This window comes from Blennius ocellaris (assembly GCF_963422515.1).
Source record: "Blennius ocellaris genome assembly, chromosome: 11".
Lineage (NCBI taxonomy): Eukaryota > Metazoa > Chordata > Actinopteri > Blenniiformes > Blenniidae > Blennius > Blennius ocellaris.
The window spans coordinates 4,660,217-4,775,723 of NC_137660.1; the positions used below are offsets into that span (position 1 = coordinate 4,660,217).

At 44.3% G+C, this 115,507-nt stretch overlaps 4 protein-coding genes across 7 annotated transcripts; 2 read left to right on the plus strand and 2 right to left on the minus strand.

The window, feature by feature from the left end:
• Nucleotides 1-32,614: 32,614 nt before the first annotated feature.
• Nucleotides 32,615-35,117, plus strand: LOC308136965 (alpha-1,3-mannosyl-glycoprotein 4-beta-N-acetylglucosaminyltransferase C-like; the record flags this gene model as incomplete). Its single annotated transcript, XM_080505521.1, has 3 exons — nucleotides 32,615-32,743; nucleotides 32,832-32,979; nucleotides 33,949-35,117. 3 exons carry the CDS (start codon nucleotides 32,615-32,617, stop codon nucleotides 35,115-35,117), a joined length of 1,446 nt encoding a protein of 481 aa, XP_080361647.1.
• Nucleotides 35,118-42,806: 7,689 nt separating this feature from the next.
• On the plus strand, nucleotides 42,807-53,666 carry rnf141 (ring finger protein 141). 2 transcript variants are annotated; one of them, XM_080504977.1, is made up of 7 exons: nucleotides 42,807-42,937; nucleotides 44,413-44,610; nucleotides 47,697-47,805; nucleotides 49,239-49,420; nucleotides 52,035-52,142; nucleotides 52,218-52,388; nucleotides 52,768-53,666. In XM_080504977.1, exons 2-6 carry the CDS (start codon nucleotides 44,474-44,476, stop codon nucleotides 52,366-52,368), a joined length of 687 nt encoding a protein of 228 aa, XP_080361103.1. In that variant the 5' UTR covers nucleotides 42,807-42,937; nucleotides 44,413-44,473; the 3' UTR covers nucleotides 52,369-52,388; nucleotides 52,768-53,666. The 2 variants fall into 2 exon arrangements, with proteins under 2 accessions (XP_080361103.1, XP_080361102.1); XM_080504976.1 differs by having other exon boundaries at nucleotides 52,218-53,666.
• Nucleotides 52,999-76,907, minus strand: LOC308136593 (AMP deaminase 3-like). Of its 3 annotated transcripts, none has more exons than XR_013936834.1 (16): nucleotides 71,944-72,187; nucleotides 68,847-69,069; nucleotides 68,546-68,711; nucleotides 63,019-63,184; nucleotides 61,700-61,919; nucleotides 61,480-61,609; nucleotides 60,891-61,085; nucleotides 59,688-59,819; nucleotides 58,407-58,570; nucleotides 57,302-57,428; nucleotides 57,038-57,201; nucleotides 56,373-56,493; nucleotides 56,050-56,223; nucleotides 55,858-55,968; nucleotides 55,153-55,753; nucleotides 52,999-53,021 (listed from the first exon to the last, which is right to left on the minus strand). XR_013936834.1 is itself a non-coding variant. In XM_080504972.1 (16 exons), the coding sequence occupies exons 2-16, from the start codon at nucleotides 74,836-74,838 to the stop codon at nucleotides 55,574-55,576; spliced, it is 2,331 nt and encodes a 776-aa protein (XP_080361098.1). In that variant the 5' UTR covers nucleotides 74,839-74,848; nucleotides 76,818-76,907; the 3' UTR covers nucleotides 55,021-55,573. The 3 variants fall into 3 exon arrangements, 2 of the variants coding, with proteins under 2 accessions (XP_080361098.1, XP_080361097.1); XM_080504972.1 differs by lacking the exons at nucleotides 52,999-53,021; nucleotides 71,944-72,187 and adding exons at nucleotides 74,781-74,848; nucleotides 76,818-76,907 and having other exon boundaries at nucleotides 55,021-55,753; XM_080504971.1 differs by lacking the exon at nucleotides 52,999-53,021 and having other exon boundaries at nucleotides 55,021-55,753.
• A 13,544-nt stretch (nucleotides 76,908-90,451) lies between these two features.
• Nucleotides 90,452-94,834, minus strand: LOC308136201 (pro-adrenomedullin-like). Its single transcript, XM_080504445.1, has 4 exons — nucleotides 94,787-94,834; nucleotides 94,408-94,511; nucleotides 93,897-94,007; nucleotides 90,452-91,277 (listed from the first exon to the last, which is right to left on the minus strand). The coding sequence occupies exons 2-4, from the start codon at nucleotides 94,500-94,502 to the stop codon at nucleotides 91,064-91,066; spliced, it is 420 nt and encodes a 139-aa protein (XP_080360571.1). The 5' UTR covers nucleotides 94,503-94,511; nucleotides 94,787-94,834; the 3' UTR covers nucleotides 90,452-91,063.
• Between the last annotated feature and the right edge of the window lie 20,673 nt (nucleotides 94,835-115,507).

Sequence of the window (115,507 nt, forward strand, 5' to 3'; positions counted from 1 at the left end):
TAATTGACCCTTCTCAAACAATCTGGGAGTGACTCTTCATAGTGACTTTAAACGAGATAAACAGATCAGTTCCACTTTAAAAAGTGGTTTCTTTCAGTTCAAGCTGTTGGCCAAAGTGAAGCCCTATCTCTCAAATACGAACTTTGAGAGTCATTCATGCTTTCATCACATTGAGACTGGACTACTGCAACTCCCTCTACATTGGTCTCCACCAGTCGTCTCTCCGTCGGCTCCAGCTCCTACAAAATGCTGCGGCCCAACTTTTAACGGGGACTAAGAGATGGGAGCACATCACCCCAGTTTTAGCCTCACTCCACGGGCTTCCGGTCTCTTTTAGAATTGCTTTTAAGATATTATTATTGGTATTTACAGTATTATACGGGTTGGTACCATCTTATTTATCCGATCTTTTACATATTCACACTCCTGTTTTATCACTGAGGTCAGCAAATCAGATGGTTCTTCTTGTACCAAGATTCAGACGAGAAAAGAGAGGTGACCGAGCCTTTTCTGTGGCTGCTCCCCATCTGTGGAACTGTTTGCCTCTCCACATTAGAACCACTCGGTCTCTTGAGTCCTTCAAATGGAAACTCAAAACACACATGTACTCACTGGCCTTTAACAGTAATTGAGCACTGGGTTACTGTGGCATTGTTTTTACCCTGTTTTCAAGTCGCTGTTTTCTGTGATTTTGACCCACTGTTACCCTGTTTTTATCCCCCGCCGTGGCCGATAGGCCCCGAAGGGGGATCTTGAAACAGTCTCCGTACGTCCGTACGTCCGTCCGTTCGAACGTTTCTACCTATATCTCGGCAACCCCTGGGCCCACAGTGACCAAACTTCACATGTGGATACATCTCAGAGGGGGAAGGGATACTATGGTGACCTTGACCTAATTTGCATATTAAGTAGGTCACAGGGTCACGAAGTGCTTAAAAACACATTTTGGGCTCTGGAGGCCTAGGTTTTTGAGCTAGGGCTCTGAAATTTTATACACACCTACTAGTACTCTGGGGACACCCTCCAGCATACCAAGTGACCTGACCTTGACCTTGAAGATTGGTAGGGTCTGAAGTTTGCTCGTCATGGTTGCACAATACATGTATTTTCATATAAACATTTCTCCTCATTTCTCAGCAGTTCCTGGGCCCACAGTCACCAAACTTCACACATGGACACTCCACCTGGGGAGAAGGGGCACCATGGTGACCATGACCTAATTTGCATATCAGGTCACAGGGTCACTAAGTGCATAAAAACACCTTTTGGGCTCTGGAGATGTATTTTGACATAGCTTATGAAGAAGACCTTTCAGATTCTACATAATGATCTACTAGGACCCATGGAACCATGGAACACCCTCTAGTGTACCAAGTGTGCTGCCTTAGAGCTGCTTTGTGAGAAAATATAAAGCCCTCCGGCGGGGGATTAGCCGAGCAACGGCCTTCTTGTTATACTTGTTGTTGCCCTTTTTTTGTTTAGTTTTATTGTTTCATTATTACTTTAAACTGTGAAGCACTTTGGTTTACCTTGGCTGCGGTTTTAAAATGTGCAACACAAATACAGGTGGATTGGGTTGAGCGCTTAGATTTTCAGTCATTAATAAATATGAGCATATCTAAACATTAACAAACCTGGACATATTTGCAAAATTCTGAACACATTTCTATTTGTGTGTATTTAAAATTAACGATACTGGAGAAAGTTGAACCTGACCTGCAGCTTTTAAATAAAATGTCTTCTTTCAAAAGGTAAATTATAAGAGAAGTGGCAGAGTTAATAATCAGAGACTCACTGCGAGCAGGTCTGGCAACAGGTGATTTAAAAAGCACCTCAAGTCTCAGACATGAAATGTCAGTCACTCTGTTGTTAATCAGTAATTGGTGAGATTGCTACTAAGCCCTGCCTCCTCAGGGTGACTTTCCTCATCACCCCAGGCTGATCACACACACACTGAAGATAATCTCTTGGAAATGAACTGAATACAGCTCAGGGCCCATTGTTAGTTTGTTGGCATAAACTAATTTCAACAGTATTACAGTATATTCATATAGTTTATAATTTAAAAGAAAACATTCTTCTTGCTTCCGGGGGTGTATTGGAAAACATGCAGGGCTCCGCCCTCCAGGACTTAAGTTTGACACCCCTGCTCTAAAATCTGGATGCCAGTGGAGGAACATGCTCTATAATCTGATGTTAGAGGAGGAAGACGCTCCATAATCTGGATGTTAGTAGAGGAAGATGCTCTATAATCTGGATGTTAGTGGAGGGAGATGCTCCATAATCTGGATGTTAGTAGAGGAAGATGCTCTATAATCTGGATGTTAGTGGAGGGAGATGCTCCATAATCTGGATGTTAGTAGAGGAACATGCTCTATAATCTGATGTTAGAGGAGGAAGACGCTCCATAATCTGGATGTTAGTAGAGGAAGATGCTCTATAATCTGATGTTAGAGGAGGAAGACGCTCCATAATCTGGATATTAGTAGAGGAAGACGCTCCATAATCTGGATGTTAGTAGAGGAAGACACTCCATAATCTGGATGTTAGTAGAGGAAGATTCTCTATAATCTGGATGTTAGTGGAGGGAGATGCTCCATAATCTGGATGTTAGTAGAGGAACATGCTCTATAATCTGATGTTAGAGGAGGAAGACGCTCCATAATCTGGATGTTAGTAGAGGAAGATGCTCTATAATCTGATGTTAGAGGAGGAAGACGCTCCATAATCTGGATGTTAGTAGAGGAAGATGCTCTATAATCTGGATGTTAGTGGAGGGAGATGCTCCATAATCTGGATGTTAGTAGAGGAACATGCTCTATAATCTGATGTTAGAGGAGGAAGACGCTCCATAATCTGGATGTTAGTAGAGGAAGATGCTCTATAATCTGATGTTAGAGGAGGAAGACGCTCCATAATCTGGATGTTAGTAGAGGAAGATGCTCCATAATATGGATGTTAGTAGAGGAAGACGCTCCATAATCTGGATGTTAGTAGAGGAAGATGCTCCATAATATGGATGTTAGTGGAGGAAGACGCTCCATAATCTGGATGTTAGTAGAGGAACATGCTCTATAATCTGATGTTAGAGGAGGAAGACGCTCCATAATCTGGATGTTAGTAGAGGAAGATGCTCTATAATCTGATGTTAGAGGAGGAAGACGCTCCATAATCTGGATGTTAGTAGAGGAAGATGCTCCATAATATGGATGTTAGTAGAGGAAGACGCTCCATAATCTGGATGTTAGTAGAGGAAGACGCTCCATAATCTGGATGTTAGTAGAGGAAGATGCTCCATAATATGGATGTTAGTGGAGGAAGATGCTCCATAATCTGGATGTTAGTAGAGGAAGATGCTCCATAATATGGATGTTAGTGGAGGGAGATGCTCCATCATCTGGATGTTAGTGGAGGGAGATTCTCCATAATATGGATGTTAGTGGAGGGAGATTCTCCATCATCTGGATGTTAGTGGAGGGAGATTCTCCATCATCTGGATGTTAGTGGAGGGAGATTCTCCATAATTTGGATGTTAGTGGAGGGAGATGCTCCATAATATGGATGTTAGTGGAGGGAGATGCTCCATAATCTGGATGTTAGTGGAGGGAGATTCTCCATCATCTGGATGTTAGTGGAGGGAGATTCTCCATAATATGGATGTTAGTGGAGGGAGATTCTCCATCATCTGGATGTTAGTGGAGGGAGATTCTCCATAATATGGATGTTAGTGGAGGGAGATTCTCCATAATTTGGATGTTAGTGGAGGGAGATGCTCTATAATCTGAATGTGAGAAGAGGATCCATCTATCCATCCATCCACTGTCGGCCGCTTATCTGGGGCCGGGTCGCAGACACTTCCTCCAGCTCTTCCGGTGGCACCCCAAGGCGTTCCCAGGCCATAGAGAGACATAGTCCCTCCAGCGTGTCCTGGGTCTGCCCCGAGGCCTCCTACCGGAGGGACATGCCCGGAACACCTCCCTGGGGAGGCGTCCGGGGGGCATCCGAAACAGATGTCCGAGCCACCTCAGCTGGCTCCTCTTAATGTAAAGGAGCAGCGGCTCTACTCTGAGCTCCTCCCTGGTGACTGAGCTCCTCACCTGAAGAGGAGGCTGATGCTCCATAATCTGGATGTTAGAGGATGATGCTCCATAATCTGGATGTTAGAGGATGATGCTCTATAACCTGGATGTTAGAGGAGGAATATGCTCTTTAATCTGGATGTTAGTGGAGGGAGATGCTCTATAGTCTGGAGGGAGATGCTCTATAGTCTGGATGTCAGAAGAGGAAGATGCTCCATAATCTGGATGTACGTGGAGGAATGTCCATAATCTGAATGTTAGTAGAGGGGGATCCTCTATAATCTGGATGTTAGAGGAGGAAGATGCGCCATAATCTGCATGTTTGAGGAGGAAGATGCTCCATAATCTGGATGATATATATATCAGTCAGCTGGGTTGATGCAAAGTGTCCTCAATAGTGTCTGTTGTCTCTGTTCAGATTCTTTTTTGTTTGTTTGTTTCATTTCTGTTTCAAAGGCATTTGATCTATTTCCCTCTAAATTCTGACAACTTGGAAGAGGAAGGCCTTCATCGCTCCCACCAGGCTTAATTATCCCTCCAACTGATAACAACCCGGTAAGAGGGGAGACCGGCCAGGATGAGAACAGCATCCGAGGGGGAGGGAGGGCAGGATTAATGTAGAATGTCTGATATTGCCTGGCCCCAGATCAAAAGAGTTTGTTGGCAGGCGGTGCACATAATCCTCCTGTTTCTATCATCACTGCCAAAAACCTCTGGCAGCATCACGCTCCATGTTGCTGACCGCTCCTTTTGCTACAGGAAACCTTCTCCACTTTAAAGGCCTCGTTGCAACAGTTCAAGGTGCTGAACCTGCCACTCTGAACTCGCCCCAGCAGTTATTTTGATGGATGTTAATAGGCTCGTACTTTTCACTTTCATTGTAGCTGTGTGCAGAGAAAGACATTCTTTTAAATTTCTGTTTTTCATTGCCATATTCTTCTCCTATGAAATGTAACATGACTGAAAAATCCTGTTGGGAGTTTTAGTTTTCCTAAAATTTTTTGCTCAAAATCCTTTTATGCATTCTTCTCACAAGGGAAGACAAAAGTGATGCTTTTAAAAGGGAAGGAGAGACAAATTATCCAAACTTGGATTGCTTTCCAGGAGGATTAAGATTTGTGTGACATTATAATACGGTCATAATAGGGTATGCCGTTTTAGAAATGAATTATACTGCCATAAAATCTAGGACTGCAGTACTCAGGTAAATCATTTACTTTCTTTTGGTCACGTTGGATTGCACTCTGATCTGGGTTATTATCTAAAAGAGTTTGCTGACAGAGAGATGCACAAGTGTCAGAGACTTGTTAAAGCAAAACAATAAACACTAAAACCACCACACTAACGACTTCATGCTGATAAAAACCAGCACAGACAATCACAGTGCCTCAGATAATTCATATGCAGGAGGAAACTGAGTGTGATCAGCTGTCTTATTTCCCCCAATAACAATACAAAGACAGCACTGAAGCTAACAGTGCTACATTTCAGAGCAATGTTCATATAATCCTTAAAATTGGAGGATTTACATGTATTTAAAAGAACACATTCTGCTCAGTTACAGGCTTTTTTCTTCTTCATAATTTCATATCACAAATCTCGACTGCTGCACCTTCCTAAGATTCATCGATTAAATAAACCTGCACTTAAGTTACAGTGGCTTCTTCTGCCGGTCCAACTTGAAGAAGCTCTGGAAGAGCAGAGAGGCTTTAACAGAACATGGTTCTTATTATTGACTGGAGCTAATATAGAGAGAAAGAAAGAAAGAAAGAAAGAAAGAAAGAAAGAAAGAAAGAAAGAAAGAAAGAAAGAAAGAAAGAAAGAAAGAAAGAAAGAAAGAACAAAGATGTGTTTACTGTGATCTGTCCCTGCCCTTTTACTCATCAGCCAATCACTGCAAAGCTTCAGGGAGGACGAATCAGAGCACAAACTAATGACAGGTTGTCTCCACCCTCACACTGTTCTACTGTTTGTCTCCTGTTTGCCAGGTAGCATAAGCACAATATTTTCAGATGCAGCAAGAGGCCACGACCTGCATGAAGGACAATATGTAATATATCATTTCATGGACTTGCAAAAAAGACCATGTGGTCTATGTAGGTGGGATAACCCACAGAACAGCCACAACTATGAATGCTGGCCTTTCTAGTTAATATATACCAATAAATGTTCAATGTAAGGATTCAATCACAAAGAGTTACTTTTCTGGAGTAGGTAGAAGCTTTTACATCTTTGGACAGGATCCATTGGGAGCAGGGGTAGTGATGCTAACATCCTGTCAATTCTCACATCAACATTCTGGGGAAATCTTAATTCAGGAGTCTGATGAAGTCTGACGATATTATCAATCTGAGTCTGATGAGTTTCAGTGATAAAAATGGTCTTACCTCATGAACATGTTGAAGTTTAATCAGTGCCTGTTTGTCTGTCTGGCTTTGATGGGAAGAGGCTGTTCAACCTCCAGTCTGAGATCCTGAAGACGTGTCCAGGGTAAAGTGAAGGATGACTTGTTGATCTAATGACTGGAGAGCAGTTGAACGCACGTTCATCCTATGCTGAGCTGACAAATTTCTCCAGATTGTGTCTTTAAAGACTTTGAAGACTTTCATGATGTTATCTAAAGCAGTGTTTTTCAACCTTTTTTGAGCCAAGGCACACTTTTTTCTTTGGATAAATCTCGTGGCACAAAAATGTTAAAATTTGAAACTCTGTAGCCTATATTAAGAATATAAAGTCATTCTCATCAATCCTTTATCAACAGGAATCAAATAAATACAGAAAAAAGTATTTCCCAATTTCTATTTTTTATTTGTACTCACTCAGTGTGAAACCTGGACCTGTTTGGATGAACACAGAGCTGATATCCTGGTTAGCGTTCTTCCTTTTTAAAAACTTCTCCATCACTGTCACTGACTCAGTACTTTGATACAAGATGGGAGCAGCCGCAGGTGGTGGCGATTAACCAGACTGACGTCTGTTAAGTTTCGATTTCACCGGCAAATTTCTGTGCTGCCCTCTAGTGGTGAAGGGTATTGTGGCGATCACGGAGTTGGTCGCTGCAGGGCATGATGGGAGTTCAGGTTATGTGTTGCCGGAGGCTATTGAGGGTTATTGTTGGGGTTGTTGTGTGTTGGTTTGTGCTTGTGTTGTGTTTTTGTTCCTCGGTTCAGATAGTTCATTATTTCGTCTAGTTTGGTTTGTTGGATGTTGGTGTGCAACCATGAGTGAGAAATGTGTTGTGTGGAGTCTCATCCTGTTATGAAGTTCTGGTTGCATGCATTTATGTCAAAATAAAAGCCTCTGGTGATCAGCTGGTAGAAAAGAATCTTGACTCAGAGCAATTCTTATGCGGTGCTTGCTGCAGTATTTATACATGCTTACTCTGCACACTGCTCTCACAGCTGACAGCGGCACAGTGGTTGAAAAACACTGATCTAAAGTACAGGATGTGCTCTGTGCTAAAAGGGAATCTAAAACTGGGGACTAATAGTCCAATATAATGTTGAAGTGGAAACAAAGAAAAATGTCTTCAGGGCAATTTTGGGAGGTTCGTCAGTATATATAAAGGGATCTGATTCCTTAATTATTAGTTTTATGTTTGTTGTTCTGTTGGTTTTAATCTTTTCAGCCTTATTTTTATTTCAAACTAAATTAAAATGTTACCATTCTAACCATTTTACATGCCCATCTTGTCATGGATGTCAGGCAAAACCAAAAGCCGGCTCATAGCCAAAGTTCCAGTTTAACAGAGATTATTTAAGTTCAAAACCAGAGCGGAGATATCCTGAGAGGTGATCCAAAAGCTTAAGTTTAGATCAGGTAAAGTCCAAAAACACATGAAGATCCAACAGGAGAAGAAACACAAGGAACGCGGGATGTCTAGACACTAAGGTACAAAGATGATCTGGCATGGAAACTAGAGTGAACGGGTTTGAATACACAGGGGACATGATTAGACGCACAAGGGAAGGACAGAAAAGACAAGTGTGTAGAGATGCGGACAAAACAGGAGAGTGTCAAAATAAAATGGGAAGGACGAAAACAGGCAAGACAGGCAGACTTTATGAGGGCACAGATGGAGATCTGACATTTTTTTGCTACACACTGACGCAGCTTTTAATATTCTCTCATCATTGACATCTGAAACAACTCTCTTTACTAAGCCATCCTTAAACACATTGCACATGTACATAGAGATGAAATGTAAAATGTGTAAAACCAGTGTCAAAAAGTGATAACATGAAGCATTTCAAATGACTGATCTGTAACACTTGGATACATGCATCAATGCAGCTTTCTAATTTCAGAAGTGTTCGAGTTTACATCCTGTGAGAAGCATCTGAATGCCTCAGGGTTTTTTTTTTATTTCAGCTGAGACTGCTTGATTTGACATTCATGAGGAGCTTTTGAGGGGCTGTGTTCTTTTGATTGGTCAGTAAAGTTTCTTGCATGTTCTCCTCCAGGGAGCTGAAAGAGGAAAGAGGTCAGAGGGACAAATTTATACTGACTCGCTCTTGATGAGTCTACAGACATAACTGACACTGCTCAGCTCACAATTTATTTCTGTGGTGTTGATAGCAGTGTTGCCACAGTTACCTTGGAAATGTAATGTGATTATGAGTTACTCCTTAAAAAGTAACTTCATTGCAATCATTTTAAAGCTGTATTTCATCCTCATAACATAAAATTTAATACAGCTCAAGATATTTGATGGTTAATTTTACTCTCCACTCATTACTAGTAACACATAGGCTTTCTTCTGTCTTCCTCTCTTTAACAACCAATCACAGCGTTCAGCAGACTGCATCATACATAGCAATGGGGTCGACCACACCTCCTCACTAAGATAAAAGTTTCTGTCAACTCCTTGCTCAGAGTTGCTCTTACAAACTTCCTGAATCGCTTTTAAGCTAAGATTCCTTGCTAAGGAACTCTTAGGCTAAATTAGGAGCTCGGAGAGACTCTGAGACACTTCGTGAATACTAGCACTGGAGTTTCTGTGCTTTGGTTTAGAGGAAATAGAGTCAGAATATGAAGACTACTCCATGCTCTACTTCACCGAGGTACATTGGCTCAGAAAGGGAAATGTCTTAGAAAAGATTGTTTGAGATGAGAGAAAAAGCCTTCATGGAGAAGGATAGGTTGACAGTTCCTATACTCAGTAATCCTGAATGACTGATGGATTTAACTTTTCTTGTTGACATCACACATGAGCTGAATGGACTGAACAAGCACTTACAAGGCATGAGCTGAATGCACTGACAAAGAAGTTACATCTCAGTAGAAGAACTGGATGAATCTCTCCAGCACATGCCTGATGGTAAAGCTCCAGGACCTGACGGATACACCACTGAATTTTACAAAGAATTTTGGCTTTTACTCTCACCAATTTCTTTTAGAACAATTGAGGAGATTAAAGAGTCTTCAACTCTCCCCCCACATATGAACTGTGCAAATATCAATCTTCTTCTTAAACCGGATAAAGATCCTACACTACCGTCAAGCTATCGCCCAATATCACTAACCAGTGTAGATCTTAAAATAATTCGTAAAACATTAGCAAGCAAAATAGAAACAATTACACCCCACATCATCACCCTGATCAAACAGGGTTCATTAAAGGACGACACTCCACTAACGACACGCGCAGATTAATTAATCTTATAGACCACTGCCACCAGAATAAACAAAAGGCCATTATCACCTCCTTAGATGTAGAAAAAACTTTTGAAAGGGTCAATTGGAAACTTCTACTCGCTACTCTACGGAAATTTGGATTTGAACAAAATTACCTCTCCTGGATAAAAACATTGTACACCTCACCCAGTGCCTGTGTTAAAATAAATGATCAAACTTCCTCAAGGTTCAATATTGAGAGAGGCACCAGGCACGGGTGTCCACTCTCACATCTCTTTTTGCAATTTTTATCGAAAACTTAGCAGCAGCCATTAGACAAAATAATAACATAAAAGGAATATGAACAAATGTAACCCATAAAATATGCCTTTATGCAGATGATGTATTACTTTTCCTACAAAACGCACAGACCTCTCTTCCAGAAACAATAGAACTAATAGACAGATTCTCTGCAATTTCAGAATATTCTATAAATTAGGATAAATCAGTTGTCTTGCCTATTAACTCTATTTTTCAGCACACACCAAATACCCCACTAAAACCAGGGAACATCAAATACCTCGGCATTAACATCTCAGCCAAGCTGTCAGACTTGGTGCACTTAAACTACGCCCCCCTTATTAAAACAATAGAAGAGGACCTCAATCGATGGAGGACACTTCCTATATCACTGATGGGGAGAGTAGCAACAATTAAAATGATGGTCCTGCCTAAAATTAACTACATCTTTTCCATAATTCCAACAAAACCACCAAAAACATGGTTTAATAAATTGGATTCCCTTATCTCAAAATTCTTATGGAAAAATAGACCATCACATATAAGTTTAAAAACACTGCAGAACACCAAGGACCAAGGAGGCTTAGAACTTCCAAACTTTTATAATTGTTATCTTGCCAATAAATTACTTTATGTTGTAAAATGGATTAACCAGAAACCCTTAGACCAGGGATCAGCATCCTTTAATGCTCAAAGAGCCTTTGGTCCCGTTTCCCACTGAACACAACATCCAAAGAGACACACACATTTTATTTTGACAGTCCCCCAGGCAGACCATGCCAGGAGGACACTACACACAAAACCTTCTTCACTGCTGGTTGCCAACTTACAACTAATAAACTCAACTACATGAACTAAACAACAAAAACACAACACAACACAATTATTACCAACAACACAAACCTAACATAACCCACAATAATTACATTTAAAACATGACAAACAGAAACTCCCATAATGCATTGCAGCTCTCAGCTCCTTTATTGCTACACATTATTAAAATGGAAGATAAATGTGGGAGATCTGGATTGTTAGAACCATGAGTGTGATGGTGTGGCTTCCAATGTCCTTTAGTTGTTTAGTTGTTTAGTTGTTCACTATAATTTGCCATCACTCTTAACAAGTCTGCAATGAACCCTCCCGGGATTGTCGGCGCTCTGCAGCGCAGCAGTTTTCCGGTGAAAGGTACAGGAAGCTCCCAGCTTCAGACACCAGTTGAGCCGCTGTCATGACCTGCAGCCGCAATTCTACGTTCTTCATGCCATTATTGTTGCGTAATGACGTTACATCGCTGTCGTTCACGACCCTACATTTTACCACTCTTTGTAGCGGGACTGCGCTCTGGGTGGCTTTGCCTCCTTACGTCCCTCCGGGATGAACTGCAGTGGGACGGAGGCTCAAGGAGCCGCAGTGGAGGGACCAAAGAGCCGCATGCGGCTCCAGAGCCGCGGGTTGCCGACCCCTGCCTTAAATGAAGGCTGGCTAGACATTGAAAAAACCTTCTGTGAAGATCTCCACATCAGATACCTTCCTTTCTTCAGTCTTGTCATCAAAAAACACAACTGCTTTAAAAGCACCAATATAAACACACCTCTGACAGCTTGGTGGGAATTTCTTTAGATGAATGGATCGTCACTCATTCCCTGCAAACTCACACCTTCTGGAACAATCCTGACATCCTGCAAAAAAAGAAACCAATAAACTTCACAAAATGGCAAAACAAGGGAATAAGAAACTTGGAACACCTTCTCTTCAATAACTCTTTTATTCCATTTAATGATCTAATAGAAACATCAGTCAAAACAATTATCTGGAATATCTTCAGCTTAAGTCAATAATACAAACAAAGTTCAAACTAGAACAGATGCACCTAAACTGACCTCAGACAGTGACAAACCTCCTGAAGATCTCAGCACCAAAACCACTTTCTAAAATCCTTCAGTCCTGTCATGTTCCAATACCACAATATCCCTTCAAGCTCCAAATGGGAAGAAGATCTAAACATTAACATAGACCCAACGCTTTGGTCACAAATCTGTAGAAATACATTCAAAATGAGCAAAAACACCAATATACAGCTCAGACAATACAAGGTCCTTCACTAGTTCATTACAGGACAAAGGATGTTCAAGATGCTCTCACTTCATCTAACATATGTTCAAACTGCACAGCTGATCTCCCTGATACCTGTCTACACTGTGATCTCCCTGATACCTGTCTACACTGTGATCTCCCTGATACCTGTCTACACTGTGATCTCCCTGATACCTGTCTACCCTGTGATCTCCATGATGCCTGTCTACACTGTGATCTCCCTGATACCTGTCTACCCTGTGATCTCCCTGATACCTGTCTACACTGTGATCACCCTGATACCTGTCTACCCTGTGATCTCCATGATACCTGTCTACACTGTGATCTCCCTGATACCTGTCTACCCTGTGATCTCCCTGATACCTGTCTACACTGTGATCACCCTGATACCTGTCTACACTGTGATCTCCCTGATACCTGCTACCCTGTGATCTCCCTGATACCTGTCTACACTGTGATCTCCCTGATACCTGTCTACACTGTGATCTCCCTGATACCTGCCTACATGCACTCTGGCAGTGTACACCAGTCCAAACATTCTGGCAAAAGATCTGTGAAGATTGATCATTATGCCTGGACCCCCCCATTCCAGTCTCACCTGCACTTTGCCTGTTAGGTGATCTCACAGAAATTAAAAGAGAGAAAAACGAGTCCTTCACACTCCTGGTCTCCCCTAAGCGTCGCAAAAGAGGCGATCCTCATGAACTGAAAATCCAAAAGTAATCTGAATGTAAAGTTATTTAAAAACTTACTCCTAGACCACATCACATTAGAGAGAATTTCTGCTTGTAGGAAAAATCAGTCGGCACAATTTGAGTTGACATGGTCCCCAGTAATTAAATACACCATGTAGCCCTGTGGGGGGGGGGGGGGGGGGGGGTAGTTCCACCTCGGGGCTCTTGGGGCCATCTGTGGCTGGGGCGTTGTGGCTTGGGTGGTTGGCGGCCCTGTGATCTGGGGGGGTGATGGCATCTATCCTGGGGAGTGGTGGCCTGGCCTGGGGGGTGCTGGGGAGGTTGTGTGGGGGAGGGGCCGCTCTGGGTTGGGGGTGGTTCTGCTGGGGTCGGGTGGGGGTGCTGGGCATCGGGCCCCGGCCGGGCTGCCGGGCCAAGGCTGTCGGGTGTGGGGCTTCGGGGCCTTGAGGGCTGGGTGCCCTCCCCTTTCTGGTGGGGGTGCCCGCTGTGGCGCCGGGGGTGGGTCCTCCCTCCGCAACTCTCCCCCCGCTGGGGCAGGTTTGGCCCCTGCTGCCGTGCTCCGGGTCTGGCTCGCTCCTGGATCGGGGGGATGGGGGACAGTGGGCCTCCAGGTTTGGATGGACAGCTGACTGGAGGTGACCCTCAGGGGCGTTTATATGGGAGATGGTCCGGGGATCTGTGTGTGTGTGTGTGTGTGTGTGTGTGTGTGTGTGTGTGTGTGTGTGTGTGTGTGTGTGTGTGTGGGTGTAAGTATCTGCGTGTGTTTGTGTGTGTGGGTGTGAGTAAGTGTTTGTGTGTGTGTGTGTGTGTGTGTGTGTGTGGGGGGGGGGGGTTATTGTGAGTGTGGATGAGTGTGTGTGGGTGTATGTGTGTGTGGGGGTGTGCATTCTATATATAAGTATGGGTGTCGTCTTGTGTGAGTATTTGAGGGTGTGGGGAGGTCAATGTTCCCTCGCCGCAGGCCTCCAGCCGGGCTCGTGCTAGACCATGTGGGTCTTAGACTCTGCTCTTCAGCCATCGGGTGGGGTGGGGGGGCTTCCTGCCCGGGTCCTCTTGTGGTGCCTTGTCGGAGTGGGTGTTGGTCCCCGTGTTCCAAGCCGGCCACTTGGGGGTGGGTTTGGGCGGAGTGGGGGGTCCAGCTGTGCCAAGGTCCTAGCGACGGGGCGACCTTCTCCCTCTCAGCCCCCCTTACCTTACCTCACCTTACCTCATTCAACAATAGGGGCCAGTGGGCGGGGCCTAGGGTGGGGGGTCCAGGCTACTTAACTGTGGTCTGCCCCTCCCCCGACTTTGCGCCGCCCACAATTTTAACTACACTTAGTCACACAGGGTCTTGAGGGGATCAGCTGGCTTTCGGGGTTCTGCTGCTGGGCAGCGGTAGAACGCCCAGGCCCCCGCTACCCCTCAATTTTAAACCACACCTTAGACACACACATTGCACCCACCTCTTCAAAACACAAATACACATCTCTACATACATCCAACACCCCTCAGAGTGGAGGGGGGGGTTGGGGCTCCCCCCAGCCCCACCGCTGTGGTCCCACCGTGTTCCGGGGTGAGTGCGGCTGGAGTACAGGGGGCACGCTCACTCGGGCGTGGCGCTCCCAGGGGGGCCGGGTAGTGGTTCTCCCTCCCTATTCACAGTTGGATTGGTGGAGGATGAGATCTCGTAGTGGTCTGGTGGGGGCCTGGCTGGCAGCCTGGGGAGTGGGGGCCATCCCCCTCCAAACTAAATAAATGTATGTGTGTGTGTATGTGTATATGTGTGTACATGTGTCTGTGTGTGTATGCGTATGCTTTGGTGTGGGTGTGTGTGTGGGTTGGGATTAGGGGATGGGGCGGTGGCGGGGTGGTATTGGGGCTCCTGGGGGTTTGAGGGTGGCTGTCCTCCGGCCGGGCCCGGCTGGGCCTTCGCTCTTCCTGGTCTGGGACTCGGCAGCTGGGGCCCTCTCTGTCCCGCCGGGGTTAGGGGGGTGGTGGGAGGGATGGCCCCCGGGGGTGCGGCAGGCTCCACTGCCGGGATCGAGGGGGCTCCCTGCCCACGTGGCCAGGGGGCCCTGCACTGGCTGGTCCCGGCTTGGGTCTGGGCCTGGGGCTTTGCACCCTTTATCCTTCTCTTGTAGGCCCCTCTGGCCTGGGGGGGGGGGGGGGGGGGGGGGGGCGGGGGGTCCTCTCTGCACGCTCCGTCTGGTGCCTTCCAGGTTGGGGCGTGGCTCTCCGGGGGGGTTTGTCGGGGCCTCCCCGGGTCCGGTGGGCTGCTGGGTGCCGGAGTGGTGGCGTCCGGCCCTGGTGGCCTCGGGCCCCGGGGTGGTGCTGCGGGGCCCCCCACAACAGTTCCATTCACATCCAGTGGACAAACCACACACACACGCACATGTACACACACACACACTTCCACTCCTCATTGATGAGATTTGCTGCCGATTTCTCTTATTTTCTGCTATTGTTCTGGCAATGATCAAAATCATGTTTTTTTTGTTCTTTGTTTTGTGTCCTTTTGTTTTTGCTTTTATCATCATTGTTGATTGTTTAGCTGGGATTACTGTATTAAAAAAAAGAAAAAAAAGAAAAGAAATATATGTAGCACTAACAAGGGTATTGTATGTATCTCCCCACCAAGTCTTTCTCTGTCTTTCCTCTCCTCTCCTCTATCCTTTCACCCCAACCGGTCCGCAGAATTCCTCCACCTCTGAGTCTGGTTTCTACAAAGGTTTCTTCCTGTTGGGGGAGTTTTTCCTTTCTACAGTCGCAAACACACCTGCTTGCTCATGTGGATATGTTGGGCTTTTCTATTTTCTCTATAAAAGCACATTGGAGCTCGTCAGTGCTGCTTGTGACAACATGAGAGCATTCTGCACAAGACTTGGGTTATGGAAAGCCCAGCTCTCTCAGACAAACCTATGCCATTTCCCAGCATCCAAGGCACATATGGATGCAGGCACACCATTCAGTGGTGAGAAATATGTTGGTGCTATTTTGAAGCTACAGAAGGAATTTGAGAACAGATTTGCAGACTTCAAGACGCACAAAGCCATTTTTCGAATTATGGTGGAAAAATGGCCCTTCACCTTTGTTGGGCAAGATGCCCCTCCTGTGCTTCGAATGGAGCTCATTGACCTGCAATGCAATGCTGACCTCAAAGTGCAGGGATGTGAGTGGAAAATCAGATAAGCTTGAGCAATTTGTGAGAGAACTTTTAACTGGATCTTCTGCCTCTGATTGTGTTTGCACACCTTAGAAATGTGCAGCTCACTGATTAATCTATTCGCATGTTTTCTCAATGAGTTTGTTTGTGTTGTGATCAGGCTGAATGTGACGATTGTCTGAGAAAATGTGACACATCCACAGTGGAAGTTGAAAGAATGAAACGATGGGAATCACACTGTATAATAAGATCTCAGGGATAATGTAAAATCTAAGTTCCTGCAAAAGTCCAATGCAGCTGAGGAAAAATACGAGTGGAATATTGACTTCAGGAACTAATTACAATTGATCTAGTAAGCAGAGGAGAGATGTTTATACCTTCTGCAGTCCAGCAGGTGCGCCCAGTCTTATTTTCCTCCCAGGCCGGAGTCACATTGGAGATGAGAACAAAATCTTAATTGATGACGGCGACGCTGACATTGGGTCCTTTTGTCACTGTCTGTCCTCTTCAAAACAGCATCTCTGTATACGAAAACAGCCAGATAATCCTCCACAAAAACAAAAGCAGTGTGGTAATGCAGATGAATCTGCAGGATTACAGCGGCGCAGCTCAAACTGCCCAACTTCCTGCTGACTGACTCTTCATCTTATCAGTTAATTGGAGGCGTTTTACATGATCTTGCAATTAATTTAGTGAAACACAGCTGTGAGAAAGGAGAACTGATGGAGATTAGCAGAGTGTGGTGTGGCATGCTAACTTGATAGTATCTTTGATGACCAAAGTGTCCATACGCAAATGGATGTTCATTTCTTTTATCCGCTTAGCTCAGACCTGCTTGCTTTTCCCCCACCCCCCCTCCGAGCTTCAAATCAAATATCTTATTTTAGGCTGCCCAATCCAATCCACACCAATTTCAGCCAGCTAATCGAAAAGGATCCAGTCCAATTGAATTGAAGCAGCTTCTTCTGTAGCAGCGCACACTTTTGCAAGTCTGCATCCAAAAAGCTGGACTGAAGCTGTTTTCTGATGATTTTCACATTAGTGTGATGACACTGTGATGTCTTTCTAAAGGGAGTGAAACAGTGAGACTCAGTGTATTCATGGTCCCACTGTTAAATCTGAAGTTTAGTCATGTTGTATCTCAGATTTAGGCCCCGTTTACATAACAATGATCCAGGTGACAATGCCTGTTTTGTTTCCAAAGAATTTTGCCTTTACACTGGCCCGTATCATTAGTACCTACATGGACTATAACTCGGTGGATGGATGGGGGAAGTACGCGTACAAGCTCCCGAATCTTACCGAGGATTATCGGAACCATTGCGCCACAACATAAAACAATGTGTGATTGTCTTGAAGAAGGGGATGTTTCTGGTAATGGAAGCTCCTATTATTTATGTTGTTGAAGAGAAGAGAGGACGAGGCGTAAGTGGTGGATAAAGATGAGGAGATGACCGGGTAGGCTGGTTCTGTGGTGAAGCGGTGCTAGCGACGAGAGTGGAGCGGTGTCTCATCACGGCTTCCTGCAGGAGTCTACGACAAGAAGTGGCGGTCTTCTGATGAGAAGAGGGTTGCTGGTCTGGCTGTCCAAGGGGAGAGGGAGGCCGCTCCAGCACTGTCGCTGTGCGACAATGAAGAAGATGCAGCTGTACGGGGTGCAGGGGGATGGAGATCCAGGCAGGAAGCTGCTGGGGCTGCAGCAGCAACGGCTGGGTGAACTGGGACGTCACCGGCCAGTGGAGCGTAAAAGTTAGACAGGCCGAGTCCCGGAGGTGAGGCCGCTGCACCGGAGCCTCCCTTTCGACCACGGATTACCACCTCCGACCATGGCAGCTGATGGCTGAGGGTGGAGCAGGAAGAAGAAGAGTGAGGACAGGTGGCAGGATCCCATGCAACTGTGTCCTGAAGGTCTTGGATGGTGGTGGCGTTTAACGAGGCGAGCTGTTTGGAGTATTCCGCAGGTACCTCCATGAAGCCAGACAACATGGCGTTCTTCTTCTCCAGTTCTCTGGAGAGCCGCCGAATATCATCTTTAAGGTCGGTGATCGTCTTATTAACCTTATGGAGTGAGATATAATCCTCACAAGGCATGGTTTATTGAGATGGTGCCTTACAGTAGTAATAATAACAACAACAATAACGATAATGATAATGATAATGATAATAATAAGCTGAAGGTAAGAGAACCTGTCCAGGTTTGCAACCTCACCTCCTGCCTATTCGGGCCCCCAAGTCCGATCCAATCATTCAGCAACATTTTAATATTTAGACTGCAATGAATACATACAACTTTGAATGATTCAGTAAATTCATTCTATTATCTTGCTTTCATTAACTCACTTTGTTGCCTTTGCGACTTCTTTCTGTTCCACAGTGAGCGTTAATATGAGACTGGACTCCTCAGTTATTTTGTTCTCTTCCACTTCTGCTTGTTTTCTCAGAAAATCAATGGGAAAAACACAGTTTCATCTTTTTCAGTTATCACACAGTGAAGCAAGAACCATATAGATCTAACCCTCCACTCTCTGTTTGAATCCCATCTTTATGATACATTGGTAAATTTTCACTTTACACAATAATTGACACCATTTACTACCAATGACAGGAGTCAGATTAGACTCCATGGGAGCCCTCTGTCTGTAGATTATATAGGAAAAAAGAAACCCCTTTTTATCTACAGTATTCCATAATTAAGTCTCAGTCTAAATATAAAAATTTAGAAAGCTATAAAACTGATGCTTTTCAGCTTGTGTCCTGACAAGTTTAAACTGGAGCAGAATGGTCATTTTACTGTTTCATCCGGCATCAATGACCGTGATTGTAGCACTACTATTGCAAATTGTTTATCACATTGGTGAAGTGCATTAGAGATGATGAACATGATTAATCACAAAAGAACCAATCAGAGAAAGGAGAGAAAACAAGGCAGATACACAGTGATGTGTCAGAGTTACAGTGAGATATGGCAGCATTAGTCATCAATTGACAAGTCTTTAGATCAGACTGCGATATGAGTGCAAAGCACGTGTGGGGGTGACCGGCAGATAAAGTCAGACAGGACGTTTTCCAAGAGCATGTCAGCTTTTCTCCCGTGTGATTGATGAGCTTTATGGGAAACATCACAGGGAACTCCTGGTGATTTCTTGTGGATTTTATGGCATCCTATATGTTTATCTATAGTAGCAGCTTCTCTTGTACACCGCGGGCATGCAGATCTCTCTGCTGCAGATCTGCATGCTTAGGCTACATCCTCAATGGAGCTTTTTGGGCCAGGTGCCAAACTATGGGTCTGATCTGATTTGTGGATCATGGTTCACATCACGTTTGGGTGTAATAAAGGTGCGACCACAGGAAGCATTTCACAGGATAAGAAAACCTTCCACACTTTTACTGCTAACAAATTCAGGCCCGAGAGTAATAACGCTAACGTATGACTGTGTGCAAGAAAAGATGGATGAATAAAACAGAGGAACAGTGTGAGATGCACTGAGGATAAATTATATGAGCTGTCTGCTACTGACAATGGCAGCTCTCGTCCAGCTGGATGAGAGGTGATGGACAAGACAATCCATCATTCTTTCTGCCTTATTATATGTAAAAAAAATAATCTATAGATGTATTTATTTATTTGTTCGTTCGTTCATTCATTCATTCATTCATTTATGTAAATGCTTGAGGTGTGTCAGTTGACCATCGCTTTGGGATTCGAAACACACAAATCTAACCTTTATTAAACACAATTTATTGTTGCCTTTTAAGTTTTATTGTTGATTACGATTCATTGTGAAAACAAAGGAAGTGAAAGATTCAGTGGATTTCTTGTGTGAGACAGTTTGAGTTTGAAGTTAATGGTTTCACAGTAAGCTCTGCTTTATTTAGATTATATATATATTGATTGGATTTGTCTGGTTTCAGTCTCATGTGTCTGAAACGTAACGTTCATCAGTTTGCATGATCTCCTTGAGCCTGTGTACTGATCAGACTCTATACAACCTGTACTGCAGTGTAAGTGGATGTGAGTCTCAGGACTTCTCTAAGTCAGAGAAGACTTTCATTTCATGGTTTTACAATCAGGTCTCACTGTGTTTGTTTTCACTTCATGAATAATACATTTTGTTTATGAGACCTTTCAATAACCTCAAAGAAAACATCAAAATAAAAATGAACACAAAGTTAAAATTAGATAATAAAATGAACATTTCTAAAAAGCCAGAGGATTTATGAATTGGGGTGATGAGGTCATGCTTTCCTTTAAAAAAAATTTAAATAAAAATGTAACCATGTGAATCCAATGGAGATTACAAGGATCTTGTTTCCAATGGAGTCCAGGCTGAGATGGCAGCAGCAGTTCCAATTACATTTAACAAACATTAAAACATGAAAAAAACACACACACCCATTTAAGAAATCATCTGTGGATCGTGATATCTGAACACTAAAACGTACTGTGGACAGGAGAGAAGGGAGGGAGAGGGAGAGGGAGAGGGAGAGGGAGAGGGAGAGGGAGGCTGTCTCTCGGTCTGCAGAGGTGTAGGATGATTTCAGTGCCACAAAGGTTCTGAGAGTCTCAATGCCACTTTGAGCATGCACTGATGTTTCTATTCGACCCGTTGCCATGGAGACCAACATTCTCTCCCCATATTCCTCATCACATCTCTCAATCTTTTTTCTGTGTGTGTGTGAGAGAGAGAGAGAGAGAGAGAGAGAGAGAGAGAGAGAGAGAGAGAGAGAGAGAGAGAGAGAGAGAGAGAGAGAGAGAGAGAGAGAGAGAGAGAGAGAGAGAGAGAGAGAGAGAGAGAGAGACAGAGAGAGAGAGAGAGAGAGAGACAGAGACAGAGACAGAGACAGAGACAGAGACAGAGAGAGCTGGGGAATACTCTTTGACCAATACTGTTTCCCTGTAGGTGGTTTTATTTCAGACTTGCAGTCTGGGATGGATGCGGTGCACGTTATCACATTGTCACGTTATCATGTGTCTAGAGTGACAAATAGTGCCACTGCTCACCTCAGGACATTGTTGACTCCTTACAGGAGAGCTGTTTGTTATTGAATTTGTTGTTCTAGGGTCTTTTGTTTCTCTCTGCTCTGTTGTCATTCCTCTGTTCCCCTTCCTTTCATGATTACCGAATGGCTCAGCTGAAAGCAAATGTTTTGTTGGTGTGTTCCCACTTCAAGTGTTTTTTACGATTAATTTCACCATGTAGATTTCAATACAGTCACATTTCTTCATTACTCACTCATAGTTAACATCAAAAATAATTGTATCTTTATCTTACTTGCTAAAAGCCCGTTCCACCTCCAGCCCGGCCCACCATCCTTACCTGTGTCTGACAAATAAACAACCTTTTACTGTCTGTCAGATCACACCAGTAAATTTGTGTGGAGCTGAAACCTTTATGAGAATCAGTGTCGTGAAACCTAGTAAAATGCAAACATACTGAATCGCTTTCTCACCATCTCATCCACATTACAGTGGCAACACAGGACTCGTACATTTGAATGGATTTCTGTTGACGCTGAGTCTTTGAAGGAACAATTCTCACTGTGACAATCATGTAATCACGAGAGGCGGGCACCCAGTAATGATGGAGAGATTTTGTTTTTGTGTGCTAGATCAACAACTATCAAGATTAAAACCGTCGGAAAACAGTTTGTCAGAAGTTATGTTCAAATTCAACAGATTTGGCTCATCTCTGTTCCTGATTTTGAAAGTTTGAATGAGATTGTTTTTGCATTGGAGATTCAAAAATGAATCTTAATTGAATCAATAAAAATAGTCATGGTGTTATCTTGTCCATCTTACTCTCATGATTAGCCCGTTAGCTTCAGTAGAAATCACTAAACTGTAAACCATGAGTTTTCAATATAATTTATTTCTTTTATATAGCACCAGTTGACCAACACGGTCAATTCAAATCACTTTTACATAAAAGAAGCTGACAATACCACATGGGCAAACATAAGCGATGGTGGAAAGTGTCAGGCTCCATATTGTATCTTAGTTAAGTCTCTTCCGTTTGTCACTTCCTGTATTGTTTTGTCATACCTGTTTGTCCATGTCTACGTCCACTTGTCCTTCCTGTCATTGTCCCTTTGTGCGTGTGATTTGTCTCAATGTGTTTCACTTGCGTCCCTCCACTCACGTTGCGTATTCAAACTTGCTTCCCTCTCTTCCCAGTGCCGATCATCCCCAGTGTCTTTAGAGATCCAACATCCTCAATGTTTTCCATTCTGTTGTCTTCTGTTTTTATCCCCCGCCGTGGCTGATAGGCCCCGAAGGGGGATCTTGAAACAGTCTCCGTCCGTACGTCCGTACGTCCGTCCGTTCGAACGTTTCTACCTATATCTCGGCAACCCCTGGGCCCACAGTGACCAAACTTCACATGTGGATACATCTCAGAGGGGGAAGGGATACTATGGTGACCTTGACCTAATTTGCATATTAAGTAGGTCACAGGGTCACGAAGTGCTTAAAAACACATTTTGGGCTCTGGAGGCCTAGGTTTTTGAGCTAGGGCTCTGAAATTTTATACACACGTGATACACACTCCAGGGATAACCTCCAGTACACCAAGTGACCTGACCTTGACCTTGACCTTGAAGATTGGTAGGGTCTGAAGTTTGCTCGTCATGGTTGCACAATACATGTATTTTCATATAAACATTTCTCCTCATTTCTCAGCAGTTCCTGGGCCCACAGTCACCAAACTTCACACATGGACACTCCACCTGGGGAGAAGGGGCACCATGGTGACCATGACCTAATTTGCATATCAGGTCACAGGCTCACTAAGTACACAAAAACACCTTTTGGGCTCTGGAGACGTATTTTGACATAGCTTATGAAGAAGACCTTTCAGATTCTACATAATTATCTACTAGGACCCATGGAACACCCTCTAGTGTACCAAGTGTGCTGCCTTAGAGCTGGCTTTGTGAGAAAATATAAAGCCCTCCGGCGGGGGATTAGCCGAGCAACGGCCTTCTTGTTGGATTTGTTTTTGGATTTTGAGCGAGGCTTGAATGAACCATTTGGACTCTTGATTCCTAATATACACTGTTAAGGTTCTATATTTACCAGTCTGTTTTTGGGTTTTGTAACTAACCTCCTTTTTTACAGGAAGAAACATTTAAGGAACCAGGCTCAGAGGTGAAATGTCACTGATTTGCACAAAGATTAAAACAAAACCTGACAAAAATACCTCCAAAACCAAAAGCTGCTTGGTAAGGGTGTAAAGGTCTTGTGAAAATAGATTTAATTAAATATAGAATTTTCTCTAATGCACTTCAACAATTCACTCAAACTAATGGAAACATTTATCATTATTGACATGATGTTCTCATTTCAAATGAACTGGCAGTATTTGATGTGTGGACTGTAATGACTGAGGCACTTTTCTCTGGCCCCCGGAGACGTTTTCTTCTCTGAGTGACAGGAGAGACAATCTGAAGGTTAGTGTGAACTGTAAAACGTCCTGATGGGACTCTCTCATTGACCTTGTCATGAGGACAATGCTAAAGAAAGCAGCATACCAGCCAATTTTTAACCAAGTGTCGAAAATGTCATGAAAGGCTGCCAATATTTCCCCAAATTAGCTCTGAACACAAAAAGCCTTCTGTCTCGTCTTCACTGCTTCTTCCACAGACAAGCTTTGGTGTTAAAAACAGGTGGTGGGATTTATGGTTGGTTATTAGCATTAAATTACTGTAAGTAAGAGATTACTGAAAGTAATAGATCACTGGAAGTAATTTTATGAAAATTTGAAATTATTCATGGAAGTAAACTGTCATTTACTCATTAACAACTCCTAAACTAATTGAGCAATGACTTAAAAGTTAACGAATTATCAAAAATAATGTTATAATGGAAAATTATAAATTTGTTATTTATTCATTAATAACAAAAGGGGAAGCCACGAGAGAATTTGGAAATAGCTAATACCAAAATATCAGTCTCACCTAACAGGCAAAGTACAGGTGAGACTGGAATGGGGTGGCCCAGGCATAGAAGGTCAAAAGCTCGCTTGATCTTGATTTTCAGTATGAATACAGACAGGCGGCCAAGCGTTCATAGCGACGTCGCTTTTTGATCCTTCAATGTCGGCTCCTCCTATCATTGTTAAGCAGAATTCACCAAGCATTGGATTGTTCACGACTAATAGGGAACGTGAGCTGGGATTAGACCGTCATGAGACAGGTTAGTTTTACCCTACTGATGATGTGTTGTTGCAATAGTAATCATGCCATGCGGGTCTTAGACTCTGCTCTTCGGCTGTTGGGTGGGGTACTCTTGCGGTGCCTTGTTGGGACGGGTGTTAGTCCATGTTGTTCCAGGCCGGCCACTCAGGTGTGGGGTGGGGCGTTGCGCGGGGGGTCCAGCTGAGCCAAGGACCTAGCGACATCGAGACCTTCTCCCTCTCCCTACCTTACCTCACTCAACAATAGGGACCAGTGGGCAGGACCTTGGGTGGGGGTCCAGGCTACTTAACTGTGGTTCGGGCCCTCCCCCGACTTTGCACAGCCCACAATTTTAACTACACTTACTTACACATGGTCTTGAGGGGATAAGCTGGCCTTCGACTTGGTCAGTCAAAGCGGACTCTTCCGGCTCTCGCGGAAGATCGGCTACCCCCCAAAACTCCTCGCGGTGGTCATTTCATTCCATGAGAAGCACAGTTTGCTTCAATGGCGCAACATCCGAGGCCTTCCCAGTCAGCAGTGGGGTGAAGCAGGGCTGTGTCCTTACTTCAACACTCTTTGGAATCTACTTTTCCATGCTCCTCCAGTAAGCCTTTAAGGATTGCAGCGAGGGAGTGTACATTCATACCAGGACTGACGGCAAGCTCTTTAACGTCGCCCGACTTCGCGCCAAGACCAAGACTGTAAAGGTACTCATCCGTGAGATGCTTTTTGCTGATGATGTAGCCTTGACATCACACACCGAAGACGGTCTCCAGCAGCTTGTCAGTCACCTCTCTCACGCCTGCAAGGAGTTCGGGCTCACCATCAGTCTGAAGAAGAGGAACATCATGGCGCAGGGCGCAGTCGTTCCACCCGACATAGCCATTGATGGGCACAACCTGGATGTCGTGGAGAGCTTCACATACCTTGGCTCGACCATCTCCAACTCCCTCTCCATTGATGCAGAGGTAAATAGCAGGATTGAGAAGGCAGCAGCAGTTATGGCTAGACTAAGTCACAGAGTCTGGAACAACTCTAGCCTCACGGAGAAGACAAAATTGCACGTCTACCAGGCTTGCGTGCTCAGCACACTCCTCTACAGCAGCGAGGTATGGACCACCGATGCCAGGCATGAGAAAAAGCTGAACAGCTTCCACCTGAGGTGCCTCAGACGAATCCTGCACATCAAGTGGCAGGACAAGGTGCCAAACACAGAGGTCTTGGAACGCGCCAACATAAACAGCATGTTCACCATTCTGTCCGAGAGGCGCCTTCGATGGCTTGGCCACGTCAGAAGAATGGACTCAGGCCGCATTCCCAAAGACTTTCTGTATGGCGAGTTGGCACAGGGCTCTCGTTTGGCAGGTCGACCACGCCAGCGCTTCAAGGATGTCTGTAAGAAGGACATGAAAGCATGCAGCATCAACGTCAACGCTTGGGAGCATAGTGCGGAGGACCATTCAGCCTGGCGCCTTGCTGTAAGATCAGGTGTACAGTCGGCTGAGCAGGAGAGAAACCAAGGCCTAGCTGAGAAACAAGCCAGGAGGAAGGAGCGACAGCGACGACCTCAGCAGGCGTCACAGTTCGTCTGTGGCGGATGCGGCAGAGATTGCCACTCGCGCATCAGACTGACCAGCCATCAATTTTAAACCACACCCTAGACACACACATTGCACCACCTCTTCAAAACACAAATACACACATCCACATGCACCCAACACCCCACAGGGTGGAGGGGGGGGCTCCCCCAGCACCTCCCGCTGTGGTCCCGCCGTGTTCCGGGGCGAGTGCGGCTGGAGTACGGGGGGCACGCTAGCTCGGGCGTGGCACTTCCGGGGGGGCTGGGTAGTGGTTCTCCCTCCCTATTCACGGTTGTATTGGTGGAGGACGAGATCCCGTAGTGGCCTGGTGGGGGCCTGGCTGGCGGCCTGAGGAGTGGGGGGCACCCCCCCCCCCCCAACCAAATAAATGTATGTACGTATGTCTGTATATATGTAGATATGTATGTCTGTGTGTGTATGTGTATGCTTGGTGTGTGTGTCTGTGTGTGTGTGTATGTGTGTCTGGGTGTGTGTATGCGTATGCTTGGGTATGGGTGTGTAGGTGGGCTGGGATTAGGTGATGGGGATGGGGGGGGGGGGCATTGGGGCTCCTGGGGGTTGGAGGGTGGCTGTCCTCCGGCCGGGCCTGGATGGGCCCTCGCCCTTCCTGGTCTGGGGGGGGGGCTGGTCTGGGGCTCGGCGGCTGGGGCCTTCTCTGTCCCACCGGGGTTGGGGGGGTGGTGGGGGGGATGGCCCCCGGGGGTGCGGCGGGCTCCGCTGTCGGGGCCGGGGGGCTCCCTGCCCGCGTGGCCTGGGAGCGCTGCACTGGCTGGTCCCGGCTTGGCGGCTCTGTCGGGGCCCGGAGCTCTGCGCCCTTTATCCTTCTCCTGTGGGCTCCTCTGGCCTGGGGGGGTCCTCTCTGCGCCCTTTATCCTTCTCTTGTGGGCCCCTCTGGCCTGGGGGGGGTCCTCTCTGCGCGCTCCGTCTGGTGCCTTCCGGGTTGGGGCGTGGCTCTCCGGGGGGGTTTGTCGGGGCCTCCCTGGATCCGGTGGGTCGCTGGGTGCCGGAGTGGCGGCGTCCGGCCCTGGTGGCCTTGGGCTCCGGGGTGGTGCTGCGGCCCCCCCACAACAGTTCCATTCACATCCAGAGGACAAACCACACACACACACACACACACACACACACACACACACACACACACACACACACACACACACACACACACACACACACACACTTCCACTCCTCATTGACGAGATTGTTCTGTTAATTATCAAAATCAAGTTGTTGTTTGCTTTTGTTGTTGTTGTGTTTGTTTGTTTTTGTTTTTTAATTAATTAATTATTTTTTATATAAAATATTTAGATCACTGTGGTTAATGTATTATCAAAAAGAAAAAAAAATGTATGTAGCACTAACAAGGGTATTGTATGTATTTTTTTTTCCCACCAAGTCTTTCTCTGTCTCTCCTCTCCTCTCCTCTCCTCTCCTCTCCTCTCCTCTCCTCTCCTCTCCTCTATCCTCTCATGCCAACCGGTCCGCAGAATTCCTCCACCTCTGAGTCTGGTTTCTGCAAAGGTTTCTCCTTGTTGAGGGAGTTTTTCTTTCCACAGTCGCAAACACACCTGCTGCTCATGTGGATATGTTGGGCTTTTCTATTTTCTCTATAAAAGCAAATTGGAATGACTGTAATGTATTTAGAAATGTCTTTCTTTTCATAAAAAAAAAAAAAAAAAAAAAAGACTGACCAGCCATTCACGAAGGTGCAGATAGACCTTCATCTGAGCTACACCATCGTCTCCCGAAGACGAACGGATGCAACAACAACAACAACAGTATAAAAGATGCCAAACATTGAGAGCTGTTATTTAAAGCACAAGTCAGGAAGAGGAATATCACACTGAAGCTGCTCTGGGATCTGCAGGCTCACCAACAAACCCATGCACATGTTCATATGCATTTTTAATCAGGCTTTCTGACTGCTACCCCTCTCCCCACCCCTCCCATGTATTACAGCAGTAAAGAGTGTAACTGCTGGAGCCTCCACCTTGATGAATAAGTAAACACATCGACTCCAACACTGATGCAGCCGGTAAAATTCCCCAGCTAGAAGCTTTTTTTCTGGAAGAAATTCTGTTTACAGAGCCACAGGCTGAACTCTATTAACATTTTCCTTTAAGTTCAGATACATTAAATCTGGCCACAATATTACATTTCAGGGCCTCAATCACACTCGCGGCAACACTTATTACAGCTCATGAACAGAAAATAAACTGCTCTTGATTTGTGGTATTTGATAGACTTTGGTTAGTTTTCTCCATAATAAATTGTGTTGGGATTTATGGTTAGTTATTAGTATTAAATTACTGTAAGTAATAGATTACTGAAAGTAATAAATCACTGGAAGTAATTTTTGAACAAATGAAATGATTAATGAAAGTAACTGCCATTTACTCATCAACTCCTAAAGTAAATGATTAATTACTTTGAAGTTAATAAATTCTAAAATGAATAATTTATTAATGAAAAATTATAAATTCTAATACATTTGTTTATTCATTAATAATAATAGAGGTCACCACCAGAGAAGCTGGAAATAGCTAATTGCCCAAATATCAGTGTCGTTTGGAAAAAGGTTTATTTAAGTTAGTTAATATTTCTGTGTAAAATAAAACAATCTTAAATAAAAGGAAAGACTGTTATAAACCAGCGAATGTCAACAATAAACACATAATAATTACCAGGAATCGTTCAATTCAGCTAACAGGCATTTATTAACAAAAATGCATTAATTCACAAATCATTCTGAAATGATTCCATAAATCAAGACATGTAAGTAGCAAACATCATCGAACACGGAGATCTAATCTACTAAACAGCAAACACTATGTTCAAAAAGATTGTGTGTGTGTGTATGTGTGTGTGTGTGTGTGTGTGTGTGTGTGTGTGTGTGTGTGTGTGTGTGTGTGTGTGTGTGTGTGTGTGTGTGTGTGTGTGTGTGTGTGTGTGTGTGTGTGTGTGTAATGGCTGTGAAGTTGTCCACCTGGTGATCGATAAGTTTGAATACTCATCCAAGATGGTGGCTCTGGTGGGGTTCTCACAGAGCCATAATGGCGACACGGTTTTACCAATGCACAACTGTTACCATGACGATGAAAAGATGGCTTGGCTTTGTCAGCCCGAGTCTGAAAGCTTGCGTTTTAACTGGCTGTCGGAACCTGCAGTTACACTCTGGTGACGTACAGATGCATCCAGCGGCACAATGTAGCAGTTTGGTTGCTTCACGTGACTGTGTTTGTGAACGTTTGTCTAACCGCCATCACTAAGCGATGGCGGACACGCGAAGTTGGGGTGAGTGAGAGAGGGAGAGCAGAAGGAGAGTTCAGGTGAGAAAATTCATTTCCGATTCCTAGTTCCTTCACACAGACATTGGGGTGTCTTCTGGAAGTTCACCCGTGTCTCTGATGTCTCAGGTGAAGAAACAGCGTTTCATACTCGCGATGGTGCGCGTGAACATCGCATCCGTGCGTGTTCACAAACAGATGGCAGCTCAGTGTAGCTGCATCCTTAATGCCACATTAAATCACATTGCATATTAGCTTCAGGCCAATTCAAACATTGCAGTCCAGACAATTTTCTTCACGTTTATGGCGTATTTCAAAATCAAAATGAGTCTGCAGCACGCTCCCGTGGCCCGGCAGACTAACTACATCATTATCAGTGTGTCCGCTGCTGCAGTGTAAACGCACCGCTTTTTATTTGATATCGGATTAGGTGTAACAGGACTTAAAGAGATGAGGTGTTGAGTCTGATCTTTCCCCAGTATGTTACACCAACACTTTACATCCCATGACAGCGAACAAACAGAAAACACTGGTTCAACAACACCCCCCATCATCTGAACATCAAAATTACAACCGGTTTTGACAAAAACTCTGCTGATCCCTGCCTCCTGCTGATACATATTTAACCTTTGACCTCCATTCTTTGCTGTATTTATATCTGACTCACGCTTTTATTATCACATTTTTACTATTACTGGAATTTATTTACCCAGAGATGTAGTTGTAGTCTGTTGTTGAGACCCCCCCCCCTTCCTGGACAAATAAAATATTTCATTGATTGGTTGATTCATTTAAAAAAACGGGAGGGGGGGGGGGGGGGGTGTTATTGCAATGTACAGGTTTATTGCTGACAATGGAGGAGTGGCTGGTTCTGTTTAATAATGAAGCAGCTTTCTAGACACGAAACTTGTCTTGTGGGACGCTACAATAGTAATGGACAGTGACTTGGACAAGTAAATTTAATCTGATTACTTGTTTGCAAATAGTAACGCGTTAGATTAGTAGTTACTGAAAAAAGAGGTCATATGAGAGTAACGCGTTACTAATTAACACATCACCAGTGTCACTGGTCCTGACATTAAAATACAGTGGAAAACACAAGGGAAGCAGACATACATGCGAGCGCACACACACACACACACACACGCACACGCACACGCACACGCACGGAAGCTCAATGTGAAAAAAACATTGAAAAACAGCACATATATCCACATGGCTGCATTTTTGTCTCTCCACCTCTTATGTATTTGAAAAATCATTCACTTATTGCATGATTCATATGATTGCATGAGCAAAGACTCTCCCTGGGTACAATGTTTAAAGCTGAGACTCATTGATATTCCCTGCAACCTGTTAATATTTTTACAGGCTCTAATTTGAAATGACTTCAGTGGTATGCAGTGCATGCTGACAATTTGAAGAGAGGCAACGTAGGAAAAAATACAAGCAGCTTGGCAAACATGTTATCTAAACTAAAGAAAACAAACCACCCAAATGCCACCTTTTTATTCAGTCTCACCTTCATTTCCATATAAACATATGTGACCTATAGAAGCTCTTTGTTGTTTAAACTCTGAGAGAAAGCACACAAAAAGGAAATTTCTTAGCTGTATTTTCTCCACAGACGTGTATGTGTGAGCAAATGTAATGCTCACTGACAGCTCAGTGTGTGTGTGTGTGTGTGTGGGTGTGGGTGTGTGCGTGTGTGTGTGTGTCGGTGTGGGTGTGTGCGTGTGTGTGGGTGTGGGTGTGGGTGTGGGTGTGTGCGTGTGTGTGTGTGTGTGTGTGGGTGTGGGTGTGGGTGTGTGCGTGTGTGTGTGTGTCGGTGTGGGTGTGTGCGTGTGTGTGGGTGTGGGTGTGGGTGTGGGTGTGTGCGTGTGTGTGTGTGTGTGTGTGGGTGTGGGTGTGTGCGTGTGTGTGTGTGTGGGTGTGGGTGTGTGGGTGTGTGTGGGTGTGGGTGTGTGCGTGTGTGTGGGTGTGGGTGTGGGTGTGGGTGTGTGCGTGTGTGTGGGTGTGGGCGTGTGCGTGTGTGTGGGTGTGGGTGTGGGTGTGGGTGTGTGCGTGTGTGTGTGTGTGGGTGTGGGTGTGTGCGTGTGTGTGTGTGTGGGTGTGGGTGTGGGTGTGGGTGTGTGCGTGTGTGTGGGTGTGGGTGTGTGCGTGTGTGTGTGTGTGGGTGTGTGTGGGTGTGGGTGTGTGGGTGTGTGTGTGTGTGGGTGTGGGTGTGTGCGTGTGTGTGGGTGTGGGTGTGTGCGTGTGTGGGTGTGTGGGTGTGTGTGTGTGTGGGTGTGGGTGTGTGCGTGTGTGTGGGTGTGGGTGTGGGTGTGGGTGTGTGCGTGTGTGTGGGTGTGGGTGTGGGTGTGGGTGTGTGCGTGTGTGTGTGTGTGTGGGTGGGTGTGGGTGTGGGTGTGTGGGTGTGGGTGTGTGCGTGTGTGTGGGTGTGGGTGTGTGCGTGTGTGTGGGTGTGGGTGTGGGTGTGTGCGTGTGTGTGTGTGTGGGTGTGGGTGTGTGCGTGTGTGTGTATGCGCAGAGGCCTGCAGTACATGTACATTGGATGTGGAGTGTAAATACTCCTCCACACAGGTAAATAAATACTTGTCAGGTGGAAGACGAACATGAAAGTGCGTTGTGGTTCCAGTGGTTCCAGTGGTGGCGACCTTCATGAGGACGGGTGCTGCTTAGCGTATAGTGCTCTATGAGCTCTCCACCTGGAGTCCACCGGGGCAGGAAGAGGAGATGGAGAAATAGCTGGATATACTGTCTGAGAGACACAATGAGTTTGATTTTATACTCACAGAGTTCCTCAGAACTGTGGGAGGTTCATGGCCTCTGGCGGATTAAGAAACGGAGACCTGATAAGAGCTTCTGGGTTCAAAGACACCACCTTAGCTTCAAGTTCTTTACATTTGGACACGTTAACTTAGCCTCATTGGATTTCTCCTGTGGCGTAATAAACAGTCCCTGCTGAGTTTCCAGAGTACTTATCTTTAAATATCTGGAAGTACATTTTTTTTGATTTTAGAATTAATTTGAAGTTTATATATTATTAAACATGTGATGTTACAGGTATAACATGTTGCTCCTGTATACAGAGACTTCAGGTAACTTTCATTTTCCAAATAAAATCCTCCAACTACCGTAATCCATGAAAGAATGCACTTTATAAACTGTTAAACTATAGAGTTTAATGTGAAGATACAATGCAATGCAATGCAATACCATACACATTCCGAGAGTGAAATGGTCCAAATATAATAAGTGTCATTAAGTCACTGCTAATTAGAGGCTTTTCCTTTGAAAGGGCTGGTTTCCTTCAGGTCCAAAGGTCAGTTGACACGTTGATTATGGTCAGACCTCTGTTTTTATCTAAATGACATCAATTATTACAAAAACATGAAGTTGTACCATGAATTATGTATCTATCGGAATCCATTTCATATTTATAACCACAACGTTCCAGATGGATGGATGAATGGACGATGGCTGACTGGATGTATGGATGTATGGAGGCTGCCTGGATAGGTTGATGATGACTGACTGCATGTATGTATGTATGTGTGGATGACGTGCTCCTGTGATGTTTTCCTGTTTTCCATGTGCAGCAGTGACCGTCGCCGCCATGAGGCTCATGTGCAAGTCAGTGGATAAGATGAGGTGCTTCAGGAAGCGCTCCATACTCCCATTCCTTGGATTTCTCCTCACCTCTCTACTCTTTTTCAATCTTTACATCGACGATGTATTCGTGCTGGTGAGTTTGTTACGACAGAATGAAAACACAGCAATGTCAAGTTTTAATTTGATTTATCGCTTTTTTGTCTTTATTTGTGTGATTTTAGGAAACTGAAAAAAGACAGCTGGGAGACAGTTTGATGCACCTTCCAAACTCTGAAAGATATGTCCACACATTAAAGGACTTATCCAACTTCTCTGGAACCATTAATGTGACATATCGCTACCTCGCAGGAATTCCTTTATCACGAAAAAGTATGTTTCAATCCATGAAAAAAAAAACAAATTTAAGTCATTTTTACCTCTCAAAAACAAATGTTCATATTGTAAATGTGGCTAAAAGTTTGATACTGCTTATAACAACTCTGAATCATACAGTAAATGTATTTACAAATTGAACCTAATTTAAACGTTTGTGTCCGTCTGCTGTCCTCGCAGAAAGGAACAATATTAAAATTATTTCTAATCATTTGCAGGCTTTTTAAAATCTCTTGTCACACTATTAAGTATCAAAAATTACAGATTCCTCTGTGGACCTTCCCATGTAAAGTTAACAGTAAAGTTTAAAGTCATATTATCTGAGAATTGTGGAGCTGAAGCCGTCAAACATTATGTGTTCATGTCTAGAGAGAGATTGAAGGAATTCAACACATCTGGACAAGAAAAGCTGTTTGCTCTCCAAATAATGCAAGAGTCAAACTACAGATGGAAAAATGAGTATTCATATATAGACCAGGTCCTGGGGGAAATGTTTCAGGAGAAAAATTGTGTGTGGATTTGAATCCAGGAATAGTGTTTTAAAAAAAGTATTGAAATAAAAAAAAACTGCTGTAAGGAAAGTTACAGAAGTCATCCAATATAGACCACTGTCTTCATTGGGTTCATGTTGGAGCTTCCAAGAAAAGTATTCAAAAGCCTCTGAATTCCTTTACAGGAGCAGCTTGTTGCTTTTATACCTCTAATAAATATTGGTGTTACTGCCGTCCTACTGTTACACAGACGTTGCACTGATTTCACTTGATCAGGTCAGGATAAAGTATTTCCATTTCTAAAAAAAAAGATTGAGTCAAACTGCGTCAAACAAACGGTTTCCAATGAACTTATTGTTTCTAATTGATTTGTTTTCATAACACAATGTGATGTGATGTATGTTTAATTCTTTTGGTTGTAAATTCTGAATCATCCATCACGAGAACAACTTGTTTTTGTTATTATTTATTGCAGAGTATCTCACCATAGGCTTGTCATCTATCAAGCGGAAAAAAGGCAACTACCTCCTGGAAACGATCAAATCCATCTTTGATCAGTCTAGCTATGAGGAATTGAAAGAGATTGTGGTTGTGGTCCATCTGGCAGACTTTGATTTGGTCTGGTGTGAAAATCTCGTCCAGGAAATCAGCAGGAAGTTTGCCCATCACATCATAGCCGGGCGCCTCCTGGTCATCCAGGCCCCAGAGGACTTTTATCCATCTCTGGATGGGCTGAAGAGAAACTACAATGACCCAGATGACCGGGTCCATTTCCGTTCCAAGCAGAATGTGGACTACGCTTTCCTCCTCAACTTCTGCACAAACCTCTCTCACTTCTACATGATGCTGGAGGACGACGTGCGCTGCTCCAGGAACTTCCTGACTGCGCTGAAGAAGGTGATCACCTCCAAGGAAGGTTCCTACTGGGTGATGCTGGAGTTCTCCAAGCTGGGCTACATTGGGAAGCTGTACCACTCCAGAGACCTGCCACGCCTGGCTCAATTCCTCCTCATGTTCTACCAGGAAATGCCATGCGACTGGCTCCTCATACACTTCAGAAGTTTGCTGGCTCAAAAGGATGTGATCCGCTTCAAGCCCTCACTGTTCCAGCACATGGGCTTTTACTCCTCGTATAAAGGGGCAGAGAACAAACTGAAAGACGACGACTTCGAGGAGGACTCCATCGACATTCCAGACAACCCTCCTGCCAGCCTTTACACCAACATCAATGTTTTCGAAAACTACGACGCCACCAAGTCTTACAGTAGCATCATTGATGAGTATTTCTGGGGGAAACCTCCATGCACTGGAGACTTCTTCCTGATCATCTTTAATAAATCAACAAAAGTCAGCAGGATTAAAATAGTGACAGGTACAGAGGACCGACAAAATGACATTCTTCACCACGGTGCTTTGGAGGTCGGCCAAAGAGCTGTGGAAACCAAGCAGGGACGACAGTGCAGCTCCTACATAACACTGGGGGAGTTTAAGCTGGGAAAAATCGAGGTGAGCAATGTGGACCACAAGATCGGCTTCGATATTGAGTGTGTGCGAATAGTGCTCACTGCTGGCCAGAAAGAATGGCTCATTATCAGAACTATCAGTTTATGGACCACACAGCCTGTCAGTCAGTTACAACAATAGAAAAAGGACAGATCTATACTTCATTTTTGGACTTCTGCTGTTGATTAAATCCAAATCAATCCATATTTTCTTGGGTTGGTGAGAGATCTGGTGTATATTTTTATTGTCGTGTTAAAAGGACCAATGTGTACTGTAAATATATTTTATACTTTTTCTGAAATTGTGTATAATAAAAGACTCATATTTGGGTTAGTCTCTCTCTCTCTTCCACCCCCCCCCCCCCCCCCCCCAAACTATTCCACAGAATCTCAGCACCAAACCATCAAACCTGGATGTTGTTAGTCTGCTGAGCTCATTTCTTAACATTTTGGCTCCAGACAAAGTTACGACCTGCAATGAAAAAGTGATTTTGAACATCACAATCCCAAATTCAGTCAATGAAAATGTTTTACAAGCAATGTTCAAAATTCCAAGAGTCAATATATTCCCATTTAGCTCCACTTACACAACTGACAGTCCCTTTATCTCTCCAACTGGTCCTGGGTCTAGTAAACCCCTGACAGGAGGTGTCCTCCTCACATACTTGAACCACACTGCTGCTTTCAGTGTGGATTATTAGCGGCTCTACTTTCAGTTCCTATCAGATGTCTCAATTCTTCACTCTGCCGTGAACCTGTCACCATGACAAATGCAATCTCTCCATCGTAGTTATGACGTTACTGGAGTGAAGACGTAAAACAACCTGCGTTTCTACCTTCCTGTAGAAACCCTGTCTGTTAGAGCAGCTGCTTCTGAATGTGTCAGAAAGCGGGCATAAAAACACACTGATGCTACTAATATAAACTATTTACAATGCAAAATTTTAAATTCTATAGAATGATTTTGATTTGCCTGAAAAATTCCTTCACACATTCGTTCATGCAAACATAGCACAGTCCTGTTGGTTATGAGTTCGACCTATTGGTGTGTGGTGTCCTCTGCTGCCATCTATTGGTACACTTGGAATCAATCCCATACAACTTGGGCAGAGTCGAGCTCATCCATGGTTCAGAGACACAGATTTACCCAGCATCCAGACATGGGGAGAACATACAAACACAAAACAGCAACATAACACATCTGAATGTCACATTGAGAATGTTAGGAAAGCCACAAGTGATGGAAGAGCTATATTCGTAACGCTTCATGCCTATGTGTAAAAGCAGCATAAGCTGGCCCAGCCACCTCCTACACCTTCTCTACCTGCCCCACTCCCTCCAGTGGTGCAAATTACATCATTCTTATCCATTAGCATTTTGTCAAAGTAAGACTTTTCTCTTCAGTGTCTTTTTTCAAGAAACACATGGAACCAAATTTACAGTATGTTGTTTGGAACTTTATATGTTCTTCCCAATATAGGAGGAGTAGGAGGTGAAAATAGACACCAAGGCTAAACTTTTAATTAAACTGTGGACTAATAGTCAGGAATCAATTCAATTCCATTTACTTCAACTGTTTCAATTCAATTTAATTCTGTTCAATTCAATTTCTATAGTGTAAAATACAACACAGTCATCTAGTACAGTATTTTACAGAGAAAACCCCAACAATACCACATGAGCAAGCATAAGCGACAGTGGAAAGGACAACTCCCTTTTAACAAGAAGAAACCTGCAGAACCAGACTCAGAGGTGTCAGCTTTCTGCTGTTCCAATAGAGTTTAGGGGAGGGAAGGGAAGAAAAGGAGAGGACAAAGACAGAGAGCAACAAGTAAATGGACAGAATTCCACTCACAGGAAACCTGATGGAGGCAGGACGCTCAAATCACAAACGTTCAGTTTACTAGTCTTTTTGTCAGGTAAACTTTGAGCCTTGACTGAAGTTACTTTTCTTCCAGTTCCAACAGTTTTATCTAAAACTGCAACTGTAACTTCAGAACATATGGACTGATCTACTCAGCCTTGTAATGCCGCTGCATCGAGCTCTGACTCCCCAGCTTGTCTGGACTCGCGTGAAAGGTCTGACGTCTGTTAGACCTGCAGCTAACTCATTCCTCAGCTCCTGGTTGCAAGAAATTTGAGCAACATTAGTGTCATCATGGAGGTTAACTTCACTGATGGGACTACTCTCCTTTGGAGCTTCACTGAAACTATGGGTAGAGGCAAAAAGCTAACAGTATAGTAGCAGCAGTCATTCCACTATTTCAGGCCAGTGCTTAAAGAAACAGTTTCAGCAATACTGTTGACATCACTCTAACTCTAACATCAACACATGCAGAGTATCCTTCACCAGTTTATTGAGGTAGGAAAGCTAATACATGCCTCTTCATTTAGTGGCATGATCAATGTTCTGACAAAGATGTGAAGGTATATCCCAAACAAACCTACGTTATATTGCAGCAGGCTCATAAACTGCAAAAGGCACACAAGACAGTGTTGAACTAAATCATTTTTATTGGCAAAATAAACTATACTCAGAGAAGTAAAACACAAATCTGCACAAAGCCTACAACTGACTCAAATAGTACTGACATGAGAAGAGGTCACATCACTCCAGCTTTAGTGTTTCTTGATTGGCTTCTTGTTAAATCTAGAACAGAATTTATAATCCTTCCTTTAACTTATAAAACTCTTAACAACCAGGCTCCATTGTATCTTAAAGAGCTTTTAGTCTCATGTTGTCCAGAACACATGGTTCTCAGAGTGCTTCCCCCTGGAGGTTCTAAAATTAGAATGAGAAGAGCCTTCAGCTTTCAGACTCGCCTTTGTGGAAAAACTCCCAGATTTAAGATTTTCAAACATACAGAATTGTAGCCACCTAAATAATATTTGTAAGAAAACAAACTATTTGTAAATCTATCAAGATGTCAGTGAGATTAGAGTATATATATATGTTTGTGCAGATAACTCAGGTTTCCTCAGGTTCCACAGATTTGGCCAGAGAGCTACCCGAGTCAAGATGGCCACCGGTGATGACATTAGAGAATCCGCGGTAAGACCTAGCCTTTATTATATACGTCTATGAGCACAAAACCTGATAACGAGCCACTGATTGCAATCAGCCATGTTGAAGCAGGGAAACATGGCAAACATGGCAAACATGCAGGGCTGTGGCCCTCCAGGATCTGAGTTTGACACCTTGAAGGAGACTTCATGAGATCAGGGTAATATTTGAAACCCTGCAATATCTGTAACGAAGTTGTTTCTCAGTAATATCTCACCTTTGAGGAGTGGACCCAAAAAGAGCAACACCCTGTACTGGGCGACACAGCTCTCTGCACGGACACATATTTACATGTTAACACACCTTAATGAGCAACAGCCTGCCGAACGTGGAAAACAGACAGGTTTTCCTGGAAAATAGACAGGTTTTCCTGGAAAATTTCAAGCTGTGTGACACTAAAATGGCCAAAATACTTTGGTTGGACCCGATTATTAGAATATTCAGGCAGTGGGTGCTACATGATTTCATCTATACTCTGGGTTCACGTTCTTAACATTCCATAACGTAATGATCCTGAAACTATCTCCAATTCTGCTGCCTGGCATTCTCCACCTTTCCTCAAGTAGCTTATGTTTCTCCTCAGGAGTTCACTTCTGTACAGTCCAGTCCTGTCTGATGGTGTGAGACAAACTTGGATAGTTCTGATTCAGAGACAAAGTTCCAGGTGGAGCAGGGGTGAGAAGATAAGGAGGAGCGGCAGAGTGTCCTTCTGAATCAACATCCAGTAGAATGTTGATAAACAAACCAGCCTTGGACGACTGGCTGTCATCTTTGTATTGGTTTAGTTATTTGCTTTTCAATAACCATAACATATTTGATATTTGGTTCTTTCAATATCAACTGGTCCTACAATTTGTCCTTGTGACCGGTCTCCCCAAAGAGAGGAAACCTGTCTTCAGGGGACATTTGCCATTGGATTTTAGGGCATCCCTACATCAGAGATTTTACTGTATCGACATGAAATAGACCATTTTCATTGTCTGTTTGGGTATGAACCTGGCCCGAGGCTGCCTGAAAACATGTTCCAGTCAATTAAATATCATCACTAACATTCATTACAGTAATTTTTATTTACATGGCCAAAAACCAGTGAGAAACTGGCCTTGAAGGGCCTCACAGTCTTTGCAGCATGGCAGCATCTTTCTAAACTAAAAGGCACCACAATGGAAGATGGAAGGAGATAGATGAGGATCCTTTTTTAATTGATGAGCAGTGGGAGCTGTATTCAGATGAAAAGCTATGAAAAAGTGCAGCCAGTGCAGGTTTGAGTAGCAGTCATGCTCACATGCATGAGACCTTCAGGTGACGAAGCTGCCAGTAAATAACAGATGGGCTGTCTTCTTAAAGAGCCAAACTCAAAATTACTTTTCAGCAGACAAATGGGCTCTCGCCATCATTTGGCTCCTCTCACTGTGATACCATGTGGTGATGTTTTTTTCAGCAGCCAATTCCTCAGCAGCCATTCATGCAACTTCTTGATGTCTTCCTCCACAAATCCTTCTGTTCACAGCTGCGCCTCACCAAACCCTCAGTTATCTGGTGGCGGAGGCAGCAGTCTAAGCATGGATGCCCAGACTTCCCTCGCCCCAGGGACTTCCTCCAGTACTTCTGGTGGCACCCCAAGGTGTTCACAGGCCAGCCGAGAGACAAAGTCCCTCCAGCGTGTCCTGGGTCTGCCCCGAGGCCTCCTACTGGAGGGACACGCCCGGAACACCTCCCTGGGGAGGCGTCCGGGGGGCATCCGAAATAGATGCCCGAGCCACCTCAGCTGGCTCCTCTCGATGTGGAGGAGCAGCAGCTCTACTCCGAGCTCCTCCCTGGTGACTGAGCTCCTCACCCTCTCTCTAAGGGTACGCCCAGCCACCCTACGGAGGAAACTCATTTCAGCCTCTTGAGAAGCCGGGATAGCTTCTCACAGATCCTGGAGACATTGATCTGAGTGGACCATGTTCTCCACTTCCATTGTCGAAGCTTCTGCTCGGAACTTCGGCCGCAGGGTCTCTGGCGCCTGTCGTGGAGCCAACCCCTGATCCCGGTGGTGGAAACCGGAAGTAAGGGATGCCGTCAAGCTGAAGAAGGAGTCCGATCGGGCGTTGTTAGCTCATAGGACTACCCAGGCCGCTGATAGGTACAGGCAGGCCAAGCGAACCACAGCCTGGGCTGTGGTGAAGGCAGAAACTCGGGTCTGGGAGGAGTTCGGAGAGGCAAGGCACCGGGAGTGGATGAGATTCGCCCAGAGTTCCTTAAGTCTCTGGATGTGCAGGGACTGTCGTGGCTGACTCGTCTCCATACGAGGGACACAGTCGAACACCTTCGCCAGATCCACAAAGCCCATGTGGACTGTTTGGGAAAACTCCCATGAACCCTTGAGCACTCGGTGGAGAGTATAGAGCTGGTCCAGTGTTTCACGACCATGACAAAAAACGCATTGTTCCTCTTGGCTCCGAGGTTCGACTAACGGCCGGATCCTCCTCTCCAGTACCATGGAATAGACTTTTCCAGGGAGACTGAGGAGTGTAATCACCCTGTAGTTGGAACACACCCTCCTTCTTAAAAAGAGGGACCACCACCCCAATCTTCCAGTCCAGAGGTATTGTCCCCCACCGCCACACAATGTTGCAGAGACGTGTCAGTTATCTTTACATTTAAACAGTGGCGGGCTGTCAGGGCCTTCAAGGCCTTCTCTGCAGGCCTAAGAAAAAGAACTGAATCACAGACTGATGTTGATTATATTTTGGACATGAATAGCTATTAAATAATTCCAAATGGTCTGTCCGCTTCTTCTCATAGCTTCTCCCCGGCTGCTGTTACCAGACATGTACTTCCACATTAAAGCGTTTAACCAATCAAATTTGAGCTATAATCTGTTGCCGGGTAAAGAAATCTTCCTGAGGCCTTCAGATTAAATTCTGCAGGCGTCTGCAGTGTAAAAGTAGTGTCGGTCACGTGGCTGCTTCAACGAATCATATTTTGATATCGCCGAGACTGGGCCTTCACGAAGGCCTAGCGTGAGGTCAGCGTTTTCATGCCTTCTGATTGGCTTGTCAGAGAGTTCACCCTCCAGCCAGCTGCCTGCATCTGTAGTTAGATGCATGAGCAAAAATATAGTTGCGGTTTGTCAAACCTACAATGACTAAAGGAGATAATAAAGACATTTAGTAGCAGATTTATTGTCAAAACAATTTTGAAGGACTTTTCCAAGAGCTCATGCATAGTAGTGATGACAAAACTTCTGCAGCCCAATAGTTTTATCTAAGCCACATAGAAGCGTGATAACAAGTAAGTTACAATAACACAGTGCCATAAGTAAATATGACGATAATTATACAACTTAATTTGTAGTTTGTTTTCCATTTGTTAGGTTTTTTTATGCAAGTTTATATATTTGTGTGCCTCAAATTTACACGTAAATACAAAGTGTCCTCCAGGGTGTGGGCGCCGGCAGGTTGGCGGGCACTTCATTCACCTCCCCCTGCTTAATGCACGTCTTTTCCGATTCAGCCCGAGCCGGCAGGTGCTTCTCGGCTTCTCCGACTATCTGGTTACTGCTATCAGGCTGCAAGGACGTCGCAGACGGTGTCATTTCTTTGGGCTTGTTTCGCCATTTTTCGTATATCCATTGTCATATCAGTGATACGTGAGAGGTGACTGAAAAATGAAAATATACAGCCGCTGGCTACTCTTTGTGGCGGATTGATACGATTACGTCAGGTGCGTGATCGTGTGGTATGTTCAAGAACCACTGAAAACTCGGATTTTGTCAAATTAAAACTGTTCATTATGGTTTTAACAGGTGGGTTGAGTTTCTTCTGAGGTTTGGGTGTTTTGAACACATGATCGACTGAAAACATCTATAAAAAAAATTAAATACTACATTTTGACTGAGGAGGCGGGACAGTCACGCCCCCTCTTGACGCTGGGACTGGGATTTAGGATTATACTATTTGCCATCATATTATTTTCAAGACCAAGAAAAGCTGACGTTTGTCTCCCCCCTCGACCCCCAGAAGTTTCAGGAAAATCAGCCGCTTTTTATGCAGCTGCAGCAGGAGAAGAGACGTGAACTCGGATATTTTTCATTCATAGAGGTATTTATTCTGGCGACGAGTATCTATCTGTGATGCAAAGGATTTTTATACTGCATTTCTGCATGGTAACATGGTTTTTGTAGCCATTGAAAGGTTATTGAGGGGTGGATTGACTCAGACCAGTACTAGTGAAGGCGTGGGTTTGAAATGCACGGCCCACCACTGCATTTAATACACATTTTGAAAAAACTAATAGCAAACAGAATTCTGTTGTCTTAAGATAATCAGCCTGAAAAATGTGTGTCATTGTTGTTTTCTACAGCAATTCCAGCAATTTATTTTAAAGAAGAGAAGAACACAGTTCTTTGGTTTCAACATTATTCAACTTGTGATCATGTGTAGCTTTAGAGTAAAAAAACAACCACACACACACACACACACTCACACTCACACTCACACTCACACTCACACTCACACTCACACTCACACACACACACACACATACACACACACACGGAACTGCACTGAATATTCATAGTGGAATTGAGCATGTGAGCAAACATACATTGTGTTCGCAGGAAAAACACTTGGTGAAATCTTCAAAAATATAAAGTAAATTAGTTTATTTCTCCTTTGAACCGATTATGGGGAGGGGGGGACGGAATCCAATTTTACATTGAGAGCCCCGCGGTGACGTCATAAATACGCGCCTCTGTGATGAATCATATCGTCAAAACAAAGCGGAGCTAGCGGAAGCTAGATGTGAAGTTTACAGCCAAACCTACGACATCAATGTGTCCGGAAGGCCGAGGACCGTTCCATTATCAAAAGGGCGATCATTAGGTGCTAATTCCATCAGGTTGCACCTTGGTGAGTGTTTCAAGTTTGCTTCTAAGCGGAGCTGCTGCTCGTTAGCTCAGTGCTCATTTTGGCTCCGTGTCTGGTGTTTCCTAACTGATTCTAACTGCTGGGTTCTGCTGATGATGGTGATAGAACCAAGAAGAACGAGTTAGAGCAACAGACGTCTAAGAAACGCTGAAAGCATGCTAAAAACTTTCTGAACACATGGTTAAAAACATGGTAAAAATCAGCTGATCAAATCGTTAAAAACATGGTCATGGTTTGTCAGCATTATGTATTTGAAGGATTTTAAAGTATTTTTGAGACATTTGTAACGATTAATAAGGATATTTGTCACAAAAATACAATATGTATATATTTCCTTATGAAGCAGTCTTTATTGCATATCACAGTATATATGTATGTGTGTGTATATATATATATATATATATAAAATATACACGAATGTACAGGTCTACAATAATCAAAGTAAATGTATCAGTAATACACAGTATGCCTAACTAAGCCATATACCATACTAAATGTCTATGGACATATACTAGATACATGAAAAATATCAATTGTAAATAACTGTATGTAAAAGTACAGTGTACGGGATTGGCATTGAGTTCCTTTCATGCACAGTGGGCAAACCACATGGCACACAGATCACATGCATTGTGTATTTGGTAATTTGGCAAGTGCTGTGAACACAACACTCAAATCTGTCAGCTCCTGTAGTTAAAACCAACAGCGTAGCTTTAACAGAAACTTTATCTTTTATTAGTAGAACAGTTCAGCGAAATGTATTTCCGGAAACATTGGAGGCGAGATATAATCTGTGCAGTTGAAAAGTAAAAACAAGCTTCACAGAAGGGGTGATGGGGGATAGGGCGTGGACTACTATCAGGGGGCGTGGCCTGTGAGTTTGACAGCTCCAGTATGAACTCTCCAGCCAAAAAAGCTTTATTTTTCAGCAGCTGGCCGACATCGCAATCTAAATTTTTTTTCCTATTCTTATGGCTTCTTATGGGAGTATGCAGGTGCCTTCAGATGCTGAATGAGACACGGCAAGAAATTCAAGGAGAAAACAACCCAACATTACCCACATTTTCACACATTGTTTAACATGCTGCCGGGCAATCCCTAAACCTTTCTGAAATGAAAATGCAAAAATGATGCATTTTCAATTGAAATGTTGTTAAAGCAGCCAAACTGTTCACTGCTTCCTCCTTATTTGAAAATCTTTGGTTTCTGCCTGTTATCTGGCTCCTTTACAGAAGATGTTTAACCTTTTAAAATGAGTCATTTACCATACAGAAACTGTAGTTTAGGTTGAATTTATGAAGATTTAGAGCTATAGTTAACGATTGACGTTATATGATATCATTAAATGCTGTAGCGAGTTGATTTAGTACATTTGGCTTGTTTTTTCATTGTTGTTTTCCTCTGACCTCTGATCCAAACTAACGTGAACAAACTGTATTTTGTTTCTTGGCCCCCAGGCTCCACAGACCTGAATGAGCAGCCGTCTTCTGCGTCTGCTGGTGAGTAAGTGCTGCTGTGATGGGCCAGCAGGTCTCAGGCCAGGCAGTGAGGAGCCATCTCCCCGAGAAGCTGCTGAAGCACGCCGCTCTGGTGCGTGACAGCGGCTACCTGACCTACGAGGAGTTTCTGGCAAGAGTGTCCGAACTTAATGACGTGTAAGTCACAAATAATCCACAGCAATGTCTGTGCACCATCATTCATAGGCTTGTACTACGAAGTAGGGTTAACATACCAGGATATCACTAGTTACCTGGATTGACTAACTTAGACATTCACAATCCTTGATAACCTGGTTTGTAACCACTTATCAACTCAGTAATTCAACCTGGGGTTTTCCAATCATGATCAGTGTGAATTTGTGTAAAAGGAGCAGAGTTTGCAGCGTCTGATCAGTCACACACGGAGTAGCCCTGCAGATGAGTGTGTCTTACCTTGGAGGAGCAGAAGAGTTCCGACCCAGCATCCAGGCCAAAAGCAACACTGTTGCTGCAGCAAAAGCCAGGAAAGAATGTATGGTGTCAACTTGGTGCCAAAACCCCCCCCGCACACAATACACTTTCGCAGGCCAGACCACTCTCTCCACACTTGTTGTGTGCTGCCTTCCCCTCTGCACTCGCTGCCTCTCTCGATGGTGTTGCTGTATTTATTTTCTCTCTGCTGTTTGTAATCCGCAGGTCTCACAATTTATATTGAGTTGAACATTTCTCTTTCAAATTAGTCACAGATTCGTTTTTAAAGGTGCAGCCCTGTTGTAGCTTTACCGACTTGGGAACAAGTTCAAAAACACACTTCACAGTGGCCAGTGACGAGGATTTATTTGATGTCATTGGGGCTCTCTCTCCCCAAAAACTCTTTCTCTCTGAAGTGATAGTTTCACAATCGACACACCAACATTGACATAAGGTTGGCCAGATCATTTTCCAAGAGATTTCATTGGTGCTTTCTCTTATCTCTTATCCAGAACGTAACCTGCTCCGAAGCGGGTTAGTCATTTAGCGCAAGTCACCATGACTTTTCCCAGTTAATAAGTGGACTAGTATTGGAGTACAAAATAATAAACATAAAAGAAAACCCAGCTTCATAGTACAGGCCTCTGATGTCTCTTCTCACACATGCCGGAATGTGGATCTCCTGAAGAACAGGGCAGACCCTCGGTGTCCCCTGACTGAGAGCTGCTACTCTTGTAGCATCTTTAGCATCCCCGCACCTCTTGAGATATGAACAAGAGCAGCAATCATTATTCCATTTACATGTCAGTTTAACTTGTATTTTTCAAACTTTTCAAACCCTAACCCTTTTTCAAACGATGAGTTTATCAGGCTTCCCGTGGGGTCTGAAAATTTTTTTAATGTATTGAATTCACAATACCACAAAGCCTTAAAAAGGTATTAAGTTTGATATTGTCAGTCTTCAGTTTTGCAATGATATTTTTGTATTGTGTTAAAGTGTCTGTGAAATGTCCACACTGCAAAGAAAGTAGCACTACTGTACCCGGTGTCAGTCAAGAACCAATTAGCTCTGACTTTGCAGCCCCCGGTGAGAAATGATCAGTGAACCGTCCCAACAGGTGCAGACATCGGTCACACACGTATTGTTTGAGAAAACTGATTTTGGAAACTTTATGGGATGACTCACTTTCAGCTGAAAGCATGGGGAGCACAGATTTAATAACGGCTGGTTGGAGAAAAGAAAATTCTCAATCTGGTTAACACCAGTGAAGAAGAATGTGTTTGAAGCTTCGCTGCACCTTGTGCAAGAAATCAATTAATAATGGGAACAGCCAGAATCAAGGTGTTTGAGTCGCACGAGCAGTCATCAAAACACAGCCCGACATAAAGCTAAACAAACCAACTCCTGCCGTCTCGGCGTTCACGTCTGCGCTGGGATCGTCCATTACCCAGTCGGCACCAGGGTAGCCCCGCTTCTTCAGCACCAGCAACGAAAACTAGTCTCCAGACAAGCGTTTGGGTCTCCGCTGACCCTACAGCTCCGTGCCGCTCCGCTCCGTCCCGCCACTTGTGTGCGGTGGAAACGGGGCGTTGAGGATGCTGTGAAACGGGTATCATGCTTTATTCCAAGCGTCGCTGAAACGTGATGGTTTATCTGATTTAAAACAGACAAAATACACCTCAGCTAAATGTTGCTCGGAGTTGGTGGAGGTTTTCCCAGCGAATTCTTCTCCACACAGTTTACCGATGGTCTTCTGGTCCTTGTTGTCATGTATGACATGTGACCAGATGTTTTTTTTTCTGTAGTTGGTGACCAGCTGCTGCGCTCAGACCAGCTGCACGGCAACACCTTCAAATGCTTCATGAACCAACATAACATGAAAGTCAACTGAACACAACCAAAGCTGTGGAGCTGGGACTGTGTAACGAACCACATTGTAAAAAATAACGTAAAAACTAACTTTTGTGGAAACGTCCCGTAAACTATGTAAAGCTTTGTTGCTTCCGCATAGATTAACCCCTCAAGAAGATTTGCTCTGATTGGATGTTTTCTCCATCCGTCCTGACATAATATTTTCATCTTGCTTTAATTTGTTGATTAAAGTGTTTGTTATATTTCGTCCGTTTTCGTCTTCATGTCTGACGTTTTATTTAGTTTTTATTAAGTTTCCTTCCATGAAAAAGGCTAGGTTTTAGTCAACAAAATCAACACTGACATGCACCTACATGCCCATGGCTGCGGCTGATTTTTTTGTTTGTTTTATGTTTTTCCTGTCTTGGCTCTGTAAAAACTACTATTGCATCATTTGGCTCTCAGTCATATCCATGTCAAAGTATATAAGAGGAAGCAAGAGGGCTCAGTCTTATCTCTTCATAAATGAAAGTTATATTATTTTGTGTGATGGGTAAACATGCAACCTAGTGTTTATTGTATTATACATTATTTTTTAAATATTTCACCTTATAATGTGATGACTTGTGTTTTTATAACAAGAGATTGTGTTTGAGCACATAAAGTTCTCAAAGTGATTTTTAATTGGTGCCGGAAATACTGTCTATATCGGGGAAATGTGGGAAAGATTGAATGGTATCAGAATGAGGATGCTGCCCAACTCAAGTTCAGCCTGAGCTCTCTTCGATTTAAGCCTCACCTCAAAATGTGACATTGTCCATTTTAAACTGCAACAGATTCAGAAAACATAAACTGGAATGAAAAGAAATGACATTCAGTGGGATTTCTGATCAACGATTGACGCGGGCGTGACGTTGTGTCTCTGCTTGGTTTGTGTCAGGACGGCGAAGCTGGCTGCTGAGCAGCAGAAACACCTTCTGTTCGAGGTCCAGCCTGGATCGGATGCTTCGGCTCTGTGGAAGGTGGCCGTCAGGATTGTTTGCACCAAGGTGAGGGACCGGGAGCACAGGCAAAAATAAAAACGACAAATCCACATGGGCAAGCATGGACTGGTGCCAAAGTCCAGAATTGTTACACCCTCAAGCATTTTTGGGACAAAGTTGCAACCAGTCTTATTCTGTCAATTTGGGTGTGCTGAATTCAAATTGGCCACATGCCAAACTGTGTCTGACCTCTGGTGATCTCTAGTGGTCATTAAGCTGTGAATCCAGTTTTCTCAGCTTTATAACCAAATGCACTAGAATTATAGATAACGCTACTAAATAACATTATTTTAATTTTGGGGTGCGCAATACAAATATTTAATTTTAAAATCTTAATGTCCCTCTGGTGACCTCAAAAAACATCAACCTTCACACTAACGTTCACACTATCAAGCAGCTACAGTGGCTTGCAAAAATATTCACACCCCTTGAACTTTTCCACATTTTGTCACATTACACGCCACAAATATGAATATATTTTATTGGAATTTTATGTGAAAGACCAACACAAAGTGTCACACAATTGTGAAGTACAAAGAAAATTATACATGACTTTAAAAAAATGTTCACAAATAAAAAACTGAAAAGTGCAGTTTTGACTCAGGGGGGCTGAATACTTTTGCACACTGCACTTTAATATATGCTAATATTTAACTTTGATGCAATAAGGGTGAAATCACAACAAAGTGAATCTTCCCAAAACAGTATTTATTAAACAATCCCATCATGAAATTGTCTTTTTCTCACTTGAATGAACAACACAGGTAGAGCTTTCTCTGTGAAATATTTGCGACCAGGCAGATTGCATCTTGGAGTCGAGTCTGCTTTCTGAATCTGGACTTTCAACCACACTAACTGGGACCTTGTCTTCTGCTGTGGTGGGTTACTGTGGAGGGGACCCCCACCGCCACATGGGCGACGTTGGACTGTGGGCAGTCGGCTGAGTAATGGAAGGGGACAGTCTAGGCTGGCCGCCGTGACCACGTTGACAGTTTCAGTTCCAAGTGCGGAGCCGGGGGGCTGCACGCCATGCCGTCTTCCCCCTTCTCACACTCATATCTGTGTGGGAGAAGGCCATTTTTTAAAAAATTTTCTTGAGTGATGTGTGTCCTGTGGAGGATTTAAAATTGGATCAATTGTAGGTTGATTTTTGTGGTCATACTGAATGTATTTTCACACATCTTGAGCCAGAAGCCAGAGTCAGATGGAAGGCACCTCTTTCCATTTTAACACGGGCAGATGTATCAAGTCGATGTTTAGAAGTAACCGCTATATTTTGGAGAGATTTATTTTACTGTTACGAAACGTTAAAATGTGCCACCTTCAATGACTCGTAGGTTGTCTGTGTTCTCTTGTGAATGAATGATATTTATACATTTTACACATGGCCCTGGTACAGAGACTGGATTCATGTTCCGTGTACTTGTTCCTGTTCTCAGATCAATAAGGAGAATGGTATGGTGGAAGCATCTCGGATCATGAACCTGTACCAGTTCATCCAGCTTTACCGCGACGTCACCAGTCAGGCTGCAGAGGTTCTGTCAGCGGGGGGCGCCACTGAGGGTCCGTCCAGCCGGCCCCCCTCAAGCGACTCCTGCCAGGCCAGCATGTGGATGGGCAGGTGAGCCCACTGCAGCCGTCTGCTATACAGTGGTTTGTAAAACATAACTTTCCCTTAGCTCTTCCACATTTGGTCACATTACAATTGGGATTTTATGTGATAAACCACCATGACATGAAGTGGAAGGGAAATGATACAGCATGGTTTTAAATGTTTGTCAACAAAAAAAAACTGCAAAGTGTGAGAACATGAACTCTAACTCCAGTATTGAATAGACCAGTGATTTTTATCCCCCGCCGTAGCCGATAGGCCCCGAAGGGGGATCTTGAAACAGTCTCCGTACGTCCGTACGTCCGTACGTCCGTCCGTTCGAACGTTTCTACCTATATCTCGGCAACCCCTGGGCCCACAGTGACCAAACTTCACATGTGGATACATCTCAGAGGGGGAAGGGATACTATGGTGACCTTGACCTAGTTTGCATATTAAGTAGGTCACAGGGTCACGAAGTGCTTAAAAACACATTTTGGACTCTGGAGGCCTAGGTTTTTGAGCTAGAGCGCTGACATTTTATACACACCTACTAGTACTCTGGGGACACCCTCCAGCGTACCAAGTGACCTGACCTTGACCTTGACCTTGTAGATCGGTAGGGTCTGAAGTTTGGTCGCCATGGTTACACAGTACATGTATTATCATATGAATGTTTCTCCTTCTTTCTCAGCAACCCCTGGGCCCACAGTGACCAAACTTCACACATGGAGACTCCCTGTGGGGGGAAGGGGTACTTTGACCTAATTAGCATATTAAGTAGGTCACAGGGCCACTAAGTGCATAAAAACACCTTTTGGGCTCTGGAGACGTATTTTGACATAGCTTATGAAGAAGACCGTTCAGATTCTACATAATTATCTACTAGGACCCATGGAACACCCTCTAGTGTACCAAGTGTGCTGCCTTAGAGCTGGCTTTGTGAGAAAATATAAAGCCCTCCGGCGGGGGATTAGCCCAGCAACGGCCTTCTTGTTAACCAGTGTGCAGTGAAAGAGCATCAGGGGTGCTGTGGAAAATTGCCAAACTCCATTTAATTGGTTAAAAAAATGTTCCCTGGCAATGATTCGACACTGTTGAGCATCTGTGCCTGAAATGTGTTGGCTGTCCAAGAAAATTCAACATCATTCCTTGCCAGCAGGTGGCAGTAGGGAGCACATTGATACTGACCCTGTTAATTTAATAAATCAAACGAGTGATGTGCAGTACAGCAATAGTAAGGATGCCAGCTACCAAAAGAAGAAGTGATGTATGGGAGAGGTTGTGGTGACAAGAACGCAATGGATAAATATTTTAAAATGAAAAATTCAGACTCATTTCTGATATTATGAAATACTTTTGCCCCATCTTTGGGATTAAAATATTTCCTTTAGAATGTAATCTGTAAATATCTGTATTGTCATTAAATGTGCTGCATAAAGGTACAATCTGTCATTTTGTAATGTTTTTGATTTGTAGAGTGCCGCTGGAAATTTTGAATGTAAAAAAAAAGTGCCGTGGCACAAAAAAGATTGAAAAACACTGGAATAGACTACATTTGCAATGACGTCACGTGGTTCCGCCACGGTGCATTGTGGGATACCCTGTGGCACTCGCCGCCATGCATGCGTGTATAAATACCATCTCACAAGAGCCACCTTCAACTCTCGTTTGCCAGCACTAAAGCCACAACAATGTATATATCACCGTAGACTCTCATAACTGTCACTGTTTCACTGGAGACGGCTGTAGTTTTAGCAGCAATGTTTCCGTCTTCAGCACCGATACCACACACAAATCCCATGGTGCCACGAATGATGACCTCGTAGATTAGATCTATGAAGAGGAGTGTGGTGTAGATCAGTGGTTCCCAACCTTTTTTGACCAGTGTACCCCTTGAGCTGGTTTCCATGTGAAAAGTACCCCCCCTCTCGTGTGTGATTATTCGCCTTAATGTGTACTTATATTTAACCCTTTGTCTTTCTATCCAACTGCTCATTTAAATAAAACAATGATTGTGAGTGTAAAAACATACCTTTTAATGAGACACTTGCGCTTGCTTGTCTTTCATAAGTCTTTCATAATTCCTTTTTTCACTGGGCTCCCCTGTGCCTGCGTCCGAGGCGACGGTAGCAGTAGCGGTAGCTGGACGTTTACTCCTGCCTAGCCATGCATCCATGTTTACAGTCGGTATGCAGCTAGAGTTAGCTAGCTTCGCGAATCGTGCGCGCCCGCAGCAAGAACGTGAACCTTTTTTTTTTTTTTTTTTAAAGCGCGCCACTTTATAGTCTTTTCATATTATGTGCATTGTAGTGTTACAATCACTGTGGACGAACTGCTACTCATGGAAAATAAACGTATGGCCTTACTAAAATTCATGATATAATACAATATAATATAGTATAATTTTTTTTTTTGTGTGTGGATACTGTAGGCTAATTTATAATCTTTCTGCGTACCCCCTGCAATACCCTCGCGTACCCCTAGGGGTCCGTGTACCCCCGGTTGGGAATCACTGGTGTAGATGTCCGGTCTTCCCTTATTCCTACTGGGTGATTCAGGTTGTCCCATCGAGGCTGTGCTGAAAAGTGTGTGAATGTTTGTAGTGTTGCAAATCGATGGTCTGAGTGTGTTTGATGTGCAGAGTGAAGCAGCTGACTGACGAAGAGGAGTGCTGCATCTGCATGGATGGCAAGTCGGACCTGATCCTGCCGTGCACACACAGCTTCTGTCAGAAGTGCATCGACAAGTGGTGAGTCACTCTCTCTCTCTGTCTCACTCCCTTACTCGCTCATTCTCTCACTCACTCTCTCACCTGTCCCTGCAGGAGCGGGCAGAGCCAGAACTGCCCAATCTGCCGCCTGCAGGTGACTGCTTCCAACGACTCGTGGGTGATGTCTGACATCCCGACTGAGGGCGACATGGTCAACTACATCCTGAACCTGGCGGATGAGGCGGGCTACCCCCACAGACCCTGACCCTCGGCTGGGACAGCTCGGTAAAGACTGTGTGAAATGGAAATTAGATGGTCTAAGGCGTGTCCAAATCTCATTTCCTGATATCCAAGGTGCAATATGCAATATTTTTGAAATGAAATGGAACTTTCTGTAGATTCTACTAAATTATTTTCATTCAGCGGATTTTTCTGGTTCAGTTACTTTGTGGTGAGATGGTTTGAACCGGAATGAGAAAAATATCGTAAACTCAATGCAAGCGACCACATATATAGTATGTTCATCTGTTTTAGAAATTATGCTTTTAATAAGATAAGAATAAAACTATGGGAGGTCCTGCAGTACTAAACTTGACCACCGGGAATGGTGGTGCCAGACTTCATATTATTAATTGGATCACATTTCCATCCACATTTTCTTCAGAGAAATGGCGCTCTTCAGGCTGAGATGAAACCTGGACTCTATTCGCACTACAAAGCATAATGCAGGTATTCTGCTGAGCTCCACTTTCACCATCCATCATGGATGTTGACTATGAAGCAACTTAACATGCAGGAACGAACTAAAAATGTGATAAATGTTTGTGCTGAACCACAGCAGAATGGAAGTGTACCACAAAAATTTTATTTTAGACTGATAAATGTGTTGTGAACAAGTAATGATTAAGTTGGTAGCTCCTGCAGAACTTCACATCTTTACCATTTAAAACATCAGATTTAATCTGAAAGTGCACAAAGGAAAAACACAGACTGCTAGAGATTTGACACAGAATATTTTAGATGATATTTAGACCTCATTGTTTCTGAACAATGACACTCTCGCGGCAGCTGTGTGGAATAAAAACCATCAGCACTTGCATTTTGAATGGTGTGTGTGTGTGTGTGTGTGCCAGTTTGACCTGAAGTGAAACTGGTTCTAGCCTGTGGAACGTTCTAGGTTCTAAGCTCGTTTGTGTAGAAAACCTGAATGAAACACTTTTTTCCAGTCAGAACCATACTGAGGAAATGCGATATTTCTTTTCCACTGAAATGTAACACTTTATTTTTTAACTTTTTTAAACGGAAAAGTAATTTCTGCAAGATTTGCCAGGACGAGCAGTCTTTCTGTGCTGACGATAGACACTTTAAAATGATTAACGTTCATTAAACTAAGGATTTGATTGTGTGATGAAACTGCTGTGTTGTGACTGGATGTAGTCTGCAGGCGGCAGCGCTAGCTCAGTTCCGTTGGAATTTTTATTTTCCAAAGCTGATTCCAAGGAGGCATTTTTTTTCATTCTTACTGTAATATCTGAAATAAAAAGCTCACTGTTTGCACTTTGACTTGCCAATAATTTTCTGTGCTTCACATCTTAAGCATACACTCAAACAAGCAGAGCAGTCTTCTCCCGATTGGAAGGTTGCAGGTTCAATTCCCATCACTGCCTGCCCACATGCCAAAGTGTCCTTGGTGCAAGACACTGAAACCCGAAACTCCCTGTCTGAATGCAGTGAGTGAGAGAGTGGTAGGTGGTGGTGAGAGGGTGAATGTAGTGAGAGAGAGAGTGGTAGGTGGTGGTGAGAGGGTGAATGTAGTGAGAGAGAGAGTGGTAGGTGGTGGTGAGAGGGTGAATGTAGTGAGAGAGAGAGTGGTAGGTGGTGGTGAGAGGGTGAATGTAGTGAGAGAGAGAGTGGTAGGTGGTGGTGAGAGAGAGAGTGGTAGGTGGTGGTGAGAGAGAGAGTGGTAGGTGGTGGTGAGAGAGAGAGTGGTTGGTGGTGGTGAGAGAGAGAGTGGTTGGTGGTGGTCAGAGGGTGAATCTAGTGAGAGAGAGTGGTAGGTGGTGGTCAGATAGTGAATGTAGTGAGAGAGAGAGTGGTAGGTGGTGGTCAGAGGGTGAATGTAGTGAGAGAGAGAGAGTGGTAGGTGGTGGTCAGAGGGTGAATGTAGTGAGAGAGAGAGTGGTAGGTGGTGGTCAGAGGGTGAATGTAGTGAGAGAGAGAGTGGTTGGTGGTGGTCAGAGGGTGAATGTAGTGAGAGAGAGTGGTAGGTGGTGGTCAGATAGTGAATGTAGTGAGAGAGAGAGTGGTTGGTGGTGGTCAGAGGGTGAATGTAGTGAGAGAGAGAGTGGTTGGTGGTGGTCAGAGGGTGAATGTAGTGAGAGAGAGTGGTTGGTGGTGGTCAGAGGGTGAATGTAGTGAGAGAGAGTGGTTGGTGGTGGTCAGAGGGTGAATGTAGTGAGAGAGAGTGGTTGGTGGTGGTCAGAGGGTGAATGTAGTGAGAGAGAGAGTGGTTGGTGGTGGTCAGAGGGTGAATGTAGTGAGAGAGAGAGTGGTTGGTGGTGGTCAGAGGGTGGATGTAGTGAGAGAGTGGTAGGTGGTGGTCAGAGGGTGAATGTAGTGAGAGAGAGAGTGGTAGGTGGTGGTCAGAGGGCGAATATCATGAGAGAGTGGTAGGTGGTGGTGAGAGAGAGGTTGGTGGTGGTGAGAGAGAGAGTGGTTGGTGGTGGTGGGGGCCGATGGCACAAAATGGCAGCCTCTCTTCCATCAGTCTGCCGCTGTGCCTACATGCGTAGTTTAACACCACTGAGTATGGAGGGGATGAATGAATAAAGTAACTTTGAGTGCCAAGACAAGTGCTGTATAAAACCAATGCATTATTAAAAAGTAAAACCCATTGTAAAAGATATCAGAATTTGTATTTAAAAAAAACCAAACAAATTTTTATTGGCAACTGTGTAAATACACACTTAAATGTCATCGTGGATAATTCTCTTTATACATGTCACACAAGAAAACCATAAATTCCACAACATGATTAAGTTGGTAGCACCTGCAGAGCTTCACATCTTTACTATTTAAAACATCTCATTTCATCTGAAAGTGCACAGAGGAGAAACTGAATAACACAGAGGCTGCTGGAGATTTGACACTGAACATTGTAGATGGCTCTATTAGTAGAGCGGTTGTCTCCCGATTGGAAGATTGGAAGGTTGCAAGTTTGAGTCCAATCTCCACCTGCTGAAGTGTCCTTGAACAAGACACGGAACCCCAAATATGTGCGAATGGGTGAAGGTAATTAACAATGAAGCGCTTTTTCAACTGCTCTTGAAGTTTAAAAGCACTATAGAAGTGAAGTTCATTTAACATATTGAACTCATTGTTCTGAACAATGACTCGGACACTGGTGCAGCAGCTGTGTAGAATAGAAATGCATTACAGAGGGGTTGCAGAACGCCGGTAGGGTTCCTGTCTTAGTCACTGACTGCACTCTGGTTGAGCTCCGTTTTCACAGCATCCACCAGAAAACTGAGTTCGTTGCACAGAGTCTCTTGACGGTATGCCATGCGGATCTGTGCCACGTTGGTCCGCCGGATGTCATTGCCCTCGGGTCCATCTTGAAGGTAGTTGGCACCGATGAAGTGCTTCTTCTCCTGTGGATGGGGAAAAAATGAAGAAACATTGAGCCAGGGAACTGCTGCTCGTCGTCACAGCAGCATGTTGCGTTCTCGGAGAGGTAAACGGGGCATGATGCTACCTGGTGTGACAGGCCGCTCTGCAGGACACTGTTCCTGGCAATCTCACACAGATCACAAGTGCTGAGCTTCCACAGCTGGGCTGCAATGGCATACTCCTCCATCAGGGCCTCCTGCAGGGTTTGAACAGGAACACATGACGCCAGGCTGGAAGCACAACGCTTCGGCTCTGAGCAGGACCTGGAGATTCTCACCTTGGTGTAATGGAACTGCATGGGGTCGTCAGTGGACAGGGACACGCACAGGCCTTTCTGCAGAAACTCTCGCAGTGGGTTTTTGGAGTACTGGAGGAACAGGCTGTTGTTGCTCAGAGGAGACATGGCGATGGGCACCTGGGCCAGGTAGTACAGGTACTGCAACACTGGACTCTGAATGGGCAGACACACGGAGACAGTGGGTTGATGTAGGTTTACCGTTCACCAGGTCTGACGGTGGTTTACTCATCAGATTTTGCACATCTCGTCTTCAACTGTGATGAAAGACAATCTCTAAAGCCAGCATTTGGACAAGACCGCACCTTCTTCAGGTTGAGTCCGTGGGAGATGTTGTCGGCCGTGAGGAAAGCAGACACCAGGTGAGTGATGGATCCGGCCTCGCCACAGTGGGGACGAAACTGGAAGGTGTTCAATCCTCGCTCCCTGCAGAAACACAGACAAATTCAGTGCTTCCATTGGTCATTGCTTTTTCTCCTCTGAACGGCTCATTTATCATCCATCATGGCAGAGCAGTCACTTTTCATCATGTAAAGTACTAAAGAACTGATAAAATATTAATATTTGTGTATCGGCGTGTGCTACAAACGGTTCAATATGATGCCAATCTTTTTTTTGTCATTAAATTGGCACATTGGCAGCTTCCCTGTTGAATTTAAGAGTCCTCACCATTTGAATTAAACAGAATTGCATAGTCTGGGGGAAGGTCCAGCTTTAGCTGCTTCAAATATTCAATCTTACTTGTATACCAACTCATCTCAAGGGACTTTAACAGAGAAAGGCCGACTCCCTCCCCTTTGAGCAGACATGTCCTTTATAGCAGATCAGCAGTGTCAAACTCATCTCCCATCTTAGTTCAGGGGCCAGTACAGCCCAAGTTCATCTTCAGTCGGTCAGACCGGTAACATAAGGCCATAATGTGTTGCACCCCATTTCTTCTGAGATTTTTTTTTCAATAACCAGGACTCACTTTCGCAGGTTGTTGAGCACCATCATGTTGGCGTACATGTAGAACAGGTAGTAAGTGTAAGGAGGGTTGTCGTCGGTGGTCCACGCTTCAGGTTTGGGGCTTTTATAAGAGAAGAGATGATCACTATGTTTGGACTCATCATCCACGCTGTCGAATCCTGTCACCTACAGAGGATAAACCTGTTTTAGGAATTACGCCAGTATTTATGAGACAGACTGGAATGCTAAAAGTTTTCACAAACTATTTTGCTCATTAAGTACTCACATATTTGAGGAACACGTGTATTGTTTTGTGCTTTTGTGGGTTGACTGTAGCCTCAAACAGGGGCAGGAAAATGTTCTCCAGCATCTTGGCAAAGTTTGGGACTAATTTCTTTGACTTAAAAATGTCACTGCGGGACAAAACAAGTAATCAATGCTCAATTTCGTCAAAACAATATGAATCTCATAGCTTGATCTTGAGTATTTAGAAAGATCAGCGGAGGTCTAAAAAGGTTAGAATTATGACTCCCTGAACAAAACTGCCGGTTCTGATCCCGCTAACTGTGTGTAAAGGCCGGTTCAGGTGGCCAGGTCAACCTGGATTCACACACCATTAGTGGGATCAGTACGGTGGCCCTGAAGTGCAAACCACAACAACAAATCACTAAACACAACAACAAATTGAAAAACACAACACAAATGAAAAAACACAACTGCAAATTGAAAAACACAACTGCAAATCAAAAAACACAACACAAGTGAAAAAACACAACTGCAAATGAAAAAACACAACACATTAACTTAAACGGAAAAGGTAGGAACCAGTTGGCAGAAAGAGATATTGCAGAGTTGGTGGAGGAGTCGCCAAACTTTTGCCACAGCTGCTGCAAAAGTTTGGTGACTCCTCCACCAACTCTTTCCCGCAGCTTGGACAAAACATTGTTCCTTGGTATTTTCTCCTCTCAAATCCAAACGCGCCACGAGTGAAATGACTTCCGGTTCATAAAGCGGCAGGGTCCTGTCGTCCAAACAGCGAGATCTCTTTCTGCCAACTGGTTCCTACCTTTTCCGTTTAAGTTAATGTGTTGTGTTTTTTCATTTGTGTTGTGTTTTTTCATTTGCAGTTGTGTTTTTTTAATTTGTGTTGTGTTTTTTGATTTGCAGTTGTGTTTTTTTAATTTGTGTTGTTTTTTGATTTGCAGTTGTGGTTTGCACTTCAGGGCCACCGTAGATCAGACCCAGAAATTGTAGCAAACCATTGAATGAATGTTTCTTTTTTTTTGCAGACTTCACATCGGTCTAGTTCGATTTTTTTTAGTTTTTTTCAATAACCATCCTGACTATGCTTTAGAGAAACTAAATGTTTGTTTTTCAAGTGAATTACTTACTAAATCCTGGGGACTTGGATCATCCATCTCATGTTGGGTGAGTGGACTTTATGCTGGATGAACCAGGTCGCTAAGCTCTCCCACTCGCTGGTAGAACGGCCATAAATGGACAGACGAGGCTCGGCATGCTGGTATTTACTCTCTTCCAGCTCTTTGGCCACTTCCTGAAACAAACCACATAAAGGAAGTGAGATTTCTGATTAAAGCGGAAGTGACTGTTGGTGATCATGCAACACGGTATTTAGTTTTACCTCAAATGCCAGAATCATTCAGATGTAACATGTCATAACAAGATGGAAATTTCAAGACTCAATTATTTATAGTATGCAGAAAATATATGTTAATAGACGGCGATGAAACAACCTACTGGTCAGTGCCATGCTTTGAAAAGAACCATCAGACAAAATTAAGGGGAAAAAATGAATAATCCTGCCTGAAAAACTCTGCAGGAACAAAATCATTTGACAATATTGATGGTTTAATCTCATAAACGTACACATTGTACCACGGGCATCATGTAGCTGAATTACAGTGGAAACACTGAGTGTTGTGGGGGTTTTGTTCTCCAAGTGCATGGGTTTCCTCCAGGCACTCTGGTTTCCTCCAACAGTCCAAAGTGAGGTGAGTTGCTGCTGTTAAACTGCTCCTCGGTGTGAATGTGAGTGTGTGTCATGATCTGTTTCTGTGTGTTTGCCCTGTGGTGGACTGGCGACCTGCTCAGGTGTATCCTGCCTCGCCCATCGTAAAGTGGGATTGGCCGTAGCACCCCGTGACTCTGAACAGTATAGAAGATGGATGGATGGACGCAGCGTTCGGATTATCGGTAGCTGAAATAAAACCCATGTAGAGAACACGCAAACACATCTGTTGTGCTTCCTGGTGACAGATTGGTGGGCTGTACAGCGGTGTAGTGTTTTGTCCACACTCTTGAGAATGTTCTAAGTTGTAGTCTGGACATGGAGGATGTTTTTACGTTCTTTCTGCACGTGTGGGTTTTTACAGCAGTCTGGCTGGTCCACTGGGTGTGAATGTGAGAGGAACCGCTGTGCACCCTGAGAACTGACCCCATGTGAGACAGTGATGCAGAAGATGGATCGATACTAACTGGCCATAAATGACTGTTCTATTAATACATAGAAGAAAAGAAAAAAAACAAGAACAATTTTGATATAAACTATGTTGTCGTTCAGAAAAGATCTGTGTGAGACGAGGACTTCCTCGTTTCTCTAATTCTATGTCCTCCGCATCCGGCATCAATTCAACAGCTCTGTAGGAGCATACCTTGATGAGACGTGCAAAATATTCTCCTTGGATGTAGTTGTCCGTCTTCAAATAAATCTCTCGCAGTTCGCTGGCTCCTACAGGATTGTACTTGGAGTTGAACTTGTCAAAGCGATGAAACGTCTGTCTTCCCTAAGGGTCAAGAGTGGAAGGATGATCTCATGCGCATCATAATAAAGTGTGTACATTCACAACGAGAGTCCCACATGACAAAAAATTGCATTTAACGGGTACTTGGATGCATCAGTATTGGCAGGAATCGTTTCATGTGACAGAAAGATTTGCAGGAAATTGTCATTTCTTCATTTTGTTTCACAAAGGTTCAGACACCCAACGCAACACAACCACTAATAGGTGCTCTGCTTTTGTATTGCAACCACATGTCTGCACACAGAGAACACTGGCATGTAAAGCTCTTTTTCCTCTGTGATTCATGGTAAAAGTCCACTCGGTATCTGAAGGGAAGTAAATTGTCTTCACATATACAGATGATGCTGTAGTAGATTGTTGGAACTTTGTTGGAGATGAGCTGTGAAAGTCTAACACTCTGAATCCTCCATTTTGATCATGTATCTGTGGACACTGGAAAAATACAACTTCCAAGCTCATGGGCTAGATGTTTCAGAAAGAAAATCACGTCGTTTTCACCCATACAGAGAAGAAAACGCTATAAGCGTATCCGACATTCGTGTGGTCAGATGATAGGGATGAATCTCAACGATAAAACAACCAATATGATCAATAAAACTAGAATGTGGGAGTCATGTCACACTGGAAGCCGCCATGTTTGTTACTCATGCATGAGCAGAAGAACTATTAACCATGGTGGCAGTGCGCTCGTGCAGTAACACTCTGTGGAGGCTACCTCCAGCTGTTGCTGTGGGGGGAGTTGGGAGTGTCAAAGGAAAGTTCCATTTTTGGAGACGGTTGGAGAAAGGTTTTGTGGATCCGAGCACCACTGTTGTGTAAATGGACACAGAACGCAACAAAGTTTTATGGTTCCACTCATTTTGCATAAACAGGGCCTGAGAACCTCTGCATTTCACAGCCACTGACTGAAAGGTCATAGGAACTTCTCATCTTTGTTCTAAAAGCAGCACGTCCACCGTTTTAGTTGTTGGCAGGTCATTGCTACAGAACTGTTCATGTACCTGCTCAGAAAAACCTGATGTGTGTCATGTCTGTGTTTGGGTTTGTTCTTACAGCGTGCACGTCCAGCGAGTCCACAGTGAGGTCGTAGGGGTCCATGTGCAGGTTTCTGAAAACCTCCCCCAGTGTGACTTTCTGACCATTTTTCTCCAGGATGACACGCTCTGCCTCAGTTTGGAAGGAAGTCTTAATGAACTTCAGCAGATGTTTCTGGTTCATGCATGCAGCAGCATGTATGTGTGTGTCCACCTGTATGATACAAAGAAAAGTGATGAAAGCGTGAACCAGTACAGTCCTCAAATACAACGATTTTAGACGCGTTTTCATTTTCTAAAAATCACATTTTCCCTTTTTCCAGTTCTGTTTTAAATTTTGTTTCAAAATGTTTCATGGTTGTGTGGATCAAGAGGAAGTCTGAATTTACCACACTTTTTTTTTTTTTTTTAACATACAAGCCCAAATGGAATTATGAAAAAAAATTATTGCCAGAGTGTTAAAGACATCTCTCTCTGCTTTTGGGTAGTGGAGATATGCCAAATTAAAAATCCAGACGCAAGTCGAGGCTGAAAATGGATCATCACACAGTTTTATTTACATGTTCCTTTTTGAAATATTAGACTTGATAATGAAAACAGCTTCCAACCTTTCTAACATTGTAGAAGTCTCTGTGTGGAACACACTTTAGCTCCTTCAACTCGGCCATTTCATTCAGCATTTCATGAAGGTAGAATTTAGAGGCAAGGAAGTTCAATCGTCTGTGACAGTAAGTTTTCCTGTGAGGCGACATGAGATCCACAAGATGCATCACCAATTTGCAGTTAAGATTAAATCAAAAACAAAGGAGGGGGGGAGGTTGTCCTCACGTCGGGCCGTCGGCTATCATTGCAAGAACATGACTCAGGTCGATGGCGAAAGTCTCAAGGTCGGGGTAGGGAAGACTGAGTGACTGCTGCCGTGTCACAGCTTCTGCATTTTCATAAACATGCATGATGCCATCGTTCATCTGGAACTGGTAGTTCAGGTCCTCAGGAATACCTTCAGTTGAGTACGGGTCCTGCCCCTCCTGAGGGCAAGGGCTGATGTCTGCACACAATATAGGAAGAAAGAACCAGGACATGAAGGATCTTTGCTATTCAAGTCTTTACAGTTTCATTGGCAATGTTTTCCAGGCACAAATTCTTAAAGCCGTGCAAGATGGTTTTGGATTTGAAGTCCAGGCTTTGGCCTCATTTTAGTTCAAATGTTGGTGGCACAATGAATTTCTGAATGCAACAATCTTGAGTTGCATAATTTACACATTTCTTTTAGAGATGCCCCGACACCAGTGTCGGATCTTAGGCCCGATACTACACAAGGTACTGGTAAAAGATCTCAGAAAAAAGTCGTTGAGTAATACATTACGCAACGTCATCCATCAGCAGCGGGTCGATGAGAGATTCAGGTATTCTTTAATATTATTGCAAATGACAAAATTCAGAGAGTGTAAATCAGGTTTTGCCAAAATATCAAGAGATGAAGATAGTTCTATAACATTTGCAACTTCCTCATCAGAGACATTTGGACCAGCAGAGTTAGAATGATGTCACTCAGTAGTTTAACAGCTCAGTGGATCAGAAAGATTTTACTCTGAGCTGTACATGCTAAATGCTACATGCTAAAGAGTGTCAGGGCTCACACAGCAACGATGCTACATGCATTGCATGATTAAAGTCTGACTGATACACTCATTAACAGTGAGTTGGAGTGTGTGGTGGCACACAGCCAGCCCAGTCCCTCAGTCCACAGTACATATAGGATAGTGTGTAGATAAGTGCGACAGTATGGAGTATGGTTATCTACCACAGACACAGTCGTATACTGAAGCCTTCGAAGATGTTGGAAGTGTGCATAGCATCAATGCAGAGGCTGTTCAGAGGTGGATCACGACAATGCACATCCTTCACAAATCATTTGTATATAGGGCAGACTAATGGAATTTCAACACTCGTATCAGTACTCAATAGCAGCAGGTAGCAAAAGGTTAGTACTTGTGTTCGTCCTTCAAAAAAGTGGTATCAGTATGACTAATTTCTCCAAGTCTTGTACTATTTCGTTGAGTTCAAGTTTCACGTTCAGTGATTTAACATGTCTTTCTTCTATGTAGCACTCGAGTGAGCTTTTCAGCTTGAGAATCGACAATCACCTGGTAAGACCTCGTCATCCTCCTGCCACTTCTCATTCTCAGCATCGCGGAGAAAACGAGCGATGGTTCTGGGGAAGCGGTGGTATGCCAGCCTGGAGTACTTCTCTCGGATGAAGAGTGCTTTCAGGAGGCTTTTGGCTGCCTGCTCATAATCCTCCAGTGTGATCTGTGAAAGCATCAAGAGGTTTTCATGTGTTAACGCTGTTAATTCACAAGGTTAATGCCGCGGATCAGGGCTACTGTGGAGTGAAATGCATGTGAAGTGCAGAGAAAGTACAAGGTTGGAAATTAATTTGCAACTTTGAATTTCATGCAAAGTTGCACAAAAAAAAAAGTACAAAGGACCAGTGCAGTCACAGCTGTTTAATGTGTAGAGAATTTATATATCTGTTTACTATATGTCCACTTCTTGAGCTTCAGTACACCATGGTAATAAAAAGCTTTGTTTTTAAAAGCTCTATTATTATTTCTATAAAACACTTGGAATTTAAAGTCCTAGTGAAATGAAAATTCGACCTCCAAAACACTCTGGCTGTCGCTTCCAGGGACATTTTTTATGCCAAATGGTCCAAGGGTAAAATGTTAAAACACGGCAATCTGCGAGGAAATAGCCGATAAACAGCGCTATTTTCGCTGCTGGGCGGAGCTTCTGACAATAATAGAGTGACGTCACTGGTTGTGCACACGCCCAAGTTGTGTTTACATTATGGAGGATCAGAGTTTTGACCACGAAGAGGCTGAATTTAACGATATTTTATCATCGTCGGGCATTTCAAACCCAGTGACTGATGAAGAAGACACAGAAGGTCATTCTGCCATCGGTGACCCCGTCTGGAACATGTTTGAGGAAGCAGAAGACGCTTCGTCCTCCATTCGTCCTCGTCTCCTCGCCTCAGCAACCGCCAGTTTTCACCGCGGCTTTGAGGCTCCTTACTTTTGGAAGAACGACCGGCTTCCTGGATCATGTCGAAGTGCTTTTCCGACTGTGCGGAATCACCGAAGATGAGTCCAGGTATTACTTGATCGTCTACTAGTCGCTAGCGGCTCCCGCTAGCCACTAGCGGCGCCGGCTAGCGGCGCGAGCTAACGGCTAGGCGCGAGCTAGCGGCGAGCCGCTCCCGCCGCCTGTGCTGCTTTTCTCCTCTCTCGGGTCTCTTCCAGGCTCAATCTTTCGTCAAGGCTCATAAAACGCCGACTATAACTTCAAAACACCGTTAAAACTTCGATATTTAATAAGGAAACAACGCAAGCCAATGTAAACACAACAGATCAAGATCTGCACATCTCTTGACGTCACGCTCACGAAGAAGGATTCCCCCGACTTCGTCGGCTGGAGATTCAAAATTCAAATAACTTTGTTATGCAACAACAGTGGTGGGGCAGAGTCGGAGAAACCTTAAAAGTAGAACCCAAAGTATCGTTTTTTTTGCAAAGTAGTGTTTTACATTTCACTAGGCCTTTAAGCTTGATGAAACACACACTTGCAGGATTATGCAAATGGGGGCCAAACTTGGGGCCTTGTCCAGAGGAGTCCCTGCTCGACTCAAGAGTTCCTCAAGAATACATGAAGAGGGGCCTCATTTATAAAACATTCTGTAGAATTCCTAATAAAAATGTTTCTGCACTCAAAAGCTGAAAATGGCGTGTGCCAAAAGAAATTTGGATCAATAAAACAGTGCGTACGCACATCTGCACGCACTTTCCTTTCATAGATCACAGTCACTCCCTGAAATGAATAATAGAAGGGAATGATCACGGTGCCGCGTCTCTTGAGGTGCAGAGCTCCTCTACTGCGTTCTCAGCTGAGTGAGATATAGAATTTAGAAGCAGTTTTCCATCGTTTTCACGCTTTTGATCGCAACATCATTCTAATTAACTTCACTTTCATGTCTTGTTTCGCGCTATGACCGCAGGCTGAGCCGCTGCACAATGCAGTGAGGCTGTGTTGTGCGACGCTCCACTATTTTTTTACCACAACATTTTATAATGAAGCGATACTTTTGGTTCATCAGCAACTAAAAACCAAACTACATACTACTGTAAATGAAAGCTGGATTTTTTTTAACCATAAAATGAGCTTTTTCATGGCTTCATGTCAAAGAGAACTTTAATCAGCATGTGTTTACGTAGGTTTCCATTATAAATGGCTGTAGAGCTGCCTTCTATCATTCTTCACCTCCATTCCTCCTGATGTTGAAGCATTTGATTCAGACACTTCGAGAAATAAAGTGAAAGGAGCAGAAATTCACTATGCAATGCCCACGTGTTGAAAAATAAGCCCCAAGCTCATTCACGCATTTTTTTTCTTTCGCTCTCTCTGGCCACTCCATGGCTCTGGACGGAGACGGACGTGAAAAAACACCAATAGAGCGAGGAGGAGACTCGTTTTCTGTCTCTTTCGTCTGCATGCAAGGTTGAGGCCAGACTCGATGCAGTGACCCGGACCAAACAGATGAATACAGTCCGTCTCCTCCCATGATTGGCGAAATCAGTGACGTATCACGTTTTGGAGTGACGTAATGATGTGGCTCTCGCTTGACTCCGTTAACAGTGGAAAAAGAATCAGTTCTTTGGCGGTGCTCATTTAAGAACTGGCCTTGGCACCGGCCCTGAACTTGCTCCTGGTTCTTTCTGGTGGAAAAGCCCTAAGATAGATCAGTGACTACAGAGGTGGAGAAGAAGAATCTGATTTCAAGGTGGAGGTCAGGAGAGTGACATGATGGGGGCAGCACCAGAGTAAACTGCTGGACTTCAAAGCAGCCTCCATGATTGTAACAGAGTGTCAAAGAGCGAAGGAGACATTTTGTGGAAACCAAAGGGGAAACCCACAAAGTAGTTTTATGTCTTTGTTTAATGTATAAATTAAATATTTGACTCGGGAATAGTGGAATGACTCGGGGTACATCTACATGACGAAAAAAAACCCAATCTTTTTCTCCCCAGCCTTCTCCAAAAAACCTCCGTTCACACCCCACTATGAACACGGCTCAACACGAGGCTTCAGGGCATGTTGTACACATGCCAGGCCTTTAGGGGTGCCGTGACTCACCAAACACACCAAAAACACAGGAAAAGACAAAGCACATAGAACTTTAAAAGTAGATTCCTGTTCATAATTCTAGTTCTATAGGTCTATGGCCCTGCTCCTCCTGCTTCTAGCGTCAGTCACTTCTGCAGCTCCACCAGAGCTTGTAGTCCCTGATTGTTGTTTTTATTTGATGACATCATGGACCGCAGTGGGGGGAAGGGGGGCAATTACCTCATCTTTTTTCCACAGATCGTCGTCTTTGCCAACCACACCCCGGGAGGTTGGACGGCACGAGCCAGTGTTTTAAAATTTCCCCACTCTGGGACCCGTGTTAAAATAAAAACCTGTTTTCACACTTCTAAAACCGCCTCATGTGGACGACAGGCCAGAAACGGTATGTTTAGGTGAACCAGGTTCCTGGTGTGGACAGCCGCTAAATGAGCGCCAAGGTCACCTTTGTCATTCACACATTGGGGGATGGGGGCGATTACAGATGATCTTCACATCAGGCTCAGGTGTATTATGATTCAGAACAGCTTCATACTCTGAGGTGGTGATGGGAAACCACACTCCTTCAACTGACCGAGTCATTCATCCAAGTGAACCAGTCGTCTGATTAATCTAAATCATTTGATTCAGTTGCACATGTGCACCAATTCCAATAACTACACTAGATTATAGGGGCACTGGTCTCTTTATTCTACATTATTTGTGTTCATTTGAACCAGGAAACCAGGAAAGTGAGTAATGTGATATATTTATGCAGGTGCAGTACATGATGACTGAGTCACTGCACAGTAAACCAAGTGACTCACGGGTTTTGAAGGATTTATTCAAACTCACTACTCTGAAGGGCCGTCCACATGAGAATACCGGTTCATGTGAAGGTACTATTTTTGGCCGATCATCCACAAGAGGTGGCGGGCTTCTTTTTTTTTTTTTAACACCGGGGAGACAAACAGATCGTCGTGAGAAAGTCTTTTTTTTTAAGAAATAGCTTTGAGCCGGACAGGCTTTAAGCATCTGGTCAGTGAATCATATACGACTTTGTCAATTCAACATTACGTCATACTGTTATAAAAAGTTTTTTGCTTTTTTACCATATCATGTATGAAGTTCGTGTGATTTTCAGATATTGTGTTGCCAGTCTACCTTTCTTGTACCTGCACATATTTTTATTCACAGCTCTTATTTATTTCACCCTAGAGAAACCGATCCATGAAGATTTAGACAATCCCTGGGCAACCTTAGATGAAGGTTGTTCTGTGACTTGACTCTCTTGCAGCAAGACATGTTATTAAAACACCTTTAGAATCCTCTGATCTGTTCTCAGTCTGACCTCTGTCAATTTTGTCTCCCTGAGGTTTTATTTGGAACTTGTCTTGACACATGCCGCAAATGATAATCAGGCCCTGCCATACAAGCTAAAGCCCCGTTTCCCCGTTTCAGAGAGCGAACGCTCCGGCGACTTGCCCCGCACCCGAGCGCGCCCTGGCTGGCTGCGGCACAAAGCTGTGCCAGTGCGCCGATGCGCTCAGAGGCTCCGAGCTTCTCTGCATCGGGTCCGCGGTTCTGTTCAACCATGGTCAGTGCTGCTGTATCGCGGGGACGGACCGCGGACGCGATGCAGAGAAGCTCGGAGCCTCCAAGCGCACCGGCGCAACTCCGGCGTTTGAGCAGAAAGCTAAAGGCTCCCGTGTCCCGGAGCAAAAAAACAACAGTTAACTAAACAACAAGTGCAAAGTGGACAACAGAGGATTCATAAGATCTACATCTGCAGCCAAGCTGAGACGACTGTTGTAACGCCACATATCTGCTGAGCTCTTAAGCCCCGCCCACTTTTAAAGCTCCTTTCTGCGGTGGAAACGGGTACCGGATTTGGCTCCGGTTACGCTCCGTACCGTCCCGGAAACAGGGCTTAAAACAATCTTTTTTTCTCCAGGCCATTCTTAAAATGTTCCCTGTCCACATGGGAAACATCTGCACCCACGTGACACCCTGTAAACAACTCAAGATGTAGTAATTATGCCAGGCCTATAGGTGGTGCTGTCATGACACAGAAATCCATCAAAAACAGAAAACAACAAATCCAAACATCTGGCCTCATTAAAGCAAATAGAATCAGTGGCTTCTGCAGTTTGAGCTGGAACATGTAGACCGTCATTGTGGTTGTTGTTAAGTGAAGTTGCACAGAGTGTCGCAGGGTTATAGGGTCGAGAGGTAGGGCAGTGACATCATCGTTTTCAGTTTTGTTCAAGGAAACATGCAAACATACAAACTCCAACCAGATCAGACTCAAACCCACAACCTTCTTCTTTTGAGGTGAAGTGGTGACAACTGCTATAGGAGGTGCTTGACCTCTGCTGGGTGAAGTTTGACTTTCAATGCGTTTTCCCAGAACTCTGACATATTGAACCATAACTTGCTCCAATATCCGATCAAAACGGACCCCACTGGCCTCCGCCTACAGTAATCAAGTGTGTGGTTGGACAGATTTACCCCTGCACAGTAATCTCCACTGATGGTAACTCTCTGAAACTCCGGAACAGTTTCTGGAAGACCACAATCAGCTGAGATTGGGGAGAGTATCGAGGGAATGCCGTCAACAGACATAGGCATCTGCAGAGACAGGGACTGTGAACGTTTCAGCATGAAGTTCTTCTTCCTGGTGATGCAGAAGGAAGAACAGGGTTATTACTTCAGACATTGAAAACTCACATCTTAGTTTCATTCAAAAAAATAAGGACTACTCTTTTACCTTGGACAAGCTGCATGGCTACACATGCGCGTGACTTCTCACCTCTTTGCAGACTCCTGTGACTGCTGCTGAGCCATCTCCTTTTGCAGAGCCCTCTCTCGGTCCTCGTGCAGACCAATGGGACAGTCCTCTGGCACACTGAACAGTGCCATGGCGTCCTTGGTGTCTTCCTCCTTCAGGGCAGAGGCATACACCTTTTCCGCGATCAGACGCACCTTCTCATCCACCTCGCTCATCGACATTCTTGGGAAATGTCGCGGCATCTCTGAGGAAGACAAAAGATTTGACATTTGAAGAGACATTCCAGAGAAAACCACACATGATCATTTCTTTTACTCAAGGGTTTAATGTCTCCTGATATGTCCATTTCAATTCATGAACCTGATTAAAGACGGCAGCCTGTAAAAGAAGAAATAATATATAATAATAATTATCTTAGCATCATCAAACCTGAGATGCATTAACATCAGCAGGAAGTGAGGTCATCATTCTGACTCGCTCCAATAAACATGTCTGGAAGGGCTCAGATTCCCGAGTTTGTTACTTCAGTTTCAGTAAACACATTTCACAAGTGTCCCGGCTGTCCTAGATGACCTCTCAGCTTCCGAGGCAATTGGGGTCAAAGTTTGTGGAGTACTCAGAATGGTACGACATGTATGAACAGGCATGCACTTTCGAGCTTTGTTAGATTGGATTTACACCACATCAGAGCAGAAGATAGAAACCTTGACCATGTTTAAGCAGCTGTTGCGATTATCTGCCCAACAATCGTGTTTGTGGGGTTAAATCGTTAGGAAAGGGTTAAAGTACTCATCACAGGCAGTAAATGAATCAATAGAAGATTTGTAGCCACTCCAGTTTGTTTCCTTCATGCCAAACCTGATGAGTGTGAACAGAAAGCTCCGGGTCTCCGGAGTCAACGCCGTAACACAAGGAGCACTGTGGTGTGTCCACCCTCTACTACCTTAACCTGTATTACTTCTTCTCACAATGTATTATTGTTGACCTGGTATTTATATGTCACACTTCCAACTGAGTTGCCATTTTAAATTGTATTCCAGTGGGAAAACCATGAGTTATGCTGGCTTAATCACTTAGGATAAATTGTAATGTTTCAGTTTTAATTTGTCGCAGATTCACATCCTCACTATGCATTTTTATATTTAAAATGTGGTTTCCTTCATTGAACCACAAGCAGACATCTTAAACAAATAACTTGGGGATGCTGAGTTAGCAGTGTAACCCTTTTTTTCACTGACTCACAGCACTGGACAAAGCATTAACTCCTTGTTAGCTTCCAATATGAATTTGCCTCTTCCTCATCTCCAAAGTCAACTGGAAATAAGTTCTTAAAACCATAACTGGGATTCTTTGTTCTGCATTTAAACGTTGGGAAAACCCATGAATGGTGCTATAACAATAGATTCGGACATTTGCTCTCAAACACAAACTATATGAGAAAAAAACAACTGCAACGTATCAGAAGGATATAAACATGTTTGTGTGACACCATTTACATCTGAGCTTTCATTCTGGAACAAACCACCTCAGCAAGGATTCTCGCACTGACCCAGGAGGACATACCTCTGTGTCCAGGATCAACACCTCGGGATGACGTGTAACTCCTTCTAAATACAGTATGTCTCACTCCGAGCTGGAGAGGGAACAACTGGACCAGTTCCAGCCAGATACACTGGCTTTCTATGCTTTTAGTATCAAACTTCATGTGAAGATGTTCAATTCATCTGCAAAAAGACACACTGCAAATTATATGGCACGTGCCAAGATTTAAAATCTTTTTTTAGACATAATACAACATTTGGCTTGTTTAACTTAGTTATTTACTTACCCTTTATTTTATAGTATAACCTTACAGAATTCTTATCAAGTCAAAATGACTTGCCGTATGAACAGATCATTTCACCCGTAAGTAATTTTCATCTCAAATTTAGTGTTTGTATCTTATATTTAGACCACCCTTTTTTGCAATGCCGGACTTCAATAAGTTTAGTTGGTAACCATTTTCCATCCATCCATCTCATAATCCTCTTTCTTTAATTCAAGGTGCGAATCTGATCTAGCCAGCAAGTGAAGGCAGCTTCTCCTGGACAGGCCAGCAGGAGACACAGTCACACAGGTTTTACATTCACACGGGGAAAACGTGCAAACTCTACACAGAAAAGCTGGGACCCACACCAGCCCTCTGAAGTCAATTTTATTTAAAATGCAGAGCAACTCAAGAGCAAAATTTCATTTCCTGGAATCTGCAAATGTTTGTGCTGATAACTGATGTCAGACTGATTTCTGTAGTTTGACTCTGAATGGGAATGTCTTTACTTGATATTATCACTCCAGTTTCAACATTTTGGCTCTTGGGACATTTTGCTGGGAAAATTAGTCCTGTTTATTAGCACTGACCTGACTTTCTTACGCAGCCATGGTATGAGCCAGAGGGCTATTTTTAGACTGCAAACTGAGCTTTGCTTCTTTCATATTCTCTGATCAAAATACAGAGTCTTTACTGATGTGGGAACAACTGTTGCTCTCAGACATGCTGTCCACGGGGAGGTGATAGTCTATTCTGATCAGCCTGTCAACACAGTCGCAAATAAAACTGATGGGACAGTTCTGTGGGAGATCGGTGAATGATCAGGATTGAATAACTCCAGGCTGCATCCCGCACAGATTACATGACACTGGATCCACCAGTGGACAGCTCGTAGCGAACATGAGGTCTTCACAGGCCACAGCGGCACAGTTCCTACATGTGTACACCAGCAGCAGCTGAGAAGCTGCTCCGGTGACCTTGACCTACATCTCTCTACCGCAGAAACATGGCATGCAGTCTGGCAGCGCTGGGACAGCCCGTCAGCATTTTGGATAAAAATGATCAGCTCTTTATTTCTTTGCATATTGCAGCATTACAGAATTGGTCCATGATTTTACCTACATCCACACTTTCAGCATTATATATAAAGCCATTAATCACTGCCGTACTTAGAAATCCTCAGTGAGAGGTTTGTCAATCATATTTCATACAGTATGTAGTAGTAGTATCTCAGACAGGGAAAGCTATACGGGCCACTTAAATAACTCTTATCGTCACGCTGTCACATTATAATGGCTTCATCAGTCTTACCTTCACTTGTGATTTGGGCCATGTTTGACTCTCGGGTTGTCTCTGTTGAGAAAGGTGTTTCGGCTTTCATGCGAGTGCTTCAGTCTCTTCGGGGCCCCCTGGGCTGCACAGAGTCCGACAGCCGTGAGGCCGTTAACTGCTCAGACTGTCCTGGTCTCTGATGCCTCTCCTCAGGGGTTTTCACTACGACTGCCCCTCTGCAGCTTTGCTCTGTTATGTGTTCCGGCTCTGTATGTATAATGCAGCTGCTAGCTGTTGCTGTCTTCAATATCCCTCTGTCTCTATTTTAGGGCTCCGAGAGCGTCACAGTAGCAGGGCCTGTAATTCTAAGCTGGTATGTCACAACTGGCTGCTAACATGAGAGCAGTCATCAGGGTACTGGAGCAGGAATGGGGGCATGAAACATTATAGATGTCCGCATCAAATCTTCATCTGAGGAATCATACTCTAAAACGGCGACCTTTAGCCATTTTTGTCACTTTTCACAAAATTTACCTGGAGCCAACAAAACATGCCGTTTAATGTTGGGCTAAATGTTAGGTTTCATATATACCTGTATACTGAACAAAAATAGAAACACAACTCTTTTTCTTCACCCATTTTTCATGAGCTGAACTCAAAGATCTAAGACTTTTTATATGCATGTAAAAGACCTATTCCTCTCAAATATTGTTCACAAACGTGTCTAAATCTGTGTTCGTGAGCCCTTCTCCTTTGCTCAGATAATCCATCTAATCCATCCCATCTCACAGGTGTGGCTTATATCAAGATTCTGATTAGACATCATGATTATTGCACAGGTGTGCCTTCGGGTGGCCACAATAAAAGGACACTCTGAAATGTGCAGTTCCTCTCCCCATCCTCAGTAAGAATGGGCAGGTCATTTTCCAAGAGATCTGATTGGTCAGCAGGCGAAACGTGTATATAATCTCTTATCCAAAACATAACCTGCTCTCAAGAGGGTAAGATATTCAACATAAGTTACCGCAGTGATTTATTCCAATGAGGGAACTAGGATGAAAGACCCAGGGTGCACTGGGATCAAACAAAATCACTTCACTCTTGTCATTAAAATGTGAAAAATAAATAGAGCCAACCAGGATTTAATGTAATTTAGACATTCAAGTCATTATGTAGTTGAGAAACCATCCTTCTGGTTCAGTAGTGCATAAATCTGTCTGTCATCAGCATAACAACGGAAGGAGGTATCAGGTTTTCAGAGAAGTGAACAGAGGGGGTAAAGCAGAGAGCCTAAGATTGAGCACTGTGGAACTCCACAGAGTACAACTGTTGGCCTCCAAAGAAACACCCCAATCCACAGACAGCCAAAACTGAGTTACAAAACCACATACAGAAAGTACAACTCTTCTCCATGTGACACAAGAACAACCAGCAAATTACATTTCAATTCCATATATGTGTTTTTCAGCTGCTGTTCATGTGGTGGGTGTCCACACAAGTTCTGTCACCACCATGAAACAAACAGCATCACTCGCTTTAAAGCACATCTTTTTTTTTTCCACAAGAGTTGAAACAGATTAACACATTAATTCCTGTGAACGCTATTTGTAGTTTCCATGATGACTATTATTATTGCCACACAGAAAAGACAAAAGACATGCCCAGGCAGGTGGTGAAGAGAATTATTCCAGACCAAACCCAAACACATTAGAACCTGTGAACTACTTTAAGATTTATGTAGTTTGTGCCTCTCAGAGGACAAATAAGCTGAAGCAGCATAATTCTGGGCTCTACCTCCTTCACGCTGGCTGAGCCCTTGGACAAGACCTCATCTGATTGTCTTGTGTCTATCCTAATTGTTAATAAACATCTGTATCTCAGGATATGCAAGGAATATACCATCACATGTACTTGTATTTGTAATCCTGAATTCTCAGCTTGTGAAACCAAACAAAAAAAAGCCTTCAGAAAACCTATATCATAAAAGCTCCCTAAATGTGTGTACTATAACTTTTCTCCAACGTGTGAGTGCAATGCACACAAACTTAAAATGTATGTCTTTTTTTTTTAAACATTTTTACATTTTAATCATTTGGCTGGGCAAGGGAACAGGACAACAGGGGGAAATACGAGTGAAGCACCCCTGAAGGAATTGAATGAGGCAGAACTAAATGCATGGAAATAAGGTTTGTTCAAATCTGAGTTTATAGAACCCTCTGGGGCCTATGGACTCACCAGTGAGTCCTCGTCACATGACCGTTTGAAAAGGCAGTAGCGTCACAGCACAGCATCATCTGGTCCAGTGTTTCAATCCGTGTCGAAAGTGGAGATATAAAACTAAAAGCTCGTTTTTAAATGACGTTGATAGCCCAAATAAAAGATATGGAGATATGACGAAAAATGTGTGACCTTTTATAAATAGTTTTACAAAAACGCCTGTGGCAGTGCTTCTGTTTCACTGTAAATATCTGTATATAAGATATATACATATATATATAGATATATTTCAGTCCTGTTTTGATTAATTTTAGTTAATTGTAGTTTAGACTTACTTTACAAGTAAACAAAATGATTCGTTAACCATGTCTGTGACTTTTATAGTCAATAAATCTATGTTTTTACCACCCGAATTTGTAATTTTATGGTGTTTTTAAATCCACTGTTTTAATACAGTATGCCAAAGTGATGAAAATACTTCAGAAATGCATTTATGAGGTTGTCCTGAACAAAATGACACCAAAAAAGGCAAGGTTTAAGGATTTTATATCTGAGATATAAAGGAAAAATCCATTGTAGTGAAAAACGGCACAAAATGCTTCATGCCCCAGAGGGTTAAACCAGAGTTCATTTATGTGTACAACTAGGCATTTACTCACCTTTCCCCAAGCATGGTGTAGACTGCTGCTTGGATAGGGGCGAGTCCCTTCTGCTCATCCTGAAAGATCTGAAAGAATCAATGCTTGATCATCATTAAGGTACAACGTCAAATGCCAGAGCACCTCAACATAAGACCTCTGTTGCTCAAAATGCAAAAGAACTGCAGAAATTACTTAAAATAAAATAAAAAACAAAAAAAGATAAGTGAAAAGAAAAGACAAAATGCATGATTGAAAACGACTTGAACAGTTAAAACATCTAACATCTGTAAAAATGATAAACAACGGAAAGTGATGAAACAAATACCTTAATTAATTTCATTTACAAATATGAATCAGCTCTTCTGTCCAACAAGCTTTCATAAGCAGGGAGTTGGACTGAAGGAACACATTTTTTCTGCCTGTATGATAAACTGATAGAACCTCAGAAAAGTGGATATAGAACTAGAATAAAGCCTCCATCAGTCTCTGCTGATCACAGTTGAGAAGACTGTAAACACAATTCTTATTAAAGCAAGTGTTTGCAGCAAAGTTTTGTGGTACTTTCAGGAATGTGGAATTTCCAGTTTGTGTTTTGATTCCTGATAAGTACGTAAAGCACAACATGCCACCACAGCGCCACTCACAATGGAAAGATCAACGTCAGCGTGTTGGACAAAATGTGAAATAAAAAAAAATATATACGAGAAGAGAAGCAATCTTGTATGAAAATTAATAAATCAAATTTTTATGACCAATTTATTTTATTGTCTATTTAATGACTGCAACATACAGTGTGTTGTAAACGTAACATAACAAAGATGGTGTGACAGATGAGAGTACTTTTTTGGTGGTCCGGTAAAAAGTGTCAAAACCTTCTTTGAGCAAACATTTCCTGAAGATCTATGTATAAAGTCTCTAATTTAGTTCATCATTCTTGAAACAAGCAATTCACCAGGCGATTCTTTGGACATTTTGTTCGGACGTGCCAACCGTCTGGGCCAAAGTAGGTCACTGCCGAAACTGCTGCACCTGCGTGTTCCTGCTCGCTAAGGACTATCATGTTGTATTCATGTTCAGCATGTAGCCTCACTACTTTGTGAGCCTCGCAGCTCGTTAACATGCTGGAGGGCAGACTTACGGGATGCAAGTGAACGCATCACTCAAAACTGTCTGTTCCTGCAGTAAAAACCAGACCAACATTGCGACATGGACACAAACTCTCTTTTATTACTGAAACAGTTCAACGAAATGTACTTCTGAAAACATTTGACGTTAGAAACAAGCTGCACAGCTGAAAAGTTAAAACGTCGCTTCACAGACGTGTGTCCGCTGTGAGGGGGTGTCTGCCTGCGAGTCTGACAGCTTTTTCACGGAGTATGAACTCTCTTTGACGTCACAGCCGAACTTTTCTTCTTGTTCTTATGGAAGTATGCAGGCGTGACTCAACATGTACAAATGTTGAGTCAGCCCTCCACTTTGGTTTTGTTGTGTGGAGGCCAGACCATTTAGTGACATGTCTGACAGATTCTTGGGCTGCTGCCAGAACGTGAAGCTCAGACCTGGCAAACTTCTCGGTCTTAAGGTGTTCAAACTAAAAGCCAATTTTTCATTTATTGACGTGGACAAAGTCTCATATGTCAATGATCACAGTGGCTTAAGCAACCCTGGATTTGCACAATTTGTAAGTGAAGCTAAACAAGCCAGAACAATTAGAAACAGTCATCTCATGTTCTAAAAATCCAACTGGAGGAATGTTTTATTCTGAAAATTAACATGCTTTGGTCATATAGAGGTTACATTATTCTCTGATTGCAGTCTGGCTCATCATGCTTGGGTTGCATAATTTTTACTTTTGCAAATATTGTGAATCATAGAGACCTTCCAAAGATAGATATCTTTACAATGTGTGTGGATCTGAAGGAGAAACTGTAGTTCTCCTATGTTTGAGTGAATTTGACGATTTAGAAAGAAAGGGAGACGGGAAGATGCGAGACAGAAAAGACTCAAAGTTTACAGGCTCAGTTGATCAAGCACAAAGAAATATTGTGTACTTACTGTTTTCGAAGTCACACGGCAAAACTTTAGGAGATCGTAGACAGCCTGAGACTGAGTATGAGTGCAGCCTCGTGAGGATGCACAGTTTGATCACTCTTTACAGAGACGTGTACTCTGGTATTTCCAGGAAGCGCTGTGTAAGAGTGTGGTACAGGAAGCTTGTTGAGTGGGCTGGCCGCAGCTCCTTTTAGGGCATGGTCTCACCGAGGAGCCTCAGCTCCAGCACTCCAAATTCCTACACTCTTGTCTCTGTGCAGAAACCTGATAAGCTCATTCACATCAGGTGTGTGGAGAGAGGAGGTGCCTGAGGCATGCACAGGATCCCCTCCACCGGAAGGCGAGATTAGGTGTCTTCAGCTAACACAGAGAGCCAAATGACTTGATGATCTGAGTAAGTTTTTCAAATCTATTTAGGAGAGGGAAGCTGGTTTAGACAATCTCAGGCTACATTTACATATAAACGCAGCTACGACTCACCATAAATGATGATTTCTGAAAACTCAGGCCCCAGTGGAGAACTGGATAAACTCCATGAGTGCGTCCAAATAGTCCTTCCTATCTCCTTTCCTATCTACTTTTCCTCAAGCCCGGAAGTGTTTAAGTGGAGGCCAGAACGTTCAAATTCTGTATAAGCAAAGGAAATGAGGTTCAATGCTTCCTTTAGAACCTCCTTTAGCCTAGGAAACACTGATGCTTCCTTAACCAAAGGAGACAAGATCATGCTGACACACAATTCATTGCAGCGACAGCATTTAGAGGGACAGGCTCATCCGAGAGTTCAGGGAAACTCACGATGACAACGCAGATCATGTTAAGTTGCCAATGCAATAATCTGCCTTGAACACCTTTAAATAATCTAAAACCCAGATATCAACTATGAATGTTATGCGGATGGTAAAGCCACCACAGTAAAGTTTTTGAGCAGCCTATTCTCACTTTGCATTGGTTATTTACCTGGCAGCCGTTTCACTTTAGTTCCTACAAGGAACTAAACTGGCATCCTCTTTTCCTTTTGATTTCAATTCAAACCTTGTGATATTTGAGATCATATCAGTGGTTAGAGGCTCAGGGGAAAGTGTTAGAACTGTGTATTTTGAAGTCCACTTTTGGAAATGTGTAGTTTTTTCACCACGGAAAATGTCACTAACCTGCACCACTGTCAGATTATTATTAGATCTGTGAGGATCCACACCTCACTCCAGCTCCGGACCCGCCCTGATTGACGCTCCTGCAGGCAATCAAGCAATTGATTGCTCCAAGCACTTAAGCCCTGCAGTGAGGTGGGTCCGGTGCCAGAGGATTCTTGGTCTCCAGTCCGTGCTGCCTAGTCCTCCTGTTGGCTGCTGCCGCAGGTGAGTCGGTGTTGTCCTCCCCGGGGAGTGAGTGTCCTCCCCGGGGTGGTCCCCGTTCCTGTTCCCAGAAGCCCGAGATTTCCCCGGGTCCCGTCCAGGTTCCATGAAGCCCCCCAGAGATTCCCCGGGTCCCGTCCCGGTTCCAAGAAGCCCCCGAGATCCCCGGGTCCCGTCCCCTTTCCAAGATTCCCGAGAGTACCCCTGCGGGGACCGCTCCCCCAGTCCACGGGATGCCACGCACCGTTCCAGCTCCCCTTTTCCCTGTTTGCACAATAAAACTGACATTTGCACCCAATTCTCTGCTTTGAGGTCTGCTTTTGGGTTCCAGCTCCACGCACCGGCTCCCAGCCGTGACAAGATCATCTAGTGGAAATGCAGTCTGATTGTCCAAACATGATCGCCTTTCCCCAACTCCCTTAGAAAGCCTCCTAACGCCTTAACTTAACCTTATGACATCATCCACTGGATTAAGGAAAAGTGCATAGCAGAGGAGATAAGAAGTCTCCCTTTGCATCTAAAGGGGGGTATGTGGATATTTACATCACAATTTGTGAGGTGGTGGTTTTTTCCAGGATTCTGATTGGCTATCATGGCAACTTCTTGCTACATGGCCCCCTACAGGTGAACCAGGTGTATAAAGCTCCGGTCCCACCGCACACAAGTGCCGGGACGGTACGGAGCGGTACGGAATAGAGACCCCGACCGAAATTTTGGGTCGCGTCCCCACTGCAGAGAGGAGTGTGAAAAGTGGGCGGGGCTTATGAGCTCCGCAGAAATGTGACATAACAGAAAAGAAAGTCGTCAGATGTAGATCTTATGAATCCTCTGTTGTTGTTTAAATTCTCCACTTGCACTGTTATTTTTTGCAGCGGAAAAAAAAAAGTTACTTTTTGCAGCAGTCATGTTTTGCAGCGGAAAGCTGCAGCGCAACTTCCGTGTTTGTCGTGAGAGAGCGGACGCTTGGCCACTTGCTGGCGACTTGGGGCCACTTGCCCCGTACTCGAGCGCTGGGGGGCGGGGCAAGTGACCGGAGCGTTCCCCCCGGTCGGCTGAGGCACAGACACGGGAGTCTGAGCTTTCTGCTCAAACGCAGGAGGTTCTCCACTCCGGCGCTGATCGCGGCAGCTCAGCATTGGAACACGGAGGCGCCGAGCTCCGAGCTCCTTTTCATCGCTTCCGCGGTCCGGCCCCGCGATAAAGCGCCACTGACCACGGCTGAACAGAACGCTGACTGCCTCTGGGAAGCGGAGCTGCCGGAGCGCGGTCAGCGCCGGAAACGAGAGCTCCAGACTCCCGTGTCCCGGACGCACATCAGCGCCACGGCGAGCGCTATGCTGTAAACAGAAAACTCCAACGCGATGCAAAGTCCCTCCCCCCGGTCTCCCCCTGCCTCAAGTCGCTCTTTCACAACAAACACTAAAGTTGAGCAGCAAAGAAAAGAAAATGAAAATAAAAACAACCAGAGCACAGCTGACCACACTGACAGCAGAGGATTCAGCCGCACATTAACAAATTGAGGGCGTGTCGTAAATCACTGACCAATCAGCAGACAGCAGCTCAAACTCAGACCCGTTCCATGGTCCCCGGTACCCCGACGGAAGGGGAGCGGAAAAGCGGTCGCCTTTGGAGCGGTCTGGAGCGGTTTAGACTGCATTCCTGTCGTGACACGCGAACCGGAACGGTTTAGACCGGTCTAGGCCGGTACTTTTTGTGCGGTGGAAACGGGGCTTATGTGTATCCACGTCAAAGATTATTTTGTAAACGTAGAGGTTGAAATATCTGTTCTTTTAAAAATGCAGGTAATTGTGTAAATGTGGCCTCAGGAACTTTGATTCAGTCAAGGCAAATAAAAAAATTCTGATATCAGCAACACATGTTGATATTTCAGGCGCATGGTGAAGCAGTGGTTAGCACTCTCATCTCACAGTGAGATCGTTGTGGGTTCAAATATGGCCTGGGGCATTTCTGTGAGGAGTTTGCATTTTCTCCTGGTGGGTTTCCTGCCACAGCCCAAAGACATGCATTGCCCCTAGGTTTGTGTGCAGTTGTCTGCATGTGCGCTGTGATAGACTGGCAACCTGTTCAGGGTTTATCTTGCCCTTGCCCAAAGCTCGGATCAGTTCGACATGGCAACGAGCTACGGGTATCACGGAGTAAAAGTCTGGAGTGTCAAACTTTCTTCTTGTTTATAGAGTATGGTTCAGCCTTGACACCTATCGGCAAGCAGTGACAGGGAGACGTCGCCTTCTCAGGCCATCCTCCTCAATGACCGTCTGCCATATATACTCCAGCACATTACTGTGAGAGAGGAGATAGGTAATCAGGCTCTGATGGGACTCAGCTGTGTTGCATTAGCTCTCTCCTTGGCACCGCTCTTGAGTTGCTTCCTCCAGCTCTCCCCTGCAGCTTCATTGCACCACGCTCCCCATACCACAGCACTTTAATCTTTCCAGGTGAACTTTATGGGACCTTCTATAAACTTTTCAATGCACATGTTCAACTGTTCAGTACTTTTTGGTCAAATTGCTGTTCTCTAACAAGGAGTTTAATGGTGACGTCACTTGTTGGACCCATGAGGGATCCAATAAAGTCGTGTTTCCACCACACAAAAAGTGCAGGGACTGAACGGAGCGGTATGACAAAGTGTAACCGGAGCCAAATCCGGTACCTGTTTCCAGTGCAGAAAGGAGCTTAAAAAGTAGGCGGGCTTAGAGCTCCACAGATGTGATGTTACTGTCCTGTCGTTTTTCGCCCACACAGAAAGAGAGGACAGATCTCTTGATGAAGGGAAGCAGCGGCGAACATTAAGCCATAGTTCATCAAACCTTGAGATTGGATTAACACAGTAATTTATTACAAAAGACAGAAACACTGGCCATCCAGAGAATCGCCTTATACTTAGCCGTTAAAGCAGCTGAGGATAAACGCGCCCCATGTCAGTCGCAGAGCAGAAGAAAGAAGAGCGATCCACACAGAGCTACCGCTAGATAAAACACGCGCGCTGCTAAATCCCCTCTTCCCATTGGCCACCGCTAGAAAGAGACATAAGCAACGTAATCTCCTATTGGCGGACCTTCACACAGACAGAACAAACTACAGTACCCATGATGCATTTCGGTATTTGTCCATCTACAGCTCGATAACAAAACAGTCCGCCGCCATTTTAACAGTTTTAAGTAAGTCCATGCGGGAAGCGTCACAGTTCGGAGGTCAAAGAAAACGTTATAACTCTAACATTACAACAGTCGTCTCAGCCATCTGGATCTTATGAATCCTCTGTTGTTGTTGTTTACATCCTCCACTTTGCACTAGTTGTTTTGTTAACTTTTATTTTTTGCAGCCACAGAGCTGCAGCTGCAACTTCCGTGTTGGTCGAGAGAGAGCGAAGGCTCCGGTGACTTGCCCCACACCCGAGCGCACCCCGGCTGGCTGTGGCACAGAGCCGCGCCTGGGCGCTGCACTGGAACACAGGAGCCCTGAGCTTTCTGCTCAAATGCCGGACACGGAGGCTGCTCTGAGCATCTCTTTGCCAAGCTCTCTGTTCAAACGCGATGCAGCGGTGTTGACCACATTTGAACAGAACGCTGACCGCCGCTATATCGCATTTGAACAGAAACCTCAGATGCGATGCAAAGACGCACGGCGCACGGCACACCACCGGTGCACCCCCAGCGCATGGCGCACTGACGCTATGCTGCAAACAAAAAGCGCTGACGGGATGCAAAGTCCCGAGTCCTGGTTTCCCCCTGCCTCATATCCGCTCTTTCATGACCAACACGAAAGTTACATGGTCCCGGGTACCCTGACGGAGGGGTAGCGAAAAAGCGACCGCCTTTGGAGTGGTTGTTTCTGGAAAATCACAAATTCCTGCGGTGGAAACGTAAACCATAATGGACTATACCGGTCTATCCCCGCACTTTTTGTGGGGTTGAAAACGGGGCTTTATAATCCTGGTTATCAGTGGCTGGTAGTCGCTGCTTTACTAACTATGTCTACTTGCGGATTGAAGGCCATATTGAGGTCTCCTGCCACTATAACTGTTTTGTCAGAGTGGGTTGAGGGGATGGTGAAGAAGTTGTGATAGAAGGAGGGGTCGTCCACATTTTTAGACCATAGATGTTTGTGATACACATTTCTTTGTTCACGAGAAATATGTATAATTATAAATCTTCCCTCTGAGTCTGTGATTGTGTCTTTACAAGAGACTCTGTTTGGAGTCATAGCAATATGAGTGTGTGTGTTGTTGTGATTGTTGTTTGCTTAAATGTTCAAAAAGTGTTTGTCTTTCAATGCTGCCCATTCCATACAAATATCTTGTGACAAACCTTAACGTGTGCGGGTGTGTGTGTGTGTGTGCGTGTGCGCGCGTGCAGTTTAAAGTAGTGATAAGGTGTCTATGATGCATAAGATGATAGTTATTTCACTGGATTATTGCATCATCCTCAAGACTTATTTACAACTCAGGAGTCTTCCGGCCTGGGGACTGAAGCTGTTGTAGAACCTGGTTGTTCTGCACTTCAGACGGAGGTTCCTCCTGCCAGAGGCTAGCAGAGAGACATGTTCAAGCAAACAGGTCAAATGTAGTGGCGAGGTGGCAGGTTATATGCAGCTTCACCAGCCTCTAAAAGCACTCCATCATTATTGTAGCCAGTGCCACTGCTATGATGGTGGCCCGCTTGAAGCAAGAGGATATCCTTGGTTCAGGGAAGTGCTAATAATGTCTGTCAGAACTCAGCTGTGAGGGTGAACGCAGACCAGGCCAGCTGGTCTGCGCTCACCCTCAGTGCTTTCCCAGGACTGTTCCCAAGCCCTGATGCCTTGTTGGTGTTTATTTTTTTCAGGATTTTGAGTCCGTTGAGTACGCTCTGCTTTTCTTGCTTATCTCAGAGCCCCTGCACCCCCAGGTTTGAAGGCAGTGCTCCGAGCTTCCCCAGTCATCCGGGGTCTGTGGTCGGCACAGGTGGCACAGGTGCTCATGTTTCTGATGACAATGGTATCCTCCACACATTCTGTATGTACCCTGACACATATGAATTGGAATTACAATCAGAATCGTCTGTATTGTCAAGTATATAACAAGTACAACGGAATTGCATAGAAAGTTGAGGGAAAGGAGGACAACAAGAGGGGAGGAGAGGAGGGAAAAAAACCCGATTACAGACTGTGCTCTGTAGGAGGAGGTGTCTCGGCACAGCAGCCCATCAGGCGTGCAGCCATATCTCCCCCTACAGTCCCTGCTTGGGGGGGGGGGGCGGCAAAGACGGTGACAGGTACTGTTTGCTTTTCTCTGCAGTTAGTCCAGTTCTGTTGTTGTGAGAAGCCCCTAAACAGAGCAAGCTTCCAGAAGGCCAGGTGTGAGGGGTTTGGGGGGGTAGAGCCATCGTTCCACGCTCACATCCAGGTGAGTTGAAGACAAAACACCAGCCTCGATGACTGGGTGTCTGGGAATCTGAAATGGAGATTAGATTTGTTTTCGTTCAGGCGATTCAGCTTTATCTTTCAACTTTGAGTGTCTCTGGTCTTCATGCTGCTCCAAATCGTGGCCCCAGAAATTTTTTTTAGCTTTCTAGCCGAGTTTTAAAACTCAGCTGGTAGATGAATATGGTATATTGTAGATGGTATATTCATCTACATTGATGCTACATTGATGCTCTGGTTGTATGTTGCTGCTGGTCTGAACATGTACCAGTCTGTGCACTCCAAACAGCCTAGTTGTGCTTCCATAGCACCGTAGGACCGAACTCTCACCTGCTTCACTGAGGGCCTCTCTTTCAACAGCAGAGACTCATGAATATCAAAGCCCAGATTATATTTGTATGTGGAGAAAGTTCCAGTTAACGTTGTGTTACTGCATAGAATTGAAAGGACAAATGTGTCTGTAAAGCAAATTATGTGAACGACTGAATGTTTGAACAACAACGTTCCATTTTTTCAAGCATTTCTGAAATGATGAAATTGTGCTTTTTGTTCATTGAAACAATACAGTGTAATTTGATGTGCGATTACTTCAGATACACCAGCAGCTCACTTGTCATCATTATACATTCACTTTTTCTTTTGCTTGCCATACTCTTTCTTTATTCCTTTCTTGAAATCATACACAGGGACAACAGGCAAACGTGTCTGCTCTGAAGCTTTTCCACAGGAAGAGGACATGTTCTTGTATTTTGAGGGCTCCTGGCTTCACTGTGGATGTTTCATCAGATGTTGGAGGCAGTCTTTGATTCTCCAGGTTAAAAAGTTTCAAACTGCTGAATCAGATGATGAAATCAACTTGCACAGTCCAACATCCAGTCCTGCCACACAATGTAGACTTCAGTGCTAAAATGACCTGATTTGCATGACTTTTCTTTCAGCATTCTTCACTTCCATGTATTAGTTTAGTAGCATGTCAAGATCGCCATGCAAACTCTGTGATAGATTGAAATACTTTGACCTCTGAATTAAAAGCAGTTTTAAAATCTGCTTTCAGCAGCGACAGCTACCAAACTAGACACATTTGAGTATTACCTCAGCCTCAACTGTTCCTCACCTCAGAGAGTGTGCAAAAATTCTACTTTACAGGACAAATGTTGCTGTTAATATAATGAATATTTCTCAGGGTTTATGATGACGTTTTGTGTGAACAGGCTGAGGACTTTCAGCTCCATCCGGACTTTGAGGAAATATTCCACATTACAGAATCAAATAGTTGTCCCCTAAAGGCTTGAAAAACAATCCCAATGTTAAATACTCCATACATGTTTAGCTACATAATTCCTCATATGTGCTGTGATGTATGTATATTTTAAAAGGCTTTAGTACATATTATCATAGACAACAGCTTTTCAAATAGTTGATGTTTTAAATCAGGTTCCCAGTACCTGTCAAATAAGAATAATGTACTAGAAGTGTACTTATTAACACTTCCCTGAACCAGGCCACTGTACCATCATGCTTCAAGTGGGCCACCATTAAACAGGAGGTTGTGTTTCACCTCCTGAGAGTTCCTGTTGGTTTATTAGATTATTTCAGAGGAATCAAAGCAAACTAACGATAGAGATGTTCAGCATGGATTACAGTGGTATGAAAAAGTTTGGGCACCCCTGTAAATTTTCATGATTTTCCTTTATAAATCATTGGTTGTTTGGATAAAAAATTCCAGTTAAATATATCTTATAGGAGACAAACACAGTGATATTTGAGAAGTGAAATAAAGTTAATTTGATTTACAGAAAGTGTGCAAGAATTATTTAAACAAAATTAGGCATGTGCATAAATGTAGGCATCACAAAAGAAAAATTACTATTTTGTGCATCCTCCTTTTTCAGAAATAACAGCCACTAAACGCTTCCAATAGCTTCCAATTAGGGTCTGGATTCTGGTGGGAGGTATTTTGGACCATTCTTCTTTACAGATCCTCTCCAGTTCAGTCAGGTTTGATGGTTTCCGAGCATGGACCGCCCGCTTTAAATCACACCATATATTTTCAATAATATTCAGGTCTGGGGACTGAGATGGCCGTTCCAGAACGTTCTACTTGTTCCTCTGCATGAACGCCTTAGTAGATTTTGAGCAGTGTTTAGGATCATTGTCTTGTTGAAAGATCCAGCCCCGGCGCAACTTCAACTTTGTTACTGATTCCTGGACATTGTTCTCCAGAATCTGCTGGTATTGAGAGGAATCCATGCGCCCCTCAACTTTAACAAGATTCCCAGTCCCTGCACTGGCCACACAGCCCCACAGCATGATGGAACCACCACCAAATTTTACTGTCGGCAGCAAGTTCTTTTCTTGGAATGCTGTGTTCTTTTTCCGCCATGCATAACGCCCCTGGTTATGCCCAAATAACTATTTTAGTTTCATCAGTCCACAGCACCTTATTCCAATATGAAGCTGGCTTGTCCAAATGTGCTTTAGCAGACCTCAAGCCACCCCGTTTGTGGCGTGTGCAGAGAAAAGGCTTTTTCCGCATTACTCTTCCATAAAGCATGTCCTTGTGTAAAGTGCGCTGAATAGTTGAGCGATGCACAGTGACACCATCTGCAGCAGGTTGATGTTGCAGGTCTTTGGAGCTGCTCTGTGGGTCAACTGTGACTGTTCTCACCATCCTGCGCCTCTGTTTGTCTGAGATTTTCCTTGGTCTGCCACTCCGGGCCTTAACTAGAACTGTGCCTGTGGTCTTCCACTTCCTCACAATGTTCCTCACAGTTGAAACTGAGAGGTTAAATCTCTGAGATAGCTTTCTGTATTCTTCCCCTAAACCATGATGTTGAACAATCATTGTTTTCAGGTCATTTGTGAGTTGAGGCTCCATGTTGCCACTCTTCAGAGAAGATGCAAAGAGGAGAAACACTTACAATTGGCCTCCTTAAATAGCCTTTCTCATGATTGGACTCCCCTGTGTATGGAGGTCAAGGGTCACTGAGGTTACCAAACCAATTTTGAGTTCCAATAATTAGTGCTAAAGGTATTAAAATCAATAAGATAGATAGATAGATAGATAAATACTTTAATAATCTCCAAGAGAAATTCACATTCACATTCAAATTCACATTATATTCACAAGATATAAGGGTGTCTACATTTATGCACATGCCTAATTTTGTTTAAATAATTCTTGCACACTTTCTGTAAATCATATAAACTTTATTTCACTTCTCAAATATCACTGTGTTTGTCTCCTATAAGATATATTTAACTGGAATTTTTTTTATCCAAACAACCAATGATTTATAAAGAAAAATCATGAAAATTTACAGGGGTGCCCAAACTTTTTCATACCACTGTATATATGAGATCAGAGTCTTGAGTCAGGAATAATACATTGTTTTCTGGAGATCTTAGAGCTTGAGAGGCGAAGCTAGATGTTTGAAGATCTGTCAGTGCCCCCGACTGGATGAAGCCTGTACTGACCCCAGACTCAGTCCTCCCTTGGTCCTGTTTTGAGTTTTTGAGCTCATGTTCAGAAATCAGAGGAAGGACTGTGTAAAGTGCAACCAGTCTCACTGTACTGACTGTAGACCTCGTGAATTGATTGATTGATTGATTGATTTTCTATTGGACAATAGAAATGGAAATAAGTTATCTGTGACTTTTTTGTCATCCTCTGGTTTTCTTTTTTACATTTCACTGATTAATATATATTTGTATGCACATTTATAAAAAAATTATGAATACATTTTTTAAATATTAAATAAAATTACTGTTTATTTTCTTTTTTAAGTATATCTTTCTGTTCATGCACAAATATCTTCAGTGTATTTACATTTCAAACTAAATAGTTCTAACAAAATCATTCAAAGGTTTTCAAAAGCCAAAGTGAAATTTGGAATATATCTGTTTATTGTGAAATGATTATAACCAAGAGCAATCAACAGAATGAGACAAAGCAGACATTTTGAACAGACATCTGCACTGACTTTCTGTTGGTTTCACACAAACAAACCATTTTATGTTATTTCACGGTTGCTGCACAGCAGTTTCAAATAACCTTTTATCTCACAGCTCCAGGACACAAATTAATTTAGAATTTTTGTAAAGTTGAAAATAGATGTTTCTCCCCATGCCTTCAATTCTATTTTAGCAATATTCTTTTTTTCTTCTTCAGTGGAAATCGACCAGTACTCCACCTCAAACCCAGTGGCTCAAAAGCTATGTTCACACTGCAGCTCTTGATGCTCAATTCCCATCTTTTGTTGCTATCCACATTTTTTTGCGTGATCATTCACATTACATTTCAAACTTGACCTCAATCACACTGCAGTGTGAATGTGAACGAACCCAAAAGGTTCGGGCCCCAGAGCATATGCAGGAGACACTGTTGGCAGACAGTAAACATTGATATAGTCCCCATTTCCACAACAACATTTCATGTGACGACACCTAATCCATTAAAAAAATAGGAGTGTGTTTACACCGCAGCAGCAGACACAGACAATGATGTAGTTAGTATGCCGGGCCACGGGAGGGCGCTGTTGCTTTATTTTGTAATGAAACCACACAGACGTGTACGGAGAAGAATACACTATGAGCATGAAGAACATGGAGAGAACCCGTCATCCTTCAGGACTGATGAGGCATCGGATGCTATCAGGGGAGAGTCTCAACTATTAAACTACTGATATGGACGACAAAACTAGAATACTGACCGTGGCTATAGCTGAAATGTCCTCATCTATGGACTTTACCTTAACCCCTGGATGATGTCATGGGGTTAAGGAAAGGTGTTAAGAGGCTTCCTAAAACAGCCAAGGAAAGGTGTTAGGAGGCTTCCTAAAGGAGTTAAGGAAAGGTGTTAGGAGGGTTCCTAAAGGAGTTAGTGAAAGGCGACCATGTTTGTGCAATAGTCGGACCGCACTTTCACTTAGTTACGTCAGAGTAATGTGACGGCGATGCACGTTAGTGACGTCGGCCTCAGAGCCCCTCAGAGTCCATTTTCAGATAAGTTTCTGAAACTGGACTTTAAAAAGCAAATTTGGGTTTTAGATGATTTAAAGTTGTTCGATGCAGATTATTGCTTGTGTAACTTACATGATCTGCTCCTTTTTCAGCCATCGAGTTTCCATAAAGGCTCGGATGAGCAGGTCCCTTTAAATGTTGTCGCCACAAGGAATTGTCTGGCAGCATGAGCTCACCTCCTTTGCTAAAGGAAGCATCAGTGTTTCCTAGGCTCAAGGAGGCTCTAAAGGAAGCATCAGTGTTGCCCAGTTAAAGGAGGTTCTAAAAGAAGCATCAGTGTTTCCTAGGGTAAAGGAGGTTCTAAAGGAAGCAACCAGCCTCCTTTTCTTTGCTTATTGAGAATCCAGAGAGTTCTCATCATGGCTGCTACGCAAAACACTTCCGGAGTTCAGGAGAAGTCGATGGATAAGGAGTCAAGAGAGACAATTTGGATGTACCCTGTGAGTCATACCACTACGGGTTGGCCGTGTTTGTTTACAAGTGGATGAGCAGTAGATGAGAAGGGAGGGGGAATGACGAGCATGTGCAGTTACAGGCTCTATTGCCTCCATCAGTCTCTGCAGGGGGGAATAGCGCCTGTGAAAGAATGCTTCCACCTTGAGAGCCAGATTAAAAACTTCATGCATACAGTGGATCAGAACACCGGCGTCTTGTAAATGGGGCCAAAGATAAACACCTCATCAGCATCATCCCAGGTAGATGATTCCCATTTAAACGACTTATTATGATAAGTCAATTATTTGTTACATTTCCATGACCTTGGATGAATAGTAATATATTTTTACATATAAACACACATAGTTTAAAATCGTGGTGGGCAAGAAAAAAATAAAGTATGTCAGACTGAAAACATATGTTTTACTAAAGACACAAAGTTGCTCAACAACGACCAGGGAAAGAAAAAACAAACAAAAAAACCAAATTGGTTTGGTAAAGGTTTATTCCAACATAACTCGATTAAAAAAAAAAACTGTGAGTCAATGAGGCGTCTCCATATGTTCTGTCTAAGGACGTAAATATGGATGGAATGCAGGACTGCACCAGGGTTGCCAGACGTCACTCACTGTGTTCAACTTAAACTATGTAAAAACCACATACCTCAATTAAAACCAGCCCAAATCTCAGCCTGTGTAGAAATAACGTTAAAACCAGAAAGTTATTGTAACAATGAACATGCCATAAACACACAAATGCACAAAATAAACTTTAGCCAGAACGGACAATGCTGTCGATCCAGTTTCAAGTGGTTGGTAAACACAGGCTGACAGAATCTAGACAACATGACAAGGGAAAGAAGGAGAATGAAGAAAAAACGAGAGCACAGTTTTTAACATTTCCGTGGAGGTGCTTATCAGTGACGTCAGTCACGCGTCAATAAAAATGTCTGAATTGGTCCTACGTAGGAAGGAGGCCTGGGTCTGGTGTGAAAAAAAGAATACAATTAGCATTTTGACAATTATATGAAATCATAATTTTATTTTAATTGTTTTTGTTTTTTTGTTTTTTTAAACTGTAAAGCTTCTCAAAGATGGTTTTATTTAACTTGTGGGTGTGAAACAATGATGCTGTATTATTCTGCATTACCTCCTAACGTCATAAAAATATTTTGGAAAAAGAAAAGAACCCCCCCCCCCCTCTGAATTACTGCAGAAGGATTTGTTTGTTTTCGGAGCATGTTGATTTGAGACTCAGTCCAGCTCAAGTCTGAAGTGTTGGATTTAATGTGATTTAATGTGAACCCACACTCTCATGCTCACTCCTGACACACACAAGTCTCAAAAATCTAGATTTGTTTTCAATGAAGACAAGGAAAAAATACTTTTTCATGTAATTCCAGCAGAACCTTTAATAATGTGGAATTCACTACATTGAAATCGATACATGTTTGAAGCAATTGTTTTATAAGACATTTACAATAAAAAAGTCTTCCAGACTGAGCTGGTTCTTCCTGTGTAACACTCAGAGGGTGTGGCACCGGAGGGCAGCACAAATCTACTTGTACACACCGACTTCACACCCACATGACCCTCACCTCCCTCCAACACACCTGTAATACACCTTCAATATGATTAACATCACACTGTATTCTTAGCTCAGTGGTAAAATACTAAATACACAAAAAGAAAGGAAATGACTTCACAGATTTATAGACATAAAATACTTAATTTGAGTTGAGATTTGTTCAAAGTTATAACCATATGACGAGTTTAAATATCAGGTGTTCTCATGTGGGTTTATACACAGGCATATATCTCCATGTCTTCTCGTCTAAACGTGTCTTTGTTCATCAAATGTATGTTTCTCCAGAGCCTTCGGGAGCCCGTAAGGACAAAAAGTCAGATCTTCATCACATCCCGTCATGTCTGAGCTGCATCCTGAAAGTAAAGCTTCTGACAAGGATTCATCTTCACAGCTGCGAGCAAACAACCCAACGTGTCCTTCAGCTTCTCAGCTTCAGAGCTGTGCCGGGGCGGAGCGGCGGCGGCGGCGGCGGCGGCGCCCGTAGCCGTTACAGCCCATCTTTTTCTCAGGAGCTTTATCCTCCTTCTGCTTGTTGTTGAGGTCATGCAGCCGGTGCACCAGGTCGTGGTACACACACGTGATGAGGATGCAGCCACTCGCTTTCGCTTTTGACGTTGACCGCTTGGACCTCATGTGGGGCTCAACGCTGAGAGATGGAGATGAAACAAATAAAATCCACGTCATAATCAAAAAATGTGATGTTTTTTGTTTTTGTTTTTTTTAAGTTTCTGGTGAAATATATTATAATCCTAACAACCAGAAGAAAGCCCTTGATCACATGGACTTGGAGACCTTTTTACAGGTTTTTTTTTTTTTTTTTACAGTGGCTATTAAGCTCCGCTTACACTACAACATTCCAAGAGACAACACCTCATTGGATTCAGAAAGGTTTTGCCTTTACACACCAAAATTAGATACTGGAAATGATGTAGTTGGCATGCCATGCCACGAGGTGGTGCTGTTGCTTGATTTTGTAATGAAATCACATATACATGTGTACAGAGAACAATACGCTATAAAGACAATAGAGAGTACCCAACATTCATATGGACGGATGATGAATTTGATGCTATGAGAGGAGAATCTCAACAATGCAGCTACCAATATGGGTTACAGAACTAGAATACAGACTGGGAGTCATGCCACTATGAAGGCCGCCACGTTTGGCAGTCGAGCGTGAGCAGAAGAACACGGCAGAGGCACGGTGTGCAGTAACAGCGCTCCGTAGCCTCGGGCTCTGCAGGGGAGCGTCAAAGAAAAGTTTAAAAAGGAGTGAGTGTTGCAGTTGGTCCGAGCGCTGCTGTCATGTTAACAGACATCCAAAACACAATGGAAGTTTTGCGGTTACACTCCTTTTCATTGTCATGTAAACGAGACCTGTTTTGTTAACCCTCTGTTTGTCTAAACTTTGGTCCATCATCACACCAACTTGTCGAGATTAGCCTGTTTGCATGTTTTTTGGGGGTTTTGTTATTTTTTTAATGGATTTTATCTAATGCTTTGCTTTCTTTTGGCATAAAGAGCTTTGAGCACATAATTCAAAAATGTTAGATATAATTTTCAATCTTTTTCCAAAACATGAATAAGTTGAGATTTACAAAGAAAATAAGAACTGCAGACCAGATTGGACTCTGACAGAAGTGTTTTGGCCCCCGGGCCATACATCTGATGAGAAGTAAATAGAACTTAATTGAATCTGTGAAATAAACATTAAAAGTTCAAGTCAGTAACTTTACATAAATATATGTGAACATTAGACAACTATTTGTTTTTGGAACAGGAATAAATAAAGTAACGTTAGTCAATGTTTTTAAATCCATTCCCACAACTAAACGGTCGTATTATCTTAACTGTCTTTCATTCAGTGTTTCAAAACACCAAATACTACTACTACTACTACTACTACTACTACTACTCCTACTACTGCTACTACTAATAATAGTATTAATAATAAAAATATATTTTTTTAAATAATGTATTTTTATCCCCCGCCGTAGCCGATAGGCCCCGAAGGGGGATCTTGAAACAGTCTCCGTACGTCCGTCCGTTCGAACGTTTCTACCTATATCTCGGCAACCCCTGGGCCCACAGTGACCAAACTTCACATGAGGATACATCTCAGAGGGGGAAGGGATACTATGGTGACCTTGACCTAATTTGCATATTAAGTAGGTCACAGGGTCACGAAGTGCTTAAAAACACATTTTGGGCTCTGGAGGCCTAGGTTTTTGAGCTAGGGCTCTGAAATTGTATACACACATGATACACACTCCAGGGATAACCTCCAGTACACCAAGTGACCTGACCTTGACCTTGAAGATTGGTAGGGTCTGAAGTTTGCTCGTCATGGTTGCACAATACATGTATTTTCATATAAACATTTCTCCTCATTTCTCAGCAGTTCCTGGGCCCACAGTCATCAAACTTCACACATGGACACTCCACCTGGGGAGAAGGGGCACCATGGTGACCAGGACCTAATTTGCATATCAGGTCACAGGGTCACTAAGTGCATAAAAACACCTTTTGGGCTCTGGAGACGTATTTTGACATAGCTTATGAAGAAGACCTTTCAGATTCTACTTAATTATCTACTAGGACCCATGGAACACCCTCTAGTGTACCAAGTGTGCTGCCTTAGAGCTGCTTTGTGAGAAAATAGAAAGCCCTCCGGCGGGGGATTAGCCGAGCAACGGCCTTCTTGTATATTTTTATATTTTTAAAAACATCAGAAAATGCTATAAATCAAGAGCAAAAACATACAAATAAGAATATAAATGCAGTGTTCAGCAAGGTTGGTATACCCCAATAAAAGAGAAAAACAGAGGTCATAGGTCTTTGTAAATAGAAAAGTATTTAGTCCTTACTACAGTATCCATAAGCCTTCAGCGTTCCCAAGTACCAGAAGGATAGAATGACGATATTCAAAGAGGCAGGGAAATTTCTGTATATATAGATGATCTAACCATCCTGAGACAGAAAAATACTAAGTTCAATGTGCTTTTATTTTATTTTTCATGTCAAAGAAATAAGTAGTTTAAACAAAGAACAATCAACATAAATATATTATGAAAACAAGTTGCCTTTTTTTAAGTAGATTTAGTATAATTTATTGTATTGTATGTTTGACACCCTGTCATAGGAGGAGGACTTCTCCCAGCTTTGGTCCCTTTTCTTAAAAGAATCAGTATTTTCTGTCCTGCAGCACATATTGTGAGTGGGGTTGTCAGGTGGAGTCTTGTTCTTCTGGTAAAATTGTGGTTACCTGGTCGGACCTGAGAGGAGCTTTTCCTGCTGGTCTGAGCTCTGCTCCCCAGTGGTCTCCATTCCCCGGTGAGGGTCTCTCCTCACATGGCTCTGTAGACAACCTCTCAACCTCCACAAGCACAACACAGCCCATTAGATACATCACATCACTTGAGTTCAATTCATGCTGAAAGCTTTCTGGAATTTCCTTCAAGAAAACCTGATTTTCTGTTATGTAGATCAGCTGATTTTAACTCATTACTCAAGGACACTTTTACTTTTAAACTGTATTGATCTGTTTTAATATTTTATTTATAAAATGTCATGTAATCTAATGAGGAATGTAAGGTGTCTGGATGGAAGGATGAGGTTTTAAAAATCTTTCTCTGAAGTTATGTGTGACGTATGGTCACATCCTAGCAGACGCTTGTTAATCTGAATAATCTGATCAGTGCAGAAGGTGTGACTTCAGAGCATGTGGGCTCGTCGCAGGGCTTCTCCCCTCGAACACAATGTTCTGCTGCGTTCACCTTCTTCTGGGGCCACTGGGCTCCTCCGAGTCTCCTCTCAGCAGCATGGTGGTGAAAACACAGCAGCAGAAGAAGGCTTGCACTGATAGTCTCATGGTGAGGAGCTGAAAGTGAGGAATCAGTCTGAAATGACTAATGATTCATGTCAAAACTCTGACAGGTGAATAGAGTGAATACAGTTGGTTCATTTATTTTAAATGTATTTTCAAGTGAGGTTCATAGACAAAGAGACATACATGATGATGAAGGAAACAATATTTCAAAGAACCTACACTCCAACCCCCGGTTCCACTGAGAATGCATTTTAATTCCTTAATAGAAGAATATAGTTTCAATGTTGGAAAATAATCTGAGAGTTGAATAATTGGCAGAGACTTACCTCAGCCTGTTTTCAGCTAAATAATAAAAAAAAAAAAAAGAATATTCCTGCTAGAAAAGAGTTGACTATGACTGAAGTGTGAAGTTTGAGAGGCTTTATAGGGGCAGAGAGGGAGGGAGCTGTACCTGGAGGACAGACCGAGAGAGAGAGAGAGAGAGAGAGAGAGAGAGAGAGAGAGAGAGAGAGAGAGAGAGAGAGAGAGAGAGAGAGAGAGAGAGAGGGGGGGGGGGGGGGGGTCACCTGATGCTATGGGGACTGTTTAGTGTAGAAACTGCTTCTTGGGGCAGAAGGCTCTGAATCCCCGGTGCAGTAACACGGGTAATTTAACTGGGCGTTAAAGATTTCTCACCTCGTCATCCGTTTGTGATTTCAAATAGCTTCAAACAGCTGAGTCAGTCGAGATTAAGGCAGCATTGTCATGGAAACGACAGGAGTGCAACAAGTTAGGAAAAGAGTAAGTATTCATCCTGAATAATTCAGAGTCCTGCCTACAGCTGCGGAAAGAGATATGTGTGTAATGATTAACCATGTCAAAACATGTGAAGATTTATCATCTGCATTAATGTTTTTTGGTTGTTTTTTTTACAAATAACTCCACCAACTAAAACAGAAAAGAGTAGAGGCTTTTCAACGTTACACTTTTACCACAGCATCAACATTCATGTAAGGGCGGGGGATCAATAGTCAGAAGTTAGTTATAATATTTTAATATTGTGGATTTGAAACTCTCTGTGAAAACAGTTTCAGACTGTAGAGGAATTCTTGCACCAGCATGATATGAGTTTGATCTCAACACTTCAAAACACATTTCTGAAACATCATACTAGAATCTCATCAGGCTATAACACAGATTACATCTATTGATCTTCTCTGCTCAAAGTTCTTCAGTCCAGACCAGGATTTAGAAAAATAAAGAACTACTTTCATGATGTCATGTTTAAAAATGTGTCTCGTCATTATTATTCAATTTCAGCCAATGTTAATTTAAATACAGCACATTTATATACCACATTACAACTATCTTGGCTTTTTAAATTAAGAGAGGCCTCAGCGATAAATAACATTATAGTTCTTTTAAAGAGCGAGTGAACAGAGAGACTTATTGAGACTATGTTATTAACATACTTGTAAACAAATAGAAGTAGAAGCTTCATTAGTCCCTTTTATAAAATGAAAGTATTTTGGGGCTGATTTACTTGAAATGACAATCTTAGTTTTCAGCCATTAATAAATATGAAGATATCTAAACATTTATAAACATTAACAAACCTGGACACATTTTCTAAATTCTGAACACATTTCTGTTTGTGTGAATTTAAACATAACTATACTGGAGAAAGTTAAACCTGACCTGCAGCTTTTCAGCCAAATTCCTTTTTTCAAACTGGTGAATTACAAGAGAAGTGACAGAGTTAATAATCAGAGGGTGCGTCCAAATAGTCACTCCTATTTCCTTTCCCATCTACTTTTCCTTAACCCTGGATGTATTTAAAGTGGTGGCCATGATTAGGAAAGTTTGAATTCTCTATAAGCAAAGGAAAAGAGGCTCAATGCTTCCTTTAGAACCTCTTTTAGACTAAGAAACACTGATGCTTCCTTTAGAACCTCATTTAGCCTAGGACACACTGATGCTTCCTTTAGAACTTCCTTTCGCCTTGGAAATACTAATGCTTCCTTTACCAAAGGAGACCAAATCATGTTGACCCACAATTCCTTGTGGCGACAACATTGACAGGGACCCACTCATCTGAGCATTCAAGGAAACTCACGATGACTCAAAGCAGATCATGTTAAATTGCCAAAGCAATAATCTGCTTTGAACAACTTTAAATCATCTAAAACTCAGATCCCAACTAGGAATGTTGCGCAGATGTTGTAAAACCAATACAGTAAATTCAAGTTTTTGTGCAGCCTATTTTCAGTTTGATTGGTTTTTTATTCACCTGGTTGCCGTTAGCTTTACTTCCTTGTAGTCTGGCAGCCTCTTTTCCTTTGATTTCAATTGAAACCTTGTGACATATGAGATTATATCAGCGGTGAGAGGCTCAGGGGAAAGTGTTAGAAATGCGCTTTTTGTAGTCCATTTTCAGAAATTTGTAGTCACCTCGTGGAAGTGCGGTGCGATTGTCAAAACAACATGATGACCTTTCCCTGACTCCTTCAGGAAGCCTCCTAACACCTTTTCTTAACCGCATGGATGATGTCATGGATAGGAAAGGAGATAGGAGGGACTATTTGGAAGCACCCACAGACTCTCCATTTGTTGTCTCCATCGCCACATCTTGTAGAAAAAAAACGGAACTGAGCTTGCACCCTCTATTGGCCAGCTGCCAATCTCATCTTGTTTTATCTGATCACCTTATCTCAAATTTGGATTTCTGTAATAACTATATTGGCCACCAGTGGGCACTGTGTAGGCTTTTATGAATGAAGACTTCTGACTAAGGAGACATGAAAAAGCACATGAAGAAGCGTCATCATATTAATAAAAATGTTCTCAAACTATTCTGTAACATAATGGGATTTTTAAACAGAATATGAGAAAATATCATGTTATAAAAATGTTTCATTGGAATTTATCCTGCTACAACAGGAAACATTTCAATTTGTTAAATTGCACTGCTTTAAAACATTATCACATCCTTACATGTTACAAGCAAAAAAGGCAAAAAATAACAAGCAAAAATTATAAACATTATCATTGTCATTTTCAAACTTTGTCTTATTATAATGAAGAGCTTGATCACATTCTGTAAATGTCCTCTATCATGTCAACATAAATCTGTAGCATATTGGTACATTTTTGTTTTTGATCTGATATTGTAGTTTAAAATGATAGGTTTGCTCTTTTCTTTGATGTGAAAGAAACCAGTACCATGAAACCAGTACAGTACACAGAGGGAGAACATGCAGAGCCAGAGGCATCAACAGATGGTCCTCAAACCAGGGCGGGACACAAGCAGAGGGAGTAGGGGGTCTGTAACGGGAGTTTTTCCACTATTTCAACAGTTTCCTAAGAACCGTCAGGCTATCTTAAACATCTCTCAGTACAAACTTCAAAACTCTACTCTGTTATTCTTCTAAGGAGCTCCACCAAAACATCTCCTTCACTACCGGGCTGCGTAGTGATGACAAATTATGATACTTAATGTTGTTGACAAGACTGGCTGTGTGTCTGTAACCTGTGGCTCTGGGGGCAAATGTAGATCCTCCACTCCTCTGGAGCCGCTTCTTGAAGGTTTCAGAAGCTAAAACATTTTTATTTGCATTTATTTGCATTTTCAATAATAAAGAATACATTAAAGCTGCGAGTAGCGTTAAATGGGTCGTTGCACCTGTAGGGATTTACTACCTCATATGGATCACTATTTATGTTTTGGTTGGCTATCGATAATGATTAATAATTATCAAAGATAGTTATTAATAATGTTGTTGAAATGTAATCTAATCTGTATCAGAACCTCGGAGCACCACCTGTCTTAACAGGAAATTATAGCCAATTCAGTTATATCAGTCTCATAAGATATACTAAACACTTCATCAGGAATTTGAATTAATAGTTAAATTAATTACAATTACTAGAATTAACAGTAAAGCTTGAAGGATTTTGGAGTTCTTGACACAGAAGACGTCGACATTTCATTCACCTTTGTGCTCATTAATAAAACAGCAAGTATGATTCCAAATTATATTTATTAACAATGAAAACAAATAAAACACAGATTCTAACTACCTATATACAGCTGTGTGTGTGTGCGTGTGTGGAGAGAGAAAGAGAGAGAGAGAGTTGGAGGGAGTGTGTGTGTGTGTGAGACGTGTGATGGAACTACAAAACAAGATGGCGGATCACAAGAAACTACATTCCAAATGGAGGTTGTCAGAGAACAGGAGGTCTGTCCTGGGTCTCCACCATGTGCTGATAGCAATGGAACAATAGAAGCTAGCCGCAGCATCTGCTTCTGTGTGTCTCTGCTAAAGGACAATTTCTAGAATGAGTTGATGTGACTGCGATTTGTCTTGTAAAATGTCAGGAGTCGTCAGATGGTGTTCAGTTACTGTGTGATGTTGTCTTTGATGTGATATGTGTAGGATTGTGAGTTAACTAGTTAGTAAAGCAAAGATTAGCATGCAGACCCTGTGTCTGTGGCAGAGCTAACGTTGGTTTACAGGTTGATAACTGCTCCTAATATCATTATCTATAGAACTCAAACACTGTAACAGAATCAACACATCTTCATAAAGTTAAACAGTTCTATCATAGCATCAGGTTTAACTAATCTCAGGTAAAGCCCAGTTGTTGTTCCCACTTCCTTGGAAGAGTTCGGTTGTTGTCCTGCTGGAGGGAAGCTGGTGTCTTCTCCTGTAGTTAGCACCTCCTGCTAACTGTGGTTGCTGGTTCTGCAGGCTGAGGAGAAGAAGATGAAGTTGATGTTTCAGGAGTCCTTCTTTGCAGCTCCTGGTTGCCCCTTTGTTTAGACTGAGGAGCTGGTCGCTCAGGTCTGTGATGGTTTTCCTGCTGGTTCAGGAAAAACACAAAGAAGTTCTGTGAGGCGTCGTTTCCCTGGTCCGTCCTGGAGGAACTGCTTGGTTTCCCTGGAGATCAGACTCTGGGTGCTGGTCTCTGGATCAGGGGAAGGTCTGACCCTCGTGGTCGGGTCAGCAGAAGAGTTAAGGAGTGGAGGCCTCTGGTTGCTGGCCTCTCGTGTTAGCTGTGTGCTAACGCTGGATGAGCTGCTCTCCAGCAACCCACCTCCTTGGAGTTTGCTTTGCAAGAGTGAAAGTGGAGGCTGGCTGAAGCCTTTTGTTGCACGATTGTTGATTCGGAGGTGTCAAAGCCTGAGAGCTTCAACCAATCAGTGACTGGCTGATTGCATGGGGGAAGCGTCTTTTGAGCAGAAAGGGGGGGAGGAAGGTCCTGCAGAAGGTCCCCCCCTCACTCCGTGTGAAAGACAATCACATTTCTGGGTCAGAATTCATATGTCATGACTGTGTATCATGACATATGACAATTGTCTTTTCCTAGAAATGAACCAACTTTCTGTGGTCCCGTGAGATCCCAACACACCCACATGCCTTGAAACGTGGTGCATACTGAAGGTTTGTGCACATCAGAGTGTGATGGAAATGTTGGCAAACAATATTACATAAAAGTGCCAGATATGTCAGATTTCAGGTATTTCACTCGTAATTAAAAATGGCAGACTTCCTGTTGAAAGTGTGTGTGTGGACAAAGGCTTGAGGACCTTTAGGCCATCAAAAATGCGGCAGTTTGCTTCATAGTAGAAATTAAAATATGTGCTCGATTGAGTGTTCATTCCAGTTTTTCTGTCTTTTAATTTCTGAGATCACCAAACAGGCAAAGTGCAGGTGAGACTGGAATGGGTGGCCTAGGCATAACGATAAGTCTTCACAGATCTTTTGCCAGAATGTTTGGACTGATATACACAGTCAAAGTGCATGTAGACAGGTATCAGGGAGATCACAGTGTGCAGACAGGTATCAGGGAGATCACAGTGTGTAGACAGGTATCAGGGAGATCACAGTGTGCAGACAGGTATCAGGGAGATCACAGTGTGTAGACAGGTATCAGGGAGATGACAGTGTGCAGACAGGTATCAGGGAGATGACAGTGTGCAGACAGGTATCAGGGAGATGACAGTGTGCAGACAGGTATCAGGGAGATGACAGTGTGCAGACAGGTATCAGGGAGATGACAGTGTGCAGACAGGTATCAGGGAGATCGCAGTGTGTAGACAGGTATCAGGGAGATCACAGTGTGTAGGCAGGTATCAGGGAGATCACAGTGTGTAGACAGGTATCAGGGAGATCACAGTGTGTAGGTAGGTATCAGGGAGATCACAGTGTGTAGGCAGGTATCAGGGAGATCACAGTGTGTAGACAGGTATCAGGGAGATCACAGTGTGTAGGTAGGTATCAGGGAGATCACAGTGTGTAGGCAGGTATCAGGGAGATCACAGTGTGTAGGCAGGTATCAGAGAGATCACAGTGTGTAGGTAGGTATCAGGGAGATCACAGTGTAGACAGGTATCAGGGAGATCAGCTGTGCAGTTTGAACATATGTTAGTGGAAGTGAGACCCATCTTGAACATCCCTTGTCCTGTGTAATGAACTCTGTGAAGGACCTTGTATTGTCTGAGCTGTATATTGGTGTTTTTTGCTCATTTTGAATGCATTTCTACAGATCTGTGACCAAAATGTTGGGTCTGTGTTGCTGTTGAGCTCTTCTTTCCCTTTGGAGGTGGGAAGGGATATTGTGGTATTTGAACATGACAGGATTGAAAGGATTTTAGAAAATGGTTTTGGTGCTGAGATCTTCAGGAGGTTTGTCACTGTCTATCTGTTCTAGTTTGAACTTCGTTTGTATTATTGACTTAAGCTAAACATACTCCATATGGTAGTTTTGGTTGATTCAATGTGATTTGACTAAGTCATTAAATGGAATAAAAGAGTTATTGGAGAGGCGTTGTTATCAGTTCCTTACTCCTATATTTTACCATTTTGCAAAGTTTATTGGTTTCTTTCTTGCAGGATGTCAGCGTTGTTCCAGATGGTGTGAGTTTGCAGGGGATGAGTGACGATCCATTCATTTCAACAAATTCTCACGAAACTGTCAGGGATGTGTTTATATTGATGCTTTAGTGAAGCTGTGTTTTATGATGACAGGACTGAAAAATGGAAGATCGCTAATTCGAAGCTCTCCAAAAAAAATTTTTTATAACGTCTAGCCAGCCTTCTTCTAAAGGGTTCTGTTGAATCCATTTTACAACGTAGTTAAAGGACAACTCGGCCACAGGGGAGGGTGTACAGCAACAGCAGCCCAGGCTTTAACTTTTGTTTTTCTTTTTTCACACCTTCAAAAAAATTGCATGTACTGACGATGGGGGGATGTTGTCGCCAGCTGCTGAAAGTAACTAAAAAGTAACTTGTAATCTAACTTAGTTACTTTTAAACAAGTAATCTGTGAAGCAACTAAGTTACTTTTTTAAAGAAGTAACTAGTAATCAGTAATCAGATTTTTTTTAAAGTAACTATGGCAACACTGGTAACAAGATGGCGGATAACAAGAAACTACATTCCAAATGGAGGTTATCAGAGAGCAGGAAGTCTGTCCTGGGTCTCCACCATGTGATGGAGAACAATGGAGCTAGTCTTTAGTGTCTGCTTCCTGGGTGTCTCTGTTGAAGGACCATTTCTAGAATGGTCTAGTGAAATGATGTTAGAGTATTGCTTTGTGTCCAGCCATTGTGTGAGGGTAGAGGGCAGATAAATAAGATTCTTCTTTTCTCCTTTTTATCCATTCATATGAAGTTGTTTTTTGTCCATATTTCCATCCATACATCTATTTTCTGCTGCTTATCCGGGGCCGGGTCGCGGAGGCGGCAGCCCGAGCAGGGTTGCCCAGACTTTCCTTGCCACAGACTCTTCCTCCAGCTTTTCCGGTGGCACCCCAAGGCGTTCCCAGGCCAGCCGAGAGACATAGTCCCTCCAGCGTGTCCTGGGTCTGCCCCGAGGCCTCCTACCAGAGCGACATTCCCGGAATACCTCCCTGGGGAGGTGTCCGGGGGGCATCCAAAACAGATGCCCGAGCCACCTCAGCTGGCTCCTCTTGATGTGGAGGAGCAGCGGCTCTACTGCGGGATCCTCCCTGGTCACTGAGCTCCTTACCATATCTCGAAGGGTGCGCCCAGCCACCCTACGGAGCAAATTAGTTTCAGTCGCTTGTATACGGGATCTCATTCTTTCGGTCATGACCCATAGTTCATGACCATAGGTGAGGGTAGGAATGAAGACCAACCAGTAAATTGAGAGCTTTGTCTTTTGGCTCAGCTCCTTCTTCACCACGACGGACCGATACAACGTCCGCATAACTGCAGACGCTGCACCGATCCACCTGTCAATCTCACGCTCCATCTTTCCCCCACTCGTGAACAAGACCCCAAGATACTTGAACTCCTCCACTTGGGACAAGGGCACTCCACCGACCTGGAGGTGGTAAGACACCTTTTTCCGGTCGAGAACCATGGCCTCGGATTTAGAGGTGCTGATCTTCATCCCAGCTGCTTCACACTCGGCTGCGAACCGTGTCAGTGCACGCTGAAGATCCAGGCTTGATGAAGCCAGCAGAACCACATCATCTGTAAAAAGCAGAGATGAGATCCTGTGGTCCCCAATCCGGACCCCCTCCGGCCCCTGGCTGTGCCTAGAAATTCTGTTCATGTAGGTGATGAACAGAACCGATGACAAAGGACTCCCCTGCCGGAAGCCAACGTGCACAGGGAACAGATCCGACTTACTGCCGGCAATGCGAACAAAACCCCTGCTCCGGTCGTACAGGGACCGAACAGTCCATAACAAAGTGCCCCGGACTCCGTACTCCCAGAGCACCCCCCACAGGACGTCCCAAGGGACGCAGTCGAACGCCTTCTCCAGATCCACAAAACACATGTGGACTGGTTGGGTGAATTTCATTATTTTAAATGAAATAAACAAACAAAAATAATATGAATACTGTGTCTTTATATGAGATCACTACATTCCCACAAGGGGTTTTAATCATCAGTAGTTGTTTGATCATCACATTGTCAAAGTAAAATATCAAGTGATAAATATTGTTAAATGACAGGAACAATTATTACCAGACAGTTTTGACTTTAATGAAAGTGTAAATATCACAGCTGCTGCTGCGTCTTTTCATTGGTTTTTACAACTTATTTTTATCTGCAGGATCATTGAGGCTGTTGACGGAGAATGAATCCTGAGTGTTTTCCAGAGAGCAGATCAAGGTCAGTGAAACAAACTGTAGTTTTAGTAGAATAACTCTCTCGGGCTGAATATATGTTCCGTCTTTGTTCTTTGGCTTCAGAGTTTCCATGATGATCTGATGGAGTCGATGGTCCGCTCAAACAGAATGAACCTCTGGAAGAGACGGTCAGCATCACCTGCCCTCAAAGGCCATGGTTCTTGACCGAAAAAAGGTGTCTTGCCCCCTTCAGGTCGGTGGAGTGCCCTTGTCCCAAGTGGAGGAGTTCAAGTATCTCGGGGTCTTGTTCACGAGTGGGGGGAAGATCGGTATGGTGCAGCGTCCGCAGGATGTTGTATCGGTCCGTTGTGGTGAAGAAGGAGCTGAGCAAAAAGATGAAGCTCTCGATTTACCGGTCGATCGTCATTCCTACCCTCACCTATGGTCATGAACTATGGGTCATGACCGAAAGAACGAGATCCCGGATACAAGCAGCTGAAATGAGCTTCCTCCGTAGGGTGGCTGGGGGCAACCCGGTTGCCTAAACCCTGCTCAGACTGCTGCCTCCGTGACCCGGCCCTGGATAAGCGGCAGATAATGGATGGATGGATGGATGGCTCAGACTGTGATTCAGTCGTTTTTCTTCGGCATGCAGAGAAGCCTTGACAGCCCTGACGGCCTGCCACTGACCAAATGTTACCCTAAGTTTTGTCACTCTATGGTTTGCAGTTACTGTTGTATTAAATATGTGTGGCGAGCTATTTGTGTTAAGCATACATGAACAAACATAGATGGCTATTGTCCTTGTTTCTGTATGTTACAGTTACCAATTTTTCATACAAGAACAAAATAAAACAAGAAAAGCACACCTTGTGTACAGAGTTTTCATTAATGGTTCGCTGGCTGTCTAGCAACACACAGACACGTGTTATGAGGACAGCACATTCACGATGCCACAGAGTAATACAAAAGGATTACTATTGCGAAAACACATCACCAGTAGGGTAAAACTAACCTGCCTCATGACAGTTTAATTCCAACTCACTTTCCCTATTGATTGGTGATCAATCAAATACTTGGTGAATTCTGCTTCAGAAATTATAGGAAGAACCGACATCGGAGGATCAGAAAGTGAGGTCGCTATGAATGCTTGGCCACCAATTATTAAATAAGATTGAATTGACTTCAGGGACTACATACAGTCCAGTTTCAGACTGGTAAGAAATTGCTATAATAACCTTTAAAGTTTTTCTTTGTTGTGGTCACAGTGTATGTAATGAAACTTTATATATTTTTACAAGATCAAACAGTTAGTACTGAAAATGATCACAATCTCAACATAAATTCCTTTTTAATTAAACTTTCTGGTGCAAAATACAATGAAATGTCAACAAAAAAACCTAGTATAACTCCTCCATAAGCTCCTTGTTTGGTGGGACCAGATTGGAGCCTCTTGGTTGGTTTTGGCCCATGGGTCTTATGTTCTCTGCTGTGAAGGGAAAGGGAAACTTTCATGTGCGCAGAGTATGCGTGACACTCTGACACCCTCTGCAGTCGGCTGCGTGACCTCTGCACATAAGCCAGAGCTACTGGATTCTTGTGTGAGGAGATCTCCCCGCTTGAACAATCACAATTTTAAAGCAAATAAAAAGCCAGAGGCTCAGAACTCCTGCAGTGAAACAAACTACTTGGGGAAAGGTGGAGAATGCCGGGCAGCAGAAGTGGAGATACTTTCTGGATTGTTACATTACATTATGGGACATTCAGGAAGTGAACCAGGATTGTTGTATAGATACAATAACATATCACCTTCAACCTGAGTATTCTAATTATCTGGTCCACCCCAAGTATTTTGTGTGTTAACAGGTTAACATGTGTCGGTGCACAGTGACATGTCGCCCAGTACAGGGCCTCGCTCTTACCAGGTCGCTCCTCACAGGTCGCTCCTCACTGGTCGCTCCTCACTGGTCGCTCCTCACTGGTCGCTCCTCACTGGTTCTACTGTATATATTAGGGCTGTCAATGAAGAAAAAAAATTAACTAATTAATTGCAACATTTTCTGTAATTATTTGCATTGTTTTTCTACTGAAGACCAAAGCTTGTAATGGATATTTATTCAGGGAAAACCATGGAATTAATGTTGATTCAACACACACAGACTATATTTAAATTCAAAGACCAATCTAATCCAGAGAAAGTAAAAAAAAAAAAAAAAAAAAAGACTAGCACTCACCATCAGTTGTAGATGAAATCATCCTGTGGTAAAATGTTGCACAAAGCCTTTGTTGGTCTGAGTTAGCCCATCCATTTTTGGTGTTGATCTTTCTCTACTCACAATTTTCACTTCTTCTGCAAAAGGGCACCTTGAAAAAGGCCCAGAAGCAGGTCCGCTAACGGTCATTGATCTTGCTGTTAAATTTGCTGTCATCACTCCAGATTAGCAGACAATAGCAGTGCGTCATCACCACCTGCCCATGGGCCAATCGGTCAAACTCAATTTAATAACGACACCCAGACCAGTGCTAGAAACTCTGCTGGCCCTGAGGCATTCCTTCAATAACACATCAAAATCTGATTGGCTGTCACTCAACATTTTAACCCAATAGCAGCATCCAGTTTCCATCAGAGGTCAGCTGCTAACACGCGCAAAGAGAGAGAGAAGATTGAGAGGAGAGAGAGAGAGAGAGTGTGGAGGGTAGGGGGGTAAGGGGATGGGTGGGGGACAACATACAATACCCCTGTTAGTGCTAGATATATTATTTACAGTTATCACACTGATCCAAATATATTTCCAACTGTTGTTAGATTAAACCAACATGAGCAAATCTATCTGGAGAGTAACATGATTTTCGAGATGAAACCAGCCTGAGCAGCTCTATCTCAACAGTGACATGACTTTCTAGATTAAACAATGGCGGCGCGCACGAGCGCAGCGGCTTCTCGAGCTCCCGGTAAAAAGCCTCTTTTTACTACCTCCGAGACCACTTTTAGCAGTAACTCTGTGCTTAACAGACGAGTAATGTACAGCCCCACCGAACTGGTGGCCATCAGGGACATTTCGGATGGCATGATTCCACCAGGACTGAAATCGGCGCTCGGCAGACGGCAGCTCCTGAGAACAATGGTGTGGCGCAGCAGAGCCGGAGGAGCAGCCGGCAGGAGGAAGCGATGCACCCGACAACAAAAGAGAGGGAAGCGGGCAGGCGCGGGGGTTCAGCTAAAGGCTAGGAAGCCGCCGATCCCATCTCTCTTTTTGGCCAATGTCCGCTCACTGGACAACAAAATGGACTTGCTGCGACTGAGGATGAGTGTTTCGGAGGAGATGAGGAACTGTGCTGTTCTTTGTCTCACGGAAACCTGGCTGAATAACAACATGCCGGACTCAGCCTTCCAGATCGACGGGCTGCGACTCTTCCGAGCGGACCGCGACCACCGGTCCGGGAAAGCAAGGGGAGGAGGACTGTGTGCGTACGTGAACGAAGGTTGGTGCACCAACTGCTGTCTGGAAAAAACCCACTGCTCTGAGGCGATAGAATTAATGACTGTAAAATGCCGGCCGTTCTATCTGCCGCGGGAGTTTACGGCGGTGTTCGTCACGATTGTTTACATCCCTCCGGATGCTAATGCTAACGAAGCGCTAAGGGAGCTACACGACACCATTAGCTCACTACAGACGAGGCACCCGGAGGCGTTTTACGTGGTTGCGGGGGACTTTAACCACGTGAAACTGACAGACACTCTGCCCAGGTTTTACCAGCACGTCACCATCCCCACAAGGGGAAACAATACCCTGGACTGTGTGTACACCAACATCCGCGGAGCATACAGATCTCTTCCCCGCCCCCACCTCGGACTCTCTGACCACATCACCGTCATGCTGGCGCCAGCATACCGCCCCCTGCTGAGACGGAGCCGGCCAACAAAGAGGACAGTCACTGTGTGGCCCAGAGAATCAGCCGCTGTGCTCCAGGACTGTTTCCAATGCACAGACTGGCAGGTCTTCAGGGAGGCAGCCACATACGAGGGAGAGGTGGACCTGGAGGAATACACCTCCTCTGTCCTCGGCTTCATCTCCAAGTGTGCTGATGACGTCTCCACCACCAAGACAATCACCTGCTACCCGAACCAGAAACCCTGGCTGAACGCTGAGGTGAAAACCTTACTGAAGGCTAGGGATGCTGCATTCAGGGCAGGAGAGGCACCAGCACTCAAAGAGGCAAGGAAAGAGCTGAATGCAGGCATCGCGAGGGCCAAAGCCACATACTCCCAAAAGATTGAGGGTCACTTCACCACCAACGACCCACGGCGCATGTGGAAGGGCATCAAGTGCATCACAGACTACAACACCAGGAATGCACAATGCCCAAGTGACCCCTCCCTGCCAGACACACTCAACAATTTCTACGCCCGATTCGAAGACCCGGACACCCCCCCCCCCCAGCACTAGACTCACACCACCGCCTGGTGACACACCCCTCACTGTGACCACAGCAGATGTGAGGAAGACCCTACAGGGAATTAACCCCCGCAAAGCTGCTGGCCCGGATAACATCCCGGGGCGGGTACTGAAGGACTGTGCACACCAGCTGTCCGAGGTGCTGGCAGACATCTTCAACACCTCACTCTCACTGTCATCTGTCCCCACCTGCCTAAAGACTGCCACAATTGTCCCCGTCCCCAAATGCTCCACAGTGACAGGCCTAAACGACTACCGGCCGGTCGCCCTAACCCCGGTAGTCATGAAGTGCTTCGAGAGGCTGGTCATGACTCAGATCAAGGACTCCATCGACGTCACTGTGGACCCCCACCAATACGCATATAGGAAAAACCGCTCCACCGATGACGCCATCTCATCGGTGGTCCACACAACCCTCACCCATCTGGAGAGCAAAAACTCCTATGTCCGTCTGCTCTTCCTGGACTTCTCCTCAGCCTTCAACACCATCATCCCGCAGACCCTGGTGCAGAAGCTCCACTCCCTTGGACTGAGCCCCACACTGGGGAACTGGATCCTGGACTTCCTGACCAACAGACCACAAACTGTCAGGATCAACGACACCGTCTCCTCCCCCATCATCCTCAGCACCGGCTCACCTCAGGGCTGTGTGCTGAGCCCCCTCCTGTTCACTCTGCTGACATATGACTGCACGGCAATACACCCCAGCTGTCATATAGTGAAGTTTGCGGACGACACAGCAGTAGTGGGACGCATCACAAATAACGATGAGTCCAAATACAGAGAGGAGGTGGAACACCTGATGCAGTGGTGCAGTGGAAACAACCTCTGCATCAACGGGGAAAAGACCAAGGAGATGGTGGTGGACTTCAGGAGGGTCAGGTGCCCCCCCGCTCCCCTGCACATCGGAGGAGCAGCTGTGGAAGTGGTTTCCAGCTACAAGTACCTGGGGGTACACTTGTCCAAGGACCTCACCTGGAGCGCCAACACTTCCCGTCTGGTCAAGAAGGCCCACCAACGCCTCTACTTCCTCAGGAAGTTGCGGAAAGCAGGTCTGGGAAGCTCCGTCCTGAGGAGCTTCTACCACTGTGCGGTGGAGAGCGTCCTCTGCAGCTGCATCACTGTGTGGCATGGCGGATGCACCGCCGCTGAGAGGAAGGCTCTGCAGAGGGTGGTAAAGGCCGCTCAGAGGACTGTCGGGAGCGGCCTCCCCACCACCTCAGACCTCTACACAGCACGATGCAGGGGGAGGGCTCTCCGCATCATGAAGGACTCCACCCACCCAGCACATGGACTGTTTCAGCCCCTCCCCTCAGGAAAGCGGCTGAGGAGCATTAGGAGCAAAACCACCAGGCTCAGGAACAGCTTCTTCCCCGAAGCTGTGAGACTTGTGAACTCGAGCCATGTTCCGTAGACTCCCATCTTCCTGCACTACAAACACTTCACACTTCACACTTACATTCTGCTCTTGTATATTTGTATATATTTTACGCTCTATATATTTTATTACTATATATTTTATTACTGGCTCACCGGGACCTGAGTCCAAATTTCGTATCATTCTTTGATATGACAATAAAGAATCCTTGAATCCTTGAATCCTTGAAACCAGCCCGAGCAGCGCTATCTAGACAGTAACACGATTTTCAAGATTAAACCAGCCTGAGCAGCTTTGTCTGGACAGTAACATGATTTTCTAGATTAAACCAGCCTGAGCAGCTCTATCTAGACCAGGGGTCGGCAACCCGCGGCTCCGGAGCCGCATGCGGCTCTTTGGTCCCTCCACTGCGGCTCCTTGAGCCTCCGTCCCACTGCAGTTCATCCCGGAGGGACGTAAGGAGGCAAAGCCACCCAGAGCGCAGTCCCGCTACAAAGACTGGTAAAATGTAGGTGGGTCGTGAGCGACGCAGCGATGTAACGTCATTACGCAACAATAATGGCATGAAGAACGTAGAATTGCGGCTGCAGGTCATGACAGCGGCTCAACTGGTGTCTGAAGCTGGGAGCTTCCTGTACCTTTCACAGTAAAACCGCTGCGCTGCGGAGCGCCGACAGTTCCAGGAGGTTCATTGCGGACTTGTTGAGAGTGACGGCAAATTATAGTGAATTACACAACAACTACAGGACATTGAAAGCCACACCGCTCACACTCATGGTCATAAAAATCCCAGATCTCTGACATATATCTTGCATTTTAATAATGTGTAGCAATAAAGGAGCTGATAGCTGCAATGCATTATGGGAGTTTCTGTTTGTCGTGTTTTAAATGTAATTATTGGGGTTATGTTACATTTGTAGTGTTGGTAATAATTGTGTTGTGTTGTGTTTTTGTTGCTTAGTTCATATAGTTAAGTTTATTAGTTGTAAGTTGTCAACCAGCAGTGTGTCGTCTCCTCCTGGCATGGTCTGCCTGTGGGAGTGTCAAAATAAAATGCATTGGGGTGTTGTGTTCAGTGGGAAACGGGACCAAATGGCTCAAACCAACCTCGGCAGCTCTATCTGGACAATGACATGATTTTGTAGCTCTATCTAGATTTAGAGGTGTTGTAATAACATGATTTTGGGTGTGGTTGGAACTGTTGAGGCCCCCAGTGAACCACTCCGGAGAGTCAGGCCCCAACCCAGAAGGCACCAGAGAGAGAGTGCAGAGAGCCCCCCCCCCCAGGCAAGAGAAGCCTACAAGAGAAGGATAAAGGGCGCAGGGCCCCCAGGCCGAGCGGGCAGGCAGCCCCCCCAATCCCGGCGGTGAAGCCCCCTGCACCCCCGTGGTCCAACCCACCATCGCCACCCCAACCCAGCAGGGCAGAGAAGGCCCAAGCAGTAGAGCCCTGGACCAGCCCGATGAGTAAACACCCATACTCATACATTCCCCCACCACCCCCAAACACACACACACACACACACACACGCACACACGCACACGCGCACACGCACACGCGCACGCGCACACGCACACGCACACGCACACACACACCATTAGAAAACTAACTTAGCAGATGGGCATACTTAGAGGTATGTTAAGGTTTGTCACAAGAAATTTGTATGGAATGGGCAGCATTGACAGACAAACACTTTTTGAACATTTAAGCAAACAACAATCAAAACAACACACACATACTCATCTTGCTATGACTCCAAACAGAGTCTCTTGTAAAGACACAATCACAGAGTCAGAGAGAAGATTTATAGTTATACATATCTTGTCACAACCCCCAGATGTCTGCTGCTGTGTTTTTGTTTTTGTGTGTGTGTGGGCGTGTGTAGGCGGAGCAGACGGAGTAGGACGCACACCTGAAGTGAATGAGGGAAGCCAGCATTTAAGGACCGGGATCCCAGGCTCTCATCACAAGATCGTTACGTTTACCCTGCGGTACCTCGACTCTGCCCCTCGTGCCTTTGGTCATGAGTTTGTTCGCTTCTGAGTGTTCTGACCTCTGTTTGTTCTCCCTTGCAGTCCCGGTGTACGCTGCTCTGTCCTGCTGGGAAGATCCCATCTCCGTGACGCCCGCCTCCACTTCTACGACCCTTGCTCCGGATTGCCGCTCCGTTGGAGAGACTTAAATAAACTTTATTTTCAATTTTCCATCCCGGTCTAGTTGGCGTTTGAATCCTTCACACCACCAATCCTGACAAATCTCTCGTGAACAAAGAAATGTGTATCACAAACATATGTGGACGACCCCCTCCTTCTATCACAACTTCTTCACCACCCTCTCAACCCATTCTGACAAAACACTTGCTGTGACACAAAGTGGCACAGGCTGCCAGTCACAGGGCACCACGAGATCTAATTACTGCATTACTGTAATCACTGGATATCAGTTGTGGTTAGGTCACCATTTAGACACAGTCCATTATGGAAGAATGTTGCTTAATAATTATTGACCAAAATTGTGAACTGGTGAACACAGCCAGAGGGCTTGGAGGGAGGTATCTGTTGTAGTTTTATTGCATTGGAGACACATTTCCGTGTGAGAGAAGCCCATTCTTTAATTTTTTTGTTGAATGATGTGTGTTCTGTGGAGTATTTTAAATTGGATTAGTTGTAAATTGGTGTTTCTTGTCATACTGAATGTATTTTTCACATACCCTGGTCCAGAAGCCTGTATCAGACAAAAAGCAGTCCCCTCGTCAGCTTGTTGACTCTTGCTTGACAACCACTTGAAAAAGAATCTACACATGCTGACCAGCGCTGCTTCAGAGGTCCATTGGAGGTTGCATCAAAGTGCACACCTAGGAATTTAAAGCTGGCCACCCTCTCCACATCCTCCCTATTGATGCAGATGGATTGCAGGTGGGACTTCCTCCATCTGAAGTGAACAATCAGCTCTTTGGCCAAGTTGTTGGCTTCACACCACCCCATCTGTCTCTGAAACTCGTCCCTGTATGCCGCTTCATCATCACTGGAGATGAGCCCCACCACGGTGGTGTCATTGGTAAACTTGATGATGACATTATATTTAACCCTGTGTTCAGTTACAATTTATTTATTTTTCTGTGAGAACTGTTGTGCAACTACTCATGTGCAAGAAACACATTCTTGTGCTCTGGAAATGAAGATCCTCACACGTATTGTCGGGGTTTGTGGAACTCAATTGCACGGCAGCCAAGAAGCTCAGTTCAAAAGCGTTTATCATAAAAACCACAGCAGAAGCAAAGTCAGGCAGTCCAAGGTCAAAACCAGTACAGGCGATTGAGGAGGAAATCCAGGGGGCAGAAGGTCAAAAAACACAAAGACAACACAAGGGGAAAATGTCGGGTATGAATGGTATGAGAACGCAGACAAATTGGCAACCAGAGCTACAAGAGAGTGGAATTAAATACACACACTGTGACGATTACACATAGCTGTGACCATGAGGAGGAAGCAGGAGTGCACAGGGGCGGAGCTGAGGGGAACACAGGAGGGGAGGAGTGAAAACTCTCAGGAAGGGAGGGGTGAGTCAGAGCAGGATCATGACACTTATTCTGGACTTCAGCTCATTTTTCAAGGGCCGCCTCCTGACGGCCCAGGCAGGTCCAGGTGGGTGTTGTAAAACTCTTGGATGAGGGAGGGGTTATGAATGTTACTTGCCGGGACCCATGAGCGCTCCTCTGGCCCATATCCCTCCCAGTCTACAAGTCCTCCCAGTCCTCCCGAGAGGAAGGTCTTGGGAGGACAACCATACCATCTGTCCGGGTCTGTAGTCGGTCTGCGAGTCATTTGTTGGACTCCGTGGATCTGGAGAGCGCTGCCCTGGCCGATCTCCAGTCCTCCGGGACCCGACATAGGTGGTCCTTGACTGCGGGGACAGCCACGTCGAGCTCCTGATCTGGGAACAGGGGACGTTGAAAACCGGAACAAACCATGAATGGCTGAGCAGGTGAGGGAGTTGTGGGCGTATTTGATCCATGGAAGGTGGGAGCTCCAGGATGAAGGAAACTGCGCAGCCATGCACCGGAGAGCCGCCTCGAGGTTCTGGTTCACCCGCTTTGTCTGGCCGTTGGTCTGGGGATGATATCGAGAGGAGAGGCTGGCCGTTGCCCCCAGGGCCGAGCAGAACGCCTGCCACACCCGGGAGGCGAATTGAGGTCCCCGGGGGGACACAACATCCATGGGAATTCCGTGGAGCCTGAACACATGGAGAACCAGGAGGTCAGCCGTCTCGCAGGCCGTTGGCAACTTCCGGAGAGGGACGTAGTGGACGGACTTCGACAAACGGTCAACTATGGTCAGGATGCTGGTGTTCCCGTCAGAAGGGGGGAGCCCGGTGACAAAGTCCACGGTGATGTGGGACCAGGGCCGGCTGGGAATTGGCAGCGGTCGCAGGAGGCCTAACGGAGGTTGATGGGAGGACTTACTGTGGGCACAGGTGGAACATGCTGCAACGAACTCCTGGACCTCCCGGGCCATGCCAGGCCACCAGAAACATTGCTGCAGGAAGGAGAGGGTGTGGCCAGCTCCAGGAAGGTGGGTGAGTTTGGAGTGGTGCCCCTACTGAAGAACATGTGAGCGCACGGAGTCTGGAACGTAGATGCGGTCCGGCGGACCGGTGCCAGGATCCGGGTTTGCCCCCTCAGCCTCCCGGACAGTCGCTTCGATGTCCCAGGTGGCCGCACCCAGGATGCAGGATGGCGGGATAATGAGGTGTGGTGACTCAGAGGAGGAAGGGGAGGAGTGGAGCGGAGACAGGGCATCGGGTTTGATGTTCCGGGATCCAGGTTGGAAGGACAGAGTGTAGTTGAACCTAGTGAGGAAGAGGGACCAGCGCGCCTGACGGGAGTGGAGCCTGCAGGCCGAGCGAAGGTACTCCAGGTTTTTATGGTCCGTCCAGATGATGAATGGGACTGTCGCACCCTTCAACCATTGTCTCCACTCTTGCAGAGCCCACACCACCGCCAGTAGTTCCCGGTTCCCCACGTCATAGTTTCTCTCGGCCGGAGAGAGCCGGGACTGGTCACAGGAGCCCAGTTCCCGGGCGTATGGTTCTGGTGGGGGAACGAAGGGCTCCTTGCTGGGAGAGGAGTCGTCCAGGGTTCGTGGGGAGGGGGTGGCGCCGGGTTTCCACACGGGAGCGTCTGTAGGAGTCGGCTGGACCAGCCGCTGATGGAGGTCTTGAATGGATGCAGCGAACTCCTGCAGCAGACATTTGTGCCGACCGAGTAGCGCCCCCTGGGAGGAGAGGGCTTCTCCCACTGAGTTGAGGTCCTGGTCCTGGGTTCATTTTCAAGCCAGAACATTCTGTTACGGCTAAGAGCCGGTGCGGGGAGTCCTGAAACCCAGAAGCAGACCAGGAGGCAGAGCAGGTGCAATTTGCAGTGATTTTATTGAGAACGCAAGACCTGGGAGACGAGGGAACGGAGACTCTGGGATGCAGAGTGCGCACGAGGAGCGCAGCAGGGAGAGCTGTGCGGCGAGGAGGCTGGCTGAGGACGCTTGAAGCGGAAAGCCGTGGAGCGCATTCACAGAGCAGGTTACTCGTACGAGAGACACAATCTTCTGGCACTGGATCCGCCTCACTGCAGCTTAAGAGGTGGGAGCAATCAATTAGTCAATTACCTGCAGCAGTGTCAGTGAGGGAGGATCTGATGCTGGAGCGAGGTGTGGATCCTCACAGGAATGTCTTCAATTGGAGTCTCTCAGCCAGCTGTGAGTGCATGAGGTTAGCGTCAGCCCCGGAGTCCATCAGTACTTCCACCTGTAGGGAGACACCAACAGTCGAGAGAGTAACAGAGAACACCGGATGCTGGGAATCTTTAAAATCTGAGATTGAGTGCAGTGACCTAGGCACACCATTAAAAGACTTGATTCGTATCGGACAGTTGGTGAGGCAGTGCCCAGGTTGCCCACAGTAAATGCAGAGCTGGAGTCTGAACTGTCTTTCGCGTTCCTCAGGTGTTAGATGCGTCCAGCCAAGTTGCATTGGTTCCTCAGTGCCGGAGGGGGATGCCAGAGGAGCAGAAGACAGCCGACGAGAGGGCAATGGTGGTCGTCCATGAACTGATGTCGGAGCTTGCTGATCT

What these genes read in the sequence shown, in the direction of transcription:
- rnf141 (XM_080504976.1), top strand. Translation starts at nt 44,474, where the DNA reads ATGGGCCAGCAGGTCTCAGGCCAGGCAGTGAGGAGCCATCTCCCCGAG. An exon ending in TCAGGATTGTTTGCACCAAG is followed by an intron (nt 47,806 to 49,238) that starts GTGAGGGACCGG and finishes TCCTGTTCTCAG; the next exon opens with ATCAATAAGGAGAATGGTAT. An exon ending in GCCAGCATGTGGATGGGCAG is followed by an intron (nt 49,421 to 52,034) that starts GTGAGCCCACTG and finishes TTTGATGTGCAG; the next exon opens with AGTGAAGCAGCTGACTGACG.
- LOC308136593 (XM_080504971.1), bottom strand. Translation starts at nt 72,013, where the DNA reads ATGAAAGCCGAAACACCTTTCTCAACAGAGACAACCCGAGAGTCAAAC. An exon ending in ACTTCTACAATGTTAGAAAG is followed by an intron (nt 61,086 to 61,479) that starts GTTGGAAGCTGT and finishes TGTATCATACAG; the next exon opens with GTGGACACACACATACATGC. An exon ending in ATTTTGCACGTCTCATCAAG is followed by an intron (nt 58,571 to 59,687) that starts GTATGCTCCTAC and finishes GGTTTGTTTCAG; the next exon opens with GAAGTGGCCAAAGAGCTGGA.
- LOC308136201 (XM_080504445.1), bottom strand. Translation starts at nt 94,502, where the DNA reads ATGAGACTATCAGTGCAAGCCTTCTTCTGCTGCTGTGTTTTCACCACC. An exon ending in CCCAGTGGCCCCAGAAGAAG is followed by an intron (nt 94,008 to 94,407) that starts GTGAACGCAGCA and finishes GTGCTTGTGGAG; the next exon opens with GTTGAGAGGTTGTCTACAGA. An exon ending in CTCCTCTCAGGTCCGACCAG is followed by an intron (nt 91,278 to 93,896) that starts GTAACCACAATT and finishes TCCATCTCTCAG; the next exon opens with CGTTGAGCCCCACATGAGGT.